The following is a 140315-nucleotide window of genomic DNA, read 5'->3' as shown; positions in this document are numbered from 1 at the left end:
AATTGGCAAGTCATTCTCTAAATTTTATTACTCGTATCAAGTTCTAGTACAAAATTGTGTTTAAGTTTTTCCATTCGAAAGAAATCAAAAATAAATTCCCTTCAATTTTGGCAGTCGTATTTTGTTAAAAAAGTTGCTGCCTTTGCATCTTTGTGAACGTTGTTTGATACAAGTAACTATTTGTCGTTTATTAAGCACAGCTTTTAAGCACACCTAATACCTTGCTACTGCTTAAAAATGAGTATGTTGTTTATAAGTACGACAATGGACAATAGGAGGTATAAACATTACGTGTTTCACTTTATTTTATGAAGTTACAGTCAAAAATTCCTGCGGTATTTGTTTTTAAACTTAATCAATGTGATTGTTGCTGATTCTACAAAACCGGTTAGAAGACAGGAAACCGAAAAGTTTTCTAGAAAAATAAGATCGTTGTTCATACCAATGAAGATTGAAGTTTCACAACAATCGTTCCCTCATTTATTAACCACCGTGTCATTTTGTCGCTGTGCTAAAGTGACCCTCCGTGTCATTTTGTCGCTGCGCCAAAGTGACCCTCCGCGCCAAAGTGACGCACCGTGTCGTTTTGTCGCTGTGCCAAAGTGACCCTCCGTGCCAAAGTGACGCACCGTGTCGTTTTGTCGCTGAGCCAAAGTGACCCTCCGTGCCAAAGTGACGCACCGTGTCATTTTGTCGCTGTGCCAAAGTGACGCACCGTGTCATTTTGTCGATGTGTCAAAGTGACGCACCGTGTCATTTTGTCGATGTGTCAAAGTGACGCACCGTGTCATTTTGTCGCTGTGCCAAAGCGACGCACCGTGTCATTTTGTCGATGTGTCAAAGTGACGTACCGTGTCTATTTGACGACCGTGTCATTTTGTCGCTGTGTCATTCTGACCCGCTCTCCTTGAAAGAGATAACTCTTTAAAATTGCAGGCAAGATTTTTCTAGAGAATAATGTTCGCTGATAAATAGTTGTAAAAGCCTTCTGCGGGTAGCAGTTGTTATAAAGTGATTGCTGTAATTAATTTTTAACTTTAAGTTTCTCAAATAACTAAATGTCTAACATCTCAAACATTTTTTTTTATTGTTTAAAAAACGTAAAGTTTTAGCTAAAAAATACCTCGTCGGCCGTATTCTTTTGTTTCGCGGGCTGCAGTTTGTACCCTTGGGCTAGGCTAATAAAATTTTACATTAAATCGGTTGTTTAAATATATAAATACCCTTAAAACTAAAACAATTATTTTGTGTATCTTATTTTACTAGACATCAAACTAAAGCATTCTAACAATTATTTAGTTGCTTAAAAAAAACAATAACAAACTGTTGCTGCGAAACCGAATTCGTTCTGCGTGACTGATTTCATCGTTGAACTCACTCAATAAGCAAACTTGCGATCGTTTACAAAACTTTTATTTGTATTTAGTCAACAATCTAGTAGAAAAGTTATTTTTTTTTTAATTGCATGTTTTACTAACCTATTTTAGATTACTCTACTAAATATAAATAACTCTTTTAATAATAAGTTAAACTTATATTTTTTTGAAACAATAAGACTATTGGAAAGTATTGTCATAAATATAACTTTTTTAAATTTCAATAAAGTTTATGAATAAAAACAATGTTATTACTTAATTAACTATAAAGTTATACCAGACAAAGTTAAATAGTTTAGAAATTTAGAACTACACTTAATGTAAAAATTAAAGATTAATAAACAAAAATTACATTTTTTTTGTTACTTTTCGAACATTAGATAATCAAAGAAAGTATTACTTTTAATTTTATCTTTGCTATAAAGCATTTTTTTCTTCTTTTAAATGAGTTAAGCAGACTAGTGTATTTTTTATTTGAAAAGTATTAATATGATTTTGAATAGTATCAGTATTTCATACTAATACTTTTCAAAAAAAAGATAAATTAAAAAAAAGGATGATACAAGTATAGTTTAGAATAAGTTTAACAAACTTTTTCAAGTTTAATTGTTTTTTTTTAAGATGAAAATTGTAAAGCCTTGATAGCTAGAAAGTTTGTATAAATGTTAATTTACAGTATAAAGCTTATAAAATTTATTATCAAATTTAATGGTTTAACGAATAAAATACTTACCTAAAGTATTTCGAAAATGTTTGTACAAAAAAATTCAATGTTGTGTGACTTAACTGAGATAATATAGAAACTTTTGAGAAAACCAATAGAGGTTGTTAGCTAAAATGATCTGACAGAACAAACTATTTTAATCTCATTTCATACGCACTTGAAAGAGATAAATCTTAAAAGTTGCAGGCAAAATTTTCTAGAGAATAATGTTCGCTGATGAATAGTTTGAAAGCTTTCTGCGGATCGCAGTTGTTATAAAGTGATTGCTGTAATTAATTTTCAACTTTAAGTTTCTTAAGTTAAGCAGTAATTATAAAACGCTTTATTAAAAGTTTTTATATCAAAAACGAAAGTTTTTATCTCAAAAACTTTTTTTATTGTTTAAAAAACGTATGGTTTTACCTAACAAAGTCCTCGTGGGCCGCATAATTTTGTTTTGCGGGCTGCAGTTTGTACCCTTAGGCAAGGCTAATAAAATTTTAAATTAAATTTGTTGTTTAATATATAAATACGTTTAAAACTATATTAATAATTTGATTAAGGTTATTTTACTACACATCAAACTAAAGCTAGCTAAAAATTATTTAATTACTTTAAAAAAAATCCAATAACAAACTGTTGCTGCGAAACCGAATTCGTTCTGCGTGACTGATTTCATCGTTTAACTCTTTTAATAAGCAAATTTGCGATCGTTTACAAAACTTTTATTTGTATTTGGTGAACAATCTAATAGGTTTATGAATTTATTTTGAATTTTATGGTTTACTAACCAATTTTAAAATATTCTACTACATTTAACTAACTTTTTTAATAATAAGTTAAACTTTTTTTTTTGAAAGTAATAGCGCTGATAAAAAGTATTGTTAGAAAGTAATGTAATAAATATAACTTTTTAAAATTGTAGATTGTTTTTTGCTATGTTTGAAGCAATATTGAGTAATTTTATGTTTTAAGCATCTTTATCAGTTTTACTTGAATAATTATTAAAGTAAACATGTCATGTTTAAAATATTTATCTAATAATTACTATTCACAACTTTTACAAAATTTATTGATTATAAGATTTTTTTTTTTGGTCACAAAAGGGCTTGAACAGAAAAATAATGAAAAGAAAAAATAATAAACGAAACGATTTAGCAATTGAAAGTAATTTTGAAATTAAAAGAACTAACTTATATGATTTAGAATAAATTAAAACGAATTATGAACAATATGTAAAAAATATTTTTTTACTAAAATATACAGTCGTTTAACCTTATCAGCTCATTAATATTTTTTGTAAATAGAACTTTTGATTTTTGATAAAAAAGTTTTGTTCGAAACTGCTGATGAAAACATTATAATAACAATATAACTTAATAATTAGAAAATTTATTAGTAAGAACACCTTACATGTAAGAAAATATTAATAACGAACGAACTATCAGCCCTACATAAAAAGAAATCTTTAACTAATAAAATAATTAGGGAACGAATCACTTTTGCACAAGGGGGCACTTTTAAATGAGGGTTCTTTTGTTTGCACAAAGAACGAACTAAAAAAGGTACGAACCCACGTAAAGGTACGAACCCGCAATAGTTAAGCATTAAGTTCAAGTAAAGTATTTATGTTGTTGAACAGGTTTTTATTACTTGAATTATTAGAAAGACCTACCATTTTTGGGATTTGTTTGAGTATGGTTGGTGGATGGTTTGATTTTGAATTTATGTAACTTTTTTTGTTGTTGTCTTTGCTGTGTGGGTAAAATGTATGGTTCAGTAGGTTGAAAAGAACTATAATGATGCTTTAAAAACAAACAGATACAATTATGAAATTAACTATACAGAAGAATGCAAAAACAAAAACAGAAATAGAAAAAGAAAAATTAAATGGTTCAATCCCCCATATTGCAAATCTGTAAAAAACAAACATAGGTAAAAAGTTTCTAACAAACATAAGTAAAATAATAAACAAACACTTTGGAGAAAACAGTAAGTTAGAAAATATTTCAACAAAAACAATATAAAATTAAGCTACAGCTGCATGACGAACATTGAAACAATAAAAAAAAACACAACAATAAAGAAAACAAAGATGAATCAGGCAACTGCAGAAAGAAACAAACATGCGCCCTGGAAGGAGGAGAATGTAGGGCAGTAATGTAATTTAACAGGCAACAATAAAAACAGACAATTCATCAAAAACATACATTGGACTAAGCGCCAATCAGCTAAAGAAACGTATATCAACAAATAATACAACAATAAAAAGCAAACCAAACGAAAAAAATTACCTCCAGTACAAATAAGCAACGGAACTTTCAAACTAACCTACAAGTTAAAAAAAGAAAAAAAAGAGCTACAAAATAAGTTGGAAAATACTAAAATAGAAAAAAATCTAAACCAGGAACAATGACATGCAGATTGTGCTTAAAAGAAGCTTTATCTATACTTGAGTCCGGTACAAATTACATCAACAAAAGAACGGAATTAATGAAATCATGCAGACACAGAAACAAAATTTTATTAATAAACTGGAAAGTAGACAAAACTTAAATCAGATTATAATACTAGTACAAAATAGATTTTTTGACTATTCCATTGAGTTTTTGTTGTCATTTGGTTTAAATTAAAATTTTTAGATAGTTCTAAATTCAACTTAGATAAATTTTTAGAATTTTTTTTAGAAAGTTCATAAATCCGTTTAAATTTCGACTGTTACATTAATTTAATACAAATTAGATTTAGAAGTTTTCAGTGACTTTGAGTTTTGTTAATGTTTTGCTTAAAAGTTCTAATTTTAGATAGCTTTTTATTCCATCTAGATTAATTTCAAGGTATAAATACCTTTAAGCTTTAAAAAGAAAAGCTTTTAATTGAGTTTTTTTTTGACTAATTATAGTAATTAATTTCAATTTATTTTAAAAATAGCATCAATTTTACCTTATTATACTCTGACAAGCTTGGATTTTCGAATGTGTAACATTTTAGTTTTTGTTTAGATTGTTAACGCATGAATAAATTTTTCAATTACATTATAAGTAATCAACATTATTATGTGCAGTTTACTATTTTATTTTACCTGTAGAGGTCGCATTTTTTTGTCATCGAAACCGGGTCGTTAATAAAATATTTAATTTGCACACCCCTATTTAAAAAGTAGTTTTAAAAATAAAAATGATGAGATTTAAAAATGAAATATTTGTTTTGATATATTTAGAGTTAGTTTAAATATTTTATAATGTTAACTAGACTATAATTTTAAATTAGGTTACTTACAGAAATTTTCTTTAAATATTTTATGACCTAATTTTTTATTTTAAAACTATACATTTAATTTTAGTACTTACCTACAAAAAATAACAGATTATTTGAGTTTTATTAATTTAAAATTAATCTTTCTTTGAAACTTTTGAAAGGAAATTTTACAGTTGTATTTTAAACTTTTTTTCCGAAACTATAGACTTTTTATAATTTTAAATACAAGCTTTAAGTATTGTTTTGAATGCGTTTGATTAGAAAGTATATTTTTTTTAGTTGGGTTTCAAATTTTTTTATGCTTAATTATTTATGTAGCTTATTAGGTTATTTTTCACTCTTCAAAACTTAACAATAGTGTGTTTAAACAAGCTAGATTTTAAATAGTTCTAGCTATATTTAAAGATTTATCTTTTATTTTCAAACATTATACTTTAAGTTACACTTTGAAAGTTTAAAAATAACAAAGTGAATAAATTTAAACTGTGATGAAAACAAAAAAGTATTACTGGGTGTTTTGCTGAGCTTTTAAAAACATTAAGATGTAAGAAGAGCTTATAATAAAACATAAAATCCCTAAAATGAAAACTAAAACCCACTTTTAAAATTCAACGTTTTTTTTAACAAATTAAAGTATACACTAGACTAGAGTAAACAACTGAGTACTAAGAATTCAAAACAACCATTCTCTTACTTATATTAACAATTGTCTTAAAAAGTTAGGATTATCTTAAAATTGTAGTTAAAATCTATAGTTTTAGATATATTAACCCATTTCACCAAAAACTTATTCAAAACAACATTTATGTTTTTTAATTGTTAAAGCAAGTTTTTAACTTCTAGAAAAATGTTACTACAAATGTTAAAAATTTTTAAATTAAATTTTATTAAGAACTAAAATGAAAAAAGTAACAATACAAAGCTTTAAGTCGTTATTATAATTTAATTGTTTAGAGAAGATATAGTACTTAAGTAAATCCTTATTTTGTACATACCGTTTTAAAATTGAAATAGTTTAAAAAAGTTTATACTTGTGTTGATATTTACATTTAAAATTAATAAAATATATATATCAAAACTAAGCATACAAAATAATTTTAACTAAATCTTTGATTAAACTTTAAATATAACAAAATTTAAAATAAAAACTAAGAAAAAAACTATTTTAAGCTCATTAAAAAATAAAAGATTCTACATATTAATGGAAGAGCAAAAAAGTCTTACAAGACTTCAAAGTATTTTTAAAAAGTGTATATGCTTGTACAGAAAAATTAAAAAAAGTTGTTCATTTGTTTTGACACACTACAGTAATAATTGTAACAATAAGTTAATAAATATTTAATTTGGCATTAACTTTCTTTTTTGCTGTAAGTAAATTGTAGATTTTCTATTACAAGTTGAAGTTTAGGTGCTTAAAATTAAACATTTGATTTCAATATCAAAAATTCAAAATCAAAGAACTAAAAGCGAAGTCTACATACAAAAAGTTGATAACAGTTTATTTTAGTTTAAAAATCTGTAGGAAACTGTATATGAAACAATAAAAACACGTGAAAAAACAAACTAATATTAAAGTGTTTAGTTTTTTTTTTGTTTAAACGGATTTATGTAAGTTTTAGTAAGACAAAAGAACAAAATTGTAATATTATCTAAATAAGGTAAAGTATAAAAGTTAATACAAGTTTACAACAATCAAAGTTGTCATAGTTTTCGTTTTAGTTCATATAAATATAAAGTAATAATTATTTTTTATGTATAAGTTGCATCACGTAGTAGAAATGTAGATACTAGAACGAACTTAATAGATTTTTTATAACATTATAATTTTATAACTTTTTCGTTCTATTCTAAAGAAATATTAGTTACAACAAAAGTTTGTTATATCTTTTATAAATGAAGCTCAATAACTTAATTAAAATGTTGTTTTGAAAGAAATTAAAATAAACAGCGAATTCTCTTACAACGTTTTCAGAAGTTATTGGAAAGTTTTCATTGAATAGCACATTTGCGACCATATCTCCTGTTTAAATTATGTGACAAAAAATAATTGATATTTAGATTGAAAAAATAATTTGCAAAATTAGAACAAGTTTTTAGTGAACAAGGTTTCTATTTTGTTATTTAATTTGGATATAATAAGTAACTTATTTGATTTATGATAATTTTTGAAGTTAATTGTTTTTGTTTGCAGCGATTAAAAATAAAACAATGAAATAAAATTTACTGGGTTTTTTAGTAAACATTTAGTTAATAAACACTAAATTTAATACATTACTCATCTTGTTAAAATAAAAATAAAAGTTACATATCTTGAGAAATTAAAGGGGAGGGGGTGACTAGTAAAAATGAAATAAGGGGGATACATTTCATATTTGACACTAACAATGGATATTTTAGACAATGACAATAGATATTCTGCGGTTTGGGGGTGGTATTTTTCAGTTTCTGAAAAAGGTGAAATTCTGCCAAGCAGTTTAGGAAATTCTTTATACACCCATTTTTTACATATTTTTCATATTTACATCTAATCTTGAAGATATGAGAGCTTTTTAAAAGCTAGTTGTTTTTTTGATTTAATATGCATAAGTTGAGTTTGATTAATATATAAAAAACTGATTAGTAAATAATCAAAACAAAATAAATATGAATATTAGTTAATAAAATTTATTTAAGTGTTTAACAGAAGTAAACTTAATAGATATTATAAACAAACCGATTAGTAAATATTGGTGGTCGTCCTTTTATTAATTTTGCTTCAAGTATTATTTCACATTTATATTGTATTTCAGCTTGTACTTCAATTGTAATCTGTAATTTAGATTAAATTAAAACAAAAGTGCAGTGAGCTTGTGGTAAAAGTTATTTTAGTTCGCAAACAAATACTAATAGTTTAGTTATAAAAGAATAAATAAAACAACTAACTTCATTAGAAGTTATATTTTGTGTTTCTAAGCTTCTGATTTTCCTATAAAGTTTTGCACAAATATTTTTCCTATTTTCGTAAGTAAGAAATTCATACAACTCAAAACGAATTTTTCTAATTTCGATTTTATTTGTGACATCAAACAATTTTGTAAAAAATTCTTCATCGTATTTTTCTACCTTCCATAGTCGCAAGTATTCAACCTGTTTGTTTAAAATAGAAGTTTTTTATTGTACTCATTAACATAAACTCATAAAATCAACTTGAAGTCTATTTTAACTTATTTAAACTTTTATATATTATTTCTTTAAAAATATCGACTCGTTTTTACAATTTATAATTAGAGTCAACAGAAGATTATTATAAAACTTTTGACACAATTTTTTTTGAAAATTTTATTTTTTTATTTTTACTGTCATACAACATGATACGATTTGGAAAAATAATATTCAGGCAACAAAACTAACTTTAATATTTGAGTTTGATAATGTGTTTCTTATTTTTTTCATGTCGTTTGAATTTAAACTACCAGCAACCACTTTCAACACATTTATTTGACTTATAAACTTCTTAATAAATGTTAAATCACTAGTAATTCGGTCATGACCGGTATAAATATTAAACTTGTGATTTTGAAGACTTTCTTTCAGTTGATTTATTATTATCAAATTTGTAATTTCATTGAAATCACTTCTGATTACATATGAATGAGTGGTTACTGCATACATATAATATTTTATTCATTACGTGATAAACTCGTATTTTGTTTATTATCAATTAAAAGTAACTAAAAAAGTAAAAAGAGTATAAATAATTATATACGAAATTTACTAGAACATAATTAAAATTTATAACCAAGAAAGTAAGTCTGCTACATCGGTAAAAAAATACTAAATCCTTTTAATTTAAACTCGTTAGATAAGCTCTGTACTTAATTTAAAAACAAGTTTAAGTCGAGTGTTGTAACATAAAAGTTTGTCGATGTAAAAATACTAAAATTAAAAATAAATTTTAATCATTTAAAGATACTTTACCAGTAAACCGCAAATACCATTCTAATAACTATTTACTAAAAGGTTTTGTGTAGAGAATAAAATATTTTTCAAATTAGGTTGGTATTGAAGTTTGAAAAAAGTGTTCTAAAAAAAATTAAAAAGACTTATCGAATAAACATAAAAATAAGCTTTTCGAGAAAACTTTACAAAACATATAAACAAAATTTTACAAATTTACTGACTGTTATTTCCATGACAACCGATGATATGCTTTGTTGATTTTTCAATAAGTTTTGATTTTTTTATTTCTAATTGTTCTGTATCTGTTAATAATTTGTAAAAGTTTTAAAATCTAAAGTACTATTATAATTTTATTTATACTTTGGTTTCCAATTGCTATACTACAACAAAGCTATTCAAAAAAATTTAAAGTTTTCTGTATGTTTTAAAACAAACTAACTTGTATTATAAGTTTTAAACTATACAGTGTTTAATAAAAAAATTATTAAAAAAAAAAAGTTAATTTTTAAGTAAATCGAATGTTTGTAAGGCTAAAATAAGATTTGATACTCTTGTTGTTTAATAAATAGAAAGTTAATAAAACAAAAACTGTAAATTAACAACTAACCAAATTGCAGAATATTGGTATTGGATATTGCGAACATACGAACAACTTGAAATTCATCTTTTTTAATTTGTCCGCCATATTTATCAAGCTCGGGAAATATTAGTTTTAAAAACACATCAAATTGCTTGATGGACAAATGTAACCATGCATATCGGCTTGTTAAATATTCCTATTAAAAATAGTAAACTTTTATAAATCTAAACACTATCTATAAATTAGTTTTTAAAGTTCCTAGCTATTTTTTTAACTTTTTTTCTTTATTTGTTTAGTATTCATTAAGTATTAAAAAGTGAAACGATGGTAAATTTATCCGTCTTTTTAATCGTTTCTAAAACTTTAGCTATAAATATTTAATAAAGGTATACAGTATTTTTAATGTATATATTAAACAAATTTTAAGCAAATTTTGTTAACTTAGTTAGTATAATTTAAGAAAATTATTTCATAAGTTGTTAGTAAATACTTTAATAGAAATAAAAATAACTTTTTATTTTTTTAATTTAAAAGTAATCAAAATAATTATTGTAAAAATGTAAAAAAACTTTTGTACAATTTATTATTACGTAACAAAAACTTATTTAACTAACTTGTATACTTTGGTGAGCGAAGTAGAAAAGGCTTGGTCCAACTAGTGCAGAGTTTGAATTGCCATGCACACCTATCATGAGATCTTGGACCTCATTTGGTGTGATTTGGCATTCCAAAAGATCTTTCTGCGTAACTACAACCGAACGTGCTATAGTCTTTTTGTAAGCAAGTTTTGAAAGTTTTGTCATAACTACATCTCCGTCTATCTGGCTGGCCTTATGAGCGCAACATTGTAGACGATTAAGAAGCTCATCAAACAGATTGGCTGTTGATTCAACGACTTTCCAAATTTCATCACCAACTATTTCGTACAAATGACAAAACAATCTTAAAAACAAAGGACAAAAAGTTAACTGCTGGATTTTTGGAGACTTTTCTAAAAGTTTATTTATTATTTCGTCAACATCTTCGGTTTGTATATAAAATCGAAACAACATTTTCATATCGCCTTCAGATAGATCATCAAGATATAAAACATAATTTGGTCGCATTTCTTTTTCTAATTCTAAGATTGTATGTGGTCTTGAAGTTAGAATAAGTCGTACTTTAGGTAGTACCTTTCTTGCTAGTATCAAATATAATAACTCAGAAGCAAAGTACTTTTTGTGAACATTTATCTCTTTAGGAGCTTGACAGTTTTTTAAAGAAAATCTGGCCTGATCCAAACCATCCAACACTATGGTTATTTTGTGTTGGTTGGCTAATAACCAGGCAAAAGCTACATTCTGTTGGTCTTCAGTACACTTAATATCACTTGAAAAATAGAATAACCCTAAAGTGAAAATAAGATATTTCACATCAATCTGCTTTTTAGGGTTAATGAAAGCGAGGGGAATAAAAAACGAATAATTATCGTTTTGAAATGTTGACAGAACCACTCTTTTACTCAGAGTAGTTTTTCCTGCACCAGCTGGGCCTATTATCAAGATATATGGGTTTGGACTGTTTCTTATTTTCAAACTAGTTTCGTTGGGTGGTTGTTTTTGGATTCCATTAAATCTGTAAATTTACTACTTTTTTTTACAATACAAGCTTAATAATATGTTGAGATTAGTATTTATAGTTTAATCAACTTTGGGTTTAATTTTTGATTAAGTAGAAACAGTTACTTTTATTACAATTAAAATAAAAAGACTTAAATAAATTTTTCAAATAACTCTTTAATAATTTTACTTTACAAGTAAGTTCATAAATTTGTTATTTATTGTTAATTAAATGTTTAATTTGCTTTATACTACATTTTAAAATTTAAACATTTAAAAGGTTAACGAACATAAACACAAGTCAATAAGAAAACATAGTGCATAGAACAAGCTTTAATTTATTTTTAATTGGTTTATAAACTTTAGTTTAATTTTTAACAGTTAAAATCCTTAAAGTGGTAGTTTAAAATTGACAATTTGTTGTCATATGAACAAGTATTTGAAACTTTGCAAACCCGACAACATCATCAAATTGAACTTTTTCAGCTCTTCTGTAAGCACATCTTTGTTCTTCAAGAACTCGATACGTTCCATCTGTGAAAGCTGTATTCTCTCTGAAGTGATCTTCAGATACTTTGATGGTCGGGTGAACTATTGGTACATCTTGACTCATCTGAACAGTGTCAGATCTTCCCATCGGATCAGAAAGAATACCACAGTTCTTCTGTAAAACTTCTTTTATTTGTAGTATTAAACATCCAGCTGAAAAATAAAAACTTGTTTAAAAAGTATTCCTTATCTAAACTAATTTGTAAGATGACTTTTTATTTATTTATTTGTTGATTGATTAATAGTTATATCAATTAAATAAATAAAATTTTAAAACTTCCAACAAAAAACAGTAGCTTTAAAACAGTTAAATGTCAATACTTTTTTTGTTATTTTGTAATTTTAAAGCTAGTTCCAATTGAAACTTGAAAAGAATTGTACCATGACTTAGATATATAATACTTTATATAGTTTGTAATTTTACATAAATTCGAATAATTTAGACAACATTTTTTGGGTTACGTGTAAGAACCACAACAGGTACAAATCTGTTCAAAGAATGCATTACAAGTTTTAAAGCTAAAGAAAGTATTAAATTTGTGAATACCACTTTTATTATGTGTGACAAACTAAATAAACAAAGTATAGGTTTTATTTTAGATCAGGGTTTCAAAAACTTTTCTTATATATAGTTTATTGAACAAAAAGCGAAAAAAAAAAACAAAAATTTTTGCTCAAAAATGTTTTGGTTCAATGACCTGGATAGCAAAAAGACCTCTCGGTCATCGAATTGCATACCCTTACTTAATCAATATTATAATGAGCTAAAACTGAAAAAAATTAAAAATTTAAACTCTAAAACGAAAAGCTCTATAAAAAGAGACTCTATTAAACTTTACAACATTAAATATTTTTCTTAAGAAAAATAAAAAAAAAAAAAAAGAATTTTCCAAAAAATTAAAGAATTTTTACACACTCATATATCTAACACTATATACACATAAATATATATCTAACTTTACGTTAAAAGGTTAAGTTTTTGTCTGAAATTTTAGTTTTAAAATTAATCCAGAACTTTGCAAATAAATTACCCTGTTATATAATTTAAAAAGAAAAAAATATATATATATTAAGTTATTTCCTTTTTTTATGTGTGTTTAAGAATTTCGATTCTACTACCAACTTATTTTAACCTATCAAAAAGTAGGTAACAGTAAAATATAACTATAACATTGAAGAAAAATAAAAAAATAAAAATAACGTAAAACTGCAATATTCAAACAATGTAAAATAAAGCTGTATCCATAAAAAAAATTGCTTAAACTAGATAAAAAGTATAGAATAAATATATCATTTTAATTAAGTATTTTGTGCTAAAAAGGTTTTTTTTTTCCTTTGATAATTTAAGCTGAAAATAAAAATATTTCACATTTGAATAGCTACATAAACTATTGTAAATTTTTTTTTTTAAGAATATTAAAGAAGTGATTTTTACAATAACTGAACTTAACTTTTATAAATAAAAACATGAAGATACGTTAAAAAAAAAAAAAAACAATAATAATTTTAACAACAATGATATTAACAACAACAAATTTCTTTCCACTAAATCAATTAAATAAAAAAAAAAAAAACTCTTTTCTCTTTGAAAAACTTGTCTAAGTCTTAACTGAAATAATAGAAAGAAAACAACATTTGTAAACATAAAAAAGAATAATTTTGCTTTGCTCAAAAAGAGATTTTTCCTTAATATAAATTTGCTTGATACAGTTATCTCAGCTTGCTTTTTAAAAACTTTATTTTCTGCTAAAATATAAACATCTATAACTATTCTTTTTACATTTTCATGCAATAAAAAATATAAAATAATAAAGTATATATTAAAAAAAGTATCTTAAGGAATAGTCTTTAAAATAACTGGACAGAAAATGCTAAAATCTCAACTAAACCAATGTTAATGTAACCAAACAAATCTACTTTCCAACAAAAAATTAAAAAAAAAACAAAAAATTGGATATTAAATGAATTACTAAATAGTTAACTTTAACTACAATCTTAGAAATAATTAGATAGAAAATGATAAAATCCAGTCTAAACCAATGTTACTGCGACCAAACAAATCAACTTTCGGACAAAAAAAAAAACTAAAATATAAATAAATTAATAAAAATTTGGATGTTAAATGACAAGTACTATTAACTCCTTAAACAAAGTAAATAGGGAGTAGGAATGATCACTAATGACCTTGAGAATTACTATTTAAAAAATAACTTTTAAGTTCATGCTGGAACTTTCCAAAATGACTTATACTTTTTAAACTTAATGGCAACTTAGTCCACAACTTACTACCTTGGAAGGATAGTGATTTATGACCTATTTTGCTGTTGAATCTAGGTAGGAAAAAATTTGTTTCTGAAGACCTGGTATGATAATTATGTACATTTTTTACATGTAAATGGCCCTTTCAAAGAAATTAATGAAACTATGGCTCCCTTTCTCGAAAAACTAATGTTAAGCCTAAGACCCATTTTTTGCTCTTTACCGACAACTTCACAATGTCTCTTGTGAATTTTAATTATGGCCTCATGGCCCCTGTAATGCTATTTATATTTTCTCCTTTTTTGAGAGAACGAAATTAGTCAAGCGTTTGAATTTTTCGCTTAAAAACGCATACTTTGCTTGAGTTTGGCTGATTTTTAGTTTGTTGTTTTAGCTATTACAGCCATGATTCTATAGTCACTAAACTCATTACTTGGGTAACGATGTTGCGTAACGATGTTTACTTTAAGGTGTTTTTTTTCGCGGTGCTTTGTTGGTAAAGTCATGTTGTATTTGTTATCTTAATATGCTAGATTTTACCGTTACTTTCTGTTCACATTTGTTCTTTATAAAATACACTTTTCAAATCTCATACTCAATTTCAGTTTAAACAACAGTACAAGTTAAATAAAAACTTAGTAAACCTGTTTGATTAGATAATGAAATTAGTTTAAAGACGTACTTAGGACAGTGCATTATATTATATAGCGTTATTGTCAGTATTATATAACCAAGCCTACAGAAGCTTAAATTGTAAGTACAATCAGATTAAGTTCTTCGAACGAGTCCATTGAATTGACTAATGTCAAGTATCTGGACAACGACCTCTACCAACTTATAATATGTAAAGAGTGTACAGCTAGCTCAATATATATGGTACAAAGTGGACTTGACCCTTTGTGTACTTAGCAGATTGTACAGAGCATCTATGACGTGGAGTTAGGCGCCTCGTAGTAATTGAGTCATACCGAAAACATCTCATCAAGTTTTTAACATTCTGTAACGAACTCATAGAGTTTAATTTTATAATTGAGTTATTAAGAGCTAAATAAGAAAAAGACAAGATAGGCGCGACATATTTAAAAAAACTTAGTACGAGGAAAGGATTTGATTTGATTATCAAGGGCTTAGCAGAAGACAGTACCAAAACGTATCAAAAGAAGCTTTTAGAAAGCTATAAATTACACAACGAGTCTTGAAATTTCTCCCTCTCTCGGTATTATCCAAACAATCTCGAACACTGAAAATTCGAAAACTTTTGTAGCTTCAATTATATCGACAAGCTTACTTAAGGAAAAGAACTAAATTCGTCTTGTTTTCTACTAAATTACCTTCGAAAGATGTGCTAAGTTTTTGTAGTCCATCTAGTGTTGAAAACAGAAACATTGATAACTTAAAATTATTATTACGTAACACACATACGAGAATTCGTGAGAACCTTATGCGACCAGTGCTACAAGCGCAAATAGAAAACCTCTCAAGGGAGGAGTTTGAAAAATACAAAATAATTTAGCTAGGGAAATTCGCAAAAAAAAGCAATGAATACGCGATGTGGAAGCCAATTTAGCCGCTAAGACCGCCGAACGCAAGCATGCTGACGTCATACTGAGTTTTGACGTCACAATTACTTCGCAATCAAATCAAAGTCAATCTGCTTCGTTCGTGAACGAAGTAGCTAGCGAGATACCGCATTACAAAGTCATTTTTGTTGAGCAAAAAATATTTACTTGTACTGAAGTTCATATGATTGACAACTGTCCTTCTTAGAGTTTAAGAAAAAATCCCTTTTAGAGTGATAACACAGAAGTTTTGCGAGCATAAACTTGAAGTAGTATCGAATATCGACAAAACTAATATAATTGTTTGGCCCAGTGGCAAAATTTTGGCAGAGAAACAGAGTTCTTATTTCAAACGCGAAACGATTGCAATAATCAAAAACAGTATTTTAAACCCAAAGTTTTCTCTGAACAATCTATTCTAGAAACTATTCGGGTTGTGGAAAAATGTTTCAGTTTGTTTACCTTTCATAGGTGGCCATACAATATCAAAACACTTTTGAAAAGTAATGTTTAGCATGTTTTTAGTTATTTATTCTAAATGAAAACAAAGGGACAATCAAGATATAATGACCTCCAAGAGATAATAAAACGTAAATATATAGCAGACACATAGTCTGAAAATTTTATAGGCAAACAAACAATTTTTTTAGTTGAACAGGAAATCGAACCTTAAGAAATTAAAATTGTGTTTTACAGTTGTCAAGCTTCAAGTTCGGTTGTGCCTAAAAGCTATTGTCTAAAAAATTGCTTAAATTTGATTTCGTTTCGAAAATGGTTTTAATTTGTACTTTAACTGCTAATGACCTTTAAAACCACTTAAATGAATTGTTTGTATGTTATATTTGTATAAAATAGTTATTTTTCAGCGTACATATAAAAAAATTAGTTATTAGGACATTAAATAGCTTATTAAAGTTTTGTTGGTATCTAACTTTTAAAAAACAAAAAAAAAACTGTTTAGAAGTTTTTTCCAATATTAAACAGCTTTAAAAAAAGTTATTACGTTCAACAACTATAAATTTCATCAGTTTTATAACATTCTGTAACGAAATCATAAAGTTTAACCTAAAAGTTGTGTTGTTAAGTGCTAAGATCAGAAAAAGATAAGATAGGCGCAATGTATTCGAGAAAACTTAGTACGAGGAAAGGATGTGGTTTTATTATAAAGGGTATAGTAATAGACAGTACCAAAATGTATTAAAAGAAGCTTTTAAAAAGCTAGAAATTACACAACGAGTCTTGAAATTTCTCGCTTTTCCAGATTTTATCCAAAAAACCTCGAACACTGAAAATTTGAAAACTTATGGAGCTTCAATTATATCGACGAGCTTACCTTATATTACCTTATATGTTAAGTTTTTGTAGTCCATCTAGTGTCGAAAACAGATACTTCGATAACTTAAAATTAATATTACGTAACACACATACGAGAATTCGTGAGAACCTTATGCGACCAGTGCCACAAGCGCAAATAGAAAACCTCTCAAAGGAGGAGTTTGAAAATATACAAAATAATTTAGCTAGGGAAATTCGCAAAAAAAAAGCAAAGAATACGCGATGTGGAAGCCAATTTAGCCGCTAAGACCGCCGAACGCAAGCATGCTGACGTCATACTGAGTTTTGACGTCACAATTACTTCGCAATCAAATCAAAGTCTATCTGCTTCGTACGTGAACGAAGTAGCTAGCGAGATACCGCATTACAAAGTCATTTTCGTTGAGCAAAAAATATTTACTTGTACTGAAGTTCATATGATTGACAACAGTCCTTCTTCTAGTTTAAGAAGAGTGTCTTCTTAGAGTGATAACACAGAAGTTTTGTGAGCATAAACTTGAAGTAGTATCGAATTTTGACAAAACTAATATAATTGTTTGGCCCAGAGGCAAAATTTTGGCAGAGAAACAGAGTTCTTATTTCAAACGCGAAACGATTGCAATAATCAAAAACAGTATTTTAAACACAAAGTTTTCTCTGAACAATCTATTCTAGAAACTATTCGGGTTGTGGAAAAATGTTTCAGTTTGTTTACCTTTCATAGGTGGCCATACAATATCAAAACACTTTTGAAAAGTAATGTTTAGCATGTTTTTAAAATTAACCACGATAGTGTTTGGTGCATTTTTCGTAGATGATCATTTAGAATAAGACCGCCGAACGCAAGCATGCTGACGTCATACTGAGTTGTGACGTCACAATTACTTCGCAAACAAATCAAAGTCAATCTGTTTCGTTCGTGAACGAAGTAGCTAGCGAGATACCGCATTACAAAGTCATTTTTGTTGAGCAAAAAATATTTACTTGTACTGAAGTTCATATGATTGACAACAATCCTTCTTCTAGTTTAAGAAGAGAGTCCTTTTTAGAGTGATAACACAGGAGTTTTGAGGGTCATTGTCTGGCCAAGAAACGAGCATAAATTTGAAGTAGTATCGAATAATGACAAAACTAATATAATTGTCAGGCTCAGTCGCCAAGTTTTGGCAGAGAAACAGAGATCTTACTTCAAACGCAAAACGATTGCGAAAATCAAAAATAAAAAAAAACAAAATTTTTTCTGAACAATCTGTTCTAGAAAGTATTCCGGTTGTGGAAAAATGTTGGGGTATCTTTCATAGGTGGCCATACAAAATCAAAATACTTTTAGAAAGTAATGTAGAGCATTTTTTTAAAATAAACCACGTTGTAGTTTGATACATCTTTCATAGATGGCCATTTAACATTTAAAAGTTTTATTAATTTCGAAATTAGTGTAAGACTTAGTCATAAAATTATCCACAGCAAAACTTCTGGCAATTTTTCGAATTCATTTTAACAAAAGTGTCTAAATATTGTGGTTAGTTATTTATTCTAAATGAAAACAAAGGGACAACCAAGTTATAATGACCACCAAGAGATAATAAAACGTAGTTATAACAGACACATAGTCTAAAAATTTTATAGGCAAACAAACAAATTTTGTAGTTGACCAGGAAATCGAACCTTAAGAAATTAATAATGTGTTTTACAGTTGTCAAGCTTCAAGTTTGGTTGTAACTAAAAGCTATTGTCTAAAAAATTGTTAAGTTTAATTTGATTTTGTTTCAGAAATGTTTTAATTTGTACTTTTACTGCTAATGACCTTTACAGCTGCTTAAAAAATTAGTTCTATGTTAATTTTATACAAAATATTTTTTATCAGTGTAAATATAGAAAACATTTGTTACTAGGGTAAAAAAAAGGGTTATTAAAGTTTTATCTAGTATTTAAGTTTTAAAAATATTAAAACAAAAAAAACTTTGTTTAAAAATTTCTTTGAATATTATAAAGCTTTTTAAAATAATTTATTAAGTTTAACAACTACCAAGTATTACAAAATAAGTTTGAACTCGCCTAACATAAATTAATTATCTTTTTTGTCAAGCTAACTTGTGACAAAGTATGATGCTTTTTATATGCATAACATTATGTATACTATTATTTCTTATCAGCTAACGTTTAAATAATTTAATTTTTTTTAGAAGAATACCAGATTTAAAGTTAATGAAAATAATTTAACTTATAAATAATAAAAATATTAAAATGTTGTTGCTAATTAACAGTATATAACTTTGACAAACTTAACTTTTCAATTATATGATTTACTCTTGTTTGACTTAATTCAAGTAATATTGATTTGCACTCTTACTGAATTGTTTTTTTTTTGCAAATTAATTTAATAGTGTTTCTACCCTTTTAGCTTTTTTATTATTTTTGCTGTTTTAAAACTTTAAAAAACATCTTAATTTAAAGTGCTCCTAGTATAAAATTCATTTATTATTTTCAAAGTCGATACTTTTAATAGTGTTAGAACTATATTTCACATTTATTTGTTTGTTAATTTATTAATCATATAAAATAATTAAACATTACTTAATTGAACATTTTAAAAGATTTATAATAAGTCTGTGCAAAAATATCACTCCGTGCTAAGTAGACACTCCGTGTTAAATTGTCACTTCATGCAAAAAGGTCGTCGAGCTAAAGTGACACTGTGCTTATTTGAAACCTACCCGTTATATATGCAACCAAGCACATACCCATGTTGGTTTCAACCCTTTGGCCCCTTTATAGCTAGTGGTCCCCTAAATTTTTATGAAACTTTTTGAGAAACCGTGTCTTAGATGATAGTTATTTTGTATGATAAAAACAAATAAAAAATCACATGACCTTGCCAGGTAAACCCATTTAAATTTTGTTTTTATAAGCTTTATGCAACACAACACGAATAAAATAGTTTTTTCACGAGTTGTGTTAGTTACAATAATGCATTTATATAAAAAAAAATATTTAATTTTAAAATTTAATATTTAAATTTAGAATAAAAATTACAAAATTATAAGTAGAGTAAATAAAATGTATACTAAAATAATATAAAATCAAAGGTTTGTTTTAAAATCTAAATACTTTAGTGTTGAGAAACAAAAAGCACTTAAAAATTCAATAATTTAATTAACTTTAATAACTATAAAAACTTTTAAAAGTATAAAAGTTTTTCAAAAATAACAACAAACAAAATATTTACCCCAAAGTCCATCATTTTCATTGAAGTTTGAAACATCATCATCAGCTGTAAAAAAAACATTTTTAAAGTTATTTACTATTTAACCAGTATATTTAAAAGGATATAGATTACTGATTTGTGTGTAAAAAATGATAGTTATGTAATACTATTAGGAATAACTCAAATTTTTAACTTTTTGTACTTGTTTTGTACTTGAGTATTATGCTTATTGATTTTATGTAGTCTAAAAATAAAAAAATCTTGAAGTTAAAGAAAGATTAAATATATACTAACTAGGCCTAATAGCATCAGAAATTTCCTTGAAGTTGTTTTCTTCTAACAAAGTCACAAGTGCCTCGCTCCATCCAGGAACAATTTTACGACAAGCTCCTTTGTACAGAATCAGTTCAGCAATTTCGTAAATTCTTCCTTCATTTTCTAGTCTTTCTATCTCAACCTATTTTTAAATTATTTTAAGTTCTGAAATTTCGTGTCATATTGTGATTAATATTAAAATATACCAACTTTAACTTCATCACTGCAAAAGAGTTCCAGAGTTTTGAAAATTTCAACATTTTTAATTCGTTTCAGAGTTTCAAGCAAAGTAGGACTGCTGAACAGTTTGTAAACAAGCACATTGTCAGAGAGTTCATCAGAGATGGTTGAACTTCCTTGGCTTAGTTGGTTTTCCATTTTATTTAATTATTAGTTAGAAACAGATATTATATAAACTATTTTTCTGAAATCAATATTTTATTTATAGTTACTAATATGCATCAAAATACGAGGAAAGTTTATGTCTAGATTGTTTACAGCTAAATAGTTGTTTTTTTCTATTTAATTTTTAAATAAAACAAAATTTTTATTGTTCTAAGTATCCCTTTACTATAAAAAAAAGTTTTCACATCTTTAAAAGAAAAAGAATAAGATCAAAGTATCATTATTCTGTTGTATAAAGAATCATCAATGGATTTAAAATCAATATATACTACTTTAATTTATTTTTAGTTGTAATTCAACAAAATATTGAAAACCTTTTCAAGCATTAATTCATAAGTTGTTTAATTTAATGAAATAATTAAGAAGTTTTAGAAACTAAGCAGTACTAAAAGTTTGCCAAGTTTAAACAAAAAAGTCGTAAACATATTTTTGTATGAAAACTTTTAATATTTGATACTTTACACAATTTGAAAAAAATTTGCTTATATTAGTGATCTACAGGATTCAGAAAATTAGGATCTTGCAGGATAATATGTAATTTTCAAAATTTCAAGTAGTATTTAGTTTAACTTTTAATACTTCCCTCAAATACGCCTGAGACCCTTTGTTGCTTTTAGACATTACCTCCAGAATATTTAGTCTAAGTTTTAAAACTTCCTTCAAATACGCCTTAGGCATTTTTTATGTTATTTATCATGACCCTAGAATATCTAAGATAAATTTGACATTTTTCCGTTATATCTTGCATAACTGTAAAACGCTAAACTGTTTAAGCAAATTAACTTCAGTGATCTTCCGAATCCATAAAATTAGGATAATATTGGATCCGGACGTTTGTTTTTAAGTAGGATCTGTTCCATCTACTGATTTTAAGTTGGTATCCAGCCAGATCTTTCAAATTAGAATCCGGCGGGATTCGGATCCAAATAATTACCTATGAATATAACAAATACCTAGAAGTAGCTATCAATTTCAGTGATTCCGAAACAGTTTTCACCAAATACTTATTTAAGTCATTATATGTGTTTACTTTATTTAGTTAAAACTAAATGAAACAGTGTCATAGTTTTACGAAACAACTACCATTAATATTTTGAACTTTAATCCATTTTTATTTATAATTAAATTTTCATGAAAATTTATAAATAACGATAAATTTAATGTAGTAATATTTTTATAGTACATTGCTAGATATGTTTAATTAGACCAAATTTTTTAATTTAAAATCCTGCTCAAGTTACATAACTAAAAAGCTTCAAAACATAAACGATAATGATAAAATTTAGCAAGTCATTGTTTTTCGAAAACGTTTACTATTATGTTTGCTTAAATGACAAAGTTTAAGTGAATTGAACTTTTACGATGTCTATTCTTATCATCCTACTCAAACAAAATTTTGTTTTATGAGCGTCTCTAATGTTTACTTTTTGTATGAGTGATAATTTTTGTTACATTAAACACTAAGTTGACAGTAAAACAAACAAACTATTCAGACAATTAAAATTAATTGTATTTAACGATATCATTAATGTTTACAATAATGTTTGTTGGAACATTAATAAAAGGCACAATGAACTTTTATTTGTCAATATTGCTTAAGTTAAAATTTAATAAAGTGACAACGTATAACAGATATTTGCTGAAACAACAAAACATAAAATGTTTTATAAACAATCACGTTTTGCTTAATACCAATTGAATTTTTGTTTGCATAATGAAAATTTGAACTGTTGCTTAAATTACAAAAACAAAAAACTGTTACATTTGTAAATTTGAAAATAAGTAAGAAACTCAGTAAATTTTCTTACTTCGTAATATTATGAATATCACAACTGTTAATAAAAAAAGTAAAAGTACAAATAGTTATCTAATTAACAAAAATAGTGTTTTAATTTAAGTTACTTAAATTGGTAGATTTTTTTAGTTTTGTTTTTTATTTCAAATATATCTTTGCTTAGTAGTAAATGTTTAAATGTCCGAACATTAAACAAATAACATAGAAAATTGCAAAAATATTAATAGATATTTCGATCACTATTTTAATAAAGTTTATAAGAAGTAAAAGACAAATTTAAATTTAAAAACAAACTTTTGTCAGCTTAAAGAAGTAACTAAATTTTTTACAATGATTTTATGTTCTACTTTTATAACTTATTTTAAGTTTTTTCTAATGCCTTTTTTACAAATGTTTTTTACGTATATCATTTTGACACTTTTAAACTAAAATGTAGTATTTTACACAATTTGTATTGTATTAGTTAGAACTAAAAACTAGCTAGATCAGATTTTACAAGCTAAGAATTTATTTGTGATTAAGTAAAAACATTTTTTTATATTATAGGGATCTCAAAGAAACTTTGAACACTTTGACATTAAAGCTCTACTTGAGCATTATACATATAATTCTATTATTACGTCATAAAAGTAAATTCGTTTGTGTTATAGTTTATATATGACGCAAAGCCCTTCATTAAAAACATTATTAATCTTAACTTTTAAATTAAAAATCCCGTACAAACAACCCTAATTAATTTTTTTATGTTATCAACTTGATAAAATAAAACAAAAATTAATAAAATGGTACGTTTTTTATATAAATTATTAAGTAACAACAAATGTTTTACTTTAACTCTTGTAAAAAGTATTTATCAAATAATTAGTTATAATTAATTTTTTTAAATATTTAATTTCAAAATTAATGAAAAGTAAAGTATTAAAAATCATTAAATTATCTAAAATTAAGCACAAAATTTGCTTATTTTTAAATTAAAATAACTTTAAAACTATTAGCCCTTTGAAACACACAAATATCAATGCTTTTAGTAACTACAAAAAAATTTGAAAATAATATTTTACTACTAATTATTTTTAAGGTAAAACATACCATAATAGGAAGCATTAGTATTTATCAATTGGTTTTAATTTTAGCCACAAGTCTTAGCTACAAAATTTAGTAATTTAAAGCTTATTAATGTTCTTTGAAGAATAAGTATTAGAGTATTAATAAACTACGTATAAAAATTGCTAGAAATATCTATTTTGAAATATATGTGTTTTTAAAAAGCTTTTCGAGAGCTTAGTTTTAGTTCTGTTGCAGAAAATATGTTTTCAAATTAAATTAAAGTTAACTTTATTGTCAAAAGTCTAGTGTAGGATCGACTAAATATAAAATTCTTTTGACAAAAATAAAATACACTACTCTAAATTGAAACTTTAAAATAAGGAACGTTGTACAAAACAACTTTATAAAATGAATATGAAAAGTAGATTAAAATTTTAAGTTCGAATTGTACAAAACTTACTCAACACCGTCTCGACATACTAATGATTAATAGTTCTATTGTTTTGTAATTTTTTTTGATGTTAAAAACGAAAACTTATATAATAAGACTAATTACCATTAATGACGTTTTTGTAAGTTGTTATAAAAGTTTAAACAAACAATTAAAACAAACGAAAAAAGTATTATTAGTTACACAAGATTAAGTGATACTTTTTCAATAACCTATTCCTTATAACTTGCATGCTTAAAAAATTACTGTCAAAAATATTTACATAAAGTCAACTATGTCATTAGGTTTAATTTTTGATATAAATAGTTAAAAAGAGGTGTTGTAAAAGCTTTTAAAGTTTGCTTTTTTAAACAGTTAAGAATATTTTCTCTCTCACCAAAGTGCTTCTCACAAAAACGAAACATGTACGTGCACATGTCCTTGCAATATTTTTATAATTTTATTGTATGTTTATATGATATTGAGCTAAATTAAATATTTTAATATTAAACATACCTCAATGTTTACTGCAGTTTAGAAGTTTTCTTGCAAAACCGTTCAAACTATATTTCTAAAAAGAAATAAAGTGAAATAATGTCTATCTCCATTTTATTATTCAGTCATTTGAAATTTAACCCATCTGTAAAAAACAATTTTAATAAATTAAGAGTACTATGGCTTTTAGTTTTGTTTATAGATTCGAGTGAAGGTTCAAAATTTAATTAAAATTTCATAACAATCTATAAAACTAACTTGAAACAAGCTAATTGCAAATAAACAGCTTTGCTCTATTGAATTTTTAAATTTCAAAAAGCTAAGAAATACATTTGAAAACAATAACTAAACAATATAGTGATAACATGTATTAAATTTAATATTACCTACTTAGATAGTTTAGCTGTTTTAAACATATTTTTTTTTATGTTTTTATGCTTTATTATTGAATAATTTATTTACAAATCTACGATAAGAAAATAGTGTCAAGAGAAAATATTAACAAATTACTTTTGAAAACCTAGATTAGTATTAGTTGAAGTAGATTGAATTTTATAGATAGAATTGTAGTTTACTAGAAAAAATTTATAAGTAACTTTCGATATTGCAAATATCTGAATTTTTATAAGGTTTTATCTTTTGAACTTAATATTTACTTAATTTAGTTTTGTTTATATTATTTATTTCAAAGTTTAAAAAACGATTAAGAGTTCTAGCTAACAATTAAAACCACACTTAAACTGAATTATAAAACATTTAAAAAACTTTAACATAGAAAAATAGTTAATTTATTTGTAAAGATAATGTTTACAAATGCCTGCTAAATTAGATATAATATCTATACTGTTTCAGTAAATAAAACTTTATAATTTAAAAAAGAATAATTGAATAAAGAACATCAGATAACTAATTGAGTTAAAAACTAATTAGATTTAAAGGTAATTTATAAAAGTTACCACTTTTTACTTTCAAATAATATTTTATAAAACTTTTACAAATTTTAATAATTCGTAATTTTCTGATCGCTTTTTAGTTATGTTTTTCAATTCAAAGTGCAACGAATTACTGATTTAAAAGCGCGCACTAAAAATTTCAAATTAGCTTGTAACTTTATATCGTGTTAAAAGCGCGTACTAAAAACATCATTCTAGAATGTGACTTTATACTGTCTCCCTGCTTTAAACAAATATTTGTATTAATATCAACGTAATGGAAATTTAGTTAAACTTTTCCACTGAAAAAAATACATCGACAATATTTTACACTACTGAAGTTTTAATGTTTTAATAAACTTATTGTATTAACAACAGCTTTTGGGACAATTTCAAATATTTTATTTTATCTTTAAATTATTAGTCCATTTTCAATGGTTAGTTTAAGAAAATCACTGTGATGTTTCAAGTTTTCGGAAAATTTCCTTAAGTTTTTCACTGAACGGTTGGTTATAGATAAATTTTGAAAATATTTTTAATTTTACACTAAACTGCTTTTTAGATTTAATTTAATTTTCTTTAAAGTTACACCACTTAAATTATTAAAGTTATAATATTTTACTCAGTTTTAGTTATTTTTTGAATTTTTACATTCTTTGCCATTTTTAACTTAATTAATAGTTTAAATCAAATTGTTTTGTTCTGACAAATTGTTAAAGTTGAAAAGAGCTACAGTTTAAAGCAGTTATATATTAAATTAAAAAAGTTTTACAAACAGTTTGAAAAACTAAAATTTTGTAAGGATATGAAAAATTGTGAAAACAAAACAGTTTTTAATTAAAACAACGTATTAAGAAAGCTGAAAGGCATTTTGAAAAACTTAAGATAGTTGTAAGCAAAATTTTTACGTATTTAGTGTTTACGCCACTTTGTTTAAAAAACAACATCGATTTATATAAACATATTAAAAAGTATTTATAGAATAAAAAACATAACTATTAATAACTAAATTTTATTGCTACTTACTTGTTTTAAGTTGAAATAAAAATTGTTATAAAGTACTTAAGTAGACACTTTTCAACATTCATAAGTTTAGATAATTTAACTCGGGTCATCAGACCACAATTCTCGGTAGACTGAGATCAGTAAGTTGTTACTGAAGAAAATTTATCAATCTACAAGCATTTATCAACTTTATCTATCAATATTCTGATATTCGAGTTCGTGTGATCAAAACTTTTTGATGTCAAATTTAAAACTCGTATTAAAGTACCATAAAATCCAGGTTTTGACTAATATGATTTTCATTGATTGGTTAGTTTTTTATATCAAACACTTTTTTATCGATATTTTAAAATAAGCCTCGATTTCGAGTAAGCATTAACGTTTATACAATGATTATATTGTACAGTTTTGCTCTTGGATATTTAATATAAATATTTGTATACTTCACAGTAAAACTTTACGAAAACTCGATAGGTACAAAAAATTTATTTCTCAAACCATTTCGTACAAAAAGCTTCTAACTTCTGTGTTTTAAATTAGTTTAAAATAATTTATAAGAAAGAAACCAGTACACTCGAAGAAACGTTTGGCAGGCAAAAGTATTTTTTAATAAAAGTTATAAATAAATCAACTTTTTTAAAGACAACAAATAGACAAATTTATTTTGGTCGAATTATAACTGTCCACTTTGGGGCATCAAGAAGTTTTAATTAAGGGATTTTAAGCTTCATGTCGCATAGTATTTTCGGAAACTCTTGTGGACTACTAGCGGAAATCTTTATTAAATCGCATAATAAACTTTATTTTGCTTTACTCTAAAAGTTTTGCTTTACTTTAAATCAACCCTACTCTGTAGGATTATTTACACTTAGTTCCTTTTACTTTTATTTGTACTAACTTAACTATGCTTTTATTTGGTATTATCATTGTTATGACTATCAAATTTATAAAATAATATTGTAAAAACTAACATTTGAGAAGGTTTTTTTTGTGTTAAGTATTCTTTGGCTTTTGATAAACATTCTAGTTTGAAAGTAGGTATGATTTCTAGTTGTCTGATCATATTTACCAGATTACTTTTCCTGGACGGACAAAAAAAAGTTATACCGGGCCGCGTAATTCTGATAAAAAATATTATAAAGTAAAAATTGGCTTTTTTAAAACTAAAAAAGTCAATCTAGTTTTGTTAAACATGCACTATTGTTTACATTTACATTAAAAAATCTAACTAGAAGCACAGTACAAAAATATATGTATATAAACTAAATTTATTTTCCTTTTTGCAAGAAGCTTTCAAGCCGTACGATTTCCACCCAAACTTTAATTTAAAGCAATACACGCTTATAAACTAGTAAATTTATTTGTTTGATAGTTTTATGCTATAATAAAAAGAGTACGAGTATTGCTATATAAAAAATAAAAATTACACTTCTAAAGAAAACAAACCTGAATAATCAGTTCTCATTTGATTATTTAGTTTATTTTTGATAAAACACAAGTGTAATATAATGTATTATGAAAATTTATATAAGTAACAATTAGTAGTTGAGGTATTTTTTTGTTCACGAATCAAGTTGTTTTGGTTGTTAACAACTAAAAATTGCTAAAAAGTCTTAGCATTATGTTTATCTAGCTTATCATATAAAAGAAGCTTGATTTATAAATAAATGTTTTACTGAGTATTGCAGTTAAATAATACTTAGAGTACTTTTAACTAATTAAATTCTTTACATTATTTTTACTTAATATTTATTCTATAATTAAACAAAAATTTAAAAAAGTTTAACGTGACAAGCTTTAGAAACAAATAAAAAGTTTTTTAAAGTAAGTAATAACAATGAATGTGTTAAAAACATATAAATAAGTTATAAATTTATACTATAACAAAACAAATATGCTATCAAAGAAGATTTTAAAACATTTAAACTACCCTCGACATTTTAGTCATTAAAGTATGTTTTTTTAGTTTGAATTCATATTCTTACCCTAAAATGTTCACACTTCTGTTTTTAATTGATAGTTTTATTAACGAAAACAGATAAACAAACAGATTTAAAAAGACTAAAATTGTACTATTTTGATTTTTGAAGAAAAATCTACATATTTAATTAAATTCAATTTTTCAATGCTTAGCTTTTTGACAAATGAAATTTTCAATGAGCTAAATGTATACAATTTAGATGTATTTAATTTGTTTAATTTGTTTAATTTTTGCGACACTAAAAGTGCTAACGAGTACATATATAGCAAAATTATCTCTTAGGAGTGCAAAAATAAGCATAAGTGAATACTAAAAGCTAAGAAATCAGGGCCTTTTTAGGCTGAAGAATTGAAACAAAAATATGCGTTTTTTGCAGATTTGCAGAAACGTACCTAGCTATGAGCCTGCGTCACATAACTTTAATACGTCACTAAGTTTATCACGTCACAAAACTTTATTGCATTGCAGAACTCTATTACGTCAACTTTCTTTATTATTTTACAAAACGTTATTACGTCACATAATTTTGTTACATCACATACTTTCAATACGTCACATAAATTTGTTACGTCACAATTATTTCACTTGCGTAAAATGTGTTAAATTCAACTAATACAAATTGTAGTTTGTGCTTTTTAGTTTTTGATAGTGAGTGAGTTCGCACTTACCGGTTAAGTTCGCATTTTCAGGCTCAAAGTGAGAAAGTAAGAGGCTGGTAACTTTATTTAGTCTCATAATCTTACTATTTTGCGCAATAACTGCCAAATCAGATTTGAAGTTTTTATTTTCAAATCGGATCAATTTAAAGATTTTCTAAAGTTTTGTGATTCACTTATGACTTTTTATAGACTAAATACATGCAATTCATGATAACTTAAATATTTTTTTCAATAAAAACTTTTATATAGCATCCATGCTTAGTGCTATTCAGCTTTTTAGAGCAAAAAATGTTTGGAGAGAACAAAAAACTCTACGATCAGAAGTGTTTTTAATGTTTATTAAAAGTTTGATTAAGGATAACTAAGAGGTGTTCAAACTTGAACTGTCAGAATTCAATTTGTCAGAGTTTGAATAGTTACGCACCTATTCAAACCCATTTTATTTATTATTTGACAATATTTTTCAATTAAGAAAATAAAAACTTTTAGCTATTATAACAATATATTACGAGTTAAAAGTTAAACTAAGCTTAGAAAGTAAATTAGCTTGAAAATGATATAACTTTATGTTTTCTGTATGTTTGAGGTAAGTTAATTATGACATAATTCTTTATTTTAAGTAGTCTACTTGCTATGTTTTTTTTTAATTCTTACTCTTACAGGTGCCAAAAACAGTCGAAAGTACCAAAATGTTCTAAACAATACAATGTAAAAAACATAAACAAAAATCAGAAAGTTTTAGGAAAAATAGTCGACGGTGAAAAATTATAAATAAAAAGATTTGACACCAACAGTTGGTGAAAACTAGCAGTTATATAAAATATATGTGACACAATTTAATTTTTCTTTTTAAGGTATAACACATAAAAAAATGACACAAGTACAATTATACATATTTGTGAACAAAAATGTTTTAACACAATTTAACAATAGCCTAAAAACTAACTTTTACTCAATGAAGAAGTTCTGAAAGCAAATGGTTGAAGTTTGTTGTAAATCTTTTTTGTTAAGCTTTCTGTTACTTTTCAAAATAGCTTGTTTTAGCTGTCCTGTAGTTTTTTTAAATCACAAAATAATATTTTTTTAAAAATAAGTTCATATATCAGGTTAAAACATTAATTAGAAACTAAATAGTTTTTGAAATTAGATTTACTTTTATTCAATATACGTTTTTTAAATAAAATATCGTACTTTTGGATTAGTTAATATTTTAATCTTTTTTTTTATGTATCTTATATGTAACACCATCTATTTTCATTTATAAGAAAATAACGTTAGCAAGTTATAAATTGTATAACAAATCTAATTCTAAATTGAAATTTTAAATATTAGAAATTAGTAAAATTTTTGGACACAGTTTTTTGCTTTAGTTTTTAGCGAAAACTTTTTGTTTTTTTTTAACATGTTTTCGAGCTGAAAAAATTGTTAATTAAACAAAAACAATCCTACTTGTTGCAGCATTTTAATTTTTTTAATTAAGTCAACTTAAATTACCTTACAAAATGAAATTTTATATGCTACTGATTCTCCTAACATGCTTAACAAAAAAATATTAAAATTGTGATATCTAACTATATAAAAAGTTTAAGCCAAAATTAACTTATTAAATTTTTTATATAGTTAATGTCAGATAAAATCAAAGCTTGATTAATCTAATTTGTAAAAAAAGGCCTTTACTTGTAAGACTTATACAATTTATAATTTAGTTGTGAAGGTTTGAAAATTGTGTAGCTGACCACTAACAAATGACTTATTTTCTAAAAATAGTAGTTAATCTTAAACTAAAACCATTAAAGTGGTTGTGCACTGTTATACCAAACACTAAGAGATTAAATAAAACGTATTGAAAAGTCCATCTTGCTCACTTTGGCTGTAATGTTAATTTATTTATATTTGTTTTGATGACAATCTAACGGAGACTAAAACGCACTTCACATAGTATTGCTTATTAAAGATTTTTTTTTATGACAACAGAAATATGTTTAAAACAGTTAAACTCAATTTCGTGTAATGATACAATAAAGTAAACTTTTTGTAAAGCTCTGTTTTTTTAATATTTTTAGTTAAAGATAATATGAAAGTATCAAATACGTTATGGCATTTTTTGTTGCAGTTTAATATTTGAACCTTTAATTTAATTCAAAAAATAAAAAGTTTTAAATGACAATTAATTGTTCTTAAATTAATAATTTTTAAACAGTCACGTCAACACAAACTTTCTTGGAATATCTAACTTTATTATTTATCATTTTTGTAAACTTTATACTGAAAGTAAAATAAAAATATTTATGGCATATTGTGTAGCAATTTACTAGTCTATCTATCATGATTAATTGAAAAGCCAAAAAATCGAAAAAAAATAACTTATTATTTTACGTTCTTATGTTTATGATTTTACTTCATAATTATTTTAACATAGTTGGTTAGACCTTATCAGTATAAATTTTCTTGGAATAACAAGTTTAATGTATTCAATTAAAGTAACCGTTGCGTAATTCGCATTAACAGCAAGTAACTTAAATATTTATTTTTAATCATGGATGAACAGTTTCGTATGGTACTTCAGGTTTACAAAGCCAATCGCATTATATTTCTAAAGAATTATGATTTTTATTGAAAGATCTAATATAGTTCGCCGTGTAGGGCGAATTGTAGTTAATGGCACATTTTCTTGTTTTGTTATCAGCACTTTAATATCAACTTTAATATATAAATTCATATCAAGACTAAAATACATTCACATTCATAGCATTTAATTCAGCTTGTTATATATTTAACAAACAGATGAATAAATAGACAAAAAATAATTCTTCATCCTTAATAAAATTAATAAGAATTAAAAATCAAACTATATAAAAAGTAAAAGTTTTTCTTACCATGCCTGTTTTAAACTTGTCTGTTGAAACTATCAAAGTAATAAAACAATTACCAATCATTGACTTAAAATTTAAAACTTCCTCAATAAACAGTTTCACCTTATTATTAACTTATCAACTATTTTATTGGGAGTTTAAAAGACACACTCTCTATAGTTAAAACAGATTATTTTGTATCAACTCATTAATTGTTTTTTATGCTAAAAACTCACAAGCATTACATTTATTTCCAGTCCAACAAACAAAAAATTTGGTAAATCAGTATTAGCTAAACCTTTAGATTTTCAAACTGAACTAGACTAAATTTTTAAATAAAAGTTAAAGTTAGTTTTTTAGCAATTAAGTTCTTTACCGAAACATACCTAGCTTAAAAAGCATACCATTGTTTATATGAATAGTGTAACGATCCCTTTAGTTTAAAGTGTTTACAAAGCATTTAATGTGATTTAAAACACAAAAGGTGAATCTCTTATAAATCTTTTTTGTGTTTTAAGTAAAGTTTTAGACGCCTAAAAACAAAAAATGAATCGTAGCTAAAAATAGGTTACGTAAAAAAATTTATAAAAAACGATCTTGTTTTAAAATAAAATAGGATCTTAGTTCAGTACTTTAGGAGATTTTATAATTAAAAGTAAAAACAGTAATATCTTCAAAAAGAATATCCTTGAACCTTGAACAAAATAGAAAATTTTTAAGTTATATATTTATAAAATAATTAATAAATTTATGATTAAATTAATATTTGTGAAGATATTTTTTTTCCATAACAAGAAAGTATAAATGATATCCTGATGTCAATGAGTTTTTTAAGATTTATCTAAGCTAAACGATAAAATGTATATTCAAACAATATAAGTATAAAAAAACTAAAATATTCTCTGTTTTCTAAATTCAAAAACATACTAAAAATTATTTTGAAATAACAAGATTAAATTCATTTCTAAACCAACAAAAACTTAAGACAAAACATTTCATTTATTTATGTTATTTTTAATTAACAGTATTTTATAACTTACAGTTAGAAATTGAAAAATAAACTTATTCAAGTTTTAAATTTACAATACCGGTTTTATTTCAATAAAACAACTTTTTGTCATTATAAATGTAAATGATATGTTTAAGAATCAAAGTAACTTATATTAAAATATCTTTAGTAAGATATTGATGTACCTCTGTAAAAATTTTGTTTCTAAGTTTTATAATTTAATTTAGCTATTAAAGTATTTACGGTCGGTTTTAATAGAGATAATGGTTTGAGCGCGCCGTTGTTTGTCTTTATATTCACTTTTTTTTCTAGTTTTTCTTGTCACTAAAACGCTAAAAAGTGTGCTTAAATACAAAACGCCTGATTGAATTTTGTGACAACTTATTGATCACTTGTGTAAATCCAACTAAAAATAAGTCTGATAATTATTGTTTATTAAGACGCGTTAACTACTAAAAAATCCTTTTAAAATTAAGAAATAATAATTAAAACATCATCGTTCGTAAAAGATTTTTTGTAACTACATGTAGTAACTAGTAACTATGCCTGAAAATGTTTAACAAAAAAATATTTAAGGGAAGATATTTCAATACTGATACGTTTTGTTAGTAAAAAAACCCTTAAGCACAAAAAAGTTAATATCGCCTTTTCTAGGTGACTATAGTGAATCAGGAACAATAATTAGTGAGAAAAGAAAGAAGGATTTTAATATTTTTCGCATTTATAGAAATTTTAATATTTAGACATTGTTATTTTACCAAATTTGGTTTGCTATTCGATATTTGACTTTCAGGATAGTTTTAACAAAAAAGTTCCCTTTTCTTAAATTAAAAATAAGAATTAAATTGAAGTGTTTTAAACAGGTTTTCCTAAAATAAGCGATATCTAGTTTTGAAAATAAGTTTTTAAAACCCTGGTTTAAGTAACTCTATATATGAACAAATAAGAATTTATTAAAATATAACAAAAATTTGTAACCACTAAGTGTCTCAAAGTTATGAAACTTTTTAAATGCCTAGTCATCAACATCATAGTAGAATCTAGAATTTACATTGGCATGTTTTCAAAGTCATATGATTTTTACATATTGTGGTGTACTGCCATGTGAACAAAAAATAAAAGATTTATTTTAGGATATGTATATAACGTATTAAAAATATTATAAAAAAGAATACAAGATTTTAAGTACATGTGTGTGGCTTGATGTAGGGTCATAATGAAAGCATTAAAAACGCTATGAGTTGAACAGTGTCAAATTCAAAACCTGGTGATGACATATATACAAAATATATAAAACTACTGTGACATGTATTAATTATTAAATTGTGTTAATGACTAGTTTTTTTACTACCCACAGGATTACAACTCATATACTATAGACCAGGGTTTTTCAAAAGTGGCCAAGTGGCCCCTTGGGGGCCAAGGCAGATGTTTAGGAGGCCATGAGCATCAAAGGAGCTACAGGAGAGCCATGAGGTCATAGTTTGAAACTTACACTGAGAGTTGCTGATGAAGAGCAAAAAAAAGGTCTTAGGTGTTTTTAATGGTAGTTGAGTAATATTGTTGAAAGGGACCATAGATTTTTTTAATGTTTCAAAGGAGGCCTCCTAAAATAAATTGGAAACCCTGCTATAGACTATTTAAGTTGCTCAGAATAGATTTTGAGTTATTTGAAATATCTGGCTTTGTAGAAAATCTGCTTACTCCCTATGGCCTCAACTTGTTTTTTAAAGTTGTTATTCTTTTTATGAAAAGTTTATTTGCTCATAAATTGAAGTGTAATCAGTATGTTTTTTTTTGGTCAATGTTTGTTTTGTGTTGTCAAAGTTAATTTCTTAAAGTAACTCTTTAACTCTAATATTTTTAACTATTTTATATAATATCACCTCTACTTTTAAATGTTACATTTAAAAATTAGTTGCTTCATTGAGATATTAAAAGAATCAGTTTTGATTATATTTTTTTAAGTTAGAAAAACATCAGACTTACTCTTCCCTCTGCAACAATAAATGTTTTTTGAAGGTCAAGCAAGTAATTCTACCTTTCCTTTAAGATTAAAACTAAACTAACCAAAAGTTAAAACAAATAAAAAACTTCAGAAATTGTTTAACCTTGCAGAGGGAAGATTAAGTTCTGATGTTTTTCCACCTCAAAAAAATCTATTAAGTGAAAAAAATTCCCTGGACAACATGTCATTTGGCAAACACTAACAAGGTTAAAATCTCAACATTAAATACCATAAAGTGTGGGAAAATCATGAAGCTCAAATCCCCAAGCAATAGCTACAGATGCTACAACAAAAAACACATCAATGATCCATTTATGTGAGTCTGCAAACAGTGTGAACTCACAATCAGCTGTTGAAAACTCAAATAAACCAATATTTGAAATATACTTAAATGGACAAATCTTTACAGTACTCGTTAAAAATCAGAACCTTATTTTTAGCAGTCAATGCAGAGTACATGATGAAAAAATTGTATTTACCTTAAACTTTGTTTTAGTTAAAGTTAAAAACCTTAAAAATTTTAATGACAAGTCATATAAGTAGTTATGACATCATAATAACATAAAAACCATAATAAAAAGTTACTGCATATATAGTTGTAAAAGTTTTTATACATTTTATAGAAGATCTTTCCAAGTCATTTTTTTACTTCAGATTGATCCATTTAGTAATAATGACATCACACTTTGAAATCTAAACTTTAATCTACATATTTTAAAGGTCAGTTCTAGTTGAAAACTAGAACCTTATTTTTGGCAAAGTTGCTGCAAATGCAATCATTAAAATTCATATTTGTTCTTATGACGACCTTTATAAAGCTGTCTTTTAATTTCAACTCAATCCATGTAATTTTAATGTCACACCCAAATATCAAATTTCTTAAAATCCACAGGTTCAATTTATTTTTGTTTATATACTCTATTTCTTAAACCTTTCCTTAACTAACCTTAATGTTTTTGAATGAAAAGTCCTTTATAATTGATAATTTGATTTTACACTGCATTTATTGAACTATAACATCCCTTTAATAAGATTTAAAATGTTTATATAGTTTACTTCAGTACATAGACTTAATCCCTTTTTTTTATTAGAAAATATTTTCATAGTTCTTTTGGGTTGTTTACAGTTAAAGTTGAATTAAATCATGTAATTAATTAACTTAAATGGTTGATGAAAAAAAATTGAACTACTTTCAATTGTAAAAAATTTAACCCCTCAGTTCTTTTTGATGGTGAAGGGCATAAGGGGAGGGGTCCAACATTTGTTTATTACAAAAATTAACATTGGGTCTTATTTTAAAGCTTAGAGTATATACTATACAATAAAAGAAATTTAATCAACTTTTGAGATTAAACAAGTTTTGTAAAAAAGCCAATACAAGTGGTATGGAAGCAGAAAATTTTAAGGCCAATTTTCTCAGAATTTTGAAAATTTTACTAAAAAACTATCTCCTCCTTCATTTTGAAAGCAATTTAGTTCAAGTTTTTAGGAAATGTAGTTATCAATATTACAAATAACTTGTAGGAAGCAGATTTTTTTTATATAAGTCATAAAATTTTACCTAAGTTTTTTTTAAATCAATATTTTTGTTTATTTTTTATATAAAAAAAAATTACAAAAACTTAATAATTTGTTTACACCAATTTTTTAAAACTTATCAATGATTACTGATAGTATGTATAGTAAGTTAAAATTTATAGTTTCAAAATGTTTTTAAAGCTTAAAACATTGGCGTAAAAGATACAAGTCAGACAAAATTACCGTATGGACCAATATGATGTATAAATATTCATTTTTATTTATTTGAATGTGTGATTAGCAGATGTTGTAAATTTTAACTGTTTTTTATTTAAATATTTGGACCTTAACTTATTCTTATTCATTTTCAATTGAGCTGTTTCTTTTAAATAAGAGACATTACAATTATTTAGTGTACAGTTTGTATTTCTTAGTAACATACTATGGTTTGTATTTTTTGATATGACTTACAGTTAACATTAATTTAAAATGTGATTTTATTAAAAAGCTTTTTATATTTGATAAAAACTTGTATGTCAGTCCTATTTTTTAAATGTGTAAATTTTCTTAATTTAAATATTTTTTTTTTCAGTTTTAGTTTAGTTAATTAAAATTCCCTGTGGGAAGAACTTTTGAGAAAAGGTTTGTTGTTTTTTTTCTTTATAATAATAAATTATATGTTTTTTTTCCTTAGACTACTCCTACATACTTATAATAATTATTATGATTTCAAGTGTTTTGAACTAAATAACAACAAGAATAAATAAAAATAAAGTAGTTGCATAATACCAAAGACAAATTACTTTTAAATTAGTTCAAAATTTGTTTCTTGAAAATCTGAAGGTAAATCTAGTTATTAAGTACAATGACTTATACAAAAGCCTAAAATTTGCTTAAATTACACTAATTAAGCCTTATAATATATTTCTTTAATTAGTAGTTAAGTTATCAAAGTGCTTCAAGTGTATAAATAGTTTAATTAACAAAAGATTAGTTGTAATTTGTTTCTCTAACTTATTTAGTAATTATCGTTCATTAAAAGTTTGTTTAAATACTTAAGTTATGTTATACTGAGTTATTTTCATTAATTGTGTTATTATTTTTACATAAAAGCTAATAACTTAATTATGTGTATTTAATATACTGGCCTTATAAATAAGATTTTAAAACTTTATTTAATATTGCAACTCTGTATCCAACATACAAGTTGTTAAAAACTGAAATCTAAAAATTTGGATCATCAAGGTCAGAACTTTATGTTATTATTAAAGAGGTTTTATTTATAATGTAATATTATTTGTTAAATTCAATGTAAGAACCACTTATTTTTACAGTTCAACTCATAAAGTTTCAATGTATTTAAAGTTTGTATAAATTTGTTTTTAATAGTTTGTAAAAGCATTTGGAACAAAAATTTAAATACATTTTTTCAGCAAAGTTTTGAAGTAAAGTATAACAAGAGATAAAAGTTCTCATTGATAAGCATGAAATATTTTTAACTTTTATCATGTTGTTATGTATGTTACTTAAACTTTGTTTTAATTAATAGCGGTTTCTATAACTTTCAAGTAAAAATCCATGAAATTAGTCAGATTTGTAAACTTTTCTTGTATAACCAATTCAATAACTTCAATTAAGACAAACATATAGCCAGTTTAAGCAAGTTAATTTTTTGTGGTAATTCATGTCTTTATTCATATTGGTCGTAAAATATTTATAAGTAAAGCGTTATTCTTGATTTTCGCATTGATGTACGTTTTGTATACAGATAAGATGGCAGAAGATTCTGAAACTCAACTGAGGAACAGAAACGTTGGAGAAAATAATGAAGTGGTACCACAAGAAGGTAAGTATTTAAAATACATTTAAGTTTTAAAGTACGTTTGTATGCAACTATTAATACAATTAAAACTATGTATGTTAATAGTGCAGCTAATAATGAAGTTGCACCACAAGAACGTTAATTTTAAACCTACATATATGTTTTAAAGTACGCTTTTATGCAACTATTAATACCAATAAAACTGTGTTTGTTAATCAACACTTGTGTGTATAGCTATCATGTACAAAATTATTGCTGCTTATAATGAGGCAGCATAACAAAAACAAGGTAAATTTGTAGCATATAAATAGTTGTTTTAGTTGATTATATAATTTTTTTTTATGTATTATAAAGTTTAGAACTGAGTTTGCATGAAAATTTTAGTAAAGAAATGGTATCAGGGTGGCCACTTAACCTAGAATCCTGGAAAAACCTAGAATTTGACAATTTGGGCGAAAACATTCTTGAATTTTAAACAATGTTAAGTAGTAAAACTTAGATTTTTCACGAATTGTATATCATATAGATGAAATATTTGTCATTATCAAATAATTTTTTATTAAAAACATTTTTAAAGTAACTTTACAGTATCTTTTCAATATTTATATACTATTTTTTATTTAAACTTAACTTTAAACTGAAAATAGACACAAAAACATGTACTTTCGAAAACCTGGAAGAAATTCAGAAAATCTAAGAGAAATCTCTCAAAAATCTGTGGCCACCGAGTGGTATTTCTAAACTATTTTGTACAACAGCCAATCTATAATGATTAATTTTTTTATGATAAACTTCATAAACTTAAAAAAGAAAGAAATTAGAAATAAGGGCAAAATTAAAAAGAAAATTAAAAGAATAAATTTTTTAACAAAAAACAAAAAAAACTGTTTTTTTTTTGTTTATTTTTTATATAAAATTTTATTATTATTTTTTTAATTCCTTCCGATAGAATTTTCTAAATATACCAAGGAACATTTCCTGAAATTTTGAGGTAGTTATCTCAAAAAACGTAGGAGAAGATAGATTTTTAGTGAAATAGTCTATTTCTGCCATTTTAGTTTGCACCTCCCATAAGGAACCTATTGTTGGCTCCGACTTTGACCGGCTATATCTCAAAAGTTATTTTGAATTTTTTAAATCTGTAAAAAGGCATCTTGTAGCTTAGTAAAAACTATATAAAATAAGATAAAAAACCAAAAAAGGGTGTTTACCCCCCTATGCCCTTAAAACTTTAATTAGTGATATATTTATTAAAAAATTCAAGCTGTTTTACTACATACATTTTGTTTAAAACAGCTTGTTACGTACAAACTTAAATATTCTACATACCATTATATTTCAACAGTTTGTTTACCTTTTGAAATACAAAGGGGTTTATGTTGTAATGTAAACAAACAATAAATCAAAAACTTTACTTGCTAAATAAGAAATTTTACTTTTAATCTAAAATTGCTAGCAGGGTTCGTGCGCGTCAGGCTAAATCAGGCTAAGTCAGGCTAAATCAGTTTTTTTGAAAAAAGTTGAAAAACGTCAGGCTAAATCAGTTTTTTATTTAAAAATTTGAAAGCTTCAGTTTTTCCCAGTTCAAATGCTTGAAAATTTTGGTAAAAAAAAATTGAGAAATAATTTTTAGATCAAATTGAAGTGTATAAACATTTCTAAATAAAGATTTAGTTAATAAAGACAAAATCAGTCAGTATTTGTAAAAATAAATGCTTAAAACCCTTTGTTGAATCTCTAAAAAAATTTAACAAATCTTCATTGTTTTGTTTTGATTAGATTAAATAAATCAAAATTATAAAAATTAAAAAAAAAAAAACACTTTAACCATTACAGTTTAGTAAACAACTTAGCTGTTTGTTTGAATTTTAATACTCGTGTAAGCGTTTCATTTAAAATTTTTATAGAACACGACAATGCACGTTGTTTTATTATAAATCTTTGGTTATAATGTTTTTACTTAGAGCTTCATTAAATTGAATATTGTGTTTAGTAATATATTGAATTTTTACACTAGTAATAGATTAGATATAACACTTGTTTTTAAACTTATCACTGAATTTGTTATGTTAAGGGCATAGGGGGGGTCAATCACCTTTTTCACAATTTAGTCTTATTTTATTGAGTTGTAACTAAGCTATGGGTTGCTTTCTGCAGATTTTAAAAGCTCAACATATTTTTGAGATAAAGCTGGTTAAAGTCGGAGACTACAATAGTATTAATCAAAACCCCACAATACCTAAAATGACTTCTAAAAGGGATATTATTTTGAAAAAATGTCAGGCTAAATTGGTCTCAGTCAGGCTAAATGAAAAAAATTTTGCGCACGAACCCTGTGCTAGTTTGAATAATAAACGTTAGTTAAAGTCTATGTGTAGTAATATGTAAAACACAATGTTGTTTTGACTGATTATTTTTATGAACAAACAAAACTGGCTTAGATACCGTTTTGTTTATTTTGGTATTTCAGTTTGGTAAACCTCGTCTTATAGAACTAGGAAAAACAATTTGAGATAAAATTTTCTTTGGTTTAAAGCACCTTGATATTTAAGATTATTTTTTATTAACTTTTAACTTTCTGTCTACAAAACAAGATGTTTAAATGGAAATTTTTATGAAACTACTTATGCATATTGAAACATATTTTGTGCATTTGTTTATATAATACTGATTACTATACTTTGTGACAACTGTGCTATAAAACTTTTATTCATTGCTTAAAGTATTTAGACAAGATATACAATACTGACTTGATTTATTTGTCAATTTTTAACTAACTTAAAGTGTTTTGTAAGTTTATTTATTCTTAGATAAGTAAAAGTTATCTGGCATATTAGCAATTGAAATGCTGAAATTAAAAATTAAGTTCTGGTTTTAACATATGAAACATAAGCTATGCAAAGATTTATTTCATTAAATAAAAATAAGTTTATTTTGTTTTTTGAATAAGAACTTTGTACTAAGTACAACTTTAGTTATAACTACTAAAACTATATATGTTATAAGTAAGTAATTAATCTATTTTTGTACTAAAGTGTAATAATTTAGTACATTTATGCTGTATAGTGTAACAATTTACTAAATTATATTTAATTTGTGTTTATATTATTTAATGTAGTGCCATAATTTACAACAACTACAAAATTGTAACTAATAAAAATTTAAAAAGTTGTAGATTTTTATTAGATAATAATTAATAAGTAACATTAAATAAATTTGTTAGTATTACTAGTTTTAAATAAGTTTTTATGTTAGATTATTTTCTAAAGGATATGTGATTATTTTTACTTATGTTATATGACATAGTTACACAGTTTTTTTATTGATCGAAAATTTACTTTAAACTCTTTAAATCTAGCCTTTTGTGAAAATAAAAAAGTGGATCAATATTTTGCAAAAAATTGTCCTAAATTCAGTTTGTATCTAGCATCTGGCAAAGTTATTTTCTCACTGAGAATTATCAACAACAACAAAACAAATGATAGTTTATCTGAACAAAAAATATCGAGTGTACAATTTTAGTACTGCTTTGGTACATTTATTTGTTCAACTGGGTTAAAGGTTAAAAGTTTTAGACCTTTTAAACTTATGACTTAAATGAAAAAGGTAAGTAAAACTTATCAAATGCATCATTTTAAGAAAGAATAATATTAGTTTGTTAGGGTGTGTTAAATAGCTCATTAAAATAGTGTGTTGAATCTTAAAGTAACAAGTTATTTTGTAAATTTGAATATAATATTTGTATTTTTCTATCTAAAGAAATAACCTTTTGCAAAGTTTATAAATAACAATAATAAGGTTTTAAAAACATAGTATTGCATGATAAATAAGTAACCAAAAGCAATAGTTTATTAGATGTTCTCAAACGCTTTAATTTGATTAATACAATTTACACATGAGTTTATATAAATTAAAACTTGACATTAGAATTAAGCAGATGTACTGCAAAGTACAATAGTTAATAAAACTCTGTTAAGCATGCAAAATAAATCATATTGAAGTTTATTTAAGTATAGAACAAACAGAGCGTATCTAGTTTTGCAAAGCTTAAGTTAGTTTAAATGGGTTAAAATAATCATTAAATTATTTGCTTTTCTTAACATCATAAATTATTCATACCCAGGGTTTTGTATAAACCAATTCTCAAATTTTTTTACAATTTTATTCATTAGTATAAATAACTGAAATTTTAAATAATGGATAGGTTTAAATATTTTGTTATGGGTTTCATCAAAATTTATTACATTTTTTGACTCCTTTGTTTGGTTATGTAATTTTTTTATTTTTGGTTAATGAAAATAAAAGTAGTTAAAAAATTTTTAAATTATATGCCAGGTTTATAAGTATTACAAAAAACATTCCTGAAAATTTTAGGCATTTATCTCGAAAAACGTAGGAGAAGATAGATTTTTAGTGATTGTTACTTCCTCCTCCCACGAGGAGTCTAATGTGCTCTCCAATTTTAACCGGTTATATTTCAAAAATTAGTTTTGATATCAAAAATGTGTTTGAGCAACCTTAAAAGCCTGTTAAATCAAGTTTGAAGAAGCAGCTTCAAGCTTATTTAAAACTGCACAAGGCTAAATCAAGTTGTAAAAAAGTGATTAACCCCTTCCCCTATGGCTTTAACACTCAGTCAAATAGGATTACTTACAGCTCATAGTATCTACCAATGAAAAAACAAGTATTGTAATAAAATGATACTCAGTCAAATAGTATTGCTTACAGCTAATAGTATCTACAGGTGAAAAAAACAAGTATTTTGTTAGAATTTTTTACAGAAACTTATTTTTACAGGCGAGAACGCACCAGTAGACCAAGCAAACCAACAACAACAACCTAAACAGTCGACATGGGGAGTTATAATGGGCACATTGCAGAGAATGTTTTTTATGTGGATGATCATGAACTTCTTCAGAGGTAAATTATTATTTAATTTAATTATTTAAGCTATGTTATAATGGGAACATTACAGAGAATGTTCTTTATGTTGATGATCATGAACTTCTTCAGAGGTTTAAGTTATATTTGTTTTTATTACCTGTATTTTGTATATTTATGTTATATTTATGGGCACATTACAAAGAGAGAATGTGAATGTAGAAAACAAAAAACACATTTATCTTTTTATATCAAAATGTATTTTTTTTTGGTTTATTAATATATTTTAAAAGGTAGAAACAAATCAGCTTAACAAAAACATATCTTAAAATACGGTTTTAAGATCTTTGATCTAACAATAAAAATTTTTATTGATCTACAATTTAATATTTCTATGTATTTTTTTTATGATACTTATTAATAATTGAATAAGTAGGTGGATACAATACAGATCTTAACAGTAATAATTATACTTGATATGTAGATATGTGTTAGTATTTGTGTATTTATTTCTATTTTATTTAGGCGGAACCAAGACAGACCCTAACAAGGCTTCTGAAGCAAAAATAGTCGGTCACAATATTTTCAGTTTTGGAGAGAAAATGTCTATGTATGTGTTCATTAATGAAGTGGAAGATTTTAATGGTTAGTGTAACAATTTTTTTTTTGTATTTCTTTGAAATTAGAAGTAAAAAAAAGTATTTTAAGTATTAATAGCTAACAATAATGATTCAAAGTTGATAAATTGGAGAACTTTAATAGTGAGTCCAATAAGTCTGTAGTTCAAAATATTACAGTAGTTGTACACTTTTAGAATTTGAAAATAAATAATTTTTACGTAAAAAATTTTAGACCATTGAACTTATTAAAGTGTCTTGCGCTGAAAATAGAAATTATTAAAAGAAAGCCACTGTCTTAGCGGTTTAATTCTATAAACACCTTCTTAACAATGTTGAATGAGTAAATAGAAATACTATTTCGTAGAAGTAAACTTTTTATTTACTAATAACTACTTAAACAGCTCTATTTTGTTGAAATATTTGTTCAGAAAATTTAAAAACAAAATGAACCCTCCTTTCTTGTTTCTACTGCAAGTTTCATCTTAGGTGATTTCCCGAAACAAGACCTGTTCTGGAAGTTGGACAACATCGAGTTCGGAAGTTGGGAAGGAGGGGTCAACAACGACGGGTTACATTCACACAAGGGGAAATTCCCGGCATCGAAACACGTTCAGAACAACGGGAGTATCTACCTTCACGCGTTCTTCACTAAGATGGGATACGCCCCTTTTGTGAGGTATGTTGTGTATACATTTAAAAGCAATAAAAAAGAAGTTTCGAGTGATAGTAAGTTTGCCTTTTAAAATTTTAATAATTTCATTTAAAAAAACTAGAGATTCTATTGAAACTTAATTGATATTTACATATACAAACGCGTTCTTTGCTAAAATGGGATGCTCCCCTTTTGAGAGGTGGGTCACAACGATTGATTAACTTAAGTTTTCGCAATTTTATGTTTAAAATATGCATAAGTAGAAATTTAATTTAATAAAAAAAAATTCATTAAGGTTTATTAGTTTTTATCTAGTTACGACGAGAACACGATTTATAATGAAGAAAACAATTATATAAAAGTAAATGATATTGTTTAAAATACGTTATAATTTAAAAAACTTTTTAGCTACGACGAAAATATGAGGTACAATGAAAAGAAGACAGCTTATAAGAGCAGGCCGCTGAACAAAATGATGAAGAGAATGTTGAAGAAGACCAAAAACTTGCTCACCGGTGAGTGATAATCATATATAAACAGGGTTGCCACTTTACCTGGAAACCTGGAATTCGACAATTTAGGTAAAAAAACCTGGAATTTGAGAAATTTTGAAAAAAAAACTTGGAATTTTGATCAAAAAACTTGGAAATTTTAATAATTTTAACATTTTCAGTAGTAAAATTTCAATTTGACACAAAAATCTATCATATGAATAAGATTTTTTTGTCATCATCAAAATAATTTTTTATTAGAAAACACATCTAAAGTAACTTTACAGCATCTATTCGATTTTTTTATTCTATCTAACACATTATCTTAAATAGAAATAAACTTTAAACTGAAAGTAGACCCAAAAATGTGTACTTTTAAAAACCTGGAAGAGATTAGAAAAACCTGGAAAAAATTTTGAAAAAATGAGTGGCAAAAATGTATATATATAATGAAATAATGATCTATAGTTTAAAGTTTGAACATAAAGTACATAAAAACATTTTTTATAGGCGAATCAGAAATTAGTGAGAAAATTTTGGAGGATTTTGAAAAATCGAACAACGAGATATTATCGCATTGGCACCCGAATCTCACAATTAACATTATGAACGACCAAACACCAATGCAAAAAGCAGCTTTACCTGATGTTATGAAGAATATTTACACGTTTGTTTATTCATATTTTATTATTTATTTTGTTAATATAATGAACGACCAGACGCCAATGCAAAAAGCTGCCTTGCCAGAAGTTATGAAAAATATTTACACGTTTGTTTATTCATTATGTTTTATTATTTATTTTGTTAATATAATGAACGACCAAACACCAATGCAAAAAGCTGCCTTGCCATAATTTATGAAAAATAGTCACGTGTTTATTTATTTACCAGTTTGATGTTTGTATAAATTTTAAGGTTGTGCAAGTTATATATAGGAGTCTTGTGTTTAAAGAAATTCATATAATTCTTTACTTACCTTCTACATACAGATTTTGTCAAAAATAACAGAACAGAGGAGTTTCATTATATACTTTTAATTAGCATATCATTATGAAAAATTTATCAGACAAAATATATGGGTCTGCCTAAAAATGAGTAGTAATGCTATAAAATATCTTCATTTGGTTTCTTTTGGGTAATAAATGACTCATTTTGCTGATAAAAAGTTTCAAAAACTAAAAGCTGTATCTTAAAATTTAAATATCACTTTTACAAATCAAATATTTTCCTACAGGTTTGACGAAACAGGTCAGTTCTACCAGCCGGTTATCAATCTTTGCTCCTACTGGAACTATAACAGGTTTTTAATAAGTTTGTTTTTTTTTTCTCAAAGAAAATTATCAATAATTGTCTTGTACTTTAGTCTATAGATTCTTGTATATTTTGTGTAATTTAGAATATATTTGTATTTGTTTGTATTTCATTGTTTTATTGTATTTATTAGAATATTTTACTACTTTTGCTTTACAGAGACTACATGCCATTGAACGAAACTGTAGAAGAATTGGAATTAAATTTGGAATTTCAACCACTGTCTTTGTGGAAGATGCAAATGTTCATGATGCAAGTTAGTAATAAAACAAAATAATTGTTTACGTTTTTTATTATTTAATACCTCAACCTTTATTTTTGTGGAAAATGCAGATGTTCATGATGCAAGTTAGTAATAACATCTAATAAAACAAAATAAGTGATTAAATTTTTTTAAAATTTAATACTTCAACCTTTATTTTTGTGGAAAATGCAAAAGTTCATGATAAATAGTGAGTAATAATATTTAATAAAACAAAATAAGTATTTACGTTATTTATTTAATTTAATACTTCAACTTTTAAAGAAAACATATATGTTTATGTAGTAATGTTTTTATCTTAAATTTTCGTTTGGCTACTAAAATGCATATAAATGTAATGAACAGAACATAATTATTTATTCAAATCTCAAAAAAAAAAGTAGTTTAAACCTCTGGAAATTTATTAAAATGAAAAGAAGTATGGCTATGTCTGTTTGAAAAATTATAATTTCCAAGGGTAGGCAAATTTTATAGTAAACAGTATGTAAAAACTTTTCAGAATTCTGAAATTAATAAGTAGTTTGAACTGAAACCTTTTTTGATAAAGTAGAGGGTACCAAAACCATTCAGTGTACAGTTATATTTATATCGGTTTTATGCATATTACTTTAGTTTTTATAGGAACAAATATTTAAATGCAACCAATATATATTTGGATATAATATTTGATATTAATTTATATTCAGGAGCACAGATATAAAAATCATCCAATCTATTGCTAAATATTTTTTTAATTGATATTAAATTTTTCTTTTTTTTTTTGAAGGAGCAAGGGTACAAATCTCACCCAATTTATAGCTTAATATATAATTGTGTGTATTTTTTCCAATGTATAATATAATAGTAGTTATAATATATTTAATATTTTTTATTAGGAGCAAGGTATTTAATGCGTAGTTGGTTTTATTTAATTATTTATTTATTTTAGGAACAAGGATACAAATCTCATCCGATGTACAGCTGGATGTCGGATGACCTGATACCAGAACAATCATTATATGAACAGGTAATTTAACTAATACAAATATATTTTATTTACTAAAATCAGAACAATTATTATATGAACAAGTAATTTAACTAATACAAATATATTTTATGGACTAAAATTACAACAATCATTATATGAACAAGTAATTTAACTAATACAAATATATTTTATTTACTAAAATTACAACAATAATTATATGAACAGGTAATTTAACTAATACAAATATATTTTATTTACTAAAATCAGAACAATTATTATATGAACAAGTAATTTAACTAATACAAATATATTTTATGGACTAAAATTACAACAATCATTATATTAACAAGTAATTTAACTAATACAAATATATTTTATTTACTAAAATTACAACAATAATTGTATGAACAGGTAATTTAAATAATACAAATATATTTTATTTACTAAAATTACAACAATCATTGTATGAACAGGTAATTTAATTAATACAAATATATTTTATTTACTAAAATCAGAACAATCATTATATGAACAGGTAATTTTACTAATACAAATATATTTTATTTACTAAAATCAGAACAATTATTATATGAACAAGTAATTTAACTAATACAAATATATTTTATGGACTAAAATTACAACAATCATTATATTAACAAGTAATTTAACTAATACAAATATATTTTATTTACTAAAATCAGAACAATCATTATATGAACAAGTAATTTAACTAATACAAATATATTTTATTTACTAAAATCAGAACAATCATTATATGAACAAGTAATTTAACTAATACAAATATATTTTATGTACTAAAATTACAACAATCATTATATGAACAAGTAATTTAACTAATACAAATATATTTTATTTACTAAAATTACAACAATCATTATATGAATAAGTAATTTAACTAATACAAATATATTTTATTTACTAAAATTACAACAATCATTATATGAACAAGTAATTTAACTAATACAAATATATTTTATTTACTAAAATCAAAACAATTATTATATTAACAAGTAATTTAACTAATACAAATATATTTTATTTACTAAAATTACAACAATCATTATATGAACAAGTAATTTAACTAATACAAATATATTTTATTTACTAAAATCAAAACAATTATTATATGAACAAGTAATTTAACTAATACAAATATATTTTATGTACTAAAATTACAATAACCATTATATGAACGAGTAATTTAACTAATACAAATATATTTTATTTACTAAAATTACAACAATCATTATATGAACAAGTAATTTAACTAATACAAATATATTTTATTTACTAAAATCAAAACAATTATTATATGAACAAGTAATTTAACTAATACAAATATATTTTATGTACTAAAATTACAACAATCATTATATGAACAAGTAATTTAACTAATACAAATATACTTTATTTACTAAAATTACAACAATCATTATATGAACAAGTAATTTAACTAATACAAATATATTTTATTTACTAAAATTACAACAATCATTATATGAACAAGTAATTTAACTAATACAAATATATTGTATTTACTAAAATCAAAACAATCATTATATGAACAAGTAGTTTAACTAATACAAATATATTTTATGTATTAAAATTAGAACAATCATTATACGAACAAGTAATTTAACTAATACAAATATATTTTATGTACTAAAATTACAATAACCATTATATGAACGAGTAATTTAACTAATACAAATATATTTTATTTACTAAAATTACAACAATCATTATATGAACAAGTAATTTAACTAATACAAATATATTTTATTTACTAAAATCAAAACAATTATTATATGAACAAGTAATTTAACTAATACAAATATATTTTATGTACTAAAATTACAACAATCATTATATGAACAAGTAATTTAACTAATACAAATATATTTTATTTACTAAAATTACAACAATCATTATATGAACAAGTAATTTAACTAATACAAATATATTTTATTTACTAAAATTACAACAATCATTATATGAACAAGTAATTTAACTAATACAAATATATTTTATTTACTAAAATCAAAACAATTATTATATTAACAAGTAATTTAACTAATACAAATATATTTTATTTACTAAAATTACAACAATCATTATATGAACAAGTAATTTAACTAATACAAATATATTTTATTTACTAAAATCAAAACAATTATTATATGAACAAGTAATTTAACTAATACAAATATATTTTATGTACTAAAATTACAATAACCATTATATGAACGAGTAATTTAACTAATACAAATATATTTTATTTACTAAAATTACAACAATCATTATATGAACAAGTAATTTAACTAATACAAATATATTTTATTTACTAAAATCAAAACAATTATTATATGAACAAGTAATTTAACTAATACAAATATATTTTATTTACTAAAATCAAAACAATTATTATATGAACAAGTAATTTAACTAATACAAATATATTTTATTTACTAAAATTACAACAATCATTATATGAACAAGTAATTTAACTAATACAAATATATTTTATTTACTAAAATTACAACAATCATTATATGAACAAGTAATTTAACTAATACAAATATATTTTATTTACTAAAATCAAAACAATTATTATATGAACAAGTAATTTAACTAATACAAATATATTTTATGTACTAATATCACATCAATCATTATATTAACAAGTAATTTAACTAATATAAATATATTTTATTTACTAAAATTAGAACAATCATTATATTAACAGTAATTTAACTAATACAAATATATTTTATGTACTAATATTAGAACAATCATTTTATAAACAAGTAATTTAACTAATACAAATACTTTATGAACTAAATTCCGAACAATCATTATATGAACAAGTAATTTAACTAATACAAATATATTTTATGTATTAAAATTAAGCAATCATTATATGAACAGGTAATTTAATTAATACAAATATATTTTATGTACTAAAATCAGAACAGACATTGTATTAACAAGTAATTTAACTAATACAAATATATTTATGTACTAAAATTACAACAACCATTATATGAACAAGTGATTTAACTAATACAAATATATTTTATGTACTAATATTAGAACAATCATTTTATAAACAAGTAATTTAACTAATACAAATATATTTATGTACTAAAATCCGAACAATCATTATATGAACAAGTAATTTAACTAATACAAATATATTTTATGTATTAAAATTAAACAATCATTATATGAACAGGTAATTTAACTAATACAAATATATTTTATGTACTAGTATTAGAACAATCATTATATGAACAAGTAATTTAACTAATACAAATATATTTTATTTACTAAAATTACAACAATCATTGTATGAACAGGTTAATACCAATACAAATATATTTTATGTACTAAAATTAGAAATAATACAAATATATTTTATGAACTAAAATTAGAACAATCATTATATGAACAAGTAATTTAGCTAATACAAATATATTTTATTTACTAAAATCAGAACAATCATTATATGAACAAGTAATTTAACTAATACAAATATATTTTATGTATTAAAATTAAACAATCATTATATGAACAGGTAATTTAACTAATACAAATATATTTTATGCACTAAAATCACAACATCATTATATGAACAAGTTATTTAACTGATACAAATATATTTTATTTACTAAAATTACAACAATCATTATATTAACATGTAATTTAACTAATACAAATATATTTTATGTACTAAATTTACAACAATCATTATATTAACAAGTAGTTTAACTAATACAAATATATTTTATGTACTAAAACTAGAACAATCATTATATGAACATGTAACTTAACTAATACAAATATATTTTATGTACTAATATTAGAACAAACATTGTATGAACAGATTAATTAGTAATTTTTGAACTTACTTCTATCAAAAATTATTGTCTGAGGAGACTAATAAACTATTGTACAAATATTGAAATGATATAGTAGATCAACTCTTAATTAAACTTTATTAAAACAGAAGCATTTTTTAAGTTCTGTACTTTTCTCAAAATCAACTTTAATAAATTTGATGTGGTGTTATTGGTCAGCTAACATTTCGAATGCGTATTTTATTTTAGGATTAACAAAAGGAACTGCTACTTGAGTCAAACCCCTACTTACTAGGAGTAACTAAAACAGATAACTATAAATATTCAATCTTGTTCCTGTTTGTATTTATGATATGTAACTTGTATACACAGGACCAGCAAAAAGAAATGTTGTTAGAGTCAAACCCCTACTTATTAGGTGTCACTAAAACAGATAGATAAATATTCAATCTTGTTCATGTTTATGATATATAACTTGTATACGCAGGACCAGCAGAAAGAAATGTTGTTAGAGTCAAACCCCTACTTATTAGGAGTAACTAAATATATAACTATATTATTTAATCTTGTTTGTATTTATGATAATTAACTTGTATACACAGGACCAGCAAAAAGAAATGTTGCTAGAATCAAACCCATACTTACTAGGTGTCACTAAAACAGATAAATATAAATATTCAATCTTGTTCATGTTTGTATTTATGATATGTAACTTGTATACACAGGACCAGCAAAAAGAAATGTTGCTTGAGTCAAACCCCTACTTATTAGGAGTAACTAAAACAGATAGATAAATATTCAATCTTGTTTGTATTTATGATATGTAAATTGTATACACAGGACCAGCAGAAAGAAATGTTGTTAGAGTCAAACCCCATACTTAATAGGAGTAACTAAAACAGATAGCTATAAATATTCAATCTTGTATATGTTTGTGTTTATGATATGTTACTTGTATATACAGGATCAACAGAAAGAAATGTTGTTAGAGTCAAACCCCTACCTTCTTGGAGTCACTGTGTTCGCTTCACTGGCTCACTGCGTTCTGGAGTTCTTCGCATTCAAGAACGACATTCAGTTCTGGAACTCCAGGGATTCCCTTGCTGGTTTGTTTGAGATTTTCAGAAGTAAATAAAAGAGGAAGTTTTTATGTGTACCACACTGATTTGTGTCACAATAACCTAAAGTTTTCAGTTTTTATATACATAGATTAATAAAGTATAATTTAAAAAGTGTGTTCGCACAACTATTACTAAACTTTTTTGCTGCTTAGTAAAAGCTTTCCTAGTTAGAATACTAAACTATATAGCATAGTTGATATTCCTATTTTAATATACCATTTTAAGTTGTTTATACTTTTGAAAATTGACTCTTAAAGTAAAACTTGAAACTGATATAAAATATTTTAAGTTAAGTAGTTTTCTAAGGATTTGATATTTATACATGATTTCTTTAACTAAATTTATTTTGTCTTTAAAATAATTAAAAATGTTTAAAAAAACTACTCCTTTGAAATAGTTTTAATAATAAATACTGATTTAAATTAAGACATCAACTTTATAAAAAATATATGTGTACAGGACTCTCAGTAAGATCAATCTTGTTCAACGCGTTCACTTCAGTCATTGTGCTTCTCTACTGTCTTGATAACGAAACAAGTAACATCATCATTGGGAGCAGTGCTATTGGTTTGTTTTTGATGTATTAGTTTTATTTTCAAATATAAATATTAAGTATAAAGAAGTTTAAATGCTAACAATAACAACAAAAGTCTCTAAAGTAGGTATAATATATATTTTTTGTTGAAATACCGATTTCACTAATAAAGTTTTACAGTTAATTAATATAAACTATTGGTTTGTTTTTGATGTATTAGTTTACTTTTCAAATAAGTGTTAGTTTCAAAAAAAATTAAAAACTATAAAAACATGAGTCTCCAACGTAGGTAGAAAATATATTTGTAGTTGCACAGGTTTCAAGATAATTCTAAATACAGCTTTCACTAATAAATTTTTACAGTTAATCATTATAAACTTTCAAAATCTTATAAAACAAGAAAAACTCTAAATAATGCTTACAAGATTTTTACTGTGACAGACTTTTTGACTAAACTGTTTTTTTTTCACCTTTCATATATTACTACACCCCTTAAAAGAGTTACGCAAAAATACATAAATGTCAACACAAAATATAATGGGAGTAAATATTTCTGATGCATTTATCTCAGGTCTCCTCATTGAGTTGTGGAAGATAACAAAAGTGCTCAACATAAAAGTGGACAGAACCAACAAATACTTCGGAGTGATTCCAAGGTTGATATTCGAAGATAAATCGAGTTATAAGGACAGTGAGACGAAATCTCACGACAGAGCTGCTTTCAAATACATGAGTTGGGCGTTGTATCCTTGCTTAGTAGGTGAGAAAGTTAATAACATACAAGTATTTTAATATAACAAGTTAATTATGTGACATAGCTGCTTTCAAATACATGAGTTGGGCGCTTTATCCATGTTTAGTAGGTGAGAATATTCAGTGTAAAGTATATTTTTATCATAAGTTGCTTATGTGACATAGCTGCTTTCAAATACATGAGTTGGGCGTTGTATCCTTGCTTAGTAGGTGAGAATGTTAATAACATACAAGTATTTTAATACAACAAGTTAATTATGCGACATAGTTGCTTTCAAATATATGTCATGGACGTTGTATCCATGCCTAGTAGGTGAGAAATTAATAACATACAAGTGTTTTGATATAACAAGTTGCTTATGTGAAAGAGTTGCTTTCAAATACATGAGTTGGGCGTTGTATCCGTGCTTAGTAGGTGAGAAAGTTAATAACATACAAGTATTTTAATATAACAAGTTAATTATGTGACATAGCTGCTTTCAAATATATGTCATGGGCGTTGTATCCATGCTTAGTAGGTGAGAAAGTTAATAACATACAAGTATTTTAATATAACAAGTTAATTATGTGACATAGCTGCTTTCAAATATATGTCATGGGCGTTGTATCCATGCTTAGTAGGTGAGAAAGTTAATAACATACAAGTATTTTAATATAACAAGTTAATTATGTGACATAGCTGCTTTCAAATATATGTCATGGGCGTTGTATCCATGCTTAGTAGGTGAGAAAGTTAATAACATACAAGTATTTTGATATAACAAGTTAATTATGTGACATAGTTGCTTTCAAATACATGAGTTGGGCGTTGTATCCATGTTTAGTAGGTAAGAAAGTTAATAACATACAAGTATTTTAATATAACAAGTTAATTATGTGAAAAAGTTGCTTTCAAATATATGTCATGGACTCTTTATCCTTGTTTAGTAGGTGGATATATTGACATTATAATTGCTTAATTAAATTTGATTAATTGGTGAGACTTTTACTAATATTTAGAAATGTCAACATATTATTTTAGTTATGTGATAGACAGGATTGCCACTGTACCTGGAATCCTGGAAAAACCTGAAATTTGACAATTTAAGCCAAATAAAAACTGGGAAAACCTGGAGTTTGGGAAATGTTGAAAAAAATTCTGGAATTTTGAACAAAAATCACTAGAAAAATCTGGTAAAACCTGGAATTTTAACAATTTTCTCATTTTCAGTAGTGAAATTTCAACTTGACTCAGATATCTATCATATAAATAAAAAAAAATTGTCATCATTAAAAAATTTCCTTATTAAAAAGCATATTTAAAGTAGATTTATATTAAACTCTGAATGTTTTTATACTATTTAAAACAGTTTCCTACCTTAAACTTTAATAGACCCAAAAATGTGTACTTTTAAAAACCTGGAAGAAATTTGGAAAACCTGGAATAAAATTGGAAAAAACGAGTGGCACCCTGGATAGATCAAATTTTAAGTATATAAGTTAGGTAATTTACCCTTGTTTAGTATATTGAGAGTAGAAAGTTACTTATATAACAAGTATTTGATAAATTATATATTTGCAGGTTACTTCATATACTCACTAATGTACAATGAGCACAAAGGAGTCTACTCATTCATATTAGAAGTGTTTTATTCGTTCATCTTAATGTTCGGATTTATCATGATGACTCCTCAACTTTACATCAACTACAAATTACAATCTGTTGCTCATTTGCCTTGGAGAATGCTTACTTATAAGGTAAATAGTATTTTATATATTATTGTTTATAAATAGATTATATCAACTACAAATTGCAATCTGTGGCGCACTTGCCTTGGAGAATGCTGACTTATAAGGTGAATATTATTTCATATATTATTGTTTGTAAATAGATTATATCAACTACAAATTACAATCTGTAGCTCATTTGCCTTGGAGAATGCTTACTTATAAGGTAAATATTATTTTATATATTATTGTTTATAAATATATTATATCAACTACAAGTTACAATCTGTGGCGCACTTGCCTTGGAGAATGCTGACTTATAAGGTAAATATTATTTTATATATTATTGTTTATAAATAGATTATATCAACTACAAATTGCAATCTGTGGCGCACTTGCCTTGGAGAATGCTGACTTATAAGGTGAATATTATTTCATATATTATTGTTTATAAATAGATTATATCAACTACAAATTGCAATCTGTGGCGCACTTGCCTTGGAGAATGCTGACTTATAAGGTGAATATTATTTTATATATTATTGTTTGTAAATAGATTATATCAACTACAAATTACAATCTGTTCCTATTTGCCTTGGAGAATGCTGACTTATAAGGTAAATATTATTTTATATATTATTGTTTGTAAATATATTATATCAACTACAAATTACAATCTGTTGCTCATTTGCCTTGGAGAATGCTTACTTATAAGGTAAATATTATTTTATTTATTATTGTTTATAAATATATTATATCAACTACAAATTACAATCTGTAGCCCATTTGCCTTGGAGAATGTTAACTTATAAGGTGAATATTATTTTATATATTATTGTTTATAAATAGATTATATCAACTACAAATTACAATCTGTAGCCCATTTGCCTTGGAGAATGTTAACTTATAAGGTCAGCGTTGCTTAAATTCAAAAATACTGAAAGTTTATTTTATAAACCATATAGTATTTTACTATGTTTAGAGGTTGTATACAGTTTTGTTATTCTAAAATAACTCTTTAAGGAAACTTCCCTATAATGTTTCTTCACATATTTAAGTGAAAATTTACATATTATTATGTAACATTCAATAACATTAAAAAGTTTTTACATGATTAAAAACATGCATTAGTATTTTAAGAACAACTTAGTCAACTTTATATTATAATAACTAATTACTCACTGGTTGAAGTAAAACTAAACATAAAGTTTTATTTCAAACACTAGCAGTAAGCGATTTGATTAGCACAATTTGGTTTGAAAGCAAATCGATTCTGTCAATGCTGCCGCAAATCAATATGTTTTAAACAGTAAAATAGAAAAAATATTGTAGTTTGTTGAATTTATGAATTATATTGTTTGATTGAAAATAACTTTTATTATCACATTAGGTAGTTTTGTTGTTAGTGAATAAGTTTTAAGTGTTTTTAAACATAAAAGTAATTCAGTTGTGTTTTTATTGAAAAGTTATTTAAAATATAAAAATATTCACACACATAAGTGCAATATTCACGTATAAATAACTACCAAAAGTAATATTTCAAACTTAAAAAAAAGTAATTTTAATCAAGTCAAAATATGCATAGCATATGTACAGTACATTTATAAGTTTATCAAGCTTACTCCTAGATTTTTATTTTAAGCAATTAGTTGTTTTTTTCAAGTTCTTCATTTATAAAACAAACAATACAAAATTATTAATTAATATTTAAATTGTTTTTGTATCCAAAATATTATCATTAATTTAGATTAAAATACATAATATTCTGTTCTTTCAACTTGTATTTACATAGTGAATGGAATTGAAAAGTTCATACACATTAGTATTATGCATCAGAACTTCCAGTATACGCTGATATTTACAAAAACAATTGAAAAAAATATATAGTATTTAGTACACTTAACAACATACAGGCTGTCAACATATTCATAGATCATATATTTGCGTTTCGAATCAAAATGCCAACACTGCACAGAAAAATATAAATAAAATAAACATTTAAGTTATAAAAAGAAGTAATAATATATATATATTAATTTCACAGGCTGTCAACACTTTCATAGACGATATGTTTGCGTTCTGCATCAAAATGCCGACACTGCACAGAAAAATATAAATATAATAAACATTTAAATTACTTATAGAAGTAATATTATATATATTAATTTCACAGGCTGTCAACACATTCATTGATGATATGTTTGCCTTCTGCATCAAAATGCCGACACTGCACAGAATAGGCTGCTTCAGAGACGACATAATATTCTTCATATATTTGTACCAGAGGTACAAGTACAGGACCGACTACACAAGAGCTAACGAATATGGAATAAGGGGGGATGGTCAACTTGTAGTTGAAGGTAACAATTAAGTTATATCTTTAAATTAAAGAGTCAATGAGCATGGTATAAGTAAGTGTTTTCAACCTTTTTAAACGCTGTACACACTAAGTTACTGGCAAAAATTCTGTGCAGACTGGACTGTAAAAAATATGTAAATTTTATTAAATTCTACTCATTTTTTATATTTGTGTGCTTTAGTACATAAATAACAGTTTCATAAATCTTAATTTATGCTACAATTGGATTTTTCCCATAGAAAAAGACAAAACAAATGTCATCTACGAAAATATTTTCTCAGTTTTCTATGCACAGTAAAATAATTTCTGTGCTGCTACAAGGGACGATGTTTTGTTGATATATTTCTTTTTTTTTTGTATCAGCGATATAAGTGGTTGAATAAGTAAATCACTTAATATATAGTAATTTAGTCAGTATTAGATGAACTAGGCCCAATGAGTATGGTATTTGGTTTTCGATTTGAAATTTTTGTTTTAACAACAACAAAAATATAATACAACATTAATTAATCAAAATTTTATTTGCAAAACTCAGTTTCACCCTTTAAGGGATCTTCAGTTACAATTTAAATCTGAAAAATAAAAGTAAAATAATGAAAGATACAAAAATATAATGTGATTTTATGTTGCTCAAGTGTTTATACTTTTGTACCAAGTTAATTCCAACAGCCAAACACTAGTTTTAGGCAAGGTTACCAAATGCATTTTCATAATCTTAGAAATTAAGATCCCTAGAATCTCTACATCTCTACAATTTTTTTGCGTTCATTTGGATTTAAATGATGAAAACTAAAACTTTGTGGCTACTTTTCTTACAAAACTACTCTGAAAATTGAAGCAAAACTGTTAATAGGCTATAAAAAAAATTGATTTTTTCAAATTAAAAAAAAACTTTACAAAACAGGTGAGGAACAGTTACCCGTGGAAAGTGAACCCAAAATAGTTAAAGACGGTGTTCTGATGCTGGAGAAAAATATTGAAGAAAACAAGGAGAAAACTGCTGAAGAAAAGAAGAAAGATTAAAAAATTACTTTATTAGTTCTGATTCACATTTTTAGCTATAGTTTAAAAGTACTTAGGTTAAATATTTACCTTTAAAAATGTTTTAGAGATTGTGTTCTTTTTACTTAATACTCAATTTCCAACTTTCAAAAAATAATCTATTCAACATTCGTTTTAATTTAAGTAAAGCTTATGGTTCAAAGCTATCAGTGGAAAATAAAAATTAACTATCAACTAATTAAAATTATGTTATATTAATTTTGTTAACTTTTAAGCAGTTATTTAACTTCAAAATAAAAGTGTCACTTATGAACTAGGTATTGTGTCTATGTGTGAATATACTAAATAAATATTTAAATAAATATTTTAAATAAATATTTTAAATAAATAATAAAATGCATATCTTCTTTTACAACCGAGTTGTGATAAAAAACTTATCAATTTTAATTTTTTATTTGAAAATTTTAAAATCCTAAACAAATAAATCATTAGACTTATAGATAAGGTAGTTTATTTAATTTGTACTTTCATGATCTGTTGTTTCTACTTTAGTTTTTATAGGAAATTAAAGCTTTAAACTCTTACTTATGATACATGTTTTAAATTAATAAATGCAGCTATACTACTATTTAAATACTTTGTTTTTATTTTGAATTATAGTGTGTTTTATTTATCTATTTTATCTAATAAACTTTTAAAACTTGTACTTCGAATTTATTAAATTTGTTTGGATTTTCATAAATAATTAGATAAAATTTTAATAATATTGATATCTGGTAATTAGTAAAACTTTTTAGTTGCTAACCATTTTTGACCTTAATGGAATCTTGAAAAAAGTTAATAACACATAGTTTGTTTGCTGATTATTCAGAAAATAAAGTCTTTTTACTAAATACTTTTTAAGTAAATATGAATAAAAGTTATAGAAAAAAGTAATAAATATTTTTTTATGGTCATAATACCTACACGTTAGATTCTAATTTTAACTTTTTAATTATTTAGGATAGTTTATTTGTATATTTTAAATTGGTTTGAGATGGTTCAGATTAAAAAAAAAATAATATATTATAGTAAACTCATTTTTTCAGGTGTACTGTATTGATTTTAAATGTAAGGTAATAATTTTTCGATTTCCTCTAGCTCTACTTAAAATATAACAAAAAAATTATTATATAACTTTCTGTAAACACAATTTATAGTTCTGTTTATAATGCTGGAGTCGGAAAACTACGACCTTGAAGAACTAAACCATGAATTTGTTAAACTGCGCTAAATATTCTGAGGTTTGAAATGAAGGGTAAAAATACATTAGGTATTTATAACTTATTTTTGATATTTCGGATTTATAAAAAGGTCACGATGTTACTACAACTGCCGTGCCGAATAATTTTTATATTTTCAAATTTGTACCGCGACAATTGAATGCCTGCCGACCCCTGATGTATAATTGAAAGTTTAAACGGTCGTTATTTGTTTTAAACTTATTGAAATTGCAATTCACTATCATTTACTAAACTTTGTTACACTTTTACTGAATTCTATTACAAGAAGTTTTATTAAAAGCAAAAAAATGAATAAAACTATTCAAGTTAAAACTAAAGGGATAAAATAAAATAAGAACGTTTGTCTTAAATCTGTAAAGTTTTAAAATACAACCTACTGATTAATAAACCACAATCAAAAATATTTTTAAGAAACTTTAATTAGTTTATCATTCAGCTGGAGTGAGGTTTATTAGTTTTAATTTAATAGCAAATTTAAGAGAAACCATACACTAAATAATTTTTTGGGTTTTTATTAGAACTGACTTTACTTACTACTTGAGAAAAGTGTCTTAAATTTATAATATTGTTTATTGAACAATAAAAAAATTGCTCAAAAAGTTTGGTCTAAGGACCTTGTGTACAAAGGAACCTTCCGGTTATCGAGTCGAACACCACATTATGAATTAAAATACAAGTCATAAATGTTATATAAGCATACCAACATTGCTATTTCAATAATTTTTAACTTTAGACATAACTTTTATAACACATACAATAAAATTAAATAATCTTAAATTTCTTTTTTAAACGACAATAAAAAAATTATTTAAGATATGTAAGAACATATAATATTGTATTAGACTTCATTCATTAATTTTTTTTGCTTTTGACTGTTTTTTTAATTATTAAAATATAAAACTGTTAGAAAAATTCATCTTTCAATTATTTTGAAACATAAGCATTGATTTATATTAATTATTTTGATATCATTATAACAATAAAAGATCAGACTTCTTTTAAATTTTGCTTGTTAATTTTATGTTTAAAGATTTTTTAGAAATATATTGCAACCAAAAAAGTAGTAATGGTACAAAAAATACTATATTATCGTTTAGCACAAAGTTATAAAAGTTTTAAACCACGTTTGCTAGCTTATCGTTTATAAAGTAAACCAAAATATATATAAAAGTCTCATGCATATTGGCTACTCATAGCCAAAATAAAAGTTTGTGTTTAAAGCAGATCTTATTTATTTCATTTATTTTGTAAAGATTAGACTAGGTTGGCAAGCATTTGGTGGTCGCGGGCAAATTTCAAAAAAAAAATTAGGGTCGCAGTTGTAGTTTTAGTAACAACGTGACCCTTTTATTGTTTAACTTCTTATTACAAACTCTGGATTACAGTTTTGTGAAAGTTTAAAAAGTTTGTGGTTTACAGGCCATGTTTATAAGCTAGCGGTCCCTGGTCTAGTATTTAACTTGTATGTCACAAACAGTAATTAAAAGTTATGGATATAATAAGGATTACCATAAATTTCAAAAATAGTTAACTTTTGAATTGTGTTCTGACTTATTCCACAAACGTTAGCAGTCAAGTACACTATATATATAGATACAGTTAAACTTACAATGTATTGTAAAGCTTGTTATACAACATTGCGAGCAAGATGCATTTTTTCAACGACACTTGATTGACTTTTCAACATAAGAAATCATTCGGTAAAAAAATAGTGACGATTCCACAAACACTAACTTACATAACAAAAATAAGTTAAATGAAGAAATTTGGGGCGGTGTGGGAGGGATAAATCATCTGAACTGTCAGGACAAATGTGTCGAAGGCACCATAACAAACCACCTGACAAGAAAGCACAAGACCGATAACAGGACCTTAGTTCACATAATTAACTATACAGTGTATAGTTTACTACACAGTGACGGTATAGAATAATGACGAAGAAAGATCTAATATTTGTTTAATAAGAAACTCTACTTGGCGCTCGAGCAAATTCTGTAAAGAACTTGCAAGAGCAACTTGACATAGTGGCGAATGTAAGCTTAGTTTATATATATATATTAAACATTAACACTTGTTCGTTACGTCACTAAGGGATGAAAGTTTTTTTTTTTTTTTTACTTTGACATAATGTTTTTTGTTTTAATAAAGAAAGAAACTTAATATACATTACACTAAACACTCGCTGTATAAATGTTTAAGCTGTTATTCTTTTAAACATTTTTCTAAACATTAGTAAAAAAAGCGTTTTTTTTTTTTTGAAAAACTTTTATAAGTGATCTTTTGTAATTTTTTAACACTATATTAAGACACTAGTGTTTCAAAATACTTATTTAAAAAATTACCAGGTAATTAATTTTGTATTACTGTTTTTATGTCAAATTTATACAAATATAATTGTTTATTAAATTCTTTGCAATTACGCTAAAACAGACTCTGCTAAAAACTACCAAAACCGTTATCCTTAACCGGTTTTCCTTAACCGTTATCAAAATCTAGAAAGTATTTATATCTACTTTAGTAAGTTGCCGTTTGTGATCACATCATCAAAATGACCTTTTAAAAGCTTTGTTTCATTTTAATAAAGATTTATTAAGTCATTTTGAACAGAAATGTTAAAAATTAAAAAAAAAAAAAAGTACAAACACTAATTTTTTATGTTTTTCACACTTTTTAAATCTTAAGAAAGTTATGAAAATTCTCAAATTAACTTTTAAAACAGAATAAGATTAGTTTTAGCTAATACATCATTTATAAATAAAACAGATTAAAATCACAGGAAAAGTTTATCCTTTTAAGTAGTTAAAACTATAGTTACTAAGTTTAAATTTTTAAAAGTAGACGTATTTTTAAAATAGGATACTTAAAACAGTTATATGGTTTTTGACACATTTAGTCTTTATCATTTATATTAAAAGGTTTTATTCGTTGCCGAATTATGATATTGACTTGATTTAGTTTAGTTAGTTAAGTTACTTAACTGGATTATACTAATCTATAGTTAGTGGCAAAAATTTATTATTGCTATGATATTTTTTTTAAAGATAAGTATCATTTTAAGATATTGCTGAGTTTACAAATAATCTTTTGTCCGAATGATTATTATAAAACTTTGCCTAGTATTTATACAAATGTATACAAATAAAAAAAGTATTGTAACAAAATAAATTAAAACAAAAATAAATTGACTTGAATGTTGTAGAAAGAATGACTAGCTCATGGTTTAACTCTTTAATAAAAATGTAGTAAGTAAAAGGTCAAACGCGCTAATATGGAGTTTTTTTTTAATGCACTCAAACAAGATTTAGACTTTCTTCTTTAACAATATAGAAATGTTTGATAAGTAACAAACTTTTAATCATGAAACAAAATATATTCTTCCGTCTCTAAAAAAAAAATTTTTTTTAAGATCGAAAAAACTTGAATAAAATCTACAAGAGCTTTTTTAGTTAAAAACTTTAATATTATAGCTTTGTTTTCATAAGTCAAGTTTGATACAAATAAAGTCGATTTAAACTCTACACTACATAAATAACAAGTACATATATTATTTATATAATACAATTTCTTGAGCTAAATCGTACTTTGAAGATTAGCTAATTGAATAACAACACTTTTTTTATTAAGCACGAAAAACAAATGCTAGAAAATAAAACATGCAATCTCTGGTCAAAGAGTCTCGTAAAATCTTTTTTTTTTTTTGCAACTTTTGGTTTCCTTATTTTAGGTATGTGTAAAGAGTATTCTTTTAACACAAGAGGTCTCGACAAAAAAAAAGCTGGAGACAGTATTATTAATGATTTTATTTACAAAAATACAAAGACGTTTTACCCAAAATTAGGATCCTCAGGTTTTTACATTATGATTGCGCAACTATATTGTAAGTACCTGAGGATCACAATTACTGATGAAACTTCGTTGTCTTAAAAAAAATTATTATTTACCCTAATTTAGTTATTTTATAGTAAATACTATCCAGTCAATAGCTTTATTTTCTAATTCTAAGTAAATTCTATTCCTTCAAACTCAAGTTAATGTTTGAAATTTTTCAAAAACTAACAAAGACAGCTTTTTAAACTACTTTAAATCTAGTAAGATAAAGTTTAGGTTGACTTTTCAAATTTTGTTTGTATGCATAATGTTGTGTTTAATTTTTTTTTCATGTACACACCAATTGTAAAATTACAAAGTTTAACCAAAAGAAACTAGCTATCATGTAAAGTTTTTACTTTAGTTTTGACACTTAATATGCTTTAATAATTTTAGCTTCAGTATGTTGTTTTTCTATGTGTATTTATTCGGACGCTTGTTTCGATTTTACAACCTGCAATATTTTTCTAGCTCTAAACTGAAAGCTTATAACATAAAACTTCATCTAAACAGGTATTTAATTTATCTGTATTCAAAGTGGTATACCAACGATATACACCCGCGATCATTTCACATCGGACAATTCCAACCAAAAAGTTAGTTTTAGTTCATTTATTCACTTAATTATTCACTTTTATTTATTCTGTTTTTTTTACTATCATTGTTACCCCTAATCCTTCATCTTGGTCGGTAAGTGGTTCTCGGATTTGATTGGGTGAGAAATGATCTTAGGTTCGAAGCTTCAGCTTGGAACTGAGCGGTCCCCATAAAGTAGAACTAAAAAACCGAGGCTTTGTTTTGTTTAACTTTATGAAAAGCTTAAACTACCTGTGTAACACAGTTTGTATACAAATTAGATACTTTATTTTTTGTTCTCCTAAGTTTATATTTACAAGCCTTTTATTAGCAGTATAACTTTTTTTGTGAAGTTAATTGATTGGTGATTAACGAATATAGTTGTTTTGATATGACTAAGTTTAATTGTTGGTGTAGATAAAAACAAATTAGCTTAGTACTTAATTTATTTCAAAATAATTTAGTTTTGATGAAAGTAAAAAAAAACAAGTCAATACCACAAAAATCTTTACCGAGTTTAATTTGTAATATAATAAAAGTATGATTTTATTGAGTTGAAGGCTTAGATTTAATAAAAAGTTATAGAATATAACTTTTTTTTTGTATGTGTAATACAATTTTTAATAAAAAGTTATTATGCTTCATTCTTTCATATTAGTATTTCATTATTATTTTATTTTTCTTAAATTTAACTATACTAAATTAAGTTGAAAACTTGAAATAGCCAGAAAGTATTTAATACAACACTACATTTGATTAAAGTACAACTTTTTCAAACAAAGTATTTTCAAATACAACAATGTAGGTTTAAACACAGATATAGTTAATTAAGCACTTAATGACATTATATTCAAAAAACATTTGAATACAAATGGAGCAACAGTTACAAATTCTTAAAAAAAAAGTAAAGGTTTTAAGTGTTATCAACAACTTTTACCAGTATCTTCTAAAAAGTGTCTCTAAAAATTCATTTAGTTTTTGTCTTTATATAAACTTGAGCTTTTTTCATAATTGTGGTAGTTTCAAGATATTTAACAAATCAATGCCTCTCTTGCGAGGGTTGTAAATATTTAGATTGGACTTTTTGATAGAATTACGGTTTATAAAACCTCTTTGGTTTAAATAAAAACCGAGTTTGGTTTAATTTGCTGGTTATTTTTTGTTACGTCACTTTCACCATGAGAATCTTTTTTCTTTAATTATTTTTCTAATTAATCGTGTTTTAGAAATTTTTGTGAAGATTTGGCTTGAAAGTTTAATTTTTTGCTAATAATTTTTTAATGTGATTTCAACCGTTTTTAATCCCTATTTAGCAATGCATTAACAATTTATTTGCAAACTGAGCAACAAAAGATATATGTTGTATTTTTTTAATTATATATATTATCTAAATCAATATTCTTGTTTTTATAGCGTAGTTCCTTTAACTGGTATGTTTTGTAAATCTATTAAAAAAAGTAAATATTAGTCGTTAATTATATTTTTTACTAGTTTATGAATAACTTTTTTAAATGCATATATAAAATATAAGGGCTAATAAAATTCTTCTAAAAAAATTAAACCAAATAAAATATTTGCTAGTTGTTTAACATTATTATTTTTTTTTTTTTGGCCTAGTGTATTACTGTTGTTTAATAACAATTACAATAAAAAATCACATTCTTATCAGTCAGTTTTTAATAATAACAATAATAATAATAAGCGAAGAACTTAACTATTAAAACATTTTTTTATCTTTTGTCAATTTGTTTCACTAAACTTTTCTAAATCTGATTGTTTAACATTTTAATATTTATTCTTAAATTTCTATACTTAGATATTTTTTATATATAACTGAAAAGTAATAAAGGTTACTAAAATATTAAAGTCTAGTAAATTTCGTTTTTCGCTTAAACATATCATAAACATCTTATAAAATAAAATTCAGTTTTATAAAAAATTATGAAGGTTTATATACTTCAAAAGGACTTTTAATATTTAATTATGAAAGTTTTTAATAGTGCAAAAAAAAACTATTTAAGTTTCAACTAACAGACTTTTACTTTGTTTAAAAAAAACAAAATACTTTTGTGCATTTTTATTAAGACGCCAAATAAATTAAACAAAAATCAGTTTTGAATTTGAAACAAAATACTTTTTGTAAAATAAAAAATTATGCAGTTTATTTTGAAATTGCTCATTATTTAAAGAAAAAATAAATATTTTTATAAGTCGCTATAACCAGTCAAAAATTTAATTTGTAACTAAACTAAAAGATTAACAAAAGATAAAAACAAGATAAAAAACTAAAAAAAAATACAATTTCTAATTTAAAATAAGTGAGATCTAAAGTGTTGTGAAAAGAATCTATAAAATAATATTTCAAAAATGGGCAAAATAGTAAAAAGTTGGAATAAGATTTTGTGCAAAGAGTAGTAGTCATGGGATTTATGTAAAAATATTTAATTTGTGTATATAATCTTAAACAAATTTAATTACAAATTTGATTTAGTATTTTGAAATTTAATGCTGTGTGAAACAAAAATCTGAAAAGTTAAACTTATTTGTAAAACAATAAGAAAACGAAAAATAAAAACCAGGAAATTGTATCAGAAGTTTTACAATTTAATTTTGTTTAAAGATTTTTTTCATATTAGAATCAACACACTGATAAAATAACTTTGTTATGATACTGTTTTAACTTCTAAATATTTTTCTGACTGTACAATATTAAAATTTTCACAAACTTCAGTTTAGAGGAAAATGTACAAAACGCGCAGTTTATCATATTTGGAGGTAGGAGACCCTCAAAAAAATTTTACAAAAAAAATTATTTAAGTGGCAACAAAACTGCACAAAAAAATTTAAAATATTCGACAAAAAAATATCGCGAGCATTCGATGAAAAATAAAGCGTTAATTACTTCTAATTAATTTTACAGCATAAGTTTTCAAACTGATCAATCGACAATTAAGCTTTTTTGAAATGTTTATTGTTTTTAAGAACTTTTATAAAAAATGGGATTGTTTTATTTTATAAAGTAAATTGTCGACTTTTTTTATTTATTCCAAACAAGCAACAAAAAAAATTTTTTTTTTGTCGTGAACATATAGTACTAAGTAAAAACTAACGAAATGTTAAAAGTTAAAAAACAAAATATCGAGACTAGTAGAAAAAAAATTGTTTTGTTGGCTTTATAAAAAAAACAAACTTCAACGTTTGCTTTGACATTAACAAAAAACAATTAATTTTGATTACAATTTCAACTTAAATCATGTTCACAGCCAACTTAATGTAATAAAAGGTTTTCGCAAAAACAATTTGTTAGAAGTTTTCCGAAAATAACAAAATAGTACAAAAACGCAGAATCACCACCGTATTAATAAAAAACATTTATCAAAAACAAAACATTTCTGAAACTGAATCATGTGTTTAGTTTAATTTTTTAAATCAAAAAACGTTTTGAGCAGGGGTAACTATCAAAACTGTTACAAAACTAAAAAGTGGTTTTGTTAATGAGTCTAAATTAAGTGTTTAATTATCGCTTCCAATATAAATTAACAAAAATTAAATTCAGATCAATGTTTTCTAAATAACTTAAGATCTGAGTACTTTTCGAATAAGGAACTTAAGAGTTTTATTCAGTGTAACCAAAAAACAAAAAGTTTTAAAATAAGGTCCCAATCTTAAAATAGTTTTAAAATTAGAAATTTGTTTTTAAAAGACGTTTAATATTTCAATTCTAATCAGTGCTAGAGAAAACAAAACTACTTGAAAACCCTAATTTTTAAACGTTTTTTAAGAAATTAGTTTTTTCTCAACCAGTGCACACTACTGAAAACTAATTTTTTTTTAATTTTTCTATCAAGTGGAGCACTTTTCGCAGAATATGGCGTTGGGGAGCCTGTTGTTTTTCACATTTTTTTTATTTTTGTTCTGCTTGTCGATCGTGAGCTTGTCCAATCTTTTCCAAAGTTCCTCGCGTTCAATCTCCTTTTGTCTTTCCCTGCGAAAATAAAAACAATGTAATAAAGTTTCTCTAGCGGAATAAAAATAAGTTTGGTGTACTTGCGAAAATAGTAACACAACAAACATAAATTAAAAGTTTGAAAAAAAAAATCATTAATTAATTCATAATTTTGCTTTTTTCAGCATGAATAATGGTACCTAAAAATAGATTCATGTTTAAAACAAGTTTATAAATTAAGTTTAAGTTTGTTAAAACAGTTGATTCATTATCTTGTATTTTTTACCTATTACAGGGTTGCCACTCGTTTTTTCAAAAAAAAATTCTAGGTTTTCCAAATTTCTTCCAGGCTTTTAAAAATACACATTTTTAGGTTTATTTTTAGTTTTAAGTTAAGTTTAAGGTAAGAAACACAGGTAAAAATAATGACCCCAGATATATTTAAGTCAATATTGACCCCATGTAGCTCATTTTGGGAAGGGTAGGTGTCAAATATGCACAAAGATGCTTTTGCACGGGTGGTCAATTTTGCACTAGTTGAATATATATTTTTTTTTCTTATACTCTAACTGTTACCCCAAAGTCTTACCCTTGGTCGGTAACTTTTTTTTCTTTATTTTTACAAACTAATTTACTGCTTCTTTTCTCTTTTTTAACTATCACTGCCACCCCTAACCTTACGCTTGGTCGATAACTTACATTTCTTTCTAATTTTTTTTTATCTATTTTACTATCACCCTTACCCATGGTAGTTTTTTTTCTTTTTTTTCAATGTTTTTTTTTGATTATAACAAATAGCTTTTTATCAAGTATAAAAAATGAAAAAATGAGCCCCAAAAGCTTGAAAAAGTGAAAAATATGAGCCCATAAAAATTTGGACCAAGTAAAAAACTATTTCAGCAAGGAAAAAATTATAACCCGGGGTCTAAACAAGGTAAATTTAGGCTGTTCTCAAATCTTTAAAACATGTAATTTTTTGAAAAAAAAAGCTCATCAAGCCAAAAAACATTGAATTCATTTACAGATTAATAATTTTAGATTAATATTCTAACAAACTCTTTTAAATTTCACTATTTACAAATTTTCTGTTATCAATTGAAAGATTTTTTTTACATTCTTATTTACAAACTACTGAGATTAAGTGAATGCTAACATATTCATAAAATGCATAGATTTCAGTACAAAACTTGAATTTTCATTTAAAAACATCAAAATTTATACAAAATAAACAAAAAGTAGTCTATTAGCTTCATTTTTTTTTCAAAAATACTCAAATAATTTCAAAATGCATGTGTTATACAATTTTCTTATTATTATATCTAATTAATTTATTATACAAAATTCTAACCTCTCACAAGATTGTTTGTAGTTTGCAGTAAGTTGATCAAAAACAGCAGTGTTAATTTCCATGAAAGTTTTCAATACATTGTATACAAGTGACACTATTGTTCTGTTTAATCAAATAATGTAAATAATTAGTTTATTTCCATGAAAGTTTTCAGTACATTGTATACCAATGAAACTATTGTTCTGTTTAATTAAATAATGTAAATAACTAGTTTTCTTTCCATGAAAGTTTTCAGTACATTGTATACCAGTGAAACTATTGTTCTGTTTAATTAAATAATGTAAATAATTAGTTTTCTTTCCATGAAAGTTTTCAGTACATTGTATACCAGTGAAACTATTGTTCTGTTTAATTAAATAATGTAAATAATTAGTTTTATTTCCATGAAAGTTTTCAGTACATTGTATACCAGTGACACTATTGTTCTGTTTAATTAAATAATGTAAATAATTAGTTTTGTTTCCATGAAAGTGTTAAGTACATTGTATACTAGTGAAACTATTATTCTGTTTAATTAAATAATGTAAATAATTAGTTTTATTTCCATGAAAGTTTTCAGTATATTGTATACCAGTGAAACTATTGTTCTGTTTAATTAAATAATGTAAATAATTAGTTTTATTTCCATGAAAGTTTTCAGTACATTGTATACCAGCGAAACTATTGTTCTGTTTAATTAAATAATATAAATAATTAGTTTATTTCCATGAAAGTTTTCAGTATATTGTATACCAGTGAAACTATTGTTCTGTTTAATTAAATAATGTAAATAACTAGTTTTCTTTCCATGAAAGTTTTCAGTACATTGTATACTAGTGAAACTATTGTTCTGTTTAATTAAATAATGTAAATAATTAGTTTTATTTCCATGAAAGTTTTCAGTACATTGTATACCAGTGAAACTATTGTTCTGTTTAATTAAATAATGTAAATAATTAGTTTATTTCCATGAAAGTTTTCAGTACATTGTATACCAGTGAAACTATTGTTCTGTTTAATTAAATAATGTAAATAATTAGTTTTATTTCCATGAAAGTTTTCAGTACATTGTATACCAGCGAAACTATTGTTCTGTTTAATTAAATAATATAAATAATTAGTTTATTTCCATGAAAGTTTTCAGTATATTGTATACCAGTGAAACTATTGTTCTGTTTAATTAAATAATGTAAATAATTAGTTTATTTCCATGAAAGTTTTCAGTACATTGTATACCAGTGAAACTATTGTTCTGTTTAATTAAATAATGTAAATAATTAGTTTATTTCCATGAAAGTTTTCAGTACATTGTATACAAGTGAAACTATTGTTCTGTTTAATTAAGTAATGTAAATAATTAGTTTTGTTTCCATGAAAGTTTTCAGTACATTGTATACCAGTGAAACTATTGTTCTGTTTAATTAAATAATGTAAATAATTAGTTTGTTTCCATGAAAGTTTTCAGTACATTGTATACCAGTGAAACTATTGTTCTGTTTAATTAAATAATGTAAATAATTAGTTTATTTCCATGAAAATTTTCAGTACATTGTATACAAGTGAAACTATTATTCTGTTTTATTAAATAATGTAAAATATTAGTTTATTTCCATTAAAGTTTTCAGTACATTGTATACCAGTGAGACTATTGTTCTGTTTAATTAAATAATGTAAATAATTAGTTTTATTTCCATGAAAGTTTTCAGTTCATTGTATACCAGTGACACTATTGTTCTATTTAATTAAATAATGTAAATAATTAGTTTATTTCCATGAAAGTTTTCAGTACATTGTATACTAGTGAAACTATTGTTCTGTTTAATTAAATAATGTAAATAATTAGTTTATTTCCATGAAAGTTTTCAGTACATTGTATACTAGTGACACTATTGTTCTGTTTAATTAAATAATGTAAATAATTAGTTTATTTCCATGAAAGTTTTCAGTACATTGTATACTAGTGAAACTATTGTTCTGTTTAATTAAATAATGTAAATAATTAGTTTATTTCCATGAAAGTTTTCAGTACATTGTATACCAGTGACACTATTATTCTGTTTAATTAAATAATGTAAATAATTAGTTTATTTCCATGAAAGTTTTCAGTACATTGTATACTAGTGACACTATTGTTCTGTTTAATTAAATAATGTAAATAATTAGTTTATTTCGATGAAAGTTTTCAGTACATTGTATACCAGTGAAACTATTGTTCTGTTTAATTAAATAATGTAAATAATTAGTTTATTTCCATGAAAGTTTTCAGTACATTGTATACCAGTGACACTATTGTTCTTGTTCAATCAATGTTTATACTAAATATAATTAATAGATTATTTAATTTATTTTCATAAAAGTTCAGTTTTTCTTGACTAGTATAAGTTACTAAAAAGATAAATTCAATGAAATTTTAAATTTGTGCATGATACTAATTCTCATATAACAAATATATGATGCTTTCAAACTTAGCTAGTAATATTATCTTTGTTTAATGAATTAATATTCCTTTTTTTTTACTATTTAAAAATTTGTTTAAATTATAAAAATGTAATGAATTTTATGTGGTAAACATAAGTTTACTTATATATTCGTTTTTTAAAGTTTAAAAATTTCAACTTAAATAACATTAATACGTCATAGACTACTTCACATTTATAATTTTACTTTAAAAATCAAACAACAAAGGATTATGACATCATAATGAAAATTACTTTTATGTACCAATTATTTGTTTAAACTACTTCTTTTGTTTGTAGCTTTTTGAACATAAATAAGTCGATGATAAAAACAAAAAAGATAATATTGGACAAAAACAAAGTCTTTGTTAAAATAATGTCTTTTATATGGAAAAAAGAACTAACATTAAAAATTAAAAAAATACTTCAACATTTTTTTTTATTTAATACAAATAGTACAGCAAATAATACTAGCAAATTATTATTGAAAAATATTTTAGAGCTTAATACTTAATACTTTTTTATTTATCTAGGTTGAAATCTTATTGTCGATTGTGTTTGACCAGGGTTTCCTAAAATATTTTTTATAATTTTCTCTATAATTAAAAAACAATTGCCCCCCCCCCATAGCTATCACCCCTTTATTAGTTAATTAAACTCAATTAATTCATCGACCCTTATAGCATAAATCGCCCACTTTAAGAAATTGAGTATTAGACTGAGAATTACATTAACGGACTAAAATAGTAATACTCTAAACCTATTATAGATAAGATTTTTTATGTTCTTATTATGTGTAGATTTAAAGCGCATAACAAAAAACTAATACTAAAAACAAACAAGATGTTTTACCCATAAAATATTTATTACTTTTATGGTTTTTTTAAGTTTAACGCATAAAACATATTCTAACATAAATCATTTGCTTACAAAAACAGTAAATAATGTATGTGTGTAAGTAACCTACTGGTTATTATATTTTATATTTTTGTGTAACAATATAAAGGTTACTTATAAACAAAACAGTCTGAGGTTGAAAAACAACAAAATATTTTTGAATTTAGCAGTATTTACAAATAGTTCATTACCTTTGATACCAGTAAATGTGAAAATTATCAACTTTTTTAAAGTTTTAAAACTGTGAAATGTATCGTTTAACTTAAAAAAACATTTTCTTAGTTTTGAATAAATAAAGTGATGAGTTCAAATGATACTATTTTGTTTATTCTATAAATGAAGTAGATTTTAAAAACTTAATTATATCAACAAAAAAATTATATTAAATATGTATTATAGAAGTGTTAAAAACGTTTCATCTAATACAAATAAAACCATTTATTTTAATTTATTTTACATATTTAAACTATTTAGTTTTAATATGTAAAACTAAAACAAATAAAAATTTATTTTATTAGCCTAAATCAAAAAATATACAAATGTCTTTGTTTATATAAAAATAAATTAAATTGAGTTAACCGATATAGTTCACTTTTTTAAACAAATGCATGTAATGACTTTGAAAAAACCAGAATTTGAATGGCGTTAGTTTAAAACAATTCAATCAATAAAATCTAATTACTTTCAGAAGAACGTGTCCTTAGTAAGTAAGTTAAATTTAAATGATTGCATTTAAGTAAGAAACACTAATTCAAATAATTACAGCAAGAAATAACATTAATTCTTTGTAAATCAAAGGCTATTTATTTATTAACTATTATTAGTGAAATTTGCTTTAATTTTTTTATCATGGTCTTAACAAAAAATTATAGTCTAAATACATGTAGTCAAAAGCTTTCTGTAATTATTTTTGTTGCTAAACATATACATTTGCTTGTTTATAAAATACTATTCAGTTTTTTTCAATGAAACTAAAAATTACTTAATAGACACAACAATAGGCTTAAATTAATCTCAATCAATTATTAGAAAAACTTTAACGTTCACTTTCTAAACTTTCAATCAATTTCTGGAAAACAAAGTAAAATTTCACTGAGAAAGTTTGTCAAAAGTTATTAATTTTCATTATTTATTCAACAGTTTTCGGCGAGTTTTTTGTTAAATATTTAATCATTTTAACTTTCAGTAGCCGCTTAAATCAAAAAGGATGTAAAAAAACACTTTTTGTTTGGTAGCTAGTTTAAAATTACAAGTAAGATTTGAGCAAAAAAATAATATTTTGATAGGTTTTTATGTTTATGATTTAATTCTTATGTTGTTCTAAAATGTTCAAAAACCTCATAGAAAACAAATTAGTTTAGAAATTCATGTAGTTATTTTAAGCACAATAACTAAAGTAATGAAAATAACAAAGGGTAATAATGAAATGATTAATAATATATGAAGGATTGTTTTAAAAACCACTTTTTGTTTGGTTGTTAATTTAACTTTACAGAAGGTAAAATTTCAGTAAAAAAAGCTTTAGATAAGCTTTTTCATGAAAGGAAAATGTAAATTACTTGTCATATTAAACTTTTTAAACTTTTACTTACTGAAATTTTCAATTAGTATAATAATATTCAAATAAAACTTAATTACTTACAAGTAACAAAATTAAATTACTGTTGAATAAACTTTTCAAGTTAGATGGTCAAAAAGTTTAGTTTTAGATAAGCTTTTATAGTAAACTAAGCTCTTTCAAACACTTAACTTACTGTTAAAACTTTTTAGCCATAAACAATCTAAAAGAGTATAAATAACTTATTTTTTTTGTACATACCTCAAAGATTAAAGCAAAAAAAACTTTTATGTTAAAAATAAATATTTTAGAAAAGATTGAGCTTTAAAGAGGTATTTACCTGTAAAAATAATAATGTAAACCATTATTTTGACGTTTAACTTTTTAGGCCTTCTAAAAGTATAAAATAGTACAAATATTTTTTATAACAAAAACAAAAACCTTCGAATAACACAAACTTGTATCTCTTTAGTTTACAAACAGCAAAAAAGTTAACCAAAATAAACAAAAAAGAAAGCAAGTATTCACAACAGGATATTAAGTGCATTAATCATTAAAAATTAATTAACTTTCTTGTATTTAATTTCTTTACAAAGAAGCTACAACTTTTTGTATGCTTAACATTGAAGAGCTTATATTGTTATATAGAAACGTATTATTACAAATATATTTAAACTTATAAATTGAAAATTTAGTTCCCAAATGTTAAACTTTCTAAACTTATAATTTTAAAATTTTAAACTTTAAAAAACATTTTTTTGTCTAACAAAATAAAAGAATATTGTGTACATAGTTTAAAGATTAAATTACGTTTAATTTTATTCAAAATTATTTTTTAAATACAAGTTATAATTCAAACTACTTGGATATTAAGCAACAACTATACCATGACTAGATTGAACATATTTAAAAAATGTATGTTACTAGTAATACTTGAGTAACACCTAGAAAACTTTTAGCTTTAAAAAACTCAAACTTTACTATAAACATATAAGAATACAAAACCTATTTCTAGTTGGTCCTTTAATATACCACTGATCAAGATTTAATTTATTACATAAAGTCTTAAAAACACAATTTTCAAGTTAAAAAAAAATATTCCCCATGTTTAAAGATTTTATACCACATTTTTAAAGTTAAAATTTAGCAAACAGAAATAACCTTTAGGTATTTGACTCTTAAAAAAACTTGATTTTATTCACTTGCATTTCATAAATCAATTCTACTACTCTTTCTAAAAATCAATAACAAACACAAGTTCTTGTTCTGTTTCTTTCAATTGTTTGTTATGTGAACCAGCTTTTTTATTCGTTAAATTAAAAAATGTTTTCTTACTCGAACAGATTTATAGTCAATTTGGTTTTGAGTTTACGAAAACTTAACTTTTTAGCATAAAGGATACAAAATTTCAATTGGAAATAACTTTTTACTTTGTTTTGTTTTATGTTTTGTAGTTTTTAATAATTTTTTTGCATCCTTTTATAAGTTTTATTTTTTGATACGAAAGCTTGCTAGTTCTTAAATTTTTACAACTTTATTCTGCTCGTTTTTTACATCTAATCATTTTTCTACCAAATATATATAACATTTAATAATAACTGGTAATTTGAAATGCATTATTAGTTTTAATTGACTTGGTACAAACTAACTTTTTTAAACAAATACTTGTAATTTTTCTTATTGTTTCTAAGCATTTTATGTTCAAACTAATATTTAAAGACAATAACTTGAGACTTGATACGAAGAACAATCGATACTGATCTTATTTGTTTTACTTTTAAATTAAAAAGCGTATATAACATTAAAATACTCGTTAAAGTTAATACTTCAAATTTAACTTCATATTGAAAATAATTCTTATACAAAGCTTTGGAAACTTATTAGTAACAATTTAACGAAAAATTTTATTTTTTGCAAAACTTTAATAAAAACTTTTTATGTTATTTAAATATGATAATATGTTTTATAAATACTTTAAACTTTTTAAACAAGTTGATAAAACTTAGCTTCACAACTGAACTATATTACACGTATATTTCTTAAACTGAGATCTTAGTAAATATAATAACATATATTGATTTATGCACAGACTTAAATATAAATATTTATATAAAACTTGCATATTTTATTCAATTTTGTGGCAAGGTTTTAAGAAAAAGTTCATATCACACACACGCTAAAGTTACAGGTATTATTTCCAAGTTTCTTTTTAAATGCATAAGAATTGGTATTGTTTTCATACATATAAAATAAATCGTTACAATATACATAAAATCGAAAAGGTCAAGGTATAAGTTTAACATTGAGTTTAGAATTTTTTCAGTATATATATATAGCTTCTACCTCAATTATATTTATATAAGAGAAACTTATTGATTATTCGTGTTTTTTTCGGATTATGACGTAGGTGAAATTTTATAACTAAACACTGATCCTTATTATGAATAAAACGGTGAAATTTACAAAAAGCTGAAAAAACCTTAATAAAACTTAAAAATAAAATAAATTAATAAACTAGAGATTAATGTGATTGTAGGTCAGAATTTAAAACAGGAAAAATATAAATAATTGGAATCAAAATTAAATTTAATGCAATTCTAAATAATACCAATTTAAGGAGTTTAATTTAATATTTAGAATTAGTAAAACGTATATACTAAAAGAATTTTTTATATAAAACTTAGCTTATATAAACTCATTACAAATACAATAAAACAACTTTGTTGTACAATCAATAAACTAAGGCTGGGTCAATTTTTTCAAATTTTAATTAGCTCAATTTGAAAGATGCAATTTATTATATGACGTCATAATACAACTTCAAACGTATTCGTATAAAAAGCTCAGACTGTGTCAAATGGGACATCTAATTTAATATATTTAGTTTATTCAATGAGTTAGCTTATTGCAAAGTTCACATGCAAAATAAATTACATTATTTCAGTATTTATATGGTTTTTAATAATTGTGAACAAAGACTTTAATACTTTCAAATAAATTTTCATGACTATCAAAACTTTGAAAATCAATAAATTTACAAAAAATATATATACAAAGAACAAACATTAATTCATAAAAAAATCTAATACAACTTATTATAACTTTATTACAATTTATAAAAAAAAACCTAACTGTTTTATAGCTTTTTTTCATCCAAACATAAAAGTTTTGTTTTAAAATTTTTTCATTAATTATAATGCATAATTTTAATAGATTTTAGTAAAATAAAATTATGTAAACAAAAAGAGAAATAAATATTTCTAATTTCGTTTCGGTGCCAAAAGATGCATTTACTTTTGCAAATTCTGAGAAAAGCAAATTCATCAGACAAAATTCTGATAGATAAATACAATTATTTTTTATCTATCAAGTTCAAGGCAACAGAATGAAATTATTTGCAGAAAAAAGCAAACTTCTACATATACTCTAATGTAAGCTTTTTAAGATTTAAAACTTTAAAACAAACTTTTTAGTGCTTAGTTAGTAATAAAAAAAGCATATGAATGTAACTATTAATAAACTTACTTTTACTTAACCTTAAAAGTGTTTTTTTAAAGGATTTTTTTATAAGCTTAATATGTTTATTTAACCTTTTATACTTGTGTGCAACTTAAATTTTGTTTTTAACTTTTTTCTAACACTGATTTTCATTATTTTTATTCAAACAACTAAAAACAACTTACGAGTTCCAATGTTTAATGCTAAATTTTTTCAAATTAAAATTTTTGAGATTAAAATTTTTATAACATATTTATACTACATACAACTGTCTTACTTAAAAACAACTTTGTAATTTATATTATATAAACATAACACATTTCTTAATTTAAAGTTTTTTTATTAAATAACTAGTAACAACTAAGTAAAGTAAAAATGTCGAAATTATATAAATTAAATTTACCTAAATACAACTACTTCTTTTGCCTAAAAATTTATCAAATAAAACAACTAACGAATTCCAGTGATCTTTGGAGATCCTGTATAGAGAAGAGAACATTATGGGGAGAATTGTGTTGCTATGTTCTTCAATAAGCGTTAGTATGTACTCGTTGTTCCAATAATACAATGCTCTTTCTGCAACCTATTAATATATAATTTTTAAATATTATGCAATAATAATCATTACTTATATAAGTGAATATTTAATTTGATAAGTTAGTATGTACTCGTTGCTCCAATAATACAAAGCTCTTTCAGCAACCTATTAATATATAATCTTTAAATATTATGTAATAATAATCATTACTTTTATAAGTTAATATTTAATTTGATAAAGTTCGTTGTTCCAATAATACAATGCTCTTTCTGCAACCTATTAATATATAATCTTTAAATATTATGTAATAATAATCATTACTTATATAAGTTAATATTTAATTTGATAAGTTAGTATGTACTCGTTGCTCCAATAATACAAAGCTCTTTCAGCAACCTATTAATATATAATCTTTAAATATTATGTAATAATAATCATTACTTATATAAGTAGATATTTAATTTGATAAAGTTCGTTGTTCCAATAATACAAAGCTCTTTCTGCAACCTATGAACAATGTTTAAAATATGTTGATTGTTCATCACTTTCAATAAGTGTTGTTTTGACTTACTCATAGTTTATCATATTAAATAAGAGTTAGTATGTTTTCTATTATTATAACTAATTAAGCTCCCTCTGTGGCCAACGCTAAAAGTATTGTGTTGACTCGACTAAATACATACTTTAAAATACAACTTCATTTGAATATAACTTTGACAAAGTATACGTATAATAACATTAAAACGCAGCTTAACATATTTTCAATACTTCAGAGACAAAACAATCTTTTTAGCGGCTAAATAGAAAGCTGTACTGACAAAAAAAAACAGTAAAAAACAATTAAGAAGATTGATACTAAAAAAACGTTAACACTTTTGAATGGTAGAATGTGATTTGCACAATTTATACAAAAACTGGTTAAATTTACCCATTATTTATATGTGGTCTTCAGTTTCCAAGTAAATTCAATGTAACCCAGAATGTGCTTAGTAAGTGAAAAAATATTTTGTTCTCAAGATTTTTACACACATTAAATTTAGTCTAATTTGTTACGAATAGCTTCATTAGTGCATACGAATTAGTAGAACATTGAGTTTAGTTAAGCTAATCTTAAAAAATAAACCTTTTTATAGTTCCTATGTAATGTACTACTTTTTTTAAATTCCAACAAAAATTAACCTTTTTATTACTGTTAGTTCATATGCATTATTTTTTTGTGCAAGCTCATTTTATGTTACATTAAGCTCAAAACTGAAAAACTAGAAATAATTACAATCAGCTTTTACAGATTTTACAAATTGAAGTTTTCTTAAAATAACTTTTTTTAAAGTTCAAAACAGTATGTAGTAAGCAAATTTAAAATTAGCACAGACAAGTATATTAGAAAGTTTAGTCTCTATCTAAATATATCATTTAATTGACGTTTATTATATCAAAACTTTAAATATACCTGTTCGGCTTATACTTAGATTACACTTATAAATTACACTTATGTATGCAACTTATAAACATAGATGTAGATAATAGTAGTTTAGTGTTAAAACTTAAATTCAGTTTGATTCATAAATGCACGTTATTATAATTTATTAAAGTGTTTAAAAATAGTAAGTCAAGAAAACTAAAAAATTAACAACTCAAACTGTATGCAACAAGATTTAGAGTTTTAGAAAAAAATATACGAGCTAAATATTTCCTAAAAAAAATTGTTCTAAACAAATATTCTTTCAATTTTTTTACACAGCCTACAAATACTTAGCAAAAAGACTAATTTTAAAATACAACGAAATAACATACAACCGAATTAAAAAATCAACAAAAAGTTAAATAAGTCAATATAAAATATACAAACTTTGTCAAAAAATTTTTTTTTTAAGTCTAACAATAAAAAAGCTATAAATGATTACACAAACCTATCAAATTAAAAAACAAAAACGAATTGTAAAAATAACATCAATAACATCCGCCCAATATAAGGCCAATGCACAACTTTGGAATGATTTTAAAATAAAAAAATCAATATAAATATTAATGATTTAAAGAAAATAAATAAGTTACTGGAAATTTTTCTAAATATATAAATCAACAGACGTCTTGCGTTTCTCAAAATATTCAAATTAAAACAAACAAAAGTCTATTTTTTAATTCGCACAGACAGAACACAAGAAACTGTAATACCGAATTAAATCCGAATAAATATTCCTCACACGTCATACGGCACATGAAGATTTTGTAAATAAACAGAAAATTTTCCTCCGCAAATAAAAAATCAATTTTCCACGGAAACAACTCTGAATGCAGAAGTAGAAATTTGATTTTTTTTAAATCGGGTAATACTGATTTGATAAAACAACTTTAATCTTTAATTTATGTTTAAACTTATAATAAAAACAGCTATAAACAAGTAATTTTTAAATAAAATTTACCAAGCAAATAAACATGAAACATAAATACAATTTCTTAAACAAAATCAAATATACTCGTTCATTTTAAACTGATCATTTCTTTTAACACAAAAAAAATTCATGCAAAAACATAAATGAATACCGGAAAAATTAAAACGAAATATTCTATAAGAATTTAATTAACAAAGTTTATTTATTTAATATTAACTATTTTGGAAATATTCAAGTACAGAAAAAAAGTCATGATAAAACACAAAAAAACAAAGTAAAAAAATATTTTAAACAAAATCTTTATATTTATGTACGTCACCTTCACAAATAAACATTATTTAAACAAGTTTAATAAAAAAAATTTATTAAATCTTTTCGATGAAAATAGATTAAGCCTAAAAACATTAAAGTAGAGAAACAAAAAATCAATCAAAAATACAAAAAGATTTAATAAAATAAAACTTGAATATTTTTTATATTTATGCTGTGTGCGTCACATAGGCGCATATAAACATTGTGTAAATAAACACGAAATCTTCAAAGTGAAATATTCGCCGTTGAAAATATTCTCTGATTTATTAAAAATATTTTATTTGTGTAAATTCACCGTGAATTTCGAACTGTCTAATCAAAAATTTTGTACTTTTTTAGAATTTCATTGAATCTGAATACAGCTCTGAGAATTAAGGTTATATAATATGATACTAAATATTTATTAGTGATAATTTTTATTTTGCTTTTTAAAGTAAATTTTTTAGTATTTTGATAACTTAATGTGATAAAAAAAATTACATCAAACCGAATGTTACATCAATAAAATATATATACCATATAACTTTTTATTTTAACTTAAATTAAAAAAAGCTTAGTTGATTTTAAAATAAAACGTAAATTTTTAGTTGTAAATTATAATTTGACTGTTAGATTAGAATAAAAATCTTAAATATATGATTATTTATAGACAGTTTTTTCAAAGAAAATATGTTAAAATTTGAATTTTTTAAGCCTAAGCTAAATAACTTGGTTTAAATTATTAATTTTTACTTGTGACTTTTAAATTATCTGTAAATTTATAATTCTTTATTTAAGTACTATTAAAATTAAATTACTAAAAAAAGCTAAGGAAATTTTTTTAAAACTTATTTACAGATAAAAAAGTATTTTATATTTATCATACAATTCTACAAATTTCCCAGACTATAAATATATCTTTTTCGAGTTAAATTCATTTAATCAAAACAAACTGCAAAGGTTATATTAGACTGTCTAAAGAAATTTTTGGGCACAAAAATTTTCACTTATCTACATAGAGAAAATATTAAAAGCGGTTACTTTTAATAAAAAATGCATGTAACATATATTGATGTTTCGTTTTAAATGTTTTTTTATCAATTTACAAACTGTTAAATGATTGTTTAATTCTTTTGGGGTTTTTATTTACGTAGTTTCAGAAAATTTTGTCTAATTTAGATCATTATAAACTATTAGTTTCGATTAGATTATGCCAATCAATTTAAATTATATAAACTTCAAAGGAAATTTTTAAAACTTTAACAAGAATATTAACAAATTTTTACAAACAAAAAATTATTTAAAAACAAAATTGCATTTAAAATGTTTTTACAATAAGTTCTGTATATTTTAAAAATTCACGCCAACGTTTTTAATCTTTAGAGTGTAACACGTTAAAAATTAGTTTGAACTGATAAGATTAACAAGTATTTGACGATGTTTTGATTGAAGTATGCTTGATTATTAAACTTTTTAGATCAACTTTAAACTTCGAATAATTCTAACAACAAAATTGAAGACAGAATTATATTTTTCTATATAAATCTAATATAACCTATACAACTTTCTTCAAGTTGTAAAATACTTACTGTTATATTTTTGTATTTGATATGGTTAAAAAAACAATTAGTTTCAACTAGATTCTGTAAATATATTTATATGACTAATTTGTCTAAACAGTTTTACAATAAATACGAACCAGTATAAAATAAAAAAAATTGTAAATAATAATTTTACCTAGACATAAGATTTTTAGACATAAAGTTTTATAAGTAGCTTAAAAACAACGCAAAAACATTTCTAATCTGGTAGTTTTGAATTGTTAATTGAAAAAAAAACTATAATCTGATGTAATAAGATTAATGAGTCTACGATAATATTTTCAAATATATATCAACTTGAATACTTATGAGTTCTGATAAATTTAACAAACTTTACAAATAGATACTGTATCAATACTTAAATGTATCAATATTTTTCAAATACAACAAAACAATGTTTTTTTCAACATTTACAAAGCCTTTAAAACTAGTAAATCATTCTTAATATTTCAAAACTTACTAAAAACAACCACATAGAAATGCAAGAAAAATTAAGTTAATACGTTTGAGTAAGATTAAATATCTAGTAAGTTTATACAAATTACACAAGTTAACTTGGTATATACCACGAAAACCAAAAGTATTATTTGAAAATAAACACAAGTTAAAGTTTAAGCAAGTACTTAAGTAAGTTTATGCACATTTACCACAAACTTATATTTTTGTGATAAAAATTGTTAAAATTAAAAACTAAAAAATATTTTACCTCAGGTTTATATAAAATTAGTAAATGGGTTAACTTTGCGAACTTAAAGGCTCGCTTCAAAGCAAATTATTTTTTTTTAAAGAAACTTTTAAGATTTATTTTCGCTGGAAGTTAGTTTGCTTTGTGCGAGAATCTTAACAACATGTCGGATTCTTACGTCACAAAGCTAACTTCATGCACAAAAATTTATACTAGTTAATTTTAGTTATACTTATACTCTTAACTGTTTACGCTTTACTTTTTCTTAGTTTTGAACTTTTAAAGTTATTATTCGCGTGCTTCAAGCTCTTTAAATATTATTAAAAAAAATATTCTTTTAGTCTGTCAAACATTTTAAAAGTTGAAGTAATCAAAAAAAAGTTTAAAGTGAAAAAAAATTAGTAAAAAAAACTGCAACTATACATATTATTATACACAATAAGCTATAAGCTTTTAACAATGTTAAACTATATTTTGATGATTTATGTGTAATTATGTTTCTAAAAAAAACTTTCAGCTTGATTTAATAAAATTATTGAGTCTGCCATTATACTTTGATAAAAGTTTATATCAAAACGTTTATTATATTTGTTAGTTTTTATAAACTTCAACAGCAATTTTAGTAAAGAGTTAAAGTCTAAAATAACGAAAAAGTAATAAATAATTTTTATCACAGATGTTCTTGTGCTAAAACTTTATTTCAACTAACGGCGTTTCACTGCTCTCAAATAAATTTAAGAACAGATCTACGGAGTCTATAAAATGTTAACACACATTAGAAAAAAAGCAGAAAAAAGCATGTATAATTATGTATAGTGTTTATCTAGGTAGTAACTATAAATGGACTTTATGGTTTAAAAACAAAGTTTAGGATAAAAGCATAAAATTATAAAATTGTCTACAAAAAAACAAATTTAATAAAAGTAGGCACTAACCTCAAAAAGCTCTAAGAATAGGCAAGTTTTAAAAATGAAAATTAAATTGAGTTGTGCAGAAATGTTACGTCATAATAATTTTAACAAATTGTTCAATAATTTATACAGCTTATAAACATGAAGTATTAAACTTGCAAGTGTATGTGAGTTTTGTAAAATAAATTAGTACATAAATAGACAGAGTTATTTAAAGTAGAATCGTCGGTTATGGGGACAGATATTCGATAAATCTTGCCGCTTATTCAGAAGTAGGTCTTTATCTTCTGCTGCAATTACTGCTCTTTCTGTATTGCAAGTTGGGCAAATTCTACTTACTCCGTTGGATGCATGTTTGATCTTTGAAACAATACTCCACTCCATGTTTGGCCTTTTACCGTACCTGTGAAAAAAGCTCCAGACATAATCCGATAAACGCGTGCTTTGTTTTTTATTTATATTTTTAAAAGTATGTTTATGATTAGCATATCTATCCTTGAAACTACCTGCTGTACTTCCGATATAAATTTTATCTGAGCCCTTACTTTCAACTTTAACTTTATAAATTACATTTTTAATTAAACAATTACCTTTTAATGGGCAGTTATCTTTGTTTAATTTACGGCAATTACATGTTAACCAACTAATCCTAATAGTAATAAGTTAAGTAATATGCCTAGAACATGTAATTGCCGTAAATTAAACAAAGATAACTGCCCATTAAAAGGTAATTGTTTAATTAAAAATGTAATTTATAAAGTTAAAGTTGAAAGTAAGGGCCCAGATAAAATTTATATCGGAAGTACAGCAGGTAGTTTCAAGGATAGATATGCTAATCATAAACATACTTTTAAAAATATAAATAAAAAACAAAGCACGCGTTTATCGGATTATGTCTGGAGCTTTTTTCACAGGTACGGTAAAAGGCCAAACATGGAGTGGAGTATTGTTTCAAAGATCAAACATGCATCCAACGGAGTAAGTAGAATTTGCCCAACTTGCAATACAGAAAGAGCAGTAATTGCAGCAGAAGATAAAGACCTACTTCTGAATAAGCGGCAAGATTTATCGAATATCTGTCCCCATAACCGACGATTCTACTTTAAATAACTCTGTCTATTTATGTACTAATTTATTTTACAAAACTCACATACACTTGCAAGTTTAATACTTCATGTTTATAAACTGTATAAATTATTGAACAATTTGTTAAAATTATTATGACGTAACATTTCTGCACAACTCAATTTAATTTTCATTTTTAAAACTTGCCTATTCTTAGAGCTTTTTGAGGTTAGTGCCTACTTTTATTAAATTTGTTTTTTTGTAGACAATTTTATAATTTTATGCTTTTATCCTAAACTTTGTTTTTAAACCATAAAGTCCATTTATAGTTACTACCTAGATAAACACTATACATAATTATACATGCTTTTTTCTGCTTTTTTTCTAATGTGTGTTAACATTTTATAGACTCCGTAGATCTGTTCTTAAACTTATTTGAGAGCAGTGAAACGCCGTTAGTTGAAATAAAGTTTTAGCACAAGAACATCTGTGATATACATTCCGATAAGCTTAGCTTATCAGGATCTCCAGGATTTAACGCCTTATAACGTTACATCTTATAAATAATTTTTATGTAGTTAACAATAAAACAATGGTAAAAAGCAAAAAAAAATCTAACACAAAGTTTTTAACTAACTAAAAATTATCACATACATAAAAAAAGTACTTTAAGCAAATATGTGTCGATAAAACTTAACACCACGCAATTTATGCAAATTAGATAGTTTACTTGATAACCGCATCAACCAAATAAATTAATAAAAAATAAACAAATTATAGAACTTAAGTTTAAATGAGCCTCAAAGCTAAAATTTACACATGAAAATGTGTTTAGTAGATGTAAACATTTTAAATTACAACTATCTAGTACTAATGCAAAATTATAGACAAAACAAAATTAAGCTTAAGAACAATAACTATAAACATGTATTATGAATGGACTATTAAGCTGTATACCATGTACAAGCTACTAAGTACATCGTTCGTAGTCAACAATATGTACTCAACAATATGTATAAAATAAACAGTTAAATGTATAAAGTAGTTTTTTTTTTAAATATTTTCTGTCTAAGCAAGATTCAAAACTAGATAATGCTCTTTAAAACTGACTAGTTACACATTTAACTAATTGTACAAATATAGCATCTTTTGCAATAAAAAACTTCATATATATTTTAACTTATTTTAAACAACACCAAATTGGAAATGGGGACTGACCACAAATTTAGCCAGCTGTATGAATATGATGTCTTTGACAATAATATACAATTTATTTTAAATTATTTCTATTTAATTCACCAACTTGGAAATGACTTGTCACACATGTAGCCTGCTGTATGAATATGGCGTCTTTGACAATTATATACTATTTATTTTAAATTATTTTTATTCAATTCACCATCTTGGAAATGAGGACTTGCCACACATTTAGCCAGCTGTATGAATATGGCGTCTTTGACAATAACATACTTTTTATTTTAAATTATTTTTATTTAATTCACCAACTTGGAAATGAGGACTTGCCACACATTTAGCCAACTTGTATGAATATGGCATCTTTGACAATAATATACTATTTATTTTAAATTATTTTTATTTAATTCACCAACTTGGAAATGGGGACTTGCCACACATTTAGCCAGCTGTATGAATATGGCATCTTTGACAATAATATACTATTTAATTTAAACTATTTTTATTTAATTCACTAACTTGGAAATGAGGACTTGCCACATATTTAGCCAGCTGTATGAATATGGCGTCTTTTACAATAATATACTATTTATTTTAAATTATTTTTATTTAATTCACCAACTTGGAAATGGGGACTTGCCTCACATTTAGCCAGCTGCATGAATATGGCGTCTTTGACAATAATATACTATTTATTTTAAATTATTTTTATTTAATTCACCAACTTGGAAATGAGGGCTTGCCACACATTTAGCCAGCTGTATGAATATGGCGTCTTTGACAATAGTATACTATTTATTTTAAATTATTTTTATTTAATTCACCAACTTGGAAATGGGGACTGGCCACACATTTAGCCAGCTGTATGAATATGGCGTCTTTGACAATAATACAATATTTATTTTAATTATTTTTATTTAATTCACTAACTTGGAAATGGGGACTTGCCACACATTTAGCCAGCTGTATGAATATGGCGTCTTTAATAATAATATACTATTTATTTTATATTATTTTTATTTAATTCACCAACTTGGAAATGGGGACTTGCCACACATTTAGCCAGCTGTATGAATATGGCGTCTTTGACAATAATGTACTATTTAATTTTTAATTATTTTTATTTAATTCACCAACTTGGAAATGGGGACTTGCCACACATTTAGCCAGCTGTATGAATATGGCGTCTTTGACAACAATATACTATTTTTTTTAATTTATTTTTATTTAATTCACCAACTTGGAAATGGGGACTTGCCACACATTTAGCCAGCTGTATGAATATGGCGTCTTTGACAATAATATACAATTTATTTTAAATTATTTTTATTTAATTAACTAACTTGGAAATGGGGACTTGCCACACATTTAGCCAGCTGTATGAATATGACATCTTTTACAATAATATACAATTTATTTTAAATTATTTTTATTTAATTCACCAACTTGGAAATGAGGACTTGCCACACATTTAGCCAGCTGTATGAATATGGCGTCTTTGACAATAATATACTATTTATTTTAAATTATTTTTTATTTAATTCACTAACTTGGAAATGGGGACTTGCCACACATTTAGCCAGCTGTATGAATATGGCATCTTTGACAATAATAAACTATCTATTTTTAATTATTTTTATTTAATTCACCAACTTGGAAATGAGGACTGGCCACACATTTAGCCAGCTGTATGAATATGGCATCTTTGACAATAATATACTATTTATTTTAAATTATTTTTATTTAATTCACCAACTTGGAAATGGGGACTTGCCACACATTTAGCCAGCTGTATGAATATGACGTCTTTGACAATAATATACTATTTATTTTAAATTATTTTTATTTAATTTACAAACTTGGAAATGGGGACTTGCCACACATTTAGCCAGCTGTATGAATATAGCATCTTTCACAATAACATACTTTTTATTTTAAATTATTTTTATTTAATTCACCAACTTGGAAATGAGGACTTGCCACACATTTAGCCAGCTGTATGAATATGGCATCTTTGACAATAATATACTATTTATTTTAAATTATTTTAATTTAATTCACTAACTTGGAAATGGGGACTTGCCACACATTTAGCCAGCTGTATGAATATGGCATCTTTGACAATAATATACTATTTATTTTAAATTATTTTTATTTAATTCACCAACTTGGAAATGGGGGCTTGCCACACATTTAGCCAGCTGTATGAATATGCAGTCTTTGACAATAATATACTTTTTATTTTAATTATTTTTATTTAAATCACCAACTTGGAAATGGGGACTTGCCACACATTTAGCCAGCTGTATGAATATGGCGTCTTAAACAATAATACACTATTTATTTTAAATTATTTTTATTTAATTCACCAACTTGGAAATGAGGACTTGCCACACACTTAGCCAGCTGTATGAATATGGCATCTTTGACAATAATATACTATTTATTTCAAATTATTTTTATTTAATTCACCAACTTGGAAATGAGGACTTGCCACACATTTAGCCAGCTGTATGAATATGGCATCTTTGACAATAATATACAATTTATTTTAAATTATTTTATTTAATTCACCAACTTGGAAATGAGGACTTGCCACACATTTAGCCAGCTGTATGAATATGACGTCTTTGACAATAATATACTATTTATTTTAAATTATTTTTATTTAATTCACCAACTTGGAAATGGGGACTCGCCACACACTTAGCCAGTTGTATGAATATGGCGTCTTTGACAATAATATACTATTTATTTTAAATTATTTTTATTTAATTCACCAACTTGGAAATGGGGACTTGCCACACATTTAGCCAGTTGTATGAATATGGCGTCTTTGACAATAATATACTATTTATTTTAAATTATTTTTATTTAATTCACCAACTTGGAAATGAGGACTTGCCACACATTTAGCCAGCTGTATGAATATGACGTCTTTGACAATAACATACTATTTATTTTAAATTATTTTTATTTAATTCACCAACTTGGAAATGAGGACTTGCCACACATTTGGCCAGCTGTATGAATATGGCATCTTATACAATAATATACTATTTATTTTGAATTATTTTTATTTAATTCACCAACTTTGAAATGAGGACTTGCCACACATTTAGCCAGCTGTATGAATATGGCGTCTTTGACAATAATATACTATTTGTTTTAAATTATTTTTATTTAATTCACCAACTTGGAAATGAGGACTTGCCACACATTTAGCCAGCTGTATGAATATGGCGTCTTTGACAATAACATACTATTTATTTTTGATTACTTTTATTTAATTCACCAACTTGGAAATGAGGACTTGCCACACATTTAGCCAGCTGTATGAATATGGCATCTTGGACAATAATATACTATTTATTTTAAATTATTTTTATTTAATTCACCAACTTGGAAATGGGGACTTGCCACACATTTAGCCAGCTGTATGAATATGGCGTCTTTGACAATAATATACAATTTATTTTAAATTATTTTTATTTAATTCACCAACTTGGAAATGGGGACTTGCCACACATTTAGCCAGCTGTATGAATATGGTGTCTTTGATAATAATATACTATTTATTTTAAATTGTTTTTATTTATTTCACCAACTTGGAAATAAGGACTTGCCACACATTTAGCCAGCTGTATGAATATGGCGTCTTTGACAATAATATACTATTTGTTTCAATTATTTTTATTTAATTCACCAACTTGGAAATGAGGACTTGCCACACATTTAGCCAGCTGTATGAGTATGGCGTCTTTGACAATAATATACTATTTATTTTAAATCATTTTTATTTAATTCACCAACTTGGAAATGAGGACTTGCCACACATTTAGCCAGCTGTATGAGTATGGCGTCTTTGACAATAATATACTATTTATTTTAAATTATTTTTATTTAATTCACAAACTTGGAAATGGGGACTTGCCACACATTTAGCCAACTGTACGAATATGGCATCCTTTACAATGGCGAACTGAGGGGGCTCCATGATGTCCAGCATTTCTTCGAGTTCCGACAAGAACATGACTTCCTTGCTACTGCAAGTAACTGGCCAGAACTTCAAAATACCCGCTACAACCTGTGAAAATTGTAAAAGTTTTTATTTCAGTGTTTTTATTCAAATTTTAATTTCGTATGCTTTAAAAAAGAAATGCATGACTTAAATTTAAAAGTTTTTCTTTTCATTTAATATTATTTTCTTATCTATTTAATATTGTTTTACTTACTGTGAATGTATAAACTATCAATAATAACTCTGGTTTATGTTGTTTTAATAAATATTTTTTGTTTTTGTATCAAAAAATTAATTTCACATACAATAAACTTTTACAAAAAGTAGCCATGCTTTATGAAATTTACTACTAAATATGTGTGCAGTTCAATTACTAGTACTACAAATACTTGCGTACATGCAACATTATAATATTAAAATTAGTCAATTAGAATAATGAAATACTAAACGTGAAAATAAAACTAAACAAAAAACATGATTTTCAAATATTATTTAAAATGTAAATAATTGATTTGGTTAATTTTCACGTTTATAAAAACATTAGCATGTAGAGTTAATGTAATACTAAATATTTAAACTTTGTATTAATATAAACTTTGTCTGTTTAAATGTTCAAAAATTAATTAACAAAGTAAAAATATTACCTAATAAAAATCAGATTTGTATATCACAAAGTTCTAGAATTTTTCAAAATTAAAATATTGAGTAAATTCAAAATTTAACATCAAAAAATATAAATATTTTAATAAGTTTAAGATATTAATCATAATAATGAAATTGTTTTCATACAAATGCTAGAATTTAAACAGTAAAAGATAAAAATTTTGATTGTTTATCACAAAATTTATTTACTACTAGTACTTCGAATACTAGACTTAGAAATTAAGTATACTAGTAAAAAAGTATAATAGTAACATAATTAATTTACAAAAAAAAGTATTTCAGCAAAACTTAAAACAATTAGAAAAGTTTTATAACTTTATGTTACTAACTTATAATTTCTTTGTAAGTAGTAAAACTCTGCATAAAGATCAGATTAGTAAGTACATGGATAGCTTGATTTCACGTACCAATAAAAGTATTCAAAACAAAATTAAAGTGCTAAAAATTAAATATAGTATTCTTACGAGTAGAAAGTTTTAAATAATCAAACTTTGAAGAAATCATAAATACTTTTTTGTTGAAAAGTACAAGTCTTTAACCTCTCAATATTTTTGAACAGTTGAGTTACTATTATAAATCGAAAGATATTACAATTGACAAAATAAAATCACATAAACTTAAAACAACACTAACATACAAACATCAACTTATTAATGACTTTAAAGAAATCATAAATAAAAACACTCCTTCCATACAACCATCAAGTTATAAACTAAATTGTTAAAAACAGTACTAAAACACAACAACAAATTATAAATTTGGTTGAAATAACTGAATAAATTTAACACAACACTAACATACAACAATCAAGTCAATTACTGTTTTAAATAATTTATTATTTAACAAAAACAACACTAACATACAACCATCAAGTCAATGATTTATATTTAGTACATTTCAAATAATTTGTATTAATAAAAACAAAACTAACTGGAGGAGTTAAGCTCGGGTCTTTTTCAAGGAACTGAACCACACAGTAGGCGAGCTGTTAAAAAGAATAAAATAATAATAATAAAAACAATTAAATAATTTTAGTATAAAAACTTAATGTGAGCTGAAAATTAATATGTGTTTGGTTTAGTTATAGGCAATATTTTATATATATATTCAGGAAATCAAACTAAACAGAAGGCTAGCTGTTTAAAAAATAATTTTAGTATAAAAACTTAATGTGGTCTGTAAATTAATATGTGTTTGGTTTAGTTGTAGTAAGGATTTTCAGACATATTTTCAGGAAATTAAACGAAACAGAAGCTAGCTGTTTAAAAAGGTTATTTTTAAAATCAAAATTACTGTTAATGATATTTTTAAATATTTTAAATTTACATATCATTACTTTTGTGTTCAAACATATACAAAAGTACTTTTTTTGTTTTAAAGTTGATTTTGTGTAATAAAAACAAACATATACACAAATATATTTTGTTTAAGAAGTTTATCTTTAGTACTAAAAGTAAACACATGAACAATACATTTTGTTTAAAAAGTTTATTTCTTGTACTAATAATAAACAAAACTGAAACATTTTTGTCTTTGTTTTAAAAGCTTTTTTTTAGTAAAAATACGATGAGTAGTAAGTTTAATATCAATTCATTATTAAAAGTTTTTACTCAGGTTTTGTTTTAATTATTAATTATAGCATAATAGTTATCTGAAAAATACAGAATGCTTTAGTATTTAGTTTTATTTAAGTTGTTTAATATTTAATTTTTATTTTTATTTAACAATACTAAGCTACATTTAAATTTTTCTGATAATTACCTATTAGTAAAACTTCAAAGCTTTTATAACTTTAGTGTAAAGTAGCTTGTACTGCTTTGTAAATGCATTCAAACTTTATGAACTTTTTTTTAGTTTACAAGCATTACTAGTACATTAACTCCTTTCAGACTGAATAAACAAAATTTTTAAATTTAAAATAAAAACATTTTTTAAAGTATTTTTTTATATTTTAAACTAGTTATTTTCTTTTCACACTTCTTAAAGTTTAGATTAAAAAAATTGTTTTATACGATTATATCGCAACCAAAAGGGCCAAGCATAATTAACCTTTATAATCTCACATAGCTTTTTTATTACTAGCTTTGTTCTAGAATGGTAGAGTAAAAAAGCTATACTTTTTCTTTAGTAAAACATCCATTAACAAAAGATAAGGCAATTAGCTTATAATATTTGTTAGTAAAAACTAACTTTATCTTTATAACTATAGACATTCCCTTATAGCATAGTTGCCAAATTTTAAATACTTAAAAGCCACACATGTTTAAATAAACAAATTTGCATAATTTGTTTATTTAACATTTTTGTATTATAAGCTTTGTGGAAACTATGTCTTATACACTTGAAAGTAACAGTTTTATTTTATTTAAATTACCTTGTAAAATCATCTTTTTTAATAATGTAAGTATAAAAACAATTGATATTTATAAAATTAATTAAACTAACTTGTGCGTGGAATAGAACCAACCCTCTAGTTTTGTGCAGAGGAACCAAAACTTTTAATAAAAATTGTTTGTGTTCGCTTTTGAGCGGCAAGGCGAATCCGTTGATAATGCTAAAAATAAATAATTATTTTTACGTTTTTATTATGAAAATAAATTAAACATATTTATGTATTTATACATAATAATTCAAAACTTGTATTACATATTAAGCAAGTTGGTAGCGTAAAAAATTTTTAAGAAAACTTGTTTTTGCTTGTTTTTCAAAGGTAAGGCAAATACGTTAATTATACAGAAAACAAAACTATGTTTTTTAAACTTTAATTTTATGTTAGTATTGTGTACTAAGTATGTTAGTAAGTGGAATAAGTACACTAGAAAATTTAATTAAGTATTCTAACTTATTTATCCTAAAAACGAGTGATTTATACAGTAGTATGTAGTAAATGTAAAGATTTTTCTCAATTTTGTAGTGTAAATTTATTTTTATATGTTTTTAGACATACTAATAAGAAATTAACATGACAAAATAAATATTTAAAATAATATTCAACTCAAACCTGTAATCATAAGCTGTTAAGTTGAACTTTGGCACAATTCTCATAAAATATTTATTATGCCAACATATACTTAAACATTTTACCGCTTGTTAAACAAATATACTTAAGAGGCTTAACATAAATAAAATAACAAATAAAATATAATAAATAAAACAATATATAGGATGCAGCAGTTTTATTGCAGCTAAACAAGCTATTTTAAACAATCAACTCTATGAAGATGTATAAAATTTATATTTTGTTTTTGCTGTATATTCTATTTATTTCTTTATATGTTTTTCACATTAAATTTAGCATTGTGCGTATTATGCTTAGCTTTGACTTACACAAGTTAATCACTAGTTTTAGTTTATTCTCAAGTTGAAATGCGTAAATTTTTTATATGTAATTATCTATAATAATTCTGATGTGTATTACAAAAATAATTAAATAAAATAGTACACTTCTCAAAAAAATTTAACTACATCAGTTTAGTTTCAGAAAGGTAGTAAAACACATTAAACCAGTGCTTCTGAAATGGGGTTCCGCGAAGCCTTTCGAAATTTAAAAAAGAACATTTATTTAATTAATCATTTTATTTAAAATTAAAATTAGGGGTTCCTTGGGAAAGTTGGACTTTGGAAAAGGGTTCCGCCACTAGAAAAAGGTTCAGAAGCACTGCATTAAACTATAAGATTTAAAATTTGACACCTGTTAATGTTTTTATTTAACGTTTTAAACCTTGATGATCAATTAAAAATAAACCAAAAAACTTCAAAGCAATTATGTGGAAATACAATACACTCTATAATGTAGGATGTTACAAAAAGTACCGGATGTAAACTCACAGCTAGCTGAATACATTATGTGCTTTGAAATTGTACACAACCAAAATACACAACCAAATATAAATTAAAAATGATCTTAAGGTGCATAATAAATTATTTTTCCGAAACATAATAAATTATTATCAATATGTAATTAACATTCTAAAAACAAAGTTATATAATTCGTAGCATTATAAAAAAAAAGTTCTTACTTAAAATAACAAAAGAAATCAAAATAATAAAAGTGTAAAACTTAAGTACATTACTAGATAAGTTTTACGTAGCAGGGAAGAAAGATTTTGTATAGAATGAAAAATAAAGTGCTAAAATAAATAAAAAATTTAGCATATGCAGTACAGAACTAACTTTAATAACAATACACTTAAAAAATATAATTATAGAGCTTATTTATTAATTTAAATTTTTTTTAAGATTTAAATACATAAATATAACTAATGACCAGAATTAAGTTGAATAAGTATAACGATTTATAAGTTTAAAAACTAAAAATAAAAACAGAAAACATTACACTACTTCAAAATTTTAAACTAAAAAATAATTCAGAATAAGGAAGCATGAGTACTTAATTTTTTGAATTTATATATAAAACTTTTAAATAGAATAATTTGCATATTACAAACTAGAGTAGTCTTTAATAAGCATGTAATACCAAAATTGATATATTGAAATAAAATTTTTAAATAATCATGTTTAAACATTAATATTTTAAATTGGAGTTACTGAATTATTAAAATCAAGTTTATAAAACAAGAATGGAAATATAAAATATTTATATGAGTTTTATACATATATATATATCAAAAACAGTCGAAAATTTATCGCTATACTCACAACATAATAAGAACAAGTACAAAATTTATTTGAGTTGATTTAAAAATTACAATACTTAGTTTGCTTATTTATCAATAAAAACATTCTAAGTAGGACATTGTATATAATAAAGTATAATTACAAACTAAGTTTTCAATTTAAATTTAGATACATAAGTAGCGTCAGCATAAAGATATTAACACAAACAAAAAAGAAACAGTTTTCATTTAATTCAATTTTATGTTATTGAAAGAATTTTTAAACAATAAGAAAACACGAAATTCATTCAAGTATAGATAGTAACAGAAACTTAAATACTATTAGAAATTTATGGTTGAATAAACTTTTTTAATACACATTTTTTAAGGTTGACTACAGAATTTAAGGCTGACTACACATTAAAACAATGCTTAACTTTAAATTAAGACTTTTTAACTGTTACAAAACTTAAAGTTGACAACTTTTACTTAATTCGCAATAAACTTAAGTATTACAGAGAAATTAAAATGAAACAAAAGCATTTTAAAAATACACGAACGTAGCTTTAAGTTTCTCAAATTCAGAAATTATTGATTTTTTTTAATTAAAATTTTTGATTAAAGTTGTAATTTAATTTTAACACGTAGTATAAAGCTCGTAATTGTAATAAAAGTTTTCTAATATTGTATATTGTGATTTTTGAATTAATTTGAGACATTTGATAAAACTGATTAAAAATAAAAACAAAATGCAATATTGTAAATCGCTTAATTTGCATAAATAATATAAAATTTATGCACTACATATTTCTAATGTATTGCAGTTTTCACAACAATTAGTTTATAACTAACAACTTATCATTGAAAACATTTTGGAAAGTTTAAAATAAATATTCTTATTTTGAGAAATTAAATGACATACATAAAAAACATTACGTAATCATGATACAAAGTTTACCCTGTTAAACACAAAAGTTGAAAAGCTACAATTTTCACTTGTGAAAACATGGAAAAATATGTAGAAACAATAAAACACATTATTTCTTACACATTTTTAAATGTAGCAACTTTTGTAGTATACTATGTTTTTAATTATAACTAAAAATTATATTCATTTATACATTTACTTTTAGGATTTTTAAAAAAAGTAGTTTGTGGTATTTGTCAAGAATAATAATTATATAAGTAACTTTACAGAGGTGAAAATCATGTAAATGTTATGTAATAATAAAGCCTAATGTGTGTTAATTTATTTTATAAAATGTATCAAGCTTTTAGCTACAAGTCTGTCGTGACACTAGCACAAAAGAAGCGAGTTTGAAATATGAAATTTAAAACGTTCAAATGTCAATTTGTTGTTACTTCTCTACAACAAATCATAATAAAGTGGTATATTTTCACTAAATACTAGAGATACATTTGGTGGTTTTTTTAAGACACTTTTTTTTATTTTTCTTGTAAACTAAATATTTTTTATCATCAACGCTATAAAGACGAGTATTAATTTTACACATATACTTTAAGCTATTAACTTTTAAAACTGGGTATGAGAATATTTTTATCATATAAAAAACAACTCTTAAAAAATGACAACTTACTCACATATTCTTTTGAAAATAAATAAACATGACTGACTTTTAAACTGTGTCGCACAAATGAACGCACAAATGTCAATTTTGTTGTTTTTGCTCAACAACAAATCAAAATAAGTGTAGAATTTTCTATCATGGTGTTTATGAATGGAACTTATTTATGGTTTACTTAAAAGTTAAGTTTAAAACTTATCTTTAGAAAAATCACAAAAAATTACGTGTTTACAAACAAAGTTTTAGGGAAACTGGACTCGTATTTTTCTTCGATAAAAACATCATGATATTTCGGTGTTGTTCAAATATATTTATTTTAATTGAGTTTTAAGTTTTGTTTTACTTTTTAATTATAAAATTAACTTGAATTTTAAAAAATAAAAATACATATACATTATACACAAATAAAAATGGTTATTAAAAAATGGTTTCCAAAATCTCCTTTTTTTTCCAAGTATAATTACGGCTAACTACACCATACAAAATATCAATTCCATTAATTCCAAAAAAAAATAAAAAGTTCAGATAAAACTTATTTTAGTTTGTAGAAATGGTTTATTTCGAAAAGATGAAAATGACGGACTTTCAAACTGTGTCAACGAGTTAAACTCGCAAATGCTAATATTGTTGTTTTTAGCTCAACTACCATAGTTCAAGTTTAAGTAGTGAGTTTTGTTTTCACAGTAAGCATACTGAAGTGTTGTATTTATAAACTGATACCTATATAGGAATAAAATCATTTTTATTTTTAACTAATAAATCATAATGGAAACTAATCAATTTACAACCGTATAAAGTTACTTTTATATTTATTTTCGGTTGGCGAGCTTTCCAAGTCTTTCGAAACTAAACTTTTACATGATGAAAAATTACGGGGACTTTATGTGAAACTCATGAACTTTATGCGTTGTTTAAATATCAAATATTCCAAAGTTTGCTTATGTTTCACACACTTCAATTAAGATAAAAATTATAGGAAACAAACAAAAATACGCTTGAAGTTGTTATTTGCTATAACTTTTTGAAAGTTTGAATGAATAAAAAACATTAAAGTTTTGTTACATTTATTAAACTATTTTTGATTTTAAGGATGTATTATTTGATTAACTTTCAAACAACTAACTTCAAGCTATCAGATATAATACTGTGTTGTTTAATGTAAAGTTATTCTACCCAGCTAGATACAAATATTTCATTAAACTTTAACTATACAATTATTTTTTCATGTTGTTCATTTTCAATAACTGATTAATCTTTTTTAAACTAACACTATTAAAATTAATAATTTTTATCAGTATAGGTTTTCATGCACTTAATTAAATCTTCTTTGTTTACAAGTATATTTACGTAGTTATACAAAAACTGATAACAATATCATTAAGTCCTTTGTTTACTCCAAATCCCATAATGACTTATGTGTTAAGATTTATGTTTATCTGGCAAATATGATGCTTGAACAAACATAAAACTGATCAAATCTTTAAATAGGACAGTTTTTATTTACTTGCAAAAACCATGACATTTTATTTAATAATTTGTACACATTGTATTTTTAATAAGGGTGTGCGGTTTTATAGAGATAAATGTCAAGTGTAATACATAAATAAATAGTAGTTTTTACAAAATATATAATTAAAAAATAAATTGTTTTTTAAGCATAGAAAGTTTCTACATTAATTTTGTAATGACATAAACAAATCAAAAACACTACTAAACTAGTGTAATGATAAATTAATGATAGTTTAGCATGCTTATGATTATTCAAAATTATATTACTCAAAACGTCTTAATGTACTTATTTTAAGTAGTTTTGTATAAAAATAAACACAAATTAAAAAAACCTTTCTGTAACTTTAGCAAGTTCTGATTAATAACATAAATTAAACAGTTTTTTACTTGGTAAAATAAGTTAAAATTTAGATATCTTATTGATTTACTTGAAAGTTTTATCATACATTTAAAATATTAAATTATTAAAAATATATTATTAAAAATATTAATTTAAATTAACCTTCCGAGAATTTCAAGGAGTTCTGGTATGCCAGGGAAAGCTTCTCTTTCGTAGATAAATCTGTAAAAATATGAAAACTTTAAATGTATATAATGAAAAATTACTTATTAATACTTTTTTAATTGAATAATTCGATAAATAAAACTTGTATCAACCATTTAGCTCCAAACAATATAAAAAAAAATAAATTTCGGAAAACAAGTAGGAAAAAACAGTTTAATTGACGAAAAAGAAGTGCAATTTTTTTTAACATTTAAATTCTTAGTGCACAATTTAATTTATAAAGTTAGTTTAAGAGTTAAAATTTTAACATTTCTTTTGAAAATGATCACTTATGTATGTCTAACTTTTAATCTAGAATCAAATGTTTCCAAACAATACCGATCTTTAAGTATACATGATTACAAAACATAGGAATCACAAAAAATTGAATTATTAAACTTAATACCTTTTGTTTTTATATTATTCCCCATAAAATGTTATAACATCTAACACTAAACTTACCATTTTATAACAAAATCAAAAAATTCTAGATTCTTTTGATTAATTTTTAATAAGTTTTAACCTTTTAAGTCAATTCTAACCATTTGAAGTAAAGTTAAATTATATAAACAAATTAAAATCGTTATAATAATAAACAACATAAAAAATAATATATTTCACATTTAACCTTTTGAAAAAAGATTATACTTTTAGCTAAAACCAGTGTCTCATAGTTACTGTGCTTTTGAATAAAATCAATCACTTTATAACTGCATGCAAATGTAGCTAAAACAAGAAACCTTAGTGTCTAAATAATCAATCTTTATTTGAAGCTAAAACTTTGTCTGTTAGGTTGTAAAGAGTTTATAGTGTAAACAAATCGCACACATTACTAAAGTAATTTTAGCAACATAATTTCATTCAAGTTTAGCTTTACACAATTTAACAAATTTTGTCTCAATAATCTCTAATATCGGAAATCGTAAAAGTGTAGCTAGAGTACTAAAGAATTTTCAACTTCGATACAAATTACAGATCACTTATGATCAAAAAATGTCAATAAAACTTTTTGTTCAATTTGTCCACAAACTAAAGAAACTCTTATTAATATTGACTTTAAATCTTATAATGAAGTATTCTAATGAAATCAATCTAAAAAACTTAAATAAAAGGTAAAATCACATTTAAGTAATAATGTATTGTAGATATTTATAATCATAGATTGTAAAAAAGTTAATGTAAGACTACTATTTATTATACTTAGATTGATAGCAAAATAATTAATCAAATACAACAAAAGTCAAGAAAATATATTAGTAAATATGTTAAGAGATAACAATTTTGAATTATGACATTACCAAAAGTTTCTAATACATAACTCTAAAAATAAAATTTTCACACATCATAAATTCAAAGTAAGTTATGAAGTTTAATTCCCAGTAGATTCAAATGTGGCGTGATTTAAATATTTGATGTAGTTGATAAATAACCATTGGGAAATAAAATTATGTTTTTGTGAAAATATTTTCAAAACTATTCATAACACTAGTTCCTCCCTACAATATTTTCCTATAATCGATTTACATGTAAAAAATTCAACCTTAAAAGAAAGCAATAAATATTTATTGGTTTATTTGTTCTACTTGAAGATTGAACAACTTTAATATACTAACTCCAAGATAACATCAAAAAAAAGTTAAATATTAAAGAATTTACATTTTAAAAATTTTATTTTGTTAAATAACATGTGTAAAATTATTTCACCAAATCAGAAAAATACCGTTTAACTGATATTTGTTTTAGCGATTAATTGATTTACAACATACAAATAACTGTTTCAAAAATATTTTAAATCCATATTGATTTTTATTTTATCTGTGATTTTATTACGAAATATTTAGTTATTAAAGTATTTTTTGTAAACATACAGGAACTAACTACTTAAGTGGTATTGTTATTTTTGATGATCTAAAGTGCTGTAAATTACAATGAAAATGATTATATAAACATTTTAAAAATTATCTGGGAAAAGTTGAAGCTATTTCAAACTGAATATTTGGTTTACTTTTAATGAGTTAATAACTTAATAAATAATTTGTAATAAATAATAATTTTAAAATAAAAATTTGGTTTTGCCTTGACATAATATTTAGATTAATCAGAAAAATAAATTGAGACATTTAATAAAAACTAATACAGTAACCTTTCGCTTATTTACGCACATTTTGTCCACAGAAAAAATGCGTAAAGATACGAGAGATCGTAAAGATACGAGAGGTACCAAATATACTTACTATAATGGTGTTTTTTGATATTGCTTCTAGTTAAAAGCAGACTGGGGACTTTCCCACTTTTAACAATTTGTTTGCTTTATTTATAAATATGAAAACAAAAGATAAAACTATACATACAAATATAAAAAAAAGGATTTAAATTTATATTAAATAAAAATACTTAAAGAAAAATTTTACTAATTTACTAATAAGTAGATTTTATCTTTATTTATATGTTACTTATTTGATACTTAAGATTTATATTCTAAACTACAAAGCAAAATCAATTTATAATTAAGCATTTGTTTACAACTAAGAAATGGTGTGGTGTTTATATTAAAATCTATTTCTATAGTCTTTTACAAAAATATGCATTTGGTGCTGTAATGGATTTCTTCTTTGGAACAAAATATATAAAAAAAAAGAAAAATGTTTAATAAAAATTGTTTATAATATTATAATAAACACAATTTTTTGTCTTAAGATATAGAGAGGTGTGTTAGCATTTAAAAACATATTTAAATTTAAAAATATACAATAAACCTAATTTGTGCAATATTAAAAAAGATTTTTTTTCTTTTTTCAACTGTTTAGAATTCTAAAATGCGTAACTAAACGAGAGTGCGTAACGTCACGAGTGCGTAAAGATGCAAGAGGTTACTGTAAATAATAGAAGAAAAACAAGATTACAACTTTAATATAGGCTGACTATAAGATAAACTTACTAAATATTATTATTGTGCAATGTACAATACATTTTTACAAAATCATTTAGAAACTGTTAAGCAGCTACACAGTTGTTTTGAATTACCCAAAATAATATCTGAAAAAATACACATTGAACATTACAAAAATATAAAAGTAACAAAGTAAAGTAATGTAAAAACGTCACTACTTGTAAAAAATTACAACAATCAAAAAAAAAATATATATAAATCTTTAATGATTTAAAAACCATACAAATAAGAATATTTTTCTAATAATCATATAAAAATTAACGTAAAGAATATACTGTTCATATAATTACTTACTATCAAAACAATATAACTATTTCAAAATTAAAAGTACATAAAGTAACATATTTTATAAGTATACTTACTGCTTAAACAACAAAAAACTAAAGTAAGGAATGTTTTGCTCTCATATAACTATTTACAAACTTTATATATTTTAACATTAAAAATCTAAAGTAAGGAATATACTTTTCATATCAACTTTTATTGTTTCAACAGTTAAAAAATATTTACAATAAAAACTAACGTTAGGAATATGTTGTTCATGTGTCTCCTTATGAAAGCTCTGAGTCCGAGGAATTTTCCGTAAACTCTGTGGAGGACGGTTTTGAGAAAATCTCTTTCTCTGGGATCCTCAGTTGCGAACAGCTCCAACAGCTGTTGATTAAATGTTGGTAAGTTAAAGCAACAACAAATTAAACATTTAATTAAATTAAAATGTTTAACTTTATTCTAAATTTAAAATCAATTAAAAACAAATATCATTAAGTATAAAGGTATAAAATCTAAACATTTATATTTCGAATATAAGTAACTACAAACAACCAAAAACTCAAACTATTGTAAAATTAATAACTTTAAATGAGATTACATGTCTTATATAGACACTAGTATAATGCTTTTTAATTTACATCTAGTTTTGAAAATTGAGCACAAAACTTGAAAAACCAAGAAGTCTGACTGTACTTAATAACAAACATTTTAATTTTAAAGAATTATTTCTTGATAATTAACACCAAAAATCTGTCACAAAAATGTAACAACAAGCTAACAATTTTGTTTGTTTTGTTGCATACTTAAAATTTGATAACTAAGACTTATAGCTGTTGTAAAGAGTAACAAAATAACCATACCTGAAGCACTAGTCTCTGATCGATGTACTTTTTGGCGATTTGGTGGTTGAAATCATGATGTTCCAACATACTCAAGAACAACTCGTACACCAACTGTGGTAAATATAAAAATGTTATACAATACTGTTCAAATTTACATATAGCAATATGTTATAGTAGTTAAACTGATATATCATGAGGTATACTGTCCTGATATTCCAACATACTGAGGAACAATTCATAGACCAACTGTTAGATATAAGTTAATGTTAATTGAATGAAATGGTTGTATAGAAGTACATTGTAATAAATTACTGATTATATTTTAAAATTTTAATACTTTAATATGTTTACAATCAAACCGTGTTGTTTTAACATACTCAGCAATTGTATTGTCATACACTTAACAAAACAGTTTGCAGAAACATTTCTCAATGATCTACTGTGAACTTTTAAAAATTCAAAACCCACATAAAGATTATGTGTAATTAAACAACTAGTTAGGTTAATCAGTTCAAATTCATGGAATTTGGCCAAGATACCTTTTATGCTGGATTAATAACACATACCTGTTAACTTATAAAACTTTCAGCTAACTGTACTAGTTCTTTTCGTTACAGTAAATCAATTCACTTGTAAGTGTGGCCATAGAAACTATTTGAATTTAGTGAAAAAGTAAGAGACTATTTTTAAGTTTCAAACAATATGCAAATAATTTCTTCAATATTCTACTGTGAACTTCTTTTAAAAATCAAAACCGCATACTAACAATACTTAATAGTTTATTAATATGTTGGATTAGTACTTAATTAAAGAGCTATTTAAGTTATGTGTTTCAAATATGGAACAAGGCCAACATGCAGGATTAAAATTATGTAAATTACTAGTTCGTTTTCTTACATTAAGTTTACTTACTTGTACCTATAATAATCTATAGTACTTATTAGTTTAAGTAGTACTAGTAAAACTGTGTTTTTTTTAGAAATATCATTAAAAATACTTTTTAAACTTTAAATGGTCTTCTCTAAATATATAAAAAACTAAAAACCACATGCATATACAGTTTTAAATACAAGTTAAGTTATGCAGTTCAATTTAAATATGCAATTTGGCCAAGATACATCTTACAAGATTAATATTTTGTTACCTCTAAATACCTAACAACTTGTGGCTATTTTTATTTAAACGTTTTGATAGACTTAATCACAAACTGGCGAGAATAAGGTCACAAAGCCTCTTAAGTTAGTTTAACAAAAATGTTACATTAATGGTCACTACTTTGTATTATTTCACTTGTATGTGTGTGGCCAAGATGCCTCTAATGTGGGATTTTATTATAACTTTTAAAACTTGTTTAACTTACTTGTAAATTAGGCCAGGAAGCTTTCAATGTTGGGTTATTTTAATTATTAATAATATTTATTCTATTCACTTGTAAATCTTCTAATATTGGATTGTTTAAGTATAAAATTATTATTTATTTTATTTACTTGCAAATGTGGCCAGCTTGTATACTTGTTGAATTATTCATTGGTCTGTTTATTTTGTTTTACTTCTTACTTGTAAATTAAGCCACAAAGCTTCTAATATTGGATTATTCTAATTATTCTTATTAGTTTCATTTACTTGCAAGTGTGGCCAATAAGCTTCTAATGTTGAATTTGTTTTACTTATGGAAAGGGAGCTTCTAATGTTGGGGTATTAATTTACTAATAATATTATTAATTCTTTTATTAACCTGCAAATGAGGCCATGATGCCTCCAATGTCGGATTGTCTTCTTCAACGTCGAGTTCATAGGAATCTGTTGGAGGAAGCGCTCTGAATATGTTCCGCGTTATCTGTTAAATAAATAACAAAAAAGTTATCAAATTCAATACATTTAACATTTTATATATGCAGTTTAAAGCAGTTATAAATTATTGTAGATTATTCTACAAATGATAAAATATATTATGTGTTGTCTCTTAATAAATAACAAAAACTTTAATAAACATTTAACAGTTAGCATTTGATATATTGAGTTTGAAACAGTTGCAAATTATTGTAGATTATTCTAGAAATGATGAAATATATTATGTGTTGTCTGTTTACTAAATAAAAATAAGTTAATAAATTCAATACATTTAACAGTTAGCATTTGATATATGGAGTTTGAATCAGTTGCAAATTATTGTAGATTATTCTAGAAATGATAAAATATATCACACGTTATCTGTTCAATAAATAACAAAAAATTTAATAAACTTTTAACAGTTAGCATTTGATATATTGAGTTTGAAACAGTTGCAAATTATTGTAGATTATTCTAGAAATGATGAAATATATTATGTGTTGTCTGTTTACTAAATAAAAATAAGTTAATAAATTCAATACATTTAACAGTTAGCATTTGATATATGGAGTTTGAAACAGTTATAAATTATTGTAGATTATTCTAGAAATGATAAAATATATCATAGGTTATCTGTTTAATAAATAAAAAACTCAAATCAAATGTGTAGTTATTTATTTAGCATAGTAATATATAGCATAGCTGTATCAGATCATATAAATAAATGTTTAATAAAGTTGTAAAAATATTTTTTGTGACAATCAACATTTGAATTTTCTAATTGTCTCATATGAAAATTCACATAATATGAAATACTTTAACCTTAAACCAACTATTACTACCCCTAAGAGAATATTGTAAATTAGATGTTAATAAGATAATTAATTATATGTTATGCATCTAACTATTTGATGAACAAATTACAAGAAAGTTCATAAGAAAGTAAAATTCATAAGTACAAATACTGCTTAAACAAAAAAATCAGGAGTATATAAGATTAACAATAAGTTGTATAAAACAATTAAAAATTTTATTTCAACTAGCCATTCTGATAAGATGGGGATATATTTGTTCTGTGAGAACTTTTCTTGTGTTTGAAATGTAATCAACTATTTCGTTAAGGCAGGCTCGTTTTACTTCTTTTCCCTAAATTGATAAAAATTAAATTTATATAAACAAAAAGAAAATAACTTAATATGAAAACACAGCAAAAACTAAAAATTAAAACATATGCATTTTGTTTTGATCTTTTTTAGGTTAAGTCAAAGTCATAAATTTGTTGTTAGTAGTAAGTATATATGAAATAATTTGTGTTACTTCAAAAGTTTTAGTTCATTTAACTTTAAAGTAAATATTAACAAAATTTTACAGTAAGTAGCAAAAAAAAAATTTAGTTGTCTAAGTAGTTCATATTATTGTATTAAAAAACAAACTTGCGTTTCTTAAGTGGCAACAACTAAGTTAAAACTAAATTTTTAAATAATCCATAAGGAGTATCAAAGTTTATAAAAACATAAATGTTTGAAATAATTGTTAGTGACATTAATCTATAATAGTATTAGAGCGACTTTTATTTGACCAGTAAAAGTAAGGATATTAAAATAATTATATTTTAACTATTTTTAAACAACTAACACAATAGTATAGTAAAATAGATTAATTAACCAGAAATATGATAGTGATAACTTGCTTGATTTGATTAGTTACAATAACAAATTTGAATATTAAGATTAAATAGTTATATATTATAAATTATTGAGATGTTTAAATATTTAATAAGCTGTATTTGATTAATTACAACAAAAAATTGAATATTACATTATTTGATAGTTATAAAATAATAGTAATATCTAAATTATATATATCAACCTGTATTTGGTCAGTAATTACTAGAAAATTAAAAATAAGATCATTAGATAATTGTAAAACAATATTAATATATAAAAAGCATTTATCAACCTGTATTTTATCAGTTACTACAAGGAAATTGAATATAACATTATTTGATAATATTAAAACAATATTTTTATGTATGTAGTAATAACTTATTTGTATTTGATCAGTTACAGCAAAAAAAATTAATATAACATTATTTGATAACTGTAAAACAATATTAATATATCCAAAATATATATACCACCTGTATTTGATCAGTTACTACAAGGAAATTGAATATATTATTATTTGATAATTATAAAACAATAGTAATATATAAAAATCATATATCAACCTGTATTTGATCAGTTACTACAAGGAAATCTAATATAACATTATTTAATAATAACACATATATAGTTATAAGCTTACTTGTATTTGATCAGTTACTACAAGGAAATTGAATATAACATAATTTTATAATTATAAAACAATAAAATACCTGTATTTGATCAGTTACTACAAGGAAATTGAATATAACATTATTTGATAAAATTAAAACAATATTAATATATCAGAAATATATATCAACCTGTATTTGATCAGTTACAACAAGGAAATTGAATATAACATTGCACTGTTGGAGTTTTTTGATTAAAAGAGCTTGCTGTTCATTTGCTGGCACGTCTGTTATTAAAAATAAGTTATAGTTTTTTATTTGCTTTTACATCTGCACTTGAATTTATAAATTAGTAGTGAAGTATAATATAATATCTAACTCTCGGCCCATATGTACAAAATTTACTTGAATTTTGAAAATCTCAAAAATAAAAACACTGATAACATGTTGTTATTTATGTTTATTATAAAAGAACTTATTGCTTTTTTTAAATACATGAAAACTTGAGATGGGTGGTGCATACATTGCCGTGAGTTTTCTTAGTCTCTAAATGTACTCAAAGTTTCTATTCAACTGCAAGGTATTGCCAATGATTCCAATAAAAGTCAACTTTAAGTTACATTTGTAATATATTTTGTCTAAATCTCATTGAAAACAATACTTTTATTTGTCTTTATGTTTTCATGTATAACTAGCATTAGTTTCCATATAATAAAATTCATTGGCCATTGTTAACAGTTTGTTACAAACTTGTACGTGTTTATATATTTTTATAAACTACAAACACTTTGAGAATTTTTAACTAGTAACATCATAAAAAACTCATTTTACACTTTTCACTGATTGAAAATTTAAGCCGCAATGTTAATAAGATTAAAATTATAACAAACTAATAAAACAACGGGACTGTAATTTTGGTTTGCATATAATTTTCACAGGGTTGCCAAAGGTTTTTTTTTAAATTGACTAGGTTTTTGAAAGTACAAGTTTTTTTGTCCAATTTAAATATAAAATTTAGTTTAAGGTAGAAATGGTCTTAAATACTATGAAAATATTGAAAAGATGCTGAAATGCCAGTCTAAATGTGTTTTATATTAAATAAAAGTTAAATTTTAATATTTTGGTTTTGAGAAAACAAATAAAGAGATTTCAACTACTAGAGTAAAAATAATGAATTTATTCTTTCAAAAATTTATTTTATATTTGAATAATTTGAATATTTTCTATTTGAAAAATATTTATTTAAGCACTAACAAGGTCTTTGACCAAAACTTAGTTTGTAAAATAAATTCTTGAAAGAGTAAATTCATAAAAATTAAATGATACAAAAAAATTATTATGTATTATAAATTTTTGTACCTCATCAAAATTTAACCATTTGAAGATAGTTTAAAATTTCAGGTTTTTCTAGACTTTTTCAAAATTTCTCAAACTCACTTTTTTCTTTTTTTTTATTTTGCCCAAAATGTCAAATTCTAGGTTTTTTGGCAACACTGTTTTCATTTTTTTATGAAGTTATTTGTATTTAAAAACGTTTGCCACTTAACAATTCAAAGAAACTATCCTGAGTGGCCAAAATCTGAAAGGTTTATTCTTTCAGAATTTATTTTACAAACTAAGTTTTGGTCAAAGACCTCGTCAGTGCTTAAATAAATCTTATTCAAATAGAATTCTATTTGAAGTAAATTCTAAAATGAATATCTAAATATCTGAAATAATTTTTTTTTAATCTATTTGAATAAGATTTATTCAAGCACTGACAATGTCAATTCAAGTGACAGTATAAATACTATTAACTATTTAAATAATTGGTAAACTTTCAATTTTATTTAATAGTAATGCTTGCATTGTATTTTGATCATAACATCATTTATTTTTGATTTTTTTAATACTTTGTTTTATTTACACTTCTTACCTTTCAGTAATGCCAACGGAACTAGCTCAATATTATTTGCATTGTAATTAGATGAGCTTTGGGATTTTCTCTGCTCGGGCAGTTTATGAATGGATTTTCTTTTGAAAGCTTTTTCTTTTATACTAGACATCTTTTATTTCATATTTTCATAAAAAAACTTATTATCTAAAATTTCTGTAGAAAATTGCTATTACTTTGTTATATAATTAACTTAATTTTTTTATTTAGAACACAATTTATAAATGTACAACAATTAGCATTTAATTTCAAAATATTTTTATAAAAATAACACACTTTATTAATGTCTATAAAATAATCTTTATATTAAGAAAAAATTTGAATGAATAATAAGCTGCTGAATAAAATGTTCAAAACTTCTGAAAATTTTTTTTTATATATAAAAAGTTGAAAATATAGTAATGAATAAAAAATTTAAATTATAACTATCTTAAGCAAAACATTCGAATGGTTTTGTTCAATTTGCATATTGGACTAAATAATGTTTAAATAAAAGTACAATCTCTTCTATAAACATATAATCTTTAAGACTAGAACTTAAAGTACCAAAAGTAATTACTTAATTTTACATCATGTCATTTTAAATTAGCCTGATTAGTTCTGATAAGTATATTTTTATGTCAGTCACTTAAGAACATTCTTTTAATCTGATCAATTTGTTTTTTGAAAATAAGTAAAACTTTTAGTATGTATAAAAAACTTTGAAAAATTATAACTAAGATATTATAAACCAAATAAGTATAATTAAATAAAAGTAATCAATATAACTCTAAAATTTTAAGCAGCTTGAATAACTTTCTATTCAGATATTTTTCTCAAAACCAATGTACTTTACTTTATAGTTAACATTATACTTTTACAAACCTACACAAGTATGTTAAGACTAATATACTATCACTTTTGTTCTTAACAGAAAAAATATGTTTAATCATTGAATAACTAATTTAAATGAAACACTAACTTGGCATGTAAACATTCAAATACAAAAAACTATTATAAAAAATGAATTGATTGAAATTTTTAAATAGGCTATCTGATCTTTTTAGTTGAAGTGATCATATCTATAACTACAGCATAGGATTATAGTGTCTTTAAAAAATCTTTAAAAATGTAGGTTATAGGGAGGTCAACTAAGTTTTTTATAAGTTTGTCTTATTTTGTAAATTTTTACCTCAGCTTCCAGGTATTTTGTAAGCTTACCAAAATTTTAAGTAAATTTTTACATATGAGGGAGTCAGTGGGTTAAATAACAGGGTTGCCACTCGTTTTTTCAAAAGTTTTTCCAGGTTTTTCAAATTTCTTCCAGGATTTTAAAACTACACATTTTTGGGTCTATTTTTAGTTTTAAGTTAAATTTAAGGTAAGAAACTGTGTTAAATAGTATAAAAAGATTGAAAAGATACTGTAAAGCTACTTAAAATGTGTTTTTTAATAAAAAAAAAATTGATAATGACTTTAATTTTTTATCTATATGATAAATTTTTTGAGTGAAACAGAAACTTTACTACTGAAGATGTTAAAGTTCTTAAAAATTCCAGGTTTTTCCAGATTTTTTTTCAAAATTTCTTAAATTCCAGGTTTTTCCAGGTGTTTTTTGCCTAAATTGTCAAATTCCAGGTTTTTCCAGGATTTCAGGTAAAGTGGCAACCCTGAAATAAGTATGATAGAAGCAAACTAAAAAGATTATAAAGACTTTTCACTTAAAATATATTCTTCTATTTTAAAATTCAAGTTTTTACTTTTTGTCATTCATTATTTTGTTTTTTGTGATGTGAGGAAGTTTTTATAATTTAGAGAAAAAATCCAAACAGAAAATTTTTGGGTTGATTTTCAAGGTATTTATTTCCTTTTAGTGGTCAATTTTCTTCTTAAATATACTGTAGAAAAAATTAAACACTACTAAATTCAGATTTTCTTTAAATTTATCTGAAAAAAAAAATAATAAACTTTTAGTGAATTTCTGATAAAAATGTCAACAAAAGACAGTACTTCAAGCTTTTTACACAACTTACCACATCTCTAAAACGTATTGAAACTTTTATAGTCCAAAAGGTGATTTACAGTTCATACTTTAAGGCCTTATACAAGAAACAAGATATAAATTGTAGAAAAAAATTATCCCCCATCAGCCTTAACTTTCTTTTAAACATTATAGCCTAAGTTATTAACAAAGTGTAATATTAAATAAGTGTAAAGTTATTAATAAAAACAACAATATTTTAAATTTGAAAGGCATAGGAGGTTCCAACATTTTTTTTCACTAAAATTTACATTAGACCTTATATGAAAGCTCTAATTATATAGTATAAGATACTTTTCACAGAATAATAAAAAAATTGTTAACTTTTGAGATATCATCAGTTGCGCATAAAGTTTTCAATACAAACAGGAAAAAAGTTTCAGCCAATTTTCTTGGAATTTTGATAAATTCACTAAAAATATATCTTCTCCTTCATTTTTTGGCCCATTAACTTCAAACTTTCAGAAAATGTTCCTTGCATTAATAGAAAGATCCTTATTGTAAGAACTTTAAAAAAATTAAAAAGGATTTTATGTCATAAAAAACATTGTAGACAATATAAAAAAAAGTCCTACCATAAAAATGTTTATTATTTAGTTTATATTAAAGTGAGAAAGTTTCAGAAAGATTGCTTAAAAACTGTAGGAGAAGATATATATCTAATAAAACCGTCTTTTTTTGCCTTTTTATTTTGGTCCTTCCATGAGAATCCTATTTAGTTTTCCAACTTTGAACCCTATACTCTCAAAAAATGATTTAAAATATACAAAAGGGTAAAAAGCAACTGCTTGATAAGTTAAAGATAATTAAAATAAGATCAACATGTTATAAAAAAAGTAAGCCCCCTGGCCAATGCCCTTAAGAATAGGTGTGAGAAAAAAAATTATTAAGGTTATTGTTTGTAAAAATCAGTGGTTATAAACAATAAGTTTTAAAAATCTACTGTTACAAAGCACCAGTAAACTAATATACATTAATCTACTTGAGTATTTTTTAAATGGTTTAAGACCATTGTACTTGAAATTTAAACCTTTTTTAAAAAAAAAGTTTTAAACTTAACTTTTTATTTTTTACCAGCTACTTTTATAATATAACAAATATAGTATAACATAGCTATTGCATATATATTATTATATTATAGTTATTATATATATATATATATATAACTTTTGTTTTGTTGACATTTTGAGAACAGGGAAAAAGTACAATCATAAATTAAATTAAAATAGAGCAGGGTTTCAAAAATGGACAATTTTAGCTGTCAGGGGGCAATAAAAAGTAAGCAGAAAAGTAAAAAAGCAATTTATGTGTAAAGAAAAATATCAAGTAAAAAGAGGAAAATTATTTTCTAAATTTCTGCCAAGAAGTGCTTATTAAAATTAGTTTGATAAACCATTAAAATAGGATTATAGAAAAAACAGTGGTCCATACATATATTAAAAAAATTACTAAAAAAGATAAAAATATGTACAATTGAACGTTAACAACATTCTAAATTCATTCTGAAAAAAAAGATATGTCTACTTATTATTGAAAGTTTTGTTCTTGAAATTAATTAAATATTTAGTAAGTTTTTATTAATTTAATATTTTTTTTGTGCATAACCTATTAATTAAAGGCATAGGGGGTTAACCACCTTTTTCACAATTTGATTATGTTTTATATAGTTTTAACTAAGCTACAAGATGCTTTTTACAGATTTTGAAAATTCAAAATAATTTATGAGATAAAGCCGGTCAAAGTCTGAACCAACAATAGCTCTTTATGGGAGGCACAAACTAAAACTGCAAATAACTTGAAATCACAAAAAATCTAACTCTTCCTATGCTTTTTTGAGATAAACACTTCAAACTTTCAGGAAATGATCCTTGAAATAATTAGAAAGTTCTGTTGGAACAAAATTTAAAAAAATTAAAACTTAATACAAAAAATAAAAATAAAAAGGATTTTTTGTTTATCTGAAATTTTTTTTTTCAGTCTTTAAATTTTGTTCCAACAGAACTTTCTAAATATTCCAAGGAACTATTCCTGAAAATTTGAGGTATTTATCTCAAAAAAAATAGGACAAGATAGATTTTTAAGGATTTCTAGTTATACTTTTTCAAAATTTCATAAATTCCAAGTTTTTCCAGGATTACAAGTTTTATGGCCACCCTGCCTACATCATTTGAGTTAATGCCTTAAATTTTTAGAAATAGTTTTTTAATGTCAAATAATAAACTTTGTAAAAAATTTAAAAATTTACAATAAAAAATTTTATTATCAAAAAAAAGAACAATTTTTTATTTATTTTGAATATACAATTCAAAATTTTATCAATTCTTTACTACAACTTTTTTTGCAAGGAACATTTTCTAAAAATTAGATGTTCTTATCTCAAAAAAACTTTAAAAGTGATAGATTTTTGGTGATTTTTATTACTCACCACTTTAGATTTCTCTTACCTATGGCCTTAAAGACAATACTGCATAATTAAGACAATGAAGTTGATTAAGTAATTTTAAGTTAGAGGCCATAAATATGCTAAAGATAACTTTAGAACAAAAATGATAATTTGAAAAAATATTTCACACATATCCAAAAACAATTAAAAATGGGTCAAGTGCTTTGATAACAAAAGAATCTTTTACTCACTTGAAAATTACTAAGCTTATTGTACATTGACAAAAACAATTAATTCAAAAAGGATACTTTGTTATTTTTTACATATTTAATTTTTAACTTGCAAGCAATTAGTTTGAAAGACTTGAAGAGCATTTTTTACTATTCACATGAGCAATCCATTACCAATGTAAACAAAACAATCCTTTCTATGGTGCTCACTAAAGCCAAGTTGAAAAAGGGAAAATTGTTATCAATCAGGCATTTTGCCAGGGTATGGATGGCCTTACTTTTTAAATAAAAATTAAACTACAGAATATAAAAGTTTTTTGATGATATAAATTAATACCTCATAATACTTTGAAACCTAATAAATCATTAATTTGTTTGATAAGTCTCTATCAGTGTTATATTTATTAATTTCAAGTGTTACTCAAGATCTTTTCATGTACCAAGGTCATTGGACCAAAATTTTTTTTGAACATCTTTTTAATTTTTTTAAAAATTTATCATTATAAACTTCAATTTATTTTTCAGTTTTAGTTTAAAACTTTTTGAAAGTACTGCATAGTTTTAAAGTCTGCTATATAGTATTTGTTTTCTAGGCTTTATCATAACAACCATGTCGTAAAATATAAGGCATGAATTAATGTAGATTATAGTGATAAAATAAGCAAGTTCTTGCTTTTTGGAATTTAAATACTAAGTTTTATAATCTTTTAAAAATTTTATACGTTCCAATTTTACTCTAAAAAAAATTTTTTGTAACAATTAGGTAAAATTATGTTTTTTTTTACTTAAAATAAATAATATTTTTATTCAAAAATCTAGTTAGTAAAAATAAATATGTAGAACATTTAAATAAACAATAACTGAAGTATAAAACTTTGTAAAAATTTTAATTAAACTTCATTTTAGAAATGTATCAACGTACAATATTTTCGTGTAGTTCAAAAACTTTTTTCATAAGCATTTTGCAGATAGTGAAGTAAAAATATTACAAAATTAATTATAATATTTACTGTTATGCAGATCATAATAGGAGTACTTCAGTATGACGCAGGGTTTTTTTAAGTAGGTGATGTTGCCTTTTTGGGAAATTTTTGGTTATCTGAAGAAATACGTAGTGATTGAAAAATTAGTAAATAACTGACTAATTTCAACTTTAGTTTAAAAATGCATTTAAAACATGTTTTCTAACACTGTTTTCTAAAACATGTAACAACAGAACACTGTTAACTGCCCAATTAAAAGTAGCATACATCTTAATAAAATATAATATATGTTAACAATAATTTATTTATAAATTTTATATTATTTATTAGTCGATTTTAAACAACATAAGTGTTTTATGGATATGTTTTTTGATGTACACCTAACACTTAAAAAAAATTATCAATATAGCTCTTTTAGTTTAAGCAGCTATACAAATTTAACAATTTACAGATAAATAAAACTATTCGTTTTAAACCATATAAATATGTGACTAACTGTTTTTATTAAAATTTTGTTCATACTTAACTATTAAATAAAAATATTTATACAGAAAAACAAATTTTAAATAGTTATTAAGGTTTATTCAACTTTTCAATGCGGTCTGCGATGTATTTGAAATATATTTTGTTGTTAAAACTTTTAATTACCTTTTTATGACAATTACTAATGATGTATTATCTCGTACTCAGTCCCATTTAGAATACTTAAAACTTGTTATTTAGTATTATAAAGAATAATACTAAATATAATTTGTATATCAATGTATATCAATTTTTTAAATTTTACCCAGAAACGGTCTTCGTACTGTACCCCGCTCAGTTAGATCTCAGAAGCGGTTTCTCGCGATTATTCCTGCCTGATGAGTCTTAGTAAGGACGAAACCGGTCGTAGGTTGTCGCGGATGCTGTTGTTGTTAATCGTGCAGTAAAATTCATTATTTAATACTGTTACATTGTTCACATTTTAATACGGGCCGCAGTTTCAATACCCTTTATTAAGTTTTAACGGTTTTAGTTTTTATCGTAGTATAAACATTATTAATAAACTTTTTAATTTGGTTTTACTTCTAGTCTTTACTATTCTAAATGCTGCAAAGATTTAAATTATTTAAACTATCACTTAATTATCATCAAATACACATTAAGATATAAGTTTAAGATAATATTTTCATTAAAAATAATTATTTTAGATATAGTTTCTTTATACCTTTAGTATTTAGTTTAGGAAGCGTTTGTGTTCCAACTGTATTAAGTTACACAGGTTTTATTTTTTCATGTTCTGTTCGAAACAATTGTAAGTCAAAGTACTTTTAATAAATAATATTTTGGTATAAATAATATGACAATACTTATGATAACCTTATAAAATGACTGAGTTTAAAAACTGTTGCTTCTATAAAAGCTAATTCCAAATTAAAAATAGCACTAAAAATAGTTGTAACTTAAAACTGTTGTACTTGAAACGATTTTAATTTAAAGAAAATATTGAATTAGAAGAAAACACATCAACACAAATATGAAAGTTTTATGAGACTGATATGTTAAATATCATTAGTACTAATAGATACATACTGTTTTGATAGTTTTTGATATTACAACTTACATTATATCGTTAACTTATTATTTTTCGAACATTTCAAAAGTTATTTTGTTTAACTGTTATAAACCACAAAAAAAAGACAAACTAAAAGATTTTATGGAACTTCTAAAAAAATAATTATCATCATAACAAAATTTGAATCTTAATTGTCGCTTAAAAATCATTGTTAACATGTGCAGAGGAATAAAAAACATTTTAAATTATCGTTTTTTATCATTACTTACCATGGTAGCTTGGCTCAATCGGCTTATATTTAGAAGTCATGTAATCTTTTAAAATAAACTGATAAACTCATTTTAAAACCAAAAGATTAAAAATGTTTAAAAAATATAACAACTTATATTATTACTTAACTTATTGGTCTGTAAAATTTATGGTCACGCTTAATATTATGGCGTTTAAAAGTAAGCAAATACTTAAACAGGAAAATATTCTAAATATCTATTTAAAAAGCTGATTAGTAAAGGCTTGATAGAAAAAACTGGATTTTTTTTAAAATTTGCATTCTTCACATTTGTTAGCCAATCATGATAAAAACTAAACTATATTTTGTTGATTTGAGATAAAGCATTATTTTTGTGAAACTCCATGTTTAAAGATTTTTTAAATTATATTTTATAAACCCGATATTACTGTTTAAAATTTAAAGATTAATTTTACTTTTTTGCACACTAAAATTTTTTAACATCAAAAAATTAAAGGGTTTGCAAAAAAAAACTTATACTTTTGCTTTATAACTCTTATAGGCAATAAAACACTGCTTGTTATAACAGTATTAGAAACAAATAAGTTTTACGCTGTTCTCAAAACAGCGTGCTAAACAATTGCAATTCAGGTTCACGGTTTGCATCGAGCGTAAAAGAGCGTTTGTTCTTTTCTTTATATCTGCATAGCAAAATTAAGCGTTTGTGTTGTTTTTAATGACGTCACGGAGCGATATTAAATGTCATTTGCGTTCCTTTTCAAAAAATAATAAAACTGTATTTGTGAAAATTACAGCTTTGATGTTAGAACTAAAACTTATTTATTTTAATACTAATAGTCTTCTGTATTTGAACTAGCTTATTTTATGTGAATCTTAATTTTTGTACGTATGAAAAAGATCTTAATAATTCTAAAATTCGAGCATATTTTTTTGATTAAAAATGACTAAAACTAAAGCAATCAGTTATATAAACATTTGTCTAGTTTGTTGAATATTTTAATGTTAGCAAGTAAATTATAAAGATTTCCTAATTGATTTATATTTTAAAAACCTTTTTTTGTCAAAACTGAAAGTTATATAAAATAAAAAAATTAAATTAGTGTCAGCAGAAATAACCAAACAAATATAATTCATATTATTTATTAGAAATATATTAATATAATTTAGTTATATGTAACTTGAAGAAGATTTATAAAGATCAAACAAAAGTCTTAGTTGATTTAGTTTAAATTAAAAACCAACAAAATCACTTTGACCTAAAAATAATTGTTGCAACTAATGTTATATTTAATTAAATTTTAAACATTTAAAAGTTAAGCAAAGATAAACTTTAATTTTCAAACAACCAAGCCACACGCAAGAGTTTATAAATAAGTAATAGATTAAAATAAACAAAATGTAAATTTGAGCGTTTGTTAACAAATATCTGAGCGAAACAACTTCACTGGAATAAATGATAACAACAAATTAAACATTGTTCGTTCTTTATTGCACTAACACATGTTTCTGTGTGTCTTAACACACTTCAACGGAGCTATGAAAATCAATAGAATACTGTAACAATGTATTTTCTTGATTTCTATAGCTCCGTTGATTTGGGTTTATTCGTTAACACACAGAAATATGCGTTAGTGTAATAAAAAAAGAGTTCTGTTTAGTTTGTTACAAATACAAAAAAAATCTAGTTAACACACCTCATAACTTTTAACCAATAGATTTTATGGAAATACTTTGAAAGCACTTTTGCTTGTTTAATATTTTGAAACTTTAAGTGACTCACAACCAACATTCTTGAATACATTGATTTTTAAACGTCAATTTTAAAGTTAATAATTTAAATAAACGACCTTGGATATAGAAGATCATAGTTAAGCAGTGTCACTTATTTATTTTTGTTCTTATTCAAAATTTTACGACACAATAAAACTAAACATTTTTGAAGAAAAATTTTAAAAGTTTTATGTTTAATCAAGATTTACTTAAAGTATGTTTGAAAAAAATACTTTAGACTAACAATCAGTTGCTACAGATACTTTTTTATTTTCAAAAATTATTTAGAATACTTCTTTTTCAATAAAATGGTAAAAAAAAATTAAAATATAAATCATTGATCTATCAAAATTCAAAAATGCTTCTGTTTGTCTGCAGATGATAATTTTTAAAGAAATATTTTTTTATCAAAATGTACTCAGTAAGCAAGCGTTTTCGTTTTCACCTAGTGACATAACAAGGTGAATCCCATTGTTATTTTATATTTATATATATAGTTATTTAGTTTGTTCAATTTTTTATTAATTACCGTATTTCACTTTAATTAAAAAAATTGCCAGTCAATAAGTTTTATACTTTTTTTTTTTTATATTATTTTGTATCAAGTACAATGTAGCAATACAACAGTTTTGCTTGATTTATATTCATTTAAAAGCCAACAGATTGCGTTTAACTTTTCTAATAGTTATAGTAAAAAAGTTATTAATGAAATTTGTAAAATGTTGATTAATCAACATTTAAAAATTCAATTGTTCTTTCCAAATACCATTATCGCATTAAAACCACTACCAACAAACTGAAAAGAAATACAACATATTAAAAGTTAAGATGTTTTAAGCCCTCAATAAATTGGTTCACTTTTAGTTTTGGTTTTGGGTACTTTAAGACGTTTTATTATAAACCGGGTAACTTGTTTCAAACTTCTGTTATGTTACAAAGTGTTAAAACTTTATACCAAAAAAACTTTTAGTAGTAATTTTTCTATAGTCAATCAAGTTTTAATTAAAGCACCTTCAACTAAAAATGTTTTAGATTTCGTTGCAACACAAACTTTTTTGTCTTGAAACATTGTGTTTAAAATAGTAAGTACAAAATGCATTATTACGTATTAAATGTCTTTTTTTTTGTTTAGCAATAACATATTTTAACCATCCCACTTGGGAGGCTCAAAACCTATTAACTTAAGTGATCTTAAGTGGTGATTATTAACAAATATTATTCCTTATATATGAAAAATATTTTCCATCCAGCATTTGTGAGTTTTTTTATTACGTCACAAAGATATTTGAGTACAAACATTATAAAGTGCGTCTTAATTAAAATTGGCTACAGCTTGCTTATCAGCTATTTATTTCTTAATACTTTATGAAATTTTAGCTAGCTTTTTTGCTTATTTATTAGTTTGACACTTAATACTATTTTTTAGGCTTGAAAAAAAAGAAAATTCCAGCCTAAAAACTTGTCGCAATTTTTAAACGCATTTTTTAATGTTAGACTTTCTCAATTAAGTTGTCAAACGAAAAAAAGTACTATTTCAAAGTATCAAGTAAATAAAACTTTTAGTTTTTTTTCAATTTAGCAACTAGTCGTAAGTAAACTGAACAAACAAATAATTTTATTTTTAATAAATTCGTTAGTTCTGTAAATTGAAAAATAAAATTAGAAATTTGTTAGTTTAATCATATTATTCTATTTTAGTTTGTTCAATTTTTTTAATGTAATGTTAACAGAAGATGCACCTAAATTATTCAAAATTTATTTCTAAAATATTTAAGTGATCATGTAGTCATAGTATTTTAACAATACTACTCAAACGTATTATCTTTTGATTTTTTGTAAAAACTAATAATTACCAAATTTAAAAACTGCATAGTTTCTTTTGACAAAATAGTTTGGTTTCTGATTTGTAGATTTTTTTCTTATAAGTTTTATTAAAAAATTCGTTTTAAAGTTTATAACTAGTTGGTTTTTAAATTTACTTCTGTTTGTTAATTGTTAAGATTAGTTTTACATAACTATACTATATTTTATTTTTATTTTAAAAAACTGCAAGTTTATATAATTTAATTAAATAGTTTATTAAGCAATATATTTAATGTTGTTGTTTAAATTGTTTATTTGCTAGTACTATATTTATTAAAACTAAAATAAAAATTTTTGAGACAACTAATTTGTGTTTGCTTTTTTGCTTAAAGTCACTGTTACAAAAGTGTTTAATTGTTGTACAATGATAAATTTATCTAAAAAATTTTAATGCTGTTTAAGTTTTTTTTTTTTTTTTTGAAAGTTATTTGACATTGACATACTTAATGTTCAAAAAATGATTTTTTATTGAGTTTCAGAGTCTCACAAATAAAAATTTGCACTAAAAATTAATAAAGTTAATTAAAATAATGCCTCGTGTTTTTAAAATGTCACTAACAGACTTTTAAAACCGTTTTTTGTTTATATCAAATATTTATTGACTAATTTGTTAAACTATCAGTTTATTTTGAGTTATTAAGCGTATAAGTAAAACTGTAGAATCATTTGTAAAACTTTAGCAACCAAATAAATATTGTTAGTTAATAAAACAAAGATTTATTCCAATGCTACGTAAGTAAAATAAATATTTTTTTTACGATTACCATTCTAGCACCCGCAGAGATATTGTCAAAAAAAAAACTTTGTTCATTTTACGTTGTGTTCGTGACAACGTTTTAAATTCAAGATGTTCTTACTTTAATTTATTAAGTACTTTTCAATTTTTAGTTTTTATTATATTCATAACTCACCAACGTGTGTTTGCTCGCATTCGACAATGACGTCACTGAGCTCCTAAAAATATTTGTATTTTGCGACAAATCATATTATCCATTCATCTAACTTGTTATATTTGTCACACAATTGTATATTAGTTGCTTGAGTTGTCAATTACGATTGTTTTAAAATAAATAGCGTGTCTTTTGAACAGCACAAATTTTTTTCTAATAAGTACGCTGTTTGTTTTTGTTGTTGATATAAATAAATGTGTCGCAATAAATTTATATACTTTTAAAAATCTGGACAAGAAAAAAAAATATTCTTGTTGTATTTTAACCTTTTAGTAACACTAGGTTGTAATAGGCTGGTTCATTCTATAAAATACTTTTAATTACAGTCACTAAACCAGTTTTAGTTTTATTCAATACATCAGTTTTAATTTTACAGAAGATATCATAGTTTTTTTAGTAGTAACTTGCATTTAAAAAGTAACCGCTAGTTTTTTGCAACATTAAACCATTAAAACAAAAAAAATAGTTAACTTTAGTTAACACGAGCAAAAATAGTTGAACGAAGAGAAATAAAAATAACTTTTTAGTCGATAGTAATTTAAACGGATCGTAGCAGCAGAGTGTGAATACAGCTGTGTTAGAAAACTTTAATTGCACCAACATATTTAGTAAGCTACTTTGCAATCAAAAGTATATACTATTTCAGGTGTTAATTATTAGTTTATTATTGTAGGTAGTCGTAATACTTATACCATGTTAAGTTTACAAATTGAACGTGAATGCAACTGAACGACCAAATGACTTAAAGTTATTAAAATTCTTATTTCTTTAGAAAAACATAATTTATTTGTTTGGTTATTATATTATGTCTTAATCAAATCTAACTAATCTATCTTTTAAAAACTTTTTTTAAGTTGTCAATTTCAAGTAATATTGTTAGAAATTGCTTCTAAACAGTTACTAAAACTAATTTTTCAATTAATTTAATCGCTATATGTTATGGCTAGTTTATCTTAAGTTTATCTCAATTAAGAAATATAAATTTTAGTAGAATTGAAAAACAACTGTATTACACTTTTTTAATTGGTCTTAAACATAATATAACTTGTTTTATGAAATTAAAAGCGTAGAATAATTGTTAGCTCTAACATGCTTTTATTTTTTACATAAACAAAACTACAACTAACTTCACATTAACATTAACTAACTTCACATTAACATTAACTAACTTCACAAGTGTTTAACAAAGAAGTTTTAATGTTCATTTGTTTGTTTTCAAAAACTGTATTACAAGTTATGACATTAAACTTCAAACTAAATTTGGTTGTGTTAATTTTATGAGCTAAAAAAATACAAGCTTTTTATTGATGATTTAAAAACTTATATAGGCTCATGTAAAAATAAATAAAACAATTGAATCTTACTCAAATCTATGTATATAATGTAACACCACTTTGTTAAGCAAACTTGAGTTTGCAAAAAAAATGGTATCTTAAAAAGATAGACTAATGTGCATATTTCATAATTTTTGAATAACTTTGAAAACTATTACTTTTAATAATTTTTTATCAAAAAATTATTAATTTATAAGTTAGTATATAATTACTTGAACGTTTTTTTTGTAGGTCAAAAACGCTCAATTAGTTCTCCCTTTAGTTTATTGCAATTTAAAAAAAAAATCTGTTTTGAAAGTTTAGAAACTATAGAACACTTTTATTTAATCTGTAAAAGTAATGCTTTGGTATATCTTCTTTTTTTAGCTTAAGAAATAAGCAGTGTATTATCAAAAGTAAGTTACTTTTAACAAATTAAGTGAGCTAATTTTAACTGTGAACATAGGTTTAAATTCATAAGCTAGCCTTGGACTATTAAATTTAATCTGATAATTTAAGTGCGCAAAATTGTTCTTTTTTGATACTGATAACAAATTACTAATAACTTTATATTAAGTAGAACTAACCCATTGACGGTTTAAAAATTCATTTAATTTTTATAACTTATGATATTATGTTGAGCGAATTTTATAATTTTGAGAACAATTTGTAAAACTAGTTATACAAACTTACCACAGTCTAGAATTAGAAAACAACTAGTATTTTTTTTGTATATAAATCTCCTTTTTTTCTCAAAAACATGAAAATTAAATCGAATGGCTATGATTTAAGATGGAATAAAGTTTTTATGACAACAAACCTATTATCGTTAAAAATTTACTGGGTTTATTTAGATTAAACAACAGTTTCAAGTCGGTTGTAATCAAGTGTATCTAGTCTTTAGGAAAACCTAGGGAATGCAAAAGATAACACAATTTTTGGTGTTTACATATTAGTTTTACAATTTTTTATACAGTTGAATTGGTCTATTCAAAAATTAGTTCCCTAATAAACACATTCAAGTACTTGGGTTTGTGCGTTTTTATGAAACCAACATACTAGTTTTATTTGGGTATGTAACCATCTATTGATCTTAAGTTTATACAAGTCTATCATTAATTATCTATTTATTTCTTAACTCACATTCATATTTTAATCTATCTACTTATCACCTTATATTTGCCATTATCTATTTTAATACTTTTATGAATTCCCAAAACCCTAAATTTTGATATATTTTAGTTAAAAGCGTATATGTGTTGTGATACATTCTGAAACAAGTAGCTTTTTTTTGCATACAAAAAGGAAATTTAAGAAACCATAAAAATAATAGTCTGTTAAGTTCTAAGTGGCCAGAATTCATGAAAAAAAAAAGTTTACAATATTATACTAACTTCGTCTTTCTTAACTTAAAACTTCATGATCAAGTAATTTTGTGGCGATTTTATATAAAAGTCTGGCAATGATGCCATAAAACATTAAATTTATCAAACTGTGTATGTAGTATTATGTTTTATTAAACGAAAGACGCTCAAATACTTGATCCTAGAACCTGGTGCACTAATAACCTTTCGGTTATTGAGTCGCACACCACAGATACTTTTTAACGTCTTATCAAGGACGTAACTAAAAAGTAGTAACTTTAGTTAATAAATAGTTAGTACTGATCTAAATAAATGATAGTTAACAATGAATTCAAATTTGAAATTTAAAAGTTAAAAACGCAAATTTTAGAAATTTTAATTTAAGTTTAACACAGATAACTACAATTGAAAACAAATTCAAATTACAGAGCTGATGTACGGATATACTTTTGTACGTAATTTTAATTAAAATACCAGGGAGCCGCTATGTATAGATCATTGTTTTCGTGAAAATCATTTATTATTTTATTTGAAATTTATACAAAATTTTTGTAAAGTTAAGTCTGTAAGTTATTTTTATTTTTTAAATAATAATCAGTAGATTTAATGCTCAAAGAAGTTTTTTTATAAATGCGTGTTTTAAAACCAGTGACATAACTGACCTAAATATATTTAAAATGCAATAAAGAAATTATGACCTAAAGTTTACTTTTGATTGAGAACTTTGCTTTAAGTTAACTTTCCATATATATTTAGTAACAATAACAAAGTTCCATAATTAGAATTGCAAAAAAAATTGTTGGAAAGTATATACTATAATACATTGTAAAGCATATTCGAGCAAACGTAAAAGACAATTAACAAAAAAATCTAGTTGTTCTGCAAAGAATTTTTTACAATGTTGTTATTTTTGTAACATTTTGGTAAACCGGTATTAGAGTTCTAAATTCATACATTTTTACTTAATTAAACAAAATATAATAAATCACTTTTTAGAAAAACACATGAAACAAATACTTGATTTTTTTTTCTACAAATCTGAATAAATTTACTGATCTCTACTACTGTGGTGTACAATTCGATAACCGAAAGGTTTTTCGTACACCAGACTAGGTCCTTAGTCCAAACTTTTTGAGCGCTTCTTTTATCGGTCAATAAACAATATAAAATAAATGGTCATTCTATATCTAATTTTTCTTAAGCTTAGTTGTAAAAGGCTCACAATAGCTATTAAAATTACAAAATCGGAAAAATATAAAACAGTCGATCACAATTTTTAGTTCACTTTTTGCTACAAAATCGATATTTTACTGTTCGGTTTTTATTATGGGGATAATTGTTAAAAATTAAAAGTAAATTTTGTGTAGGTAAAGTATATAGAGAAAAGTTTAGGCGCATAAAAAAATATTTTGTGTGATAATTTAAGTTGTGCTGAAATTCTATCTGAGGTAAAACCGACTTGGAATTAATTGATTTTATTTTAATAAAACTACATGGAATCAAAAAAGGTCTGTGGAAGTTTTTATTTTCATATTTTCAAATTAACTTCACAACTTAAAGTTTATGTACTGGCCTTTTATATGACAGTGTAATTTTTTTAGTATAATTTGATTGGTTATTATAGATCAAAGGGATCTTATTTAGAAGAAAAAAATGTTTTAAAAGTTTACAATTGTTTCTTACTAACGATGCCAATTTAGTAGCCTTAAATTTGATAAATAATGCTTAAAATCATTTTGTACACTTATGATATTTTTTTTGATAAGTATACAAAATAACTGTAATTTTAACTGCACCAAATAAAACCTAATTTTTGCAATAATAAAAATATACTTGCTTTTGAAGTTAGGTTTTAAAAGATTATTCTTGTAAGAATAAGCTTTTCCTTATTCAACATACTTAAAATTATCACTCACTGATTACTGTGTAGTCCAAGATTTTTTCATTCCAGTTTTAAGTTTTATGGGCATAGAAAAATTTTTACAAGTAACATAACTAGCAAACATAAACAGTACAGAAACTATCCTTAGATTTATGCCTTTTTTTTTATAGCAGTGATAGATTGATTTAAAAACTCAAGTTTTGGTAAAAAAAATCTTTAAATATGTTTTTTTTTTAAACCAATAACTGATTAATCATACATTTTTATACATTATACAGTGTAATAAAATTATGAAAAAATCAATTAAAGTTTATAAAGTGTTTTTTAAAAAAACTATACATTTTTTTAACTGTAGACTACTAGATATTTTTCTTGTACTTCTTTTATTGTTACCTATGGTAACATAAAAAATAATAAAAAGTAATAACTTTTTAGTACATCTTTCTAAAATATACCAAAAAAAGATTAATTATTAAAAATGTAATGTCTAGCTTTAAAATTGTTATACATTGATTGTTTTTAATTTTAGAGACATTACTTTTATTTTTGTTACTAAAAAGAAAATTTTTTTAAAGTGGTTAACATACAAATATAACTTATAAATTTTAGACCTATTGTTTACAACTCTTTTTTTAACCAAGGTAAACATTTATTTATAATATTAAACCTACAATTTTTATGTCAAATAGCAATATATATAACTATAAAATAAAAATTTTCTTTTTTTTCTAATTTTTATAACAAGTACAACAGTTTCTTCATGCTAACAATTTTTGTTAGTATAAATATCTGGATACAAAAACAAAAAGTTTTGTTCCTTTTACAGTACTTCATTTTATTGTTTTGATAGTGTTTTTTATCTTGAATTTAAAATATAAACAACCCAAATTTTAGTTATTACTTATATTTCGATGAATACTTGTATTCCTGCATGTATTTTCATCAGAGGCGTGTAAATGAACTTAATAATTACCATAAAACATTAGCACTGGCACTGCATATCATTTTTTGAAAAATATGTGAATACTAAAATTTATGATGATTTTGTTTTATAACTGATAGGTAATTTTTTTTTGATGAAGTTGAAATATTTTAATTTATTAAGAAGAGTTACAACATAAAAATAGATTTCAGTCTGTTTTTAAGGATTTTAAACTTCTCCACAACCTTTTAATTTTTTTTTCCTTTAAACTGTTTTTTACCATTATAGAATATCTAAAAAAATGTATTTTTTTTGTAAAAGCTTTAGCTTGTGCATAACTACTGTAGTTAAGTTATCACTATAGAACGTTTAAGTTTTTTTCAAGGTTGTATGAAAAAAACTTGACTATCAAAAATAAATAAATAGCTTTATTATAAATAAATTCTTGAGATATTTTTAAAATAGGACAAAAATACCTGTACAAATTTTTAACACAAAACTCAAATATAAATTATATCAATAACAATAAATATTAATTTTTTTAAATTAATATCTAAATTAATAAATAAAATAAATGAAAATTAAGTTATATTAATAACTATTAATAAAAATAATATAAAATAATACTTTTATCTCAAAAGTTAAAAACTAATTTAATTTTTCAAAAAAAATCAATACCAAGCTTTTTATTTAAATCCTAACAAATAACTTAGTTATAGGTTAGCATTCATTTGTTATTAAACTTATTGTTTTGAAACTTCATAAAAAGCCCTAAAATAAAAAATTTCTTGAGAGCAAAAAATGTAATTTAAACTTACAATAGAAGTTTTTATATTTTATATAGGTATAATTTTGTACTAAGAAAATAAATTTAAAGATAAATTAAGAAAATGTGATATACTGTGAATTATAAACACTCATAATTTAAAAGAAAACTATGAAACTTAGAAACATTTTTCAAGTATTTATCTATTTTTTTAGTTGTTACTTAACTTTTAACTCTTAACACTCAAGAAATAGATGTGTAGAAAATAAAGGAAACATTTTTTAAAGTAAAAAACTTTGTATACTTTTTGGCTATGCCTAAAGTTTTTATTTAAAAAATTACAGTTTTATTTCCTTTTAAGCAAACTAAAAAACTTGTGAAAACTGTTTACTTAAAATGTAAACTTACTGTGTGATCAGCAAAAAAGTATCACAAACTTATAAACTTTTTTTTTAATGTATAGAAGTTGTTTGAGTCTATTTGGTATATAATAAGTAAACATTTAATTTGTTATCTTATTCTAACTGCTTGTAATATTCTTAAGTTGTAGAATAAATAATTATTAAAATGTTTTACAAAGCTTTTTTTTTTCTCTAAATACTTTTATTACTTTCTCATTGGTTTTTAGTCTTGTTTTCACTTAAGTTGATTTTTTTAAGTTTACAATGCTATCTCAAAGTATTTATCAGCTCTACTGTACATTAAAAAATCAGTTTAAAAAATTACCAATGTACTAAAACTGTTTTTATGTTATGAATTAAGTTGCTTTAAAAACCACCTGTTGTATAAAACTTAATGTAAATAAGCTAAAAAGTGCCTAAGAGTCACATTAGTTAAATAATCTTTTAAGTATAATTATTTTTAAGAAATAATACTTACAAAAGTATGTTTTGTAAAGTAGAAGACTTTTGAAAACAATAATAGTTATGTTTTTTGTAAGGTCAATTACCATACAAATATATGTAGTGAAACATAAAAAAAAAAGTTGCTTTAGGTAGGTTTTTTTTTAACCATTAAACAATATTAACTACTCAAAGGTAGAGTTCAAAGAAACAATAAAACAAAGCTTCAAAAAAAGACAAATTTTCCCCTCTTTAAATCTAAAAGTATTTCCAAAAGGTATAAACAGCATATATGGAATTAAAATCGAACAAAAAGTTATATTGTTTAACACTTACTAATAAAAACAACAAGCAGTTTTTATTTCAAGAAAATGCTTTGTTTGAATTGCTATATCTGATAATTTGAACATATTTAATATGCTTGAAAGCTATTAAAACTTTAAGCTTATAATCAATAAACAGAATTTATTTGATATCCTTTTTTTTATTAATATAATGTAGCTTTGTAAATAAGAAACTTTAAAACAGTTTTGATTTATAAACTACGTTTAACTAGTGTTTGACTACTCTGTAATAAACTGAAAACTTAAGTGCTTAGAAGCTTTCAAGTCTCAGTTTAATTTAAACGAGCAAAAAAGGTTAAAGTTTTCGAAAATATTTATTTATTTGATAATAATACATGAAACAAAAAAGTTTTGTTTTTTTATAGTTACTTACAAAAGTAGTAATTGTAAAACCTAACATAAATTATGCTTGTTTTTTAGCATTGTCAAATACCTAAAGATTTATTAATCTTTAAAACAGCATTAAATTTTACTAATTCTAAATGCTTGTTTATACAAAAATAAAAATCAATTTTGTCATTCGCGGACTACAAACTGGTTAAATTTCCATCAACAGTGTTAATCATGCTACAGAAGTTGAATAGTTTTACTTGTTGCAAATTAAAAACATGGTTATTTTTGACACATTATTTGATATGAAATGAAATTTAAGAAAATTTACAGAATAGTTCAATTTAAAACCTGTGCTAGACAGTTGACGACGCATAAAGCTTGTTTTTTTTCAGAACTTGTGATGTTTGCAAATAACTTGTACAACAAATATTTTCCTGTGTGCAACAAATTTGATGACATCAAAATAAAAAACTTCTGAAGAACAAAAGTTAGACTGTTTTTTTATATTCAATATTTGTAAGAGAGCATTGATTTTGTTTGAAAATTTTCAAGTACAGTCAAATGCTGTTTTAGAAACTTTACATAATATTTTACTTATATTTGAAAGATGCCATAGGCTCAAACTAAAATCTATTTTAGTAGAAATTATCACAAAGTAAGGGAATACTTGTAAAACTCTAGCTAAAAGTTTAATAGTTAAAACTGTTATCTCAATTAAAAAGTTTTGCTTTTGTTTTTGAAACTAAACTAGTATTTTGCTGTCTTTTTTAGGTACATACTATGTATTTAAAAGCATTAAATGCTGAGTAGTTGTTTAGTTATTTAATCCTATTTTTTATTAATTTATGTTTAGCATGGTTGTAAAAATGTTTGTTTTCGTAAATTAAACCAAGTGACTTAGTCTAAGATTATTTTTAATTAGAAAGTTTATCTTATATGCTTAACTACAAGTATTTTAGATAAGTACCAAGCTAAACATAAAAACTTCAACAAATGTTTTACGATGTTTCGATTCAATATGTTTATCACATGAAGAAAATAAATAAAAATAATTCATTTGCAGAAGACCATACATACAAAGTTAATAAAATATGTAAAGCTCAACTAAAAAAATAATAATCGAAGAACTTACCACTAAATAAGTTTGGAAGAAGATAAGCAAATGGAAACTTAAGTTATTAAAGGTAAGAGTTATAAATTGTTTTTATTATTTATGATTACTTATTACAATACTGGTAATTGGTATTTGGTAAATGTGTTAGTCTCAATGTTATGAATGGGGTAATTGAAACTTTTAAAAATAGTATAAGCAATTCTAATAGTCTTAACATATAAACTAATACCTAATGAAAAATTCAAATTTCTCTAAAAATAAGGAAGAGGTTACAAATGGGCGGCGAACAACTTTTACGCGAGCTTAAACTATTTTACAAAGAACTTTTACAATTTAAAACTTATTTCTGTAAAACCTTCATTTCCAGTTAACGTAAAGTTTGGAAACTTATTTTCAAGTTGAGCTGTTTTGATTAAATATGAGACGCTACGTGTATTTGTGACCTGTTTAAAATGGTATTTGATTATTTATGCCGTGATTAGATGACCAATTAAATGTGAGAAACTGCATAAATCGTTGCTTTTGAATTTAATTAAGTACGTACACAGTATATTGTTATATTGGTATAATTTTTTTTTTTTCAAATATCTTTGTAAAGGTGCTTTTTCGCAGAAAGCTAGTTGGAATTTAAATAACATTTGTATCTACATAATTAAATTTCAAATATCTATACAAATGTTTCCAAACTATACACTTTTCATAAATGAAACTGTTTTTATATACATTGAATCTCACGCATGATCTCTACATTTTTAATTCAGCTTTGACGTATATTAGTTTTTATATTATTATAGAAACTATTTTTTTGAATGCAATTTCTGACTTGTACAAAAATGTTTTTTTTTATGTTCTAGGATTTGTAGTTTTAATTTAAAAAACATCCGTATCTGTATACAAGAGACTTGACAGCCGTAAAAAGTCGAACAGTTCCAGTCTTGTACAAAAAATATTTTGTAATAAAACTCTTCGTAATTATACCTAAACTTTGTTTAAAATAATATTAACTAATTGCTTGGTATTCAATTTATGCAATTTACACAGACTTAAAAATGTTCAGTAGACGTAGTTTTTTTTTTTGTGTAAGCGGCCAGACTTATTATAAAGGGAAACCAATTCTCAGTCCCCACCCGACCAAAGCTGAGAATTGCTTTTAACAACGGGTAAAAGTGATTGTGAAAAATAAAGCAATTGGGTTGGATGGTAATTGTGGTTCCACTATAATAAGGGACGTAAACGCAAGTGTGTAACAAATAAACACAAAATAGGCAGTAGTGTTTACTCACCGTCAATAAAACAAGTTATAATAACTAGCATTTTGCTTCTACCACAAAGCTTAAAATAGCAAGAGACCTAAATTTGATGACCACTGATGCAAGGTAAGTTCCTGTGGTTGAAAAATTTTAACTACTTAAGTTTTTTAAAGACTGATTTTTTGAATACTAGACATGAGTTTTTCGTTTGTACTTAGGCTTGTAAGCTCATTAGTCTGTTTAACTTGAATCTGTAAAATTTAACAAGTTTAGGGTATTACCTAAAATTTCAGACCTACTAATTAGAAGATGAATTTTTGAAACAGTTGTTTTCTAGATTAATATGTTTTCAGTAGAAGTGTTTACCAATTGTTTACTACTTACACATTAATTTTTATCACAAGGAACAATATAAAAAACAAGTGATTCAAATTTTTAAATACGGTGTCTCCCTGAGTAATAAATAATTTTTAATACTGCAATCCCTATCTCGGAATTGATGCTTAAAATGGAAGGATGCTTAACCTAATAGAGGGCCTAAACTACACTTATATGCTCTCCATATTTAATTTTAAGAAATCTCTAGAAATTTAATTTATTTTTCCTGGAAGTTGTCTAGCAAACTTTTTGATTTGATATGCAAATTAGTTCATTGTCATTTGATTACTATACAAAGTGTTTTAATGCATCAATTTTAAAGATCTTTAATTGATTGCAAGAAAATGTAGTTATGAACAGGTTGTAAAGAATTTGCGACTATTTCTGCTATCAGGGGTAAAAAAAAGTAAATGTGATTACAAGTAAATTAGAATAATTTGAGAGGGACAGATTTCTACTTATAATTTTCGGAGATTAAACAAGTTACATTTGGTAACCTGGCTCTTTACGAATATTAATAATTTTCACTCGACAATTATTAAACCATGCAAAGTAACTGTATAATTCTGTAACTGTAATTCTATTTTTCAAATTTTGTTTTATTAGATACCTAAATTGAAATCCTTAAACACGCCTCAGAAATTGTAATATATAAAATCCTATCTTGCTAGACCAAGACTGTGCTTGATATTAGATTTAATTTCATTTAATGTAATGCTGCAGTTTCATATAAGATACACTCTTTACTTATTTATTATTCAAATTACATTAGGTTTAAAAATGCTACTCAAGATTTGAGCAAATATATATTTATTAGTGTTAATTAGGACCTGATTCGCTACAGAAGTGGTAGTTTAAATCTAAGTTCATTCTGTATTAACTTATAATGGTCCTTATATTATCTAAGACAGATTTAAAATATTGTCCACAGAGATGTGATGTTGACTATATCAGGGGCAAACATTAATTTAGGGAATTAAGTGAACAGTCATTAGATTTTAACTGAATTAGGGTAAATTTAATAAAGGGGTGATTGTCTAGGAGTTAGGAAAACTCCTTATACATCATAGGTAAAGAAATTTGGTCTGTAATTTATCTTAGATAATACTTATATCATTACCCAAAACAGGATTTGGTTCAAGGGATGATTCCGCGCAAATCAATGTACAAGCCACTATGTCTTGGGAGTTTTGGGACCCACATGTTAGTGAAAATTACAATTGGAAATGAGAACATTAAGTACAAAAGACTTACAAGAGAATAAGTATACTACTAATATTTTAATCCTAATATTAGTACTCAGCGTCGTTAAATGGAATTATATATCATTAGGTAATCAACCACCGTTTTAATATAGTTCAATTCCAAGTACAGAAACTTAAAATAAATTTCTCATAGATAAGGGGCCATACAATTATACAACAAACTATTTTTTGGTCCTCCGGAAAAAGGGTACTTTTTATTCGAGAAAAAACACATCATGATCATAAATTTCGGCCAAGAGAAAAGGGCGCAAGTATTTCGCACAATTCGGGGAAAGTCCCTAAAGTGGAAAAACCTGCGCCCGTCCTTCACGAGACGTCGAAAAACAAACACAAGTTGTGCGGACGACAAGTAAACAATTTCAAAAAAAAATTCCAGACGCTGATGATTGGCTGACGGGTGGTACACGGCGGCCTCCCATTGGCTCACGGAGATTCCAGGCGCCCGATTGGCTGCTCGCGTCTCTAGTAGTCGTTGCGTCTCCAGTTGTCGCTGTCTGTTGGTAAAAATTTTAATTAAATGTTGGTGAAAATTTTTATTTTTAAATAGAATTATAAAATTATATTTTTAATTAAATGTTGGTAAAAAATTATATTTTTTATTAGATGTCAACTTCACTTATCTACAATAAATTAAATATATATTTATTGGTAAAATATTGTATATTGTCTGTTGGTAAAAATTTTTAATTAAATGTTGGTGAAAAAATAATATTTTTAATTAGATGTTGGTAAAAATTATATTTTCAAATAAATGTTGGTGAAAATTATATTTTTAATTAGATGTTGGTAAAAAATTATATTTTTAAATAAATGTTGGTGAAAATTATATTTTTAATTAGAATTATAAAATTATATTTTTAATCAAATGTCAACTTCACTTATCTACAATAAGTTAAATATATAAATACAAGGTAACTATGAAAAAGTTGTGGTGCAAAAATAATAGTTAATATTATTAGAACGGAAAACCAAGACTTGGTAGAACTATTTAATGTTGTCATTTAAAATTCAAAAAACAACTGGAAAGATTTAATTTTAACAAACTTTACTCACAAAAATTAAAGAGCTTATTTATCAAAAATTAATGAATTTTGTTGTTGTAACTAATTTTACCACTAGCAATTATTACTGAATGATTAACATACTTATTACAAAGTTTGTGAACCAATGTAACATTTATATTTTGTTACTAAAAATATTTATACTACCTAAACCGTTTTCTACACAATAAGATGAAATCTCACTATAAAAGAGAAAGCTTTTAGTAATGCAAAATCAAGTGGGAATTTAAATGTAATTTTAAAATGAGCTGTTAATAGACTTTTAAAAGATTGATTTCCAAAAATAAAGCAAATACAACTAATCTGTGTTAAAACAGATTGTTTTATTATGAAAAATTTGGAAACAACAACTTCAAATCAGTAGCTAATGTGAAACTGTTTTTATGAAAACATATTTTAAAAACAAACATTTTTAAATTAGCTTATGGGAAGATGTAAAATATTCACGTGACAAATTATTAAACAAAATGTGAGTGATAATTCATATCTTATATATAACAAATTTTATTATTCCAAAAACCATCTTATTAACAACATTAGCTTAATGTTTTAAAACTCATATAAATACCTAAAATTTATAAAATAAAATAAAAAGTTGATAAACTAAAAGATTTTGAAAAACACTTGTTGTTAATACTATGTTCTTTAAAAAATATATAAGCAAAAATTCTTACAATAATTACTCACTACAACTGGAAATCTATCAAAATAAAAGCTAATTAAAGCAACTATCTCGTATGGCACTCACCAAAACCACATATAGTCCTTTTTAATTTCTGTAGTACAAATTGCGTAATACACTTTTGTATAGAAGTCCGTAATTAACTATATTGGGCACCTGCAACCATAGTTGGTTGGTAATTTATTTAATTTTTACTTACTTTTAAATAATAGACTAAAAAAAATCAACTTACTTTTTTTAAAACATTTTTAAATGTAAATTTAATATTAGTTGGTATAAAATTTTACAAAATGTGGATTTTGATCACTCGAAAAAGTGTGAAACAAATTGAATTTTATGGGCATTTGATACATAAAAATAAAAACACAACTAGAAATTAAATTGAAACTTAAATATGGCAAAATGAAACTTATTTCAAAATTATTTAGTTACTAAGCAAATAGTATCACCATGACAACTTACCGCGTTCCTGCCTGTATCCCCTGTTGTCGTCTCCGTACCTGTCACCCCCTCTGCCTCCTTGGTAGCCTCCGTCCCTGTTGCCCTGGTAACGGTCCCTGCCACCCTGGTAACCACCGTCACGGTTTCCACCGTCCCTGTCTCCGCCCCTTCTGTAGCCGCCATCGCGTTGTTGGTAACCCCTAAAAGATTTTTTATTTTTACCATATTCCTACTATGTAGTTCCCTACAAACTCATTGTTTTTTTTTTGTTTAGTGTATTGAAAAATATTTTAGTTAAAAATTGTATACTTGAGATGTATTGTTACAAGCAAAGTAGTAATTTGTGTGTTTTTATTCAATTGTTTATATTTAAACCAAAATTAGATTATTTGTAATAATGCAATAACTATTGTTCTATGTTATATATGTATTTCAATTACTTTATTGATTCAATCGTGCATGAAAGTATGTGTATTTATTTTACACCTAACCAAAATAAAAGTTTGTAATTAATCAATAAATATTTGTCACTGTATATCTAAATATGTCACCTGTTAATTTATATCTCATGTGTATTGACATGTTTTTTATTTTAAAAATATTTTTATATTATACTTTATGTGCTGATTTTTTTTCATGTTAAGTTTCAATTACCAGTTATTTTTAATTTTGATTTTGTTTTCATGTTTTAATGTTTTTTTTAATTTCTATTATTTTTAATTTTGATTTTGTTTTTATGTTAAGTTTCAATTACATGTTATTTTTAATAATGATTTTTTTTCATATTTCAATTACCTGTTATTGTCCCTCCTTTGGTAACCGCCACCTGACCTGAAGCCGCCGTCTCTGCCGCCCCTGTCCCTGGGCGGCCTCTCGGTTGCCTGGTTGACAGTCATGGCTCTGCCCTTGAGCTCGTATCCTGACATCTCTTCAATGGCCTGCAAATTTAAGTTGTTTAGATTTATTGTACATGCATTTTTTTTATCTGTCATGCTAAAAATTATAACATTTGTTTAACTGTCGGTTCGATATTGTTTAAAATGAGTTTTTTTTTAGTATTTTATTTATAATTTTCAGAAATTAAGGACTCTTTGTAATTTTATCTTAAAGATCAAGTGACAGATTTTGTAAGTTGGCCACCCTAGGTGTCTTATTTTCAAAAAAACTACAGTTGAAAGGAAATAAATTAGGAGTTATTTATATACATAATAAAAATTGAAGGTCTTGTTCCTACTATTTTAAATACACTTACTAACAATTTGAGAATCAATTGATAAAGATAAAATGTTATTTAAATTAAATTGGATTTTGACATTATGGATTTTTAATTTTAGACTAATCTCTAAAATTATAATGCAATATTTGTTATTTCTTTTAAGGACAAGAAGCTTCCTAAAATTTTTTAATGCTGTGTGATGGTTTTTATAGTTATACAATTTTTTTGTTTGTCAATTTTTTAAACCATAATCTTGCTTGAATAAAAACTAAGTCACAAGTTTTACTCATATTAAATAAGGAGTAAAATTAAGGTTATAACTTTAAAATTAGAACCAAAATTAATTAACTATAAAGAGTTGACTTATATGTATTATATTGCAATTTCATTACTATGCAAGCCACAAGCTTAGTAAAAAAATAAATTATAACATTAGTTAAACAGCAGTTTAATAATATGAAAATATTTTAGAGGAAAAAGTTAAGCAGTTAATTACCAAGTGGGTTATTTGTAACTATTGTAGTTGAATAAATATATTATATAAATATGAAATGCTTAAATTTAAGTTTGAGTCATTTTATAAAATTATTTAAAAACACTTTGTAAAAAAAAAAAAAAAACTAAACCTTTTTTTAGTTTGAAATGGTTCAAAGTTAATAAACATGGTTAACAAATTATTAATTTTACTATGTGGCATAAGTTGTTGACTTTCAAAAATTGTTGGCTCACATATAGTTTATGCACAAAAGCTTTGTGCATAAACTATATTCGACTTTTTAAAATTTCATAAATAATTAATTATATATGAAATTACAGTTCATAAGTTTATACTACAAGTATCTTCATTTATTGTTGTATTACATTTCAAATTAACAAACCCCATTTTAAGCATTAGAGTATAGATAAAATGATTTTAAAATTATTTTTCAACACTAAGACCAATTATATTCTTAGTAAACACAATAATTAAAATTGAAAATAAATATGCCCTGCCTGTTAGCTGAAATATGAAACAGTTTTCATGGCAACATAGTTGCTATAGTAAGCTGAAACACATGCTTGTTATGATTGAGTTAACATACTTACAAAAACAATTATTTTTAATAGATAATACTGTTTCTCATTCAGTAAAAGTTTCAAGACTCAAAAGTTTCTCTGCATATTATAGTATAGTACATTAGTTTTTCAAATTCAACTAATATAATTCACTTGTTAGTTTTGCTTTACAGTATCTTCCATATTTTGATTAACTTTTATTTTAGGATTTAAATTGTTAATTAAGATCCCTCAAAGGGTGAAGCTTAGTTTTGCAGATAAAAGTCTTGAATGATTTATCTTGGATAATATTTTCAGTATTTCGGAATTAAAAGGATATAAAAGGATAATTTAACTGACTTTTGGTGTTTAATTTTAGTAAAAAAGTAATTAACAAAAAATTAAATGAAGCATGGGCTGATTAGAAAATAAATTAATAAAATTAGGTGAATAGATACTGCATTTTAACTTACTTACAACATACATTTAAAGAAAGCTTATATTAAAATATTTCACATAAACTAAATTTGTAGGTCCTCATTTTTGTCCCATGTCATAATGATTTTATTTTAAATCTAGAAAGGGTGCCAAACTTTATGACAAAAACATTATTCAATAATGCTGACAGTTAATGTATAGTAAGTTGGAAATCATTTACATAGATTTAAATTTATTAATAATGAAAGTATTAACCATCTTATGTCCTACATTTTTGTACAAACTTTGTTAATGTTTGAATTATTACTATACTTCTCTTCATATCTTTAATTTTAATCTAATTCAAATTGTTAAACTATAATGAATAATAAGCTAAAAATAGTTGCTTAATGGTTAGCATAAATTGTTTAGTCAATTATGAAATGATTTAGTGAAATTTTAATTTTGGCAATAATAACCAGTCAACACACTTTTTCAGATTAAGGCCATAGGGGTGGTAAACTATGTTTTTACAAATTAATCTTATTTTATAGAGTTTTTTCTCAACTTTAAGATGCTTTTTATTGTTTTAAAAAATTCAAAATATTTTTTGAGATATGACCAGTAAAAGTCGGGCCGCATAATAGGTTCCCTATGGGAAGAGAAAACTAAAACAGCGAAAAAAGACTATTTCATTTAAAATCTATCTTATCCTACATTTTTCAAACAATCTTCTTCAAACTTTCACAGTCTAATCTTTATGCAATAACAAAAAACGTAATTTTGGAATTAAAAAAAAAATTGTAAAAATTTTTTTTTTGAAATAAAACACTTGTTTTTTTAATTTTCATGATATTTTTTTTTAATTAAGATAATTCTAAAGTAACTTTTTTTACTTTTATTATAAGGAATGTTTCCTGAAAATTTGAAGAAGATTGCTTGAGAAATGAAGGAGGAGATAGATTCTTAGTAAATTTTAAAATTTCCGAGAAAACTGACCCCAAAGATTTGCGGTCCATATGTTTGAATTGGAAAATTTTTACAAAATATTAAATATCTCAAAAGTTAAATGACATTTTTGATTTCTATAAAAACTGGCTTGTAGTTTGTACTTCAGGCTTTCATATAAAGGCATAAGTCAATTTATGTAAAAAAAATGTTGGAACCCCCCCCCTTATTGCCTTAACTGTTTCTATCTAAACAACTAACAAATAAATTGTTAGTAGAAGGCTCTAATAACATATTAAATTAATCAAAATAATAAATATTGACTTAAATTATTTTAATAAATCAGTATATTTTATCTAAATAAGTATAGTAATAGTATCTAAACAGCATACATTTTCAGATTAATCATTTATTTTTATCTATACAACTAATAATTAAATTAATAACAGAAGAATGCA

The 140315-nt window shown here is 24.3% G+C and overlaps 3 protein-coding genes across 4 annotated transcripts in view; 1 reads left to right on the top strand and 2 right to left on the bottom strand.

Annotated features, from left to right (window-relative positions):
* The first annotated feature begins 37382 nt into the window (after window positions 1–37382).
* Window positions 37383–59565, top strand: LOC145842757 (putative lipid scramblase CLPTM1). Its single transcript, XM_082950234.1, has 16 exons — window positions 37383–37433; window positions 38560–38637; window positions 43411–43533; window positions 44020–44139; window positions 44601–44790; window positions 45175–45281; window positions 45768–45924; window positions 46492–46557; window positions 46728–46824; window positions 47759–47836; window positions 52643–52784; window positions 53259–53366; window positions 53906–54094; window positions 55649–55824; window positions 57968–58154; window positions 59058–59565. The coding sequence occupies exons 2-16, from the start codon at window positions 38565–38567 to the stop codon at window positions 59174–59176; spliced, it is 1932 nt and encodes a 643-aa protein (XP_082806360.1). The 5' UTR covers window positions 37383–37433; window positions 38560–38564; the 3' UTR covers window positions 59177–59565.
* Window positions 59566–67225: 7660 nt separating this feature from the next.
* Window positions 67226–110443, bottom strand: LOC145843430 (serine/threonine-protein phosphatase 2A 56 kDa regulatory subunit epsilon isoform-like). The gene is made up of 13 exons (XM_082950908.1): window positions 110263–110443; window positions 108540–108634; window positions 107117–107218; window positions 105978–106079; window positions 104261–104353; window positions 103654–103784; window positions 100139–100198; window positions 94371–94479; window positions 92857–92910; window positions 91158–91328; window positions 79019–79146; window positions 70176–70277; window positions 67226–68866 (listed from the first exon to the last, which is right to left on the bottom strand). Exons 1-13 carry the CDS (start codon window positions 110390–110392, stop codon window positions 68725–68727), a joined length of 1419 nt encoding a protein of 472 aa, XP_082807034.1. The 5' UTR covers window positions 110393–110443; the 3' UTR covers window positions 67226–68724.
* A 23784-nt stretch (window positions 110444–134227) lies between these two features.
* LOC145842456 (putative RNA-binding protein RbpE) overlaps window positions 134228–140315 on the bottom strand; it is a 6919-nt gene continuing 831 nt past the window's right edge. Inside the window, exons 3-6 of one of the 2 annotated variants that reach the window (XR_014370194.1) lie at window positions 137037–137179; window positions 136263–136441; window positions 135867–135956; window positions 134429–134551 (exon numbers count right to left, since the gene is read on the bottom strand). Coding sequence is in view for 1 of the 2 variants with exons in the window: in XM_082949909.1 (XP_082806035.1) it covers window positions 134520–134551; window positions 136263–136441; window positions 137037–137179 (354 nt within the window). In the remaining variant the exon portion in view is untranslated. Of the gene's footprint in view, window positions 134552–135866; window positions 135957–136262; window positions 136442–137036; window positions 137180–140315 lie in introns of both variants that reach the window. The other variant, XM_082949909.1, reaches the window with a different exon arrangement.

This window comes from Thalia democratica, chromosome 8 (genome assembly GCF_965202585.1).
Source record: "Thalia democratica chromosome 8, ktThaDemo2.hap1.1, whole genome shotgun sequence".
Taxonomy (NCBI): Eukaryota; Metazoa; Chordata; class Thaliacea; order Salpida; family Salpidae; genus Thalia; species Thalia democratica.
The sequence above is the reverse complement of the archived record's forward strand: the minus strand, read 5'-3'. Positions and strand labels throughout refer to the sequence as shown.

Excerpts from the sequence above, each read along its gene's own strand:
- LOC145842757 (XM_082950234.1), top strand. The coding sequence starts at position 38,565 with ATGGCAGAAGATTCTGAAACTCAACTGAGGAACAGAAACGTTGGAGAA. Across the intron at positions 46,558-46,727 it reads TCCTACTGGAACTATAACAG|AGACTACATGCCATTGAACG; the intron begins GTTTTTAATAAG and ends TTTGCTTTACAG. Across the intron at positions 46,825-47,758 it reads TGCAAATGTTCATGATGCAA|GAACAAGGATACAAATCTCA; the intron begins GTTAGTAATAAA and ends TATTTATTTTAG.
- LOC145843430 (XM_082950908.1), bottom strand. The coding sequence starts at position 110,392 with ATGTCTAGTATAAAAGAAAAAGCTTTCAAAAGAAAATCCATTCATAAA. Across the intron at positions 107,219-108,539 it reads TTGTAACTGATCAAATACAG|GGAAAAGAAGTAAAACGAGC; the intron begins GTTGATATATAT and ends TTATCAATTTAG. Across the intron at positions 91,329-92,856 it reads ACCCGAGCTTAACTCCTCCA|GTTGTAGCGGGTATTTTGAA; the intron begins GTTAGTTTTGTT and ends CAATTTTCACAG.